The sequence below is a fragment of the Drosophila rhopaloa genome, unplaced genomic scaffold (genome assembly GCF_018152115.1).
Source record: "Drosophila rhopaloa isolate 14029-0021.01 unplaced genomic scaffold, ASM1815211v1 contig_163, whole genome shotgun sequence".
Classification (NCBI taxonomy): Eukaryota; Metazoa; Arthropoda; class Insecta; order Diptera; family Drosophilidae; genus Drosophila; species Drosophila rhopaloa.
Genome location: NW_025335043.1, coordinates 6224064 through 6357217, shown reverse-complemented (window position 1 = coordinate 6357217; position 133154 = coordinate 6224064). Strand labels below are relative to the sequence as shown.

Here is a 133154-nt window from a genome sequence, read left to right as displayed (position 1 = left end):
CCGCTGTGTGACATAATAAATTATGCTGCATGCGAATGATTAATTTTAGATGCATGCGACATGACAGTTTCGGGAGTGTGGGACACACGCAGCGCACCCAGTCGAATGCATACAAAATTAACAGCAGTAACAGTTGGAATTAGCCATCTCCAAACTCTCCAAAAGGCAGGCAATCGCAGGACGAAATCTGTGGCAGGCTGCCCATGGGTTATTTGCTTTCTTCTCCCTATCTATCTATCTCCATTTGAACGGCCCGATGGGCCCCATGAATTATTACGTGCAATTATTTTCTAATTAATTATTTGACAGCCCAGCGAATGGCAGACGCTCGAGCGGCGATGGCATGCCATGGCGCGATAATTTTTTGGGCACAATTGGCCATTCGATATGGCGCGTAATGGGCGCCATTAAATTGGCCCGGTCCGCTTTCTGATTCTCGCAATGGAATACGGCCAAAATACACTTTTTGCTGGCAGTTTGATTTAAGAGATACTTAAATATGTAGGCCACAAATGGAGACGGTGCCCAGCTGACTGCCAAAAGTAGGGGAATGAAGCGGAATAATAGAGAAAATCCTGCGATTCAAGGAGAGTTAAGCAAGTCCAGCGGCTGTTGGATTATGACTAATGGCATAATTAAATTGGGATGAAATTAGTTTGGTCTGTTGAGCGGAGGAATATGGTGTACGTCGAGTAGTAAGACTGGTAGGCCCTGTCGGTAAGTAAGTTTAAACTTGTTTAATTTCATTAAAAAATTAAGGGGTTTCTCTCATTAAATTACTTCAGGATTCTGCAATGAGAACAAAATTAGTTTGCTACAGGATTTATAAAGGTTTTATCAAATAACTTAAGTTGAACTAATAAAAAAAAGACGAAATGTTATTCATTAGTAAATAAAGATAAATCGTTTTATTTTAAAGTTCTAGCTCAAAGCAACTTGTCTAAACAATAAAATATAAAAAAGTTACAAATTTACCTTTAGTCCTATCCTAATAAGAATCTTTATTCATAGCATACTTTTTAGCTCCCCATTTAAAAACTTTTAAATAGACCCCGAGCCACTTCAATTATCTAATTGTAAATGGTTGCAACCATTTGAAAAGTGTCAAAATTACTCGGCATCTAATCAAAGCACTTATCATTACCAAATTCCAATCGAAACAAACAGTCCCAAAGCCACCTTTTTGGCAACTCTCTTCCACAAAACAAACTGCTAACGAGGGCCCAAAACATCGGACAGGCAAACTTGTCCGATCGTTGCCACGACCCCAACAAAAACCCCAAGCCACACCACCAATCCCCACTCCACCGAATTGCATCCTGCTCCCGACCGCGGCACAAAAACTAATTACATTATTTCAACTTGATGCAATCAGAGAGTGCGTATGCGTGCCCCCACGAACCCTGCTGCCCCTCGCATCGGTTTACCCCAGTGACCATCCGCGTTTCGGTTCAATTGAATGCCAGACAGGGATGCGAAACTAAAAATATCAGAAAAGAATCCACGAATCATGATCGACGATGCTATACTCAGTAATATCGTAATTTATAAATAAAAGTGTTCAATTATTGTATTAATTGGAGCCACTTAAAAACTACGAAATGAAAAGAAAAAAAATGTTTATATTTGTAAGGTTTTTGATTAAAGCGAGTAAACGGTGAGTATATTTCGAATTAATCTTGTTTTAAAAGTAACTTACCTTTCGAATTAATTTTTAAACAACGTTTTTTTCACATAAAATATAGTTTAACCCATGTAAAAATGGCAAAAATCCTTATAAGGCTTAAGTTTTTTCCTAAGTAAAACCCCTACAAAAAAATTGTGAAAATACATTTTAAGGAATCCGTTTTCTTTGTTGGAAAGATGCTGATACAGTAGATTGCCAATCCTGTTCTATAACAGGATAACTGGAGATACCATTGAACAAACAACGAAGAGACCCCTGAAACTCCACGATATTCGGCGTGTAAAAACGAAACAACGAGAAAAGCCCCGCAGCCAGAAAAGTTGAAATCCCCGCAGGACATGCCGATGCACGCAAATCACTGCAAAAATGCCCATTGGCCAGGGCTGATGTCGATTTCGATGGGATGGTATGTCCGGATGGCGAATCGTTGGGCATTGTGGGGGCTGTGCTTTACGAGGCGCATCGGTTAGATGGGATGCACCATAGTGCACGGGTGTGTCCTGGATGCGAGCGTGTTGGATTAATGCCGGCAGCTGCGGCATGAACAACCGCCAATAATTCAACGAGCAGCGTTGGGCATAAAAATCGCAGCATCTGCAAACCTGGCTGGCAGTTATTTGTTGTTATATTTGTCTGTTAATTGCCGATACAGCGCAATAAAAACCCACACCAGCACCCAACCAGCGAAATTTATAATTAACAGTGTCGTTGGCGCCTTGTACGTGACTCGTAGCGCGTTTCAATTAAATGTTTTTAAAGGCCACCGTACCCAGATCTCATTTTCGATTATGCAAATTGCGCTGGTTAAGGCAGCACTGCACGGCACTGTGTCTTCAATTAAAACTGATTTATTTTTGAAAATTTACAGTACAAATTTTAAAACAGTTTCCTGAAACATTTCAGATATGAAGTATAGTTCTCCGTTATTTTCTTGTTTTATTAAACAGAAGATTATTTTAAAAAATGCTTGCGCTTTTCGATCCAAGAACTACACTGAGTAAATTAAAATATGGTTTTATAACAATTTGTAATTAACAAATTATTTACTCTTATTTTCTTTAAGCACTTTTTCATTGCGTTTAAGAATTTTTCTTCCACCTAAAAAGAGCAACACCACTTAGAGCTGTAAATATTCCATAGACTACAAAGCTAAAGGCAAATGTCTAATTAATCGAACATCCAAAGAACATTTCCAACTCTTTCACCCTTTGACCTCATTTGCGCGTTTAATGAAAAATCCCCTTGGCTTTTGGCTTTTGAATTCCGCCTTTGACTTTGCTTTTGGAGCATTTCGTGCCCCGCCTGAAACCATCAAAACCTCTGGTACCGCAAAATCGGGGCAGCAACCGAAACGTAAACGAAATTCCCATGACTGCAACATTTGCAAACACCGCAAAGGAAGCAATGGGTCCATTCGGATCGATTGGGAAGCAAGCTTCTTAACCACAAAATAAATAGCTTGCCAGCCGCAAATCTTGTTTGATTGTCTAAATATTTGGATGGCCAGTGGGGACACACCAGATTTTCCCATGTCCAAGTTCTTCTCTTAATCCATAAAACAACATTGCGAAATGAAACCCGAAGACATTTACTGGTACAGAATATGTTTTCTTTTTCTTTTTAAATAATTTTTTTCTGTGAAACTACATAAAAGTCTACAAATAAAAAAGTTAAGCAATTAATTGTGCAGTTTACATTTATTTCATTATGTAAATATTTTATAATATTAAAAGAAAAGTTTAAAATTAAATTTAATTTAAATTTTTGTTAAATGAAATTCTAATAGTCTTTTTAGCTAGTTTTAGTCAATGTGTTCATCGTGTTAACTGACGTAAGAAGCTCAAATATGTCCAACATTTATTTTGATGGGAATGTCCCTTGATTCAGGTGGAGAAATAATATCCGGAGCTCAAGTGTACAATGCATCATTTGCTGCGACCCTTTCGAAGCACGAAGAATGCCATGCACAACCCAATTTCATGTGTAATCATTTTGCTATTTACAATCAATTGCCAGGCACTTGGCAGCCTCTCAGCCCGGATCGCTCGCATATCCTTGGCCAATTGTTATTGCCGCATCATTGCACTTGAGTCGAGGCAAATCCTCGAACACCTCGACTTCGCCTGTCATTTGCCATGCATGGGAACTGTCCGGGCTCACTTGGCCACCCATCACCGACAGCTGTTGCCGGCGTGACCTTAGACGACTGTCATAACTCAGCCTGCAGCCTGCAGCCTGCAGTTTTCCTCCATTTTCCACCCCCTGGGAGAGGGACTTTCCCATCCCAGCCACCATCCCTCCCTTGAAGCTGTCTGTGGCGGAATTATGCAATGGCTGCTGGGCTGCCTGTGCAGTCATTTTTCAAAGATTCAATTGTATATTCAATTCAATTTTTGTGATCAACAACGCCGTTGTTGTCGGCCGCGGGGGAAATGGCGCTATTGGCTGGAAAAAAGATTACAACACTTAAAAAAATAATTATAAAACAGAAACAGGTTTTCATTTTATTTTAACTCGTAAATAAATATGTCACATAACACAATACCATATATTAATAATAATAGCTCTAGAAAATAAAACTTCTTTTGTAATAAATGTAAATATATCTCAACATTAAAACCTGAAATTTTTTTTTCCAATATTTTTTAGTCGCTTAAAAATAATAACAATGGAAACTTTTACTGAAAGCTTAGCTGATTCATTTATTACTGCAATTGAATCTATTATACACTTATTAGTATAAGAACCATAATTGAATTAATTAATATTCACTGTTCTCTAATTACTCAACACAATGACATAAAAAAATATAAAATAAATTAATAAAAAAGTTTTATTGTTAAACAGTGTGGGCTCGAAAAATAATCCCAATAAATAAATTAAGCACAATTCAAATAAATGGTTTCATGCCTTTATAGAAGGTCTTTTTCTCCTGGGCTTATGATTTTTTTCCAGTGAATAAAAGGAAAAACCCAACCGCTTCGAAAACCACTTTAATGTGACAAGTAATTGAGCGATGTGATGGAGGGGAGAGCCAAGTTTACTGCAGCCAAATGTGGGGGGGCTTAAATCGAAACACAATTCGCTGCTGCCAAACAAATGACCGAAATAATTGCGTTAATTAAGCATGAGTTTAATAACACACTCAAATGAATAGGAGGACTGACAGGCGAGCATCCCAGGACCTCGGGGCCATCAATCAAGGAGATGACAACGGAAATTCTGTTTGGCAAATAAATCATAAAAAACAGAATAACAAACGAGGCGGTTCTTTGCGGTTGAGGCTGCGCCTAGTCTAATGCTTTGTTTGGGCTTCTAGTCTCTGTGTGTGTGTGTGTCAGTGTGTGTGTGGGAGTGTTTGTTGGTGTATTGGTGTCTTTATGTGTTGGCGGTTTTTGCGGTTTGCGTTTTGGCCCCCAGCTTTACCTGGACAAACACCGGAAGTGGGTGTGGCTGCTGTGCGGGAACTGCGCTCTACTGCGTGTCCCTCAATCCCCGTCTCGAACTTTCTCTTTGTATATATATACACAGGGAAAAAATCACTTATGATTCCAAAAATGTAATCTTAATGAAATGTTAGTGTTTTATTTTTATATGAATACTGGAATTTTCATTAATAAACATCACAAATAAAGCTCCATTTACTCTGGTGAACAAGTTGTCTAAAAGTCTGGTAATTTAAAAAATTAATAGAGCAATAAAACTATAACTAAAAATCACAGTAGTCTATAAAAATTAAAGACTTAATTAACGTGTTTTATTTTAGGGCATCGTTCTACAACGATTTTTAATTAAATGTTTTTTTTCTTAAATAGAAATAATAAATTTGTGGTGATATATTATTATCTAAAATTTCTTCTGAACTTTTTTTTGTGTGCATAAGAATGTGTATACGTGAACGCAGGTGTAAGTGGGCTGGTGTGAGTGTGTGTGTGTCGTGTTTCATTATAAGCTCAACGGCACTTAGCACACATTTAAGCCGCTTTGGATTTGCTCTCTTTGCTCACACCCATAGCCAGCCGCTTTCGGAGACCTTTTTCTGTTGTTTGGTCCTTCGAAGGACTTTTTATCCACCCATAGGTTCGCCCGCCGGGCGTTAGTTGTCGACCCTTGGCTGAATTATGCACACAAGTTTTGGAGGCATGCCTCATCCGTTTTGGCCACTTGCCCGAATCCTGCTGCCATTTCACTCGACTTTGTTGGCACACGCTTTCATTATGTAATTATTGCATTTTTAATTTTTGTGTCGAGTCATTTAAAATAATTGTGCGAACACTTTGTGACAACAGTGGCATACAGCAGGGGCGTGGGTCTGCCTTTCTGGCTCTCAGAGCCTTGGTGACTGCCAAGGGCCAAAAACACTCAACAAGTGGCTTAGATCTTATCCTGGGCACTTATGATGTCTGGATGCTCGAAAATAGTAATTAGTATTTTAATTTCGGGAAATCACTTAGCAACAAATAATTAAAGATACTTTAGGATAACTGCTGCCAAGTTATCTTCTAAGCGCTGCTACTTATCCTTCCAAATTCATTTATCCAGATAACCATTCGCTTTAATAAAAAATAAACTATTAGTAATGTTAGATATTTAATATATTAAAATCATCTAATTCCTTTATTTATTAAATAATAATAATAACAAAGTAGTTTTGTTCATATCTAGTCTACTGATATCAGATCAGATGAGATCTTTTTAACACATCACAGTTTAAAATGCAAACGAATTAAATGAAAATAATTATATATTTTGTCAAATTTAAATACTATAAAATAAGTCGTTGCTTAAAATAAATGGTTAAATGCAATCATTATATAAATAGCAACATAAAACCTAAAGAACTCTAAAATTAAATTTCCGGCCACATTTAACTCCCGTTTAATCCGAAATAAAGACATATAGGAGACATTATTGCAAAGCTTAGTCAGCAATTACATGTTTATCTTTCCGATAAAGCAGATGCCCTGGCGGCTGGCTGGAATTGATCTGCGCGAACGCGTTATCTGCCTAATTATATTAGTTGGCTGCCTCCGATTTTGCCTGACATGACAAGGCATAAGCGCATTATAACGCTTCACAAACGGCTGAACCGCCAAGCCCGAATTATGCATTGCAATTACACGAAACCGAATGCAATGGGGCGATATCAATTGCAGTTGGACAGCGCGCACACACACAAAGCCACAGCCAAAGCGAAAGCCACCTTGCCATTTTCCCGCCCCCAAGGAAAATGGCTTAATTGTTGGGCACACGCCTACTTTACCACCTCCCACTCAAACATGCCAAACGACCGTGCGCCTCAACAAGTTTGCAGAGGTAACAAAAAATCAATAGGCCTCACAGCAACACAAAAAAAAAAAATGTAAAGAGAGGAAGTTGGGGCATATTAATTGGCCGTTTCAGCGCTACGCTAAAAATGCTGAAAATACTTTCACGCTCGTTTCAAGGCAGGCAAGGATATGTTATGTGAGTACACTCGTTGCCACGTGCCCGGGAATCGCAGTTCCCCGCCACGATGTCCTCGTTGCCGCTGTCCTCGTCTAATGGGTGTCCTGCACGCAAGCCCAAGCCCAATTCCAATTCCAAACCCAATCCCAGGCCCAAGTCTGCAACGAAGTCGGGTTGAAGTTGCTGCCAAAAGACAAGCATCTTGAGGTACTTACTCGTCGGATTAGCCAAGCACAAATACATGTAATCAAACATGAGCACTGGCAAAAAATAACCACAAATTTGGCTTTGGGGTTTTAAAGTCAAGATTTTAAATAAATAAAGACCTTCAAAAAATAGCTTTAATTATGTACATTGATCTTATGTCCTATTGTTAAATACAGTATATACATATACTAAATAAATACTGTGGGTTTAAAAATCCAAAATTGTGAAAAATTGCAGAATATACCTGGAAAAAACTGGTTTGGTAAAACTGCTGATTAAAAAGAATGCCAACAATGGCTTGCATTTAAAAATGCCATTCAAAAAGAAAAAATATTATTATACCCTTGCAGAGGGTATTATAATTTCAGTCAAAAGTTTGCAACGCAGTGAAGGAGACATTTCCGACCCTATAAAGTATATATATTCTTGATCAGCATCACCAGGAGAGTCGATCTAGCCATGTCCGTCTGTCCGTCTGTCCGTCTGTCCGTCTGTCCGTCTGTCCGTCCGTTTCTACGCAAACTAGTCCCTCAGTTTTAAAGCTATCTGCTTGAAACTTTCCCAAAAGTTGTCTTTCTATTGCAGGTAGTATATAAGTCGGAACGAGCCGGATCGGGCCACTATATCATATAGCTGCCATATAACTGAACGATCGGAAAAGCCATAACTTTGGTGTTTTTAAAGTTAGGAAGTTGGGATTTTCTATGGGTTTTATTTTTGGCTAATCAATCCGACCTACCAAATTTCATAAGGATCGGACGACTATATCCTATAGCCGCCATATAACTGATTGATCGGAAATGCCATAGCTTTGGTGTTTGTAAAGTTAGGAAGTTGGGATTTTCTATGGGTTTTATCAATCCGACCTACCAAATTTCATAAGGATCGGCCGACTATATCTTAAAGCTGCCATATAACTGAACGATTGGAAATGACATAACTTTGGTGTTTTTAAAGTTAGGAAGTTGGGACATTTTATGAGTATTAAGAATACATCATATGAATAATTTTGGACAATATAATTTATAAAATATTCTGCAAGGGTATATCAACTTCGGCTCCGCCCGAAGTTAGCTGTCCTTTCTTGTTATTTTTGTAATATACAGCTCCCGCCCTTTTTAAAAGCGATTTGTTGTCTGTTTCCGCAGCACAATCCCCACTTCAGTTTTTATTTCTCCGAGTGCTCTGACAAACGCCTTGTGTATATTTAACTTTTCAACTTGGAACTGTCCTGAGTCAGCTGGTGGCTTTGCAGTTGAATTTATGCCTGCTACTGATTTCCCGCCTCTCGACCGTCGACCATCGCCTTTCGACTGTCGGTCAAGGCTGACACAATAACGCACCTGGGGTTTCGCCAGGAGTGGCGACTGCCTTCGAGATCCCCAGTGAATGCCGCCCTCAAAAGCAGGCCAAGCTGAACCCAGCCCAACCCCTGCGATTCCAACACGGTGGCTGCTTGTAAATTTATGCCCATAAAAATGCACAAAAAGGAAGCGGAAAATGTGTTGTGTAAAAAGGACGACGGTGAAAATAAAATCAACAATAAATTTTACATGCAGCCACATTACGAAACAATGCCTGACGGGAATCCCCCTCTTTTGCACATGGGCGTGGACGTGGGCGTGAGCGAGGGCGTGGGCGTAAGCGTGGGGCGAACACACTGCAATTGGTATTTTTATTGCGTGTTCAACACGGCGTATGCGTAACACAAGCGCATGCCTGGCAAGACGCTTCTTTATGGCCGCTTTTGACTTATGCCTCCCCATAAAATGCCATAAAGCGAAATTAAATACGCGAAATGTAAAAGAGATATTTTCGGTCGCCGACGCCAGGTCCTCAAATTGATTGGCATTTCTATCAAATTTTGTGACATTTATGCCATACAGTCCCCCCCAAAATGATTCATGAGTTTTTCTAGCCAAGATTTATGGTCTACCCTTTTTCTGGTAATCGATTCAAAAACAATGACCATTCCCTGGTCCAATTTTTATTAGCCAGCGTTCGTTTTCGTTGTCCCTTGAAGTAGGTTACGATGTCCCCTCCAATTTAAAGCTTGTTTCTCCGGAATTTTGATGTTTACGGCCGGAACAAGCTGTGGCGGCGGAGGGGGGCGTGGCCTAGGCGGTTCGGTTACGTGAGGCACATCAAAGTAACCGAGCTCCGCGCCCACTTTTCCTGTTGCGAAACAACGTCAAACGCTGATGAGGTGAGTCCCCGAATTGGGGTTGACATGGGACGACGCTATCCCACATTTCCCAGTACCCATACCATTTTTCCCATCTGCCGCATCTGTTGATTAAGCTTTTGCCCAGTTTCTCCGTTCCGCTCTGCTTTTCACGGAGCTCCCACTTTTGTCATCATTAATCAACTGCCGACAAGGCGCATCGACAAAGGCCAAAGGAATGTGAGCAAATTGCTGACTGTGACTAGGGATGGGAATACGAATGCGAATGCGAATACGAATACGAATGGGAATACGTAATAGAAATGACTGCTGTTCATCACTCGCATCTCTCTATTTGCAGCAGTTCGCCTCCTGAATTACAAATAACAAAGAGTCAACACATTGACACTTGATTTTGCACTGCACTGCACATCTGAGCCTGATTAGAACCCACACTTGCCACTCACTTTGAACTTGAAACTTGATTCCGAGACGGAAGCGGAAACAGAAACAAAAACAGAAATCGGAGCTGAAAACTTGACAGTCGAGACGGCCTGGGGACAAGTTATCCGAAGATAACGCCTCTGTAAGCTGCCATAAGCCATTCCAAATCAAATGCTCGGAATGGAACAACAATTACATAAACTTAATAACTTGATAGCCCCAAAGATAAGCTGGGCAGGAGCAAAAATGGCACTGCAAAAAAGAAAACAGCTTTCATAAAAGAACAATTTTTTTAAAATCTTTTAAAGTAAATCAACAATTTGGTATACATTTTCCACAAGCTTATTGATTTTCTAGTACTTCAAAAACGATACAAAGAAATGGATTTACTTCATTTAATTAATGTCAATTAAAAACACATAAAACGACAATAAAAAATTAATCAAATCAAAAAACAAATGTTAGCTTCATGATTTAAAAATGCTTAACACATATTTTCAATTTCAGTTTTCTTATCAAAAACCATAAAAACTGATATTTTTGAAAAAAGTACTTCATTATTTATTTGAACAAGTATTAAAGCCAAAAAACAAAAAGAGGACTCACAAAAATTATACATTTCTTAGTTTCTACAAAAAGAATAAAATAAAAAATAAAAAATTAAGTTTAAATTTAGTAACTTGCAACAAGTGATTCAATTTGTAAGTAAAAATAGCTTTATTTTTGTGGATGCGTAAAAATAAAATAAAAAACTTTATGCGGCTATGAATATATAAATATGCATATATGTATAGAGGCAAATAGGATTAAAAGCGTGGACTTTTGTTTTAAGAGAAACCATTTATATTTAAAGTCCTGAAGGATTCGAACCAATTTAAAATCCCAGCTAACAGTGTAGCTTGGCCAACATAGGGAATTCGAAAAGAGCCAACAAAATGCCCACCGGCTGAGGGCGGTGTCTGTTCGAGCTCATTCCCAATTACAACTCCAGCCTGGGGGCCTTTTTCGGACCTTCGGTTGCACACAATTTTATGGCCGCAAACAATTTTCCAACGTTTCGTAAACTTTTCACCGATGCACAGGGACGAGGGAATGGCGGTGAGCCGGCGAAACGGAGGAAAGCTTTTAAGGACGTGGGCCTGTTGTTGGGTAAATACACTTCACTTATTACAACACTTACAGCTGTAAACGAGCGCACGGCCCAAGGCTCGATTTGACTTTACTCGGAGCTCGGAACTCGAGCTCGAGCTGCATGAATATTGCAGGACCGGGCCAGTAACTAAATGGAAGGCCAAAAGCTGAGGGCTTCAGCGGGTTCCAGTCCTTTCAGAGAATTAAGCCGCAGCAACTAGAAGATGACATCGCCGGGGCCAAGGAACTCAGATGTTCTGCAAATGGATGATAAGGTGCTAGTCGAGTGGGCCACCCGATCAATCATATGTGTAGCGGAAGGAATATACTCTTAGGTTCTCGTAAAATATGTATGTTTTTTAAAATGTGCAAACTGACAGCAAACTGCCAACTTTTTCATACCAATGTTCGTGTGTGAGTGTGGGTGAGGGCTATGCAAATGAGCTGCAAAGTATGCAATGAAAGCTTGATTAGCATATTGCGAATACGCCACGGTGCGCAGCGTGAAAAATGAGCAAATTGTATATGCTTAAAGTGGAAGTCGGCAACTGGGACAACCTTCGATAAGTGAGGATAAATTGAAGGGGCAATTCCACTCACTCCAGCACACACTCCTCATTCACATGCCCCCTCCAGAAAAGGTTTAAAATAATATTACCCATACGCCACATGTTACGTTGCGGACTTAAAGCAATCCCTTTTGGCCGCAAACAGACGTCAAAAACATTTGCAAACTAATTTAGAAACTATTTCGAAATGTTCTTCCCATTGCCAGGCCACAAAATGTGCCACTTCAACGCAATAAGCCGGCAGTCTACCCAAGATAATCATTTACAACAACAGCGGCAGACAAAGGCTGTGCCAACAAGACCACCATATGTGAGCCATTTCCCAGGGCAGACGCAAAAACAGGAGGAACCAAAAAAAAAATATATATATAAAATAAGAGAGACAGGGGCGAAAAATCCCCAACAACTTTTTGCGGGCATGCATGCCCTTGGTGGCCATAATTTATAGACTATCTGCCAAAATATTCCAGCTGAACCATAAAGATTCAATTTCACAAGCAATTTATATAACTGAAACCCCTTAGCACCTCCTCCCCAACCTTTTTTCTCCCCAGCTGCCGTACAAATGAGCAACATTCTCGGACCACAGACGGTTATTTATGCCCTGAAAATCACGTGGCTTGACCCCCCGAAAAATCTGCCATATCCAAATTAGTTTTAAATGAAAACTCCCAGTCGGTGGCTCTATATTTGTGTTTTTGGGGGGCGCTACCGCCCGAGTGTAAATTGAATTAAAATTATTATATTTCTGAGCAAACACAAACGGCCACGTGCAAAAGTTTAATTAAATAGTATTTTATTCCTTTGCGCTGTCTAGTGCCGCTTATGCGCATAACTCGTGCATAAGTTCGGGTAGTTCGCCCAACCATCTCATTTTCCTTGGCCGGCAGTGGAAAAAGTTTTAATTTGTTGACTTAACCGCAGTTACAGTTACAGGGGGCCCCAGCACCCCGGATCGGGCATAACTTTGCCCGGCGCAACTTAACATGCATATCTCGTCGTCCTGCGAATCCCCTGGGAATCCTGGGGAAAACGGATCCCAGGCCAGCGGGCTCCTCTTTCCACTTTCCACTTTCAGCTTGCCACTTTCCACTTTCAACTTCCATTTGTGCGCTCCGCTCAGTTCGCTTATCGTCTGTTGCACACGCAGTTGCAGCGTTTTTGCATGCTCCCTTCTCGGCTTTTTTGCAACCGATTCCCCTGATTCCCAGTTATATAGCCTCAGTTGCAGCTACCACTGCATCCCCTGCTTAGCCATAAATATGCAGCTTAAAATGGCTTTCGACTGGCGGCTTTCGGCTTGCGGTTTACGTGGCGTATGATTGATGCCTCTTTGGACCCCTGCCCCGGATGTTGCTGTTGCTGCTGTTGCTGTTCCTGCTGATGTTGTCTCATGGTTGTCAGGTTGTTGGGCCATTAGCCAGCATTAAGTGCAATGCGAATAAGATGGTTGAATAAGATGGGTGGACTCGTCCGGCCAATTCAATAGCAAATGCATTAAATGGCAAAGTAGCCAATGCAAAAACAATCAGTGTTTGGAGCAAAGACTGATTTCACGACAAGTCTTTTGAGATCATTTAAAACTTTATATCTCTTTTTAATTCCCAAGAATGTAACACACACTAACCGCTCTTTGACAAATCAAACACCAGATCTTATGTGATATCTCACTTTCAAATCGCCTTAAATTTGGTAATGCCATGGACTATAGAAATCCCAATGTGGGTAATCTTTTAACAAGTCATAACACGAAAATGGGTCAACAAATTAGAATGACAAATTTAAATGCAGATTTTTAGAGAATCAAACCACAAATCATACGACTTATGAAATCGATTTTAAATTGGCAAAGTAAGGGGTCTATACTATTGTTTGTTTACTTGTTTACTTAATCTTATATAAGGTATTTAAAAGTCTTTGACACTTTTGAATAATAAAGCAACAGCAAAAAAAGAAATACGGAGTTAATTGGGAAAGACCCTTTTATAATTATTGGCTTGCACTTAATATCACTTAATAATATTAAACGCTTATTAAAAATAAAGAATAATTTTTTGGTATTTACCCCGTCAAGCTTTATTTATAATCATAATTGTATATGTTGATTGGCCATATGCGCATGACATAAAATTTTCAATTAGTAACAATGAGAAATAAAACCAAAAAGCGAAATAAGCTACATTTGCGACTGACACATGCATAAAGCGTAATTATTAAATATTTATATTTAATATATATACATTTTTATACGATACCCATATATTTATCACGCCTATTTGCCGGCGAGTCTATTAATAATGCAGTGCACTTTTACGAATTAAATGTTAATTAATTATGTACCATTGACAGTCATCAATTGTTGGCTCAGCTGCGCCAGAAATTCAGTTGGCGGAGTGATAAAGAGGAGGAGCCCGCGAAATGCCAACAATTTGCACGCTCTAATCAATCTTTGTGCTCTTGCCCAAAACCATTTACCAAGAGTCACTCACTCGTCACTTATGCTAAATTAACAAAAAGCGGAATGGAGTGGCGGAGTGGATGGCTAAAAGGATTGCAGGAGGCGGAGCTGTAATGTAAGTCGCAGAACCAAAATCAACAAAACTTGATACTTGACTCGTGGGTTTTAGCCACCTCCTCCTTCCTCTTTGCACATTTGTTTGAACTTTTCGCTTCAGTTTTTCGCTGCTGCCGCTGCGCTACTTAGCCAAGTCGGAAATTTGAATTGGATTGGCTTCACTGTGCACCATGGCAGTGCAATCAACAGAAGGAATCCCTCAGGGCCATGTTAGATATTCATTTTTGTATTTAATACCCAAGATAGTTTATCACCGCGGTCCATCTGAATATGAACACTTAAAAATATTCCAAGATATCATATTATTTTACTTTACATATTAAGCAGTATTATAATAAAAACAAATTCTGTTTTAAAACGACACGCAAAACAAATTTTAAATTAATATAGATAAATGTTACTTTTGTTAATACCAAACTAATTTATCACCCGATTAAACTAAATTTTCAGATTTATATTAAAGATTCAATCAAATCAATTTTAAACAAGTTTTACTGACTTTATTGCTCTAACTTAAAAATATATTTATTTTCTTAATAGTAATAACTCTTTATTTCCAACCAAAACCTTTTTTATATTTTGAAGTCTGCAATATATTTTAAAAATTATTTATAATATTTATTATATTTTATATATTTGATAAGAAGAAATCAGACATGCTTTACTTATTTTCTTAAAAGTTCCATCGCTCTTCTTTAAGTGGAATTGCAAGCTGTATCGTTATTCAAGCCCGAATGGCGAAATGTCAATTTAATTGAAAGAAATTGTCATTGCAAATGCCATTTGATGCAGTCAATGTTTGTTTAAGGCTTTGATGGGCGGCTGTCAAGGGAGTTCTTATTTTTTTTTTTTTTTGGCCCATCGGGTCCCTTAAAAGCGATAAAAGTCATTTTGAATTTCGGTTGCTGTCGAAACGGTTGCCGCATTCATTAGACGACATCATTGTTGGCCAGTTCGCAACAATGTTGCAGCAAATGAGTGAATGAATGAATGACTGAATGGATGGAGTGGTGGCAGTCGGAAAGTGGTAGTGAATGCACAGCGACGACAATGTTTTCAATTCGTTACAAAACGTGCACTTGCCATGCACAGAGCTTCATCTCCAACATTGGCAGCGGCATCAGCGAATTCCCAGAGCGTCACTCCGCACTCCTCACTCCCTGCATCCTTCTGACTCCTTCATTCCTGCAATCGTCCCACTTTGGCAGTCACGTGCTCCATTTGCAGCAACGCCATTTCAAACTGGCTAATCAGTCAAATTCCTGCAGGCGAGTTTCCTCTTTCCAATTTCTAGTTCTGAGTTTACACGACTTCGCTTTGCAGGATAAACACGAGTCCTGTGACCACTGAAAATAATGTACAGTTTTCATAAATCTAAAATAAGTTTATCTTCATTTCTGATTACCAAACGACTTTGACCTAAAATCTCTTACAACATTATAGAGTAGCATTTTAAAAGATGGCCATGGAAATTCAAAAGACTCGGAATTTGATGCAATGTTTTTAGCGATACATTTTTAATAAACATATTTAATACTTCTTATTAAATATATCTAATATATAAATAGAGTTATTTGGTAAAGGTACCCTTATTATAATAAATTATAAATGCATTACAAATAAGTCATATTTTAAATTCGGTTAAGTTCTATTCGATCTTTTGAAATTCATTTTTTAAATTTAAAACTGGTTCTACTACCATACATTTTTAGCCTCTTAGTATAATTGTAAGCAATAGTTTTGATTCCATTACATCTATCATTATTTGCCACATTGGTTTATATAAACTTTTGGCGTATATACGCAGTGTACCCCCACAAAGCTAAACTGCTATTGCTACATAAATGAAAACAAGAGCTTTTCTCCGGGCTCTCAACTGAAGCGAAGTTTTCCATTCATTTAATTGTTGGCCATGCAAATCCCCGGTAGCAAATTTATAGTGGCAGGTGTGATTACAATCGTGTGCTAAGGGCTTTTGAACAGTGGAGCTCCGCCATGCCGATTTCTATTCCGATTCCTATTCGTATTCCTTTCCCTACGCCCAATGCCATCCAATACAAATGCCTCTCCTCCAGGATTCGCCCTGCAGCTTATTCTAGCTGGCAAGCAACATCATTTAATGAGTTTAGTTTCGAACTGAAATTCAGTTAATATGCGTCCCATTTATGCGCTGCAGGAGCATCGGGAATGCTCCAGATGGAGATAGAGCCCGATACAATTTGCGCTTGGCACTTTACCCAAATGAGTCGGGCTTGGCTTCTTATCTTCGAAGAGCTACAATGGTCTCTCCGTCTCCCTTTTCGCCTTATTCCCCTCTCGCTTGCTCGGCAACACGCATGCCAGCACATGAGAAGCTTATCTTTTATTACCATGTATTCATTAGGTTCCTGTTCTTGTTTATATACCCTTTTAGGAGGTATATGGTGCTTACTATAAGATTGCCCTATTAAGATAATCAATTTGAAGGGAAAATGACTCATCACCATTTACGAATTCGTTTTAGTTTATTTTAAATCATCTGCAGTTTTTCAGAAACTATTTAATTCATCTTATTTTTCTTTTAAATGTTATTGAAATATTATTTGCACTTTAAAGTTCTACTTTAATTTCTACAATAAAATAATACAAAATAAATAAATAAAATATAGTTAGTTGTCTTAATACTTTTGCTATTTAGCAAATCATGAGGTGGGAAAAATAAGCTTACACTTATACACTAATTTTCTTTAAGAATATTTAACCAATCGGTGTTTCTTTTTTGAAAATTATTAGTTTTGTTATCCTGAGTTAAGCTGCACATGCGGTGTCTGCGTGGAGAACGACTTCCTCTAAAATAATGCAGATCCAGCATGGTAGATTCCCTGTGTTAAGACTAGCCTGGGATGGCACCGGCTGCACAACTAATGAAATAGAGTTATAGGACGCCCACGCACACAGCAGCACACCAGCACACATACACTCAAACGCACACACACACACACACTAACACACTGAGAATGCCACGTACGAGCGCACTAACTCGGTTCTAATTATGCCAATCAACATGCTCGCCTTGGCCAACCGAAAAGCTCGCCTCAGCTCGGCTCGATGCCTCAATAAAAGACGCCATCAATGTGCAAATTAGTCGTCTGATGGCTAATCAAGCACAAGGGGGCGGGCCACGCCCCCCAATGCCGCCTGCGTGGGTGCTGCACATAATCTGATTAATAAAGCGATTTGTGCTCAGTGATTAGCAATACTTTCCATAATTAGTAGCCATTAAGTCAGACATCGGACAAAGTTAAAGCCGGAAAGTTAATCAGCGAGCGATCGAGTCCAAGCTGGCCAACGAATCCCTGCCACTGGCAGTTCGATAAAGTTTCGATTAAACTTTAGGCCAAGGTCTGCCACAGATAACTGGCAAAGGAAAATTACATCCAAATTTCTTCCGTTTTCGATTTACGACAAAAAAACATTAACAACAAAAAAAATTCTGCAAGTTAAAGTTGATGAAACTTTGTTCTGAAACGACAATAGGTGCCCAAGCTATTTTCTAGATTTATTTATTCCGGCTTGCAGCAACCGAAAAATCATTAACCCACGTTTGAGGTTGTTTTTAAAACCAGGCAAATTTAATTTTGAAGCTTTTATATATTTTAATAATATTAACTACAATTGCTTAAAACGAATTATTTGTATTATTACCTTAATCTGTGTAATACCTATTTAAAATTAGTTTTCTAAATGACACGAGATTAAATCATTGTCTATCAAAAACATTTAAATGCATAATCTTTTAGATCAAAATATTTTTCAATCAGGGAAAATTAAACAAATTTGTATTTGCAGTCTTATTTTCTTTCTTAGTCGACGAGTATTGGTAAAAGCATAGATTATTTAATAGTTCTATCAATCACCTTAAACCAAAATTCAAACATTCAGTTTTAAAGGTATTGACATTTTTAGAAAGTGAGGTTTACCAAAAATACCACTCCCCAAGTGCCATAGTCCAAGCTTTGAGGTGTCTTTCAGCCCTGTTCGCAATGTTCCCCAGAGAGGCCGCAACTCAGAGGCGTTGGCGACCATTGGCAGCTCCGCGGAGAGTTGTTGGCCTGCTTAATTTAAAACTTGCAACGCAACTAACGACAGTTTTTTAATTAAAATACCAAAGACAAAGCGTAAAAAACAAAAATGGAAACAATGGCGCCAAAGCTGAGGCTGTGAGACAGCGTAAAAGTTGCCAAGAAGTTTCAAAAACTTAAGCACCTGAAAGGGTCGGGGGAGCAGGATTGGTGGACTTTGGGGGGAGAGGGGGTGAGAAACAGGACCGGGCCAGCCAGGACCAGAGACAAGCGTGTTAAAATATTATGAAGCACTTAGGCGAACAACAAAATGCCACCGGTACAGGTACAGTTGCGCTGACTAAGCTACGCTCCCCCAAAAACTCCGTTTCTTCGATATTGCAACTTTAGTTTATTCATGGCAAACTAAGCGAAATGAAATTGAGCTGTTTGCAAAGGGAAAACAGTGCAAAATACAACGGAAAACAAGGGAAACGAAAATCAATGGCAGAACTTAAACCCGTTCAATTGGCAAGGTCACGTAGAGCCGGCAATCCTGAATGGGAGGTGGAGCAGAACCCCACCCTTTTCGGCCTGGCCAATTTGTATGCCCCCCAACTTGTTTGCATGGGGTTTAAGGGGGAAAAAGGCGGCCACTCAATGAATATTTAAACAGGACCCAGAGACTAGGACCTCCAACTGGATGATGGGGATAACGATGATGAGCTTGCCACGCCGGCTGCACTGCACTGCCACGATAATGAAAGCAATTAGTTTTCGAAAAAATATCTACTCAAGTGCAATTTGCCATCGACCACTTGAAACTGCATTGGCCCTTCGCCTGGAATCTTTATGTCTCTCTCGTTTTTGGGGGAAGTGACTTTTAATTGAACGCTAAATTGTGCAAAAATTTCACCCAAAAATTGATGAGAAATTTCTCTACTTAATTACCTTCCTCGCTGGGGCTCTCAGCATACAATGTGAATTGTTTTAGGGCAAAACTTTGTCGCCCCCAAAGAACAAGATTGAGTGTAAAAGTGTGGAGGAGTTTTAACAAATTTTCGCAGGTTTTAGAGTGACAATAGAAGACCTTAAGGGAGACCTATACGTTGAAGAAATATTCCTTTTTAATTTTAATGAGTTTATGTTGCCTAACTAACTATTTGATTTATAAAATAAGTTATAAATAGTTTAATCTGCTGGCAATGGGGTTTTATACAAAAATGCACACACAATGAGTCTTGTTAATATCAATAAATAACAAGAAAGGAAAGCTAACTTCGGGCGGAGCCGAAGTTGATATACCCTTGCAGAATACTCTGTAAATTATATTCTCCAAAATTATTCATATGATGCATTCTTAATACTCATAAAAAATCCCAACTTCCTAACTTTAAAAACACCAAAGTTATGGCATTTCCAATCGTTCAGTTATATGGCAGCTATAGGATATAGTCGGCCGATCCTTATGAAATTTGGTAGGTCGGATTGATTGGCCAAAAATAAAACCCATAGAAAATCCCAACTTCCTAACTTAACAAACATTAAAGTTATGGCATTTCCGATTAATCAGTTATATGGCGGCTATAGGATATAGTCGGCCGATCCTTATGAAATTTGGTAGGTCAGATTGATTGGCCAAATATAAGACCCATAGAAAATCCCAACTTCCTAACTTTACAAACACCAAAGTAATGGCATTTCCGATCAATCAGTTATATGGCAGCTATAGGATATAGTCGGCCGATCCTGGCCGTTCCGACTTATATACTGCGTGCAAAGGAAAGAAGGGTGTGTGCAAAGTTTCAATTCGATATCTTTAAAACTGAGAGACTAGTTTGCGTAGAAACAGACAGACGGACAGACGGACAGACAGACGGACAGACGGACAGACGGACATGGCTATATCAACTCAGGAGGTGATCCTGATCAAGAATATATATACTTTATAGGGTCGGAGATGTCTCCTTCACTGCGTTGCACACTTTTGACCAAAATTATAATACCCTCTGCAAGGGTATAAAAATAAAGTAATGTCTTAAGAAGAATAAACCAACAACCTTTCAAGCATTACGTCGTTATGTTGTTTACTAAATAAATTTATTTAATAAATGTAAATTAAATTGAATGTTAAATAAATTATTTTTTTTTTAGTACAGAAACTTAGGAACTAACCAGCTGCTATCTAGTTATTATACAAATTTTATTTATAGAAATATTGTTTTAATTTAATAAAATTATTTAATACCGAAAAAGTATTTTCACACAAACAAATATTATTACTTTATACAAGTAGTGATAATAGCTACAAAACCGACTATATAAGTAAATATTTACCAATATGCACACTGACTGATTTCATGTGTTAACACCCACTTTAAAGTTCAAGCACAATAAGTTCGTCAAATATTATTATTGAGCAAATAAAATATATTCCATAGTAAACACAGAGTAAATATTATTATTGTTATTCAGTAAAATAAATATAAAACAAATGTAAGCGAACACATGTTATATCTAATCCAAAAATGAAATGATTGAAAGCGTCGACAGGGATCGGATGAATGGGATGAAAAATTAGCCGAGATCCGGGAGCTGAGTCCTGTGGAAATCTGTTGAAGTGCATCAGCTGCCAGGGCGCTTGTCCTGGTGGCCCCCACATGTGCAATGTTCACACTCTCGGCTGCAGCTCCTGCTCAGCATCAGCATCCTTGCCACTCCTTCGACGCCGCAGAAGGACATGCCATTCGTCTCCGTGTGTATTTGCCCAAATGACAAATTGCACAAACGTTCTCGCAGTCGTTGTCGTCCTGCTGAAAGAGGAAGCCAAATGCCATTCCTTGCCAAGGAGCCAAGTCAGCAGCGGAAGTCGACTTGAATGCGTTTCAAAATGCTGTTAAATTATTTTAAAACGTTGCAACCAACTTCGGCACACCCCACGCCCCTTTTGCACTCTATCACAATAGGCGCTACTTGAGTGCTTGCAATTATTTGTAAGTGCTGCAAAAAGTTGACAACGCCGGGGAAATTACTTTTTTCGGCAGCCAGCTGGTCAATGAAATGATGTAAGAAAATAAATTAATAAAAAATATATATATTTTTTTAGGGCTGTCTCGATGGTAATAAATAAAAAAGTCATTTCGCCGCACGATTGGCATGTCATGTCATGTCAATCTTTCCGGCATATATTCCCTTCCCGGCGCCGGGATTCAGTGCCCTTTAGGCCATAGCCACGCGTTGGGGATCATAAATAAAGCATGATTTCCATTTGACCCCTTCCTGTCGGGAAGTCGGTGGAATTTTGGGGTTGGGGTGCTATTTTATGCGGTCTTATGTGCATTGTTGTAACTCTCTTTTTATTTTTTTTATCGACAAATCCGTATGCGCAACGGCAGCCACTCAAACCGTCTGTGGTTCGCTTAAATCCATGAAGCCTGAATAACCATATACCCATAAACCACCGCTTCCCACACCCCTCGGCATTCAGGCAATGTGAAAAATTTATATATTGATGTATGTGGATACATTGTGCTTTTTATGTACGCCATTTAATATTGCTATGCAGTTTATTGGATTTTTGTATGGACAAAAAATGCACAAGCAGAAACCACATGGCGTATACGTAATTAGTGACATTTAGCTGGCTGCCTAATCAGAGCAATTGTACGATTTATGCAGTCATGGCTTCCGTTTTTATATTTACTTGGACGCACAATGGCATTTTTATAGAATTTAAACGTCATTTGTTCAGTTTCACGAATATAGTTCAATAAAAGTAGAATAAATAGCTTTTTTTGGGTGGCACTGTCGAAAAAAGAACCACATGGCGTATACGTAATTAGTTTACAGTCAATTCAAGTATTGGTATTTGTATTTGCTTTTACCTCCAATGAACTGTACATAGATTTAATCGGCATTTTTAAAAGCATATTTGTAAGTGCAGGTTATTTAATAGAAAATTCTGGATAAATGTAACACATTTTATTATATTTTATATTTAGTTGAAAACTGGAATTGAAAAATCCATTGTTTACTTCACTTAAAATCCAGGGCAAGTAGCAAACTCAAAACGTAATCGTAGTTAGACACATTTAGTTGATTTCCTTATCCAAGGAATTATAGATTTAATCCACTCATGTCTCTGGTATTTATACTGATTTTAAAATTTAATAGCTGATATCCAGAACACAAATTGCTATTGCATTTGTTAGGGCAAATGTATCAAAAGCTTCAGCTGAGCAAAGAATTTCTATTGGACAAATCAATAACACACAATTGTAATTCGCTCACTCTTGCACAATCAAACAATAGGTAATTTAAATTATGCCAGCAATCGAATGAAATATGTGTGCATGTTCCACTTGAGTGGGAGTCTCTATATGCAAATCAGCCTGGCATTAGCATAAAAAGAGCAATCGAGAATCGCTTCGGGTTCAATTCGGATAATTTAATACCTCAAATATAATTGCTACATTGCAATGATTAAATGATAATGTACGTTCAGGCATTACATACACATAGCCAGGCAATTGAAATGAATACGTATATGCAAATGAGATTGGTTTAACAAGTCGTAAAAATGTGTGTTTACTTGCCTTTTTTATTTCTATTCAATTTTTGTTTTGCCACATTAAGGCGATTAACACCCAAAATGCTTGTGGTTGAAATTTAATTTATTTGAATACAAAAGATTTAATTGATTTATACCGGCATGGTGCCTTATGTCCTAAACACAAAATGATTTGCGTGCGACCGCAAAAAAAAAGTTGGGCAAAGTTAATTATTAAATAGAATGAATTCCGTTTAATAAAAAATAGAAACGAGAAACTCATAATTGAAGCCAGAACTGCAAAACGTACACAAAGTTACAGTTTATAGACTATTAATTTGGGTCGCAAAAAGTTTAATCTTGTTACATAAATTAAAAACTTTTTTCACGCATTTTTTGCCAACTCTCTTCACCTAACTTTTTTGTCAATTCCGCAGTAAGGACAATTTGCATATTTTTATGCCATCGTTTTGTGAGCGCAGTTTTAAACAAAATCGTAAAAATGTGCATTAAAATCACTGAGAACAGTTGCATGCCTTTCGCGTTAATTTGTGTTAAATGCTATGGGGTATAATTAAATGCCTCGGGTCATTGTCCAGCTTTGAGAGCTCTTTCTGGGGGGATAAACTGAGGTCCACTTCACGGACGACTGACTGAAACGCTTAAACGGATTGTCACGGCAAAGGAGACACAGACACGCTTACCCACACTTGCTCACACTCGGCCAACTTAACACGCACATGCACACAAATGAGCGCCGTAACGTATGCAGCAGATTTTGCCAGGATGTTACTGCGTACAGTCGCGGAAAAAATATTAGTAGTGGACATGGGAAAACGCACTGCTTACACCTGATTCTTTTGTTTTTAGCCAGTAAATAATGTAGTAAAATAAAAAGAAGTAAAACATAAGCAGTGACAAACTTTAAAGAAATATACAAATTTACACTTTTATAAAAAAAAAAAATGATTTTTTTTTATTTGATTCTGAAGTTTTTTAGGCGAAAAATAATGTATTAAAATAAATCAAATGTTCAAAATGCATGAAAGTAGTGACACATTTTAAAGATACAATTATTTAGGTAATTTTAACATTAAAATTACAATAAATTGTTTTGATTATAAGATTTGATAATTTTTTCAGAGAACAGTTAATCTTAATGATATTCATAATAAAATGGGCTTGGCCTTGGCTATTATTTTGCCCACAGCTTTAATCGCTATTATTGTTACTGCTTGCATTGTTGTTGTTGATGATGCTGCGTCCAAAGTTGTTGTTGTGCGGCTCCTTTTGACTAACATCCGACGGTCAATGGAATCGTGTCCAATGCATTGCCATAGATTGTTGCATAATTTCCAGAGGGCCAGGACACGAAGCGTTGTCCGAAATGAACATCATTTGCAAGTGCAGATTGGGCCGGGGGTCAGAATGTGAGCTGCTTAGCTGGCAGGCAGCTAATCTTGGCCAAGCAATGATGATAAATCGCCCAGTCCAGCCAGTCATGTAAATACTCCCACGGGACTGAATTTCAGCACAGCACAGACCCCTCGTTAAATTTAATTTGCAGTCGCCTTTTAATTAAAAGCGAGCAAAGCGTCATTAAAAAATAGTTTGCGCCTGCTAATTTTTAGCATGTGATTTACATAATTCAATTAAAATTAAGTTATGAAACGGTCGCACATTTTGGCCAAATGTTGTCGTTTTAATGGAAGTCTGGACGAACTGAAAGGGGCTATTCACGCTTACTTCGTTATGCAAATTATGAACGTACTGTGGACAGGCACTACGCAATGGGTTTTGTTTGTTGAAGCGGCAAAAATAAATAGCGCAAAAAGAGGGGAAATGGTTGTCTGACAATAAAGAAGATGAAGGGATGAAAAAAGGCTGAAAGCAGTCGGGAAAAAATAGTTTCTTACAGTTAAAATAATAAAGAAAACCAAATTTACATTTTTACTAAAAAAAATCGTACATATATAAAAAACCCAAAATCTCTAATCAAAAAAACTTTTCAAGTGAAAAAAATTCGTCAAATCGGAAAATTCGGAAAACTGTAATAATAACTGGGAAAACACATTCTATAGTTATTTTCCAAATTATTAGGATTATATATTCTTTTAATTTTTACTCGTTTTATTTTGTGTTTGCGAATCGACTTTTTTGAATGGTTTTTAAGTTTAAAATGTTGCTTTCTTTGCAGTTTCCAAATAATATAAACCTAGCGTACATTAAACAACAATTTTTCCTTAATTTTACTCTAGTTCTTTTAGTGTAAGCTTGGCACGCAATTGTGAGCGTTCTAATGATCCTGTCGGATGCAGTTACAAAGGATTTAAGTGTGAATAGAATATGATTGCTTCAAGCTAAATAAATCAAAATAAGATTTCCGGAGACTTTATAGTAAATTTCTCTTGTACACCTGCCGTTCCTGAATTAAAGTTTCATTGCCTTACTTGACCCAACCAGAAGATAATCACAATTTTATTCCCTTCCTTTTTGTCCAACAAATAGCCAGTGCAATCTCCATCTTCATCTTCATTGTTCAGCCGGCAATTTGACATGCCGGACACATCGGAGAGGTACTCGAAGTACAGAAACACGGTAATGGCTTGGGCCTATCTGAGGGCCAATCTGCAAACACCCATCGCAGCCAATTTTCCCTCCTTACAAAGTGTCGACCGTACACACACACACACACGCACATTGGCGACACAATTTACACTACATCGAGGAAACAAGTTGGGGAAAAACTCAGTGGGAAAATGTAACAACGAGCTACGCACTCAATTACTTTTATTGTCTTACACACGCTCGGAAAATTCGGGCAACATTAGCCCAGTGGGTGGGGCAAAATAAACGCCCGCTGATGCCAATCAATCTGCGGAAAGCTTTTGGCTCAAACTTCATCGACTCAAAGAATACGCTTTAATGGTTTTTCTCGATTCCTATTTGGCCTTTAGAATTCAACAAATTTCATTACATCAACGGCAAATGGCAGTGAAATGGGGAAAAACTTTTTTTTCAAACAGAACGAAAGGAGGGTGGGTACAAAAATGACAAACTTTTCAGCAAGGCACATAATTCACGTTAAAGTTGAAAACGAGGGACCACATGGCGTATGAGTGTTACCAACGTTATTTGACTATTCGCTGCTAATGCATGTCAGCCATGGGATAGGGAATCGGGGGTATATACTATGCATATATATAGGGAGGGGATATGGCAAGGAATCTGTTGCCACAGCTGCAGGTGAAGTGAAAGTTGACAACGCGGCGTCAGCAGAAAATTTCGCTTTGGCCTCACGTAACTAACACGCCACGCCATGTTGTCGGCTGTATCTATATGTTTTATATATCTATGTGTCTATATGTCGCCCCGCTGTTCTTGTTATTGTTGCTGTTGCCACTAAAAGCAAATGCCAGGCGAAATGCAAAGCCAGCAGGACACACACCATACATTCCCCAGCTCGTGTGTATAAATAAAATATTGAGCTACATAAATTTAAATTTTGCGCATTTCGCTCTCCTAGATTTCCCATCCGCCGGCAAAAGTTAGTCAGCTAAAAATCATTGCCAGCAGGGAAAGTAAAAGGAAGACTGGATAGTGCGAAGGATCCAGTCATGGGTCGCCATGGAATTCACTTGGCCCGACAACGACTGCCGCTCTTTTTTTTTGACAGGTCTCCTCAGACAAAGTTTCCGGTGCAACAGGAATTATTAAACAACGACGCTTAAACATACACTTAAGGAAAGTACTTAAATAATTAATTATTTAATAATTTAATTTTAGAATCTATTATGTAATAACGTGTGACTATTAGACTAACGTTAGACTAAGCTATGTGCTAGTAGCATTGGAAAGGCCTAATTAAATATTAAACAAAAATAAAAATACTAAGCTGTTTAAAAAATTAGAAACTATTTAAATAGTTTTAATTTAAATAATCAATAAAAGAAGTTATTTTTGGCCGTATAAATGTTTGTAGCTAACATTTTAATGGACTTTTACAAGGTCTAAAGTTATTTGTTAATATACTTGTAAAATATTTTAATATTATTATATTATATTTGAACTAAACTCGTCATTCAACTAACCTTACTCTTTTGATATTGATTATTTTACGACAGTGGTGTTTTAAAGAAAAATAAAATAACATACTCTTAAAATGTTAGTCCCCTAAAATTAGTATACCCCATTTTAGCTAAAATTTAAGGAAATTGAAGTGCCTTTTTTCCAGGTGCACTTGTGGCTGCCGTACAGAATTAATTAAAGCTGTGCCCCGACTTTGTCGAGAAGAGCTGAGAGGAAGTGGAGCTCATGGGGGTGGAGCAGGTGGTTGGCCTGCTAATTGCGAAATTAATGATCGGACTGCGTGAACTCAAACAATGGCCACAAAGCCAACAGCAATCGAGTCGCTGAATTGGCAGCCACAATGGGAATCGTCGAGCAGTTGAAAAGTTTTAGTTAAGACAGGAAAAGTTGTAAATGGCAATTAGCCGGCTAGGAAGTTCATATGTCTTGGGGTACGTGTACGCGATGCAGCCAAGCGCGGGATTTTGCCCTTTCCCATATTTATGGAATCTGGCAAAGCTGAGGAAATCGGACCGGGCTCACTTGTATCCCCAATTTGTGGGATTAGTTAATAATCAGAGGGAGCCAACTCATCACTAATCTCAGCCAGCTCATGGTCGTAATTAACGGAAATTCAATGTCTGGCACATAACGAATTTGTTAACGCGAAAACTACAACGAGCCAGGCCGAAGATACGACTACAGCATTAACTCCCCGTCCAGGCCAAAGTAATTGTGAAAGCTTTCTAAGAGCCGGGCCAAATCCTTACAACAAAACGTTGGCAGCGGCACACACAGAAAGTGATTACAAATGAAGAGCAGCTAAACCAGGAACACTGAGCAAAAGGCTAATTTGTAAAAAGCTACATAAATTTAATCATATTTTTTAATAGCGTAAAAATGGCAGCGGTGTTCTGAGTTCATCATTCAAGCATATTTTTAGCTGATAAATATTTCATAAAATGTTTGATTTTTTTATTATAATTTAATGCCAACAAATATTTATATAGTAAAATAAAATTTTATTAAAAAAAATGTTACACATTCTCCTATGTTTTTTGAACGAATTTTGGAGTCATTAAAATATGCCCAGATATAGTTTATATTTCTAAGCATTAAGGAATTTACACAAGAACATTAAAATAATTCGAAATGCTGCGGAATGTTATCAATGATAGTTCAGTCTAAATATATCCTTCGTAAACACTGTTACAAGTATTAAAACCACTAAATAAATGTCCAATTTGGCGTTTTTTTCCAGTACAGTACCAATGAAGAAGGGGCGCTGGGACAGTCGTTTTGGGGGCATGGAGTAGCGCGTCGGGGGAAGTGCGCCCTATGCCATGAGCACTAATTACGCCCGGCGAACAAATGGCAGCGGCAATGGCAACTGTGGCGACAACGGAAGCTGCAGCTGGCGCAGTCTTGACTTGGTTAACAAAGCGCAAGCAAAAATAATAGCACCGCCACGGCAACAACGACAACAACATTATTAACAAAGAACCGGGCTAAGGCAACAGGGCAACACAAAAATAAAAGAATCTCAAATCCAACTTTAAAAATAAATACGTATAAAAACAAGACATGATTTAAGAATCTTCCTTGGTGGTGCTGCTGCTTGGCAACTTCGTTCTTTGCCAATTTCTGCGCTGCTCTATAAGCCGGAAACCATAAAAAAGCAATTCGTTATTAAAACTGCATAACAGAGAGGCAAAATATCCAATGCGAGTAAAGAAGGTTAAAAGTTTAAGAGAAAAACGAACTGAAATTACTCTAACCCTTCAATAAAATTTAAATAAATAATTTATATAAGCTCTTTGAAGACAACATGGCGGATGATTAATATTTAAGCAGTAAAACTATTTATGTAGCTGGTACGAAGTGAACCGTTTAAAAATCTCTACATCAAATTGCGGTTGAGTAGTTTTTATTCTTACAAAATGTATGTGTAATTTGTAAATTTATTTATTTACCTATACAATGATAACAAATATTTTATAATTATTAGTTTATTAAAAAGATCGGAGCTATATCTGCTAGATGCAGTTTGTAAATGATTGAATAAAGGATTGATCTACCTGAAAACCATATTATATTACGTCTTAACTCCATCCCCTAATTGAAGCATTGTGCATGCTAATATATTAAAAATACTTCAAGTAGTAGAAAGCACACATTAATCCATAAATAATTGAACTTTCTACATTGCAGATTACGTTTTCCCAACATCACAAGCAATTTGTGTTACCCACTAGAAAGTATGAGAAAAACGCTGGAAAAATATAGAGCGGCAGGAGGAGCCGTACAATGCATATTGATAATGCACATAACAGCCATAAGTAACTGGCATCCTGGCAGACAAACGTGACCCCAGCAGAACCGTCAGGGAAGGCAGGAAAAGCGGGAAAAGGCAGGAAAAGCTGAAGAAAATGGTCGAGCGTACCAGCGAGCGAGCGAGAGAGAGAGGGTGCGTGACGAGTGAGCGAGAGGGCAACACAGATGCCGGGCGAAGCAAATGACATGCAAATAAATGAGAACAAAGGGATAAACGAATGGCCAGAGCCAGTTGAAGTTGGCACTGCATTTGCTATTTGCCATTTCGCCATCGCCATCGTCCGTCGCATTTCCAGGCATCGCAAACGAGCCGCATAATTTTTGCCGACTGCACTTTGCGGCCAAGGCGCCGGAAAAGGCCGTCCTGGCCCCGCTTCACCCCGGTCCTCCAGGATCCTCTGATGGTTCCTGCTTTAATGAAGTATAACGCGACCAAATGAATGGCGTATTAAGCGAACGTTGCCTTCAGTTGCACTGCAAAAAGTTAAGTCAGATATTGATTTTTTACAAGATAGTTTGGTGTTTTTATGTTATATTTGTGAACTATATCAAAAATAAATTTAAATATGTTTATTTTTTAATAAATGCTACAGCTTAATTGATTACGCTTATAACACATTTGTCCAAAATGTCTAATGGTATTTTAATACAATTTTGTAAAAAAGAATATTGACATAACTGCTGATGAATAACTTTTTGTAATGCCGTTTTCGAAAGCCTCTGAGAAATTTCATTTAATTGTTTATAGATTATTTAACATTACCGCTGTATGATTAGTTTTCTATTTATTCATTTAAAAGAATTATTTCTTATAAATCTTCAATTAATAAGACCATTTTTTACTTTTCATTCTTTTTATAGTAGAAAACTATATATTTTTTAAAATGTACTGTACATTAGCTTAAACACAAATTGTTCTGTTGGATAAGTTTTAAAATTTAATTAAAATAATAAATACAAAAACGTCATATATGTATTTAAACACTAATTTTTTGATTTTTGCTCAGTGCCCGCATTGAAAGGTGAGAATAAATCAAGGTGGGCTGCGGATGCGGCTGCTGCTTCAGTTGTCGCCGTAATTTGTAAGTCGAGTGGGAAACAATATTTTTCCATCCGCCCTGGTGACCCGAGACAATAAGCATAAATAACATAAGCATGGAATATGGCATATGGATGGCATGCCAGCTGTAATAGACAGCGAGTGGACATGGACTGGCTGGCTGGCTGACTGGCAGGAGAAGTCCATGTTTGGTGCCTCGGATTCTGGATTCTGGATCCTGGCTGGGCTCCAGGACCCAGTCCCTCCAGTGGGCCATCCGACGGCAGGACCTCTCTTTCGCACCCTCGTCCTTTGCTGATTAATGCTTGTTTGTTTGCATGGCCGTGTATCACTAATGGAATTCACATGTTGGGACATGACTGATTATGTACACATTAGTCGACTGATTTGCAATTCCAAGTGTGAGCGAGTGTATGAGTGAGTGTGTCATGTCCTGTTTCGGGGCCAACTTTTCCACTATGTATATGGCCGGGAAAACAATGTTGCAAGCCCTACTATTAGGTGCGGGCCTTCAGCGACTCCGCCGACCGACTGACTGAATCTACGTGTGAGTGTGGCACGTGTCCCGTCGCCTGTCGACTGTCGCCTATCGCACCATCCACCTGGACCGCCGCCCGCAAAAGGACCTTCCATGACTAAGCACATTATGTAGGATCCAACCGGCGCTAATTGGCAGCCGCTTTTGTGTTCGCCACCTTCGCCTAAAGCAATTTTGCGTGCTCGATAATTTGCTCACGGCGATACGACGCGAAATGCATACCCACACCTTTCAGTGTACTCGAACCGTAAGTGCAGGGCTCCTTTTTAAATTGTTTAATAAACATGCACGGCAGCAGCGGGTTTGCTTAACAAATTGACTCTTTTGAAAGGCACTTCTGGATTCCATTTGCCGGAATACAATGAGTGCAGGCACAGGCGACAAAGGCTGCCAATACTGTTTTTATAACAAAAAGGTGCAAAAAGTCCTAAAAAAAAAAACAGTTTAAACAATGGACGTAAATATTTCTACAAAATATTAATAAATGTAAAATAAAATCTACATTTACTGTGCTTGAATATTAAAAAATATTTCAAACTGCATGTGTACGTCAAAAATTCAACCACACCAGCTTAATAAAAACAGGCTTTTATATTTCCCTGTAAAGTATAATCCTTTACAACGCTGGAAAAATAAAATATTTTGGTGGCCTGGGTTTTGGGAACTCAGATATATACTGATTCCGGATTTGGAGCGACAAATGGAACTCGAAACGCCAAACTATATAAAGCGTGACTTAAGCTTCCAGCGGCGTCATTTCCAGCTTAATTGGGCATGTAACAAGCACAACTTTAGCTTTTAACTTGCACTCACATACGTGCTGTGGCAGTGCCAAGGATATGCAAACAAAGCGCAGGAGGACCTCCAAAACTGTGCCAAAATTCCCCCACACTCCCCAAAAACGTATCATCCTGGTGTGTGTGTGTGTGTGTAGGTGTGTGTACATCGCGTTATGGTACTCGTATATGTTTTGTCCATGTTTATGTTTGCCGCCACAAGTACTTGTGTTCAAACTCCTGCAGGACCCTCACACCTACACAAACACCGAGGAGCCGACACGTGCGTTTAGTGTTAGTGTTTGGTATGGGAAAATATTGGGTTGCGCCGATGATACAGTAGCACCTCCACCGCCCCCCAACCAACTAATTGCCCCCTAAGTTCAACTACAAAAGGCAATATTTTTCCGTTTTTCTTTACCTCCACGCTGCGGAAATCAATCAATTTCCTGCGTAGACTTGCCATTCTGATGGATTTTTGCACTCGACGCTCTGTATATAAAATGTATTGAGTACTGGATAGTTGAACACCGACATTGATTATGTCGGCCGGTGAGTCACGCGGCGGGTGTATGAGAATTCTTATATAATTTAATTAAAATTGCTCAGTGCATTGTGTGCCATGTGGAATGCATAAGCGTTGCGGGCATTCTAGCCAAGAAAACTAATTAGTATGGAGAAAACACAATAAACAAGAAATATTTATGGCATGCTAGCAATCAGTGAATATGATTTAATTTCTAGAGATTGCCTTGTTTTTCTGTTTCTAAACGGGGCTCACTGATATTAAAGCAGTTTTCTTAACAGTCTGTGTAAAGCGAAAATGTAATTATTAAAACTCACGTGCATTTGATTTTTACGGATTTCCAAAAGTCGGTTCAATATACGGCCAATTTGTTAAGCTAATTGGATTTTCTATTGTTATTTTATGTTTACCTACCAGCAGTCAAATGTAAAACTGGAAAATATTAGCAAAATAAAATTTTAGGTAATTTAAAACTCACTTTTGTTTAAATAATTTACGTATATTAACGTGCTCGTATAATTTTAGCCGTGGTTGATTTGTGAAGTGAAATGCCTACATTTCCATGTTATGTTTTTGATATTCTATGCTTTTTATTGAACTTGAATATATAAATAAGTTAATTTATTAAAAAAATAAATAATTTCTCTTAAGTTATATTTTATATAAGTTAAAGTCGTAAGGTAAACTCATAGGATCTGGTCGCTTTCCTTTCCTCGAATTCCCTCTAATTATTCCACCCCTGCCTGCTCCTCCTTTTCCACCTGCTCCTCCGTTTCCTCCTGCTCCTCCATATCCTGATCCGGCTGCACTTCCTGGTTGACCTGGTCGACCAGGTCGGCCAGGTATTCCCGAACCAGGTCGGCCAGGTATTCCCGAACCAGGTCGGCCAGGTATTCCTTGTCCAGGTCTACCAGGCTGTCCTGGCGAGGCAAATGAGCTTACCTCTCGGATACTCCTCTGATTTATTGGTGGACCCACAGGAAACACCTCCTCTTCGACAGCTTGACCTAAAGAAAACACATCTTAAAGTTAATGTATAACATAACTTGCTTATTATCACCTCTGTGCATTAAGCCAAGGCAGCAGATTAAAGCCAATGTGTATACAGTTCTCATTTCTCCAGTTGACTAATCCGTTTGGGCTTGGGCAATACCTTATATATAGCCCTTAGGAAGCGTGAGTTACAGATAAACCTCTCACTTTTTACAATTGAGCGTTTTGGGAGAGAAAAATGTAACCTAACAGACCAACGTATATTATAGAATCATGATGTAAACTAATGAACTATAGACTAGACTTGTTGAATCCCCTGACAAAACCAAGTTATTCAAATAGTCGATTATTGGACAAGGCAGGATCATGGAGTACGTCTATATCAGTAGATTCAGGATTTGATTGTTGGGGTTTTTAATACAATTTTTTATTAGGGCATACTTTTTAATAAAAATTTATTTTTTCAGTTTTTAAACGAATGTGTGGGAGTTTGACGGTCGTAATCTTTTTATCCCACTATATAAACACAGAGGGATATCTTATTCGTATTAATATGGGTAAATGAGCGAGCAGAGAGATCTTCATAAAACAATACCTCACCTATATTAGCATATCTTATCGAACTAAACTCTTTTAAATTTATTTTCTTAAATCACTTACATTACCTTGTAACCCAAATGAGAAATGGTAAATACAAAATATAAGAAAATTTAAAAAAAGAAAGGTAACTTGAATGGTTTAATGAAAAGGTAAAATAATATCTTAGGCAAGTAAGAAATCTATCAAAGTCTTATTAAAGATGTATAAAACACAGAACTGATTTGTGATTAATATACTTAAAAGTAAATGTTGAAAATGGCTCTTCTAGATACTAACGCTGATAACCAAATGAGGGTGCTTGATGGAGTATCGGATTGAGTGGATCACCTAGAGGCGTGTTCGAAGAGCACTCCACGTTGAAGAACCCGTGGAGCGACTGAATGTCTATGGAAAAAGCAACGATGACTTTCGATTTTCTGTCAGGCTTCTCGGCACCCAATACCCATTTTCCGTTTGTCAACGTTGCTCTAAAATATATGTTTATTTTTTCGAAATATTTTTCATGGCACATCAGAGTCTTAATAAATACTACAAAAAAAAAACCATGATGAGCTGCTGCCCGGGCACAAAAGCCATCAAATCCGTCCCAGTGCCAGTGCGAATGCCACGCCCCCTCCATTCGTGACGCCCCAATCCAAATTTTAACTATGACGCTGACGAGCTGCTGAGATGCTGCGCTGCTGGGACGCTATGCTGTGCATTCCCAATGGATTTGCTCGTGCGTGTCGACAAGAATTTCAATTTGCAAACAATAAATTTGAGCAGCCAGTCGCTCCTTCGAGGACGACCACTGGTGCGCATGGAACCAAAGAAAAGCCGCAAAAGAAAAAAAAAATATAAATAAAAAATAAACGGACTCCAAGCAATGTTTAATAAAGAAGAAATATTTTGCTTTTCACTTTGGCGTCGCATTGCAAGTGACAGTTGACAATCCCAATCCTCGCACTTTTGTTCCAAGCCCGGCAAATAGAATTAGATTCCGAATTAGGACTAATACAGCGTTTCAACTTGATTTGAAGTCCTGGCAGCCGAGGACTCGGGACTTTAAGCGGCGGAGGGAGAGCAGACAGGAGCGGAAGCGCAGAACAGAAAACGGAAATGAATCAATTTCCGTGCTGCAGACCATTAAAAACTACAAAAGCCCTCCAAAGAAACAGACGAAGTACGGGAAAACGGGAAACAAGAGGCGGCACAGCAAAATAAGCTTTTCTGTCTGACTCTGCATGAGGGATGACCTATGACCCCGGGAAGCTGCTAGTTAATGAGTTTGCGGTCTGATGTATAAAAAACAGTAAAAAAGTAATCTCGTATAAAAAACTTCAAACGAAGTTCAATATTTAAATTATTCTGCTCAACTTTATCATATTTTCTTCATTATTTTCATGGTCATATCTAAACAGAACTATTTACATTAGCATTGTTTGTAACATCTACAGATTCATTGCTACAAAATAAAGTATTGATAAGACTTTAAAAAAATTCAAAAGTTGAATTAAAATGGATTTATTCTGGTTATTTTCTTCAAGACTATAGCTTTATATATTTAATTACGCGTGGATTTAATATTTTTCATTTTAGTAAGTCCTCAATGTAAATTGATATTTTTCGACTTGTTTAAAATAAAAGAGAGATTTGTTAAATACAAAAACAATTTTGCCAAAAATAATTATTGAAAAAATAACAAACCTAAATTTAAATTCATCGCTTTAGATCTGCAATCATCATTACAGAAAATAAAGATTTCTTGTCAATTTTGTAGTCTTCCTGGGAGTTGGACAAGTTCATGTAGATTGTATAAATAACATAGATGAATCCAAACTCAATTGCTAAGAGATAAAATCATAAAGTCAAAGAGCTAAAAAACTAGTTTATCGATTTAAACTTGCCCATGGTCAGCAGGGAGATCAGAATATTGGTCAGCGCCTCGATGGCATCTCCCGCAAAGAGCTCGTAAAGCCACCACAAAATGAAGAGGACATCGAAGACCAAACCGCAAGCGCACCAAACCAACCAAAATATCATAAGCTCGGGTTTGTGCTGAAATGGGAAAATCAAAGGAAAGTAGTTGATGGGAGGCCCCAGCGATAGTTTTACCCACCAACGAGATGCCAGCTATCATGAGCAGGGTAATACCAACCCAGACATTTAGCATCAACAAGTAGCCCCAATATATCCAAACGTTTTCGCTCTCGTTCAGGTTTTTCCTACTCAAGAGGCCTCAAGGGAATACAATGGTTACATTATTTAAATGTGTACCTTTATTGGCTGCACTTACTGGGCAATGAATTTCTCTGATTTTCTTTTGGTGCTTCAATCGATACGTCCGCGGCTTCTTTTGCCAAGCGACGACGTCGCATCAAATAGAACATTATCAGTTCGAAGAAGAGCACTCCCACAATGTCCATCCATCCAATGGCCATACCAAAGGCATTCAAAGCATTTACCATGCTGAGTTGTCTTTTGCCCAGTCACTCTCCGTTTATTTGTTATTCAAAAGTCTTAGAAAACATTTTCTATGACAAATTTTGCAGCGTTAGTCCCGAAAATAAATAAAATTTTTAATAAACCTTTATTATTTTGAAGCCAGTGGATTTTATTTGTTTAATAAATTGCTTGCCTTTCATTATTCCGACGGCACACAGCAACGAAAATCATGATGCGAAACGTTCAAAAATCAAAACGAAAAAATAAAGATTTAAAACTCAACTTTGCAGAGTTGCTGCTTATTTAAATAAGCTTTTAATTCAAATTTTTAAAAAAGCCTTTATTAAAAATAAAATATTCAAATCTTTAACTTTTAATACTTCTTTTAAAGATAAACTTCCGTTAAAAATGATAGTATATCTAAAAAGCCTTTAGTATATTAATATTTAAAATTCTTTTGAATGTCTTTTATAGAAAAGATTTATTACCTTTCTTTAACTTGACATGGAAGAAAAGGCCAATTTATTTTACATATTTTACGCAAAATTCTTAAAAATAAACAGAATTTATAAAAAAATCTAACCCATTTCTGTGCTCCTCAAGCTCCCTGTTGCTCCTGTTGGCAAAACTTAAACTTTAAGTGAGATGTTTAAGAAGGCTTTGTCGCACCCCGGGGCATCGCCACTTCTTCGCCCGAGTTGCAAATGAGCGCGAAAAAAGTAAATTATATTTGTCAACGGGGATTCCCACGGTCTTCCTCACACACACACAGGGGAAGAGTAATGTGTGTGTTGTGTGCGTGTGAGCTGCCGCCGCACGTATTTCATCAGCGCGGCATTATGTGTGCGTATATATGTACATGCGGTGGTATGTCTCATTTTTCCTCTGCATAAATAGATGCGACAGCCATTGCTGCGAGACTTGGCTGCCATTTCCGTTTCCGCTTTGATACCCTGTCGAGGGTGTCATCAAATGTTGAAGAGATTTTTCGTTTCTCAGATCTCAAAAAATCCTTTCCACTTCAATTTGGATCAAGTAAAAACAGAAAGTTAATATTTAATTTTGTTAGCCTCAAAAACTATACTTTAAAATCTCTGTCAAGTTAGGTAATCCGTTCTATTAAGTAAATTGTTCATATCCAATTCAAGCCACTTTGATTCTTTGAACACATTCACTAAAAAATCTCTTCAATTTTTGATAAATACATATCTATGTATTTTTATTAAAAATATTGGAAATATATTATAAAAAAAAATTTCACATAACATTTTCTATGAAAATGGGACTACAAATTTTCGGTTAAAATCGGTAAAATAAATTGTAATTATTATTTTTTTAAATAAAAATGATCTAACATTCTTTTCTTCGATAGCCAAAAATATTCTTTATATTCGAAATGATTTTAAGCCCGAATACGCTGTTAATGTGGGCCTATGGTGTGGGATTCTTTGATCTACTCAGCGCCGTGCTCTTTTCTATGGTCAGTTTTAAGACGATCTGCAATCGCGTAAGGCAGCACTAATGTATTATACTAAATAAAAACTTCTCAAATCACCAATCATCTCCCCCAGTTAAGTTGGCTGACAATTTTTGCGGTTGTTTTTGGCCTTTTCTGGGTATCGATGATACTGATGCTCCTGGTCGGCATTCATGGGGTATATAAAAGTGGTTCACAGTCGATGGCAGTGTGATGGTATCCTCCGCTTAATTACAGCGCAATCCCAAATGTGTGCGTGCCTGGATTATCTTCTCCTGCCTTGGAATCCTGGTGGAGATGTTCCTGATTTTGTATGCCGTTTTCACCGAGAGCTCTTTCCAAATTGGTCTGGTCAAAAATGGATTGTTGCTGATGCTGGGATTGTGTGAGTACAATATCAACGAAATCGCATTTGCCTTGTCTTTCTATTAATATTGGCTATCTTTCAGGTATTGAGTGCAGTTTTCTATACATAGTTTACCGATTTTATGTAACTTTGGCATTTTGCCAGGCCTGTCACAAAACTATACAGTCAAAAGTGGTTCAACAACATCTTACAGAACCGTCTCAAGACTCCAATCACCAAAGACAAAAACAAGCCAGAGATCAGCACAATAATCGTTTCCAAATCCAAAATCCCAAAGGAAAAATTGTTCAAAACACACCATCACATCCCAGGAAGCTGAGTTTTCTTCAAACTTCTAATAGCAATCTATCGCCATAAAGTGGATTTTTATTAATATTAATTATACAAAAATAAAGTATTATAAATTTACAGGGAATTTGCAGCGTCGCATTCGTTTAATGTGAATGTCCTTATCTTGATTTTTCTTCACTCGCTGCTGAGCAAATTATTTTAAAAGGATTTTATGTTTAACATTGGCACATGCGTGTCTGTGTGAGTGGTTTGTGTAGGTGTGAAGAGGTATGCATCCTAAATGTGATAAAAGTTAAAGAGCTTTGTTCCAGACAAGAATAATGACAAAGGATACAACAACTCTTCTCAAAGGCCAAGAAAAAAAAGTGACGCTTGAAGCAAATATTTTAAATAATTTATAAAATATAAACAAATAGTACTAAAGTTTTAAAAGGACACCTAATTCGTTCCCTTTCGCATTTGTTTTTGTAGTTGTTTAATTGCAGCCTTATCCCTTTTCATACGTTCTTTTGCCTGTTTTTCCATGCGTTTTAAATCCTTGCGATCCAAGGGTTTTTCCCTTTCCTCGTGATGATTTACCTCGCTGCCGCTCTTTACTCTTTGGGGCTCTTTATGTGGCGGTGCCGGAGGACTATAACCAATCATATCCAAATAAAAGAGATAAATGATGTAGACAAAAGTCATTTCCACAGCTGTTAAGGATAAATAATATCAGTAATAAATTATTTATATAATTATTAATTACTAACCCAATCCCACGAATGGCAACACTGTGATCTTTACACCCTCCCAGTTTACCGAAATGGCCAAAGTCAGACCGTAAAGCAGTATTACTCCATCGAGGAGTATTCCCAGACAGGTGAACACCAACCAAAAACGAACCAATCCCAGTTGCCTTCTGTAGATCCCCGCCAATAAAATAATGATTATGAGCATCCAGAAGATGGTGAAGATCAGTGCCACCAATGCTGACCAATTACCCTGGAAATGCCAGAATGTGACCATAATTTCACTGAAAGGAAGAGGTAATCGTCTTACATGCTTGGAAAATACCACTCCTGAGATAATTGCGAATAGCACGGCGGATATGAAGTCCAGCAGAGCGATGCAATAGGCGCAGAGCACTAAATATCCATCAGAATTTGACCCCATTGCCCCAGCTAAGGTTCATCACATCAGTGGGAATGTTGTCTACTAAATCAAAGCCATAATGATGATAAGCACGTACTTGCCAAGAGCAGAAGGAGGAGTGGAATTGGCTGCCTGTTAATCAATGCCGTTTGATTGCCAAAAGTCCCAGGCAGCGTACAGTGGTCCAAAAGGATTGGTGCATGGCTTTATACAGTGGGAAAAATTATAGAAACAAAGGGAAATTACAATGAAAATTATTCTTAATATACCGCAATATATAAAATGTCTTCTAAAATGAGTATGTCAAAATATATTTGTTTTATATATTTAATAACACTTTGTTCTAACTTAAAACATATTATTTAAAAATATCAAACAATTAGTACAGACAGATAACTAATCTTTTGACTGAATTTTATATAGGAAAGACTACTTGCAATCAAAAATATTTTTTTTGAAGGCAATAACTATTTATTTGAAATATTGTTTACCTTTTACTTATAATTTTTATCTAGTTGGCCAACGAATAAATATTTATAACCTGTATTTGTTTTATATAAAATATTATTTATTTCTTTTATTATATTTATCTTCACCATAATTATATTTATTTTCTCCGACCTTCATATTTGTATACAACACCCAAAAAACTAATGTTTAGTGCGTTCCCAAAACCATCATACAATCCAATGACGAGGCCTTGTCGACGAAGATATGATAAGTTTTGCGAGACCATCTGTCTGCTCCTCAATTATGGCATTTGTTTTGTCAGCAGGCCCTGGAGATTGGATTGTCCTGGTCCCCCGTTGGCAACGTGACTAGCTCTCGTCCTCGTCCTTGAAGGCATCAGAAAATAGATGGAAAACTGTGTAAGTCAATTATTTTTATTGTTTAAGAGGGGAAGGAAATTGATTTGGCCCTCCCACTTGGCCGGTAAATTGAAATCCACCGATTGCAAGAAATAAATATATTTTATTTTTTTTTTAGTAATTCATAAGGGATGCCTTCCCACGTGTGAGAATTGAACATAATCAAAAGAGATTTCTTTTTCAAGCTTTTTCTTGAATTTCTCCAAATAAGCTTAATACCCTTCAGGTATGTTTTCAGAGGTATTCGTATTTGAAGTTGTAGAAATTGTCTTTGTTGCAGCATCTCTGTTATAGTCTTCTGTAATTTTTGCAATATATAAAATAATATCCATATAGTATAAAGCATAAATACATGCTTACCATTGCTACCTTCAGAGGCAAAATCATAGTTGCCGCCTTCCAGAAGACAATAGGAATACAACCTCTTGAAATATCTGAATACCAAGTACAAACAAGTGCACTCATAAACTGTTTAAATATTTGGTTATTTTCTTTCAAATAATATCAAATCAAAGACCTACAAATTCCTAAATACAAAATTGTCCAGTGCTTGAAATGAATCTCGTCAAATACAGGAGAAGAACTTACATTCCAAATCAAGAAAATAACATTTGTGACAGTGGCAAAGCCAGAAAAAAGTAACCAAAATACAAGAAGAGTTGGACGATCCTGATAGAAATATGTTAATATAATTTTTTCACTTTTGTATGATTAAATTGATAATTCTTACCTTCAATAGACCTACAAAAAGTCCAACAACGGTTAAAATCCAGGCTACTGTGCTAAGAAAAGCAATTATGGTATACGAATTCGTCTAAAGCATAGTAGTTAAATATTAAAACTTTACAATATTCCCTTTTTTTATACTTACATGCGATATCATGACAGAAACCGAAATAAATGAAAAATAAAGCGAACGCAATAATTCAAATACAGAAATCAGAAAGCACATCCTTAAAAGATTATCCTTAGGAATAGTCCACTCTCCCGTTTCAAATGCCATTTTCTATGAAATATACTTTATCTATTTGCAGGTCTTTATTAATCTCCACAACGTTTAAAAACAAGTATAAAAATTTTATTTGGCTGGAAGAAACAAGGCCAACTAAGCAAGTTTAAAATAAATTTATAAATGGTCTTATTATTTTTTGACTTTCTTTTTCTTTGACTTTGACTTGGACTTTTTCTTGTCATGATTACCACCACCTATTAAAAATTATTAAATCGATTATATATGTTCATAAAAAAAGGTTAGAGCTATCTTACAGCATAAAGTCCTTTTCTCTTTTGGTTTTGCACCCATAATCTTATAATACCGATGTATAAGATAAATGCAGGAGCTTTCGATAACTGAAAGAAGGTATAGTTTAAAAATTAAAAATAAGTTAATATTAATATAGTTTATACTAATCATACATATGCCAAGAAAGACTATCGAGAATTCTTCAAGGCGGTCCCAGTCCACAGTGATGGAAGTCGCAATGCCCCAAAGCAAAAAAAGTATATCAGTGATAAAGCCGGCTAAAGAAAATATAAGCCAAATCCGTATAAAATCAGGCTTGCGCTGATGAGAATATAGTTTTCAAGCTAATTATTTAACATAAGTAATGCCAACAAACCTTCCATAGACCAACAATTAGCATAACAACAATTACAACCCAGAAAATGACACCCAGAAGCGCCAACATAGCAAATACGCTGAACTATTTATTTAAATGGGTTATTTATTCTTAAGTATTTATTTTAATTTAACACCTACCTTATAAATTAATAAAATCATCGCCTGAACGGTGAAATACAAGGCATGTAGCAGATCGGAAACAGCTATGGCATAACATATTTTTGGAAGATTGGAGTTTACAGCTCCTTTTTTAGAGTCCTTTTTCGATTTATGATCGGTGTGCTTTTTCTTTTGCGGCGATTTCTTTTTTGGCGGGTGTTTCTTCTTGTCGGAGGCCATTTTTTGAGTATGGATAGAATGGATTTTTTACATCTGTTGAACATAAGATCAAAGCACTTGGGATTATATTATGTATGTGTAGAAATCCCAGAGAATCATTATTTTGTAAGTAATTTATTTTTAACTTGAAAATGTCGAAAACAAAATAAATATAATATATTATTATAACCTTTTAATGATAATCAGTATTTTAGCTTTAATTTTTCGTATACCCCATCATTATTTCAATACAAAATTATTTTAATAATAAGAAGAAAAAAAATAATGATTTGAATTTTTGTTCAGGCGTACATCATATATATTAAGGATATGCTAAAAAAAACTAAGTGTAAAGACAAAATGGAAAATTAAGCTTATTCTTTAACAATTGTTTTAAAAATATAGTATTTTTTTATTGTGTCAGAAAGAATTAAAATGTGAACAGTTTTAAAATTAAATTTTGAATGTTCAGTGGCTTTAAAACTGTGATCAGCTGACCATACATAATATGGCAGCCCTCTATTGCCATCGCCTATCGATTTGTCAGTGTTGCAAAACGGGTCAAAAGTGGTTTAGGCGGTTGTATTTGTTTATACACCAATTTATTAACCATTATTAATTGTACAAACCGAAAACAACATGCCCATTATAGTAAGGACGTAAGTATCTTGAAATACAATAAAAATAAGGCTTAATATAAGGTTTAAATAAGTGGAAACAAACGCGTAGTTTCTGGTCGCCTGCGAGTGACAGCGTTGCCACCTAATCAGTCATTGTCAGCTCGTTTCTGGCAATCTGCGATTTAGTACGCGGATTTATTGTGAAATTATTTTTTATTTTTGTTTAAAATGGGACCGCCAAAAAAGTCGAAAAAGGATCGCAGCGGTGCTGACAAGTTCGGTGAGTATGGGACATGTGGAAAACAATCGAAATTTGATATAACTTAAGGGATTTTCCTCAGCAAAAAAAAGGCGTGCCGAGGATGAGGCTTTCACTCAACTGGTGGACGACAATGATAGTTTGGATGCCACGGAATCGGACGGAGTTCCGGGTGCTGCCTCCAAAAATGCAGAAACCAATGATGAACAAATCAATACAGATGAATATGGGGCCAAGGATTACCGGGCACAAATGCAACTCCGCCAAGATCACGGCAATCGTCCACTTTGGGTGGCTCCCAACGGTCACGTCTTCCTGGAATCCTTTTCACCTGTGTACAAGCACGCCCATGACTTCCTCATCGCCATCTCAGAACCCGTCTGCCGACCCGAACACATCCATGAATATAAACTCACAGCCTACAGTTTATATGCCGCCGTTTCGGTGGGCCTGCAAACCCATGACATTGTGGAATACCTCAAGAGATTGAGCAAAACCAGTATTCCCGAAGGCATCCTGGAGTTTATTCGCCTTTGCACCCTTTCCTATGGCAAAGTCAAGCTGGTCTTGAAGCACAACAAGTATTTTATAGAGTCACCACATCCCGAGGTGCTCCAGAAGTTACTCAAAGATCCAGTGATTCAGAAATGCCGCCTTATACGCAGCGAAGGTGAGGATTTCATCCAGGGCACTCTGGACGGCAAGGCCATCACACAATTTGGCACAAAGTTGCCTCCAGGAGCAACAGACAAGCCGGCAGAAGATCCTGCCGCAGCAGCAGCAGCTCCTGTTGCCGCAGATGGAACAACCGCAGTGCCCGAGGACATCACAGACTTCTACGAGAAGATTGACAAAGAGGAGGAGGACGAGGATGAGGCAAATTTAAAGACTGTATCCTTTGAGGTTGCTCAGGAAAAGATCGAGGTGATCCAGAAGCGCTGCATCGAGATTGAGCATCCTCTGCTGGCGGAGTACGATTTCCGCAATGATACCAACAATCCAGACATCAATATTGACTTAAAACCCGCTGCTGTTTTGCGTCCATATCAGGAGAAAAGTCTGCGTAAAATGTTTGGAAATGGAAGAGCCCGTTCTGGGGTCATTGTGCTCCCTTGTGGAGCTGGTAAATCCCTAGTAGGAGTCACAGCCTGCTGCACTGTAAGGAAAAGAGCCTTGGTCCTGTGCAACAGTGGCGTTTCTGTGGAGCAGTGGAAACAGCAGTTCAAAATGTGGTCTACAGCCGACGATAGTATGATCTGTAGGTTCACCTCCGAGGCAAAAGACAAACCCATGGGTTGTGGCATTCTCGTGACCACCTACTCCATGATAACACACACACAAAAGCGTTCCTGGGAAGCAGAGCAGACGATGCGCTGGCTGCAGGAGCAGGAATGGGGCATCATGGTGCTGGATGAGGTGCACACAATCCCGGCCAAGATGTTCCGTCGTGTGCTCACTATCGTTCAATCTCACTGCAAGCTGGGATTGACAGCCACACTTCTTCGTGAAGACGACAAGATTGCGGATCTTAACTTCCTCATTGGACCAAAGCTGTACGAAGCCAACTGGTTGGAGCTGCAGAAGAAGGGTTACATTGCACGCGTTCAGTGCGCTGAAGTGTGGTGCCCCATGTCGCCAGAGTTCTACCGCGAGTACCTGACCACAAAAACCTCCAAGAAGATGCTGCTCTATGTAATGAATCCCTCCAAATTCCGCAGTTGCCAATTTCTCATAAAATATCACGAGCAGCGAGGCGACAAAACGATTGTCTTCTCGGACAATGTGTTCGCCTTAAAGCACTATGCAATCAAGATGAACAAACCTTTTATTTACGGTCCCACCTCTCAAAACGAGCGTATCCAAATCCTACAGAACTTTAAATTTAACTCCAAGGTGAGTGCAGTTAATTCTATAAATTTAACTATTTTTATTAAAACAATATCCGATACAGGTCAACACTATCTTTGTGTCCAAAGTGGCCGACACCAGTTTCGATTTGCCAGAGGCCAACGTGCTTATTCAGATCTCCTCGCACGGAGGTTCTCGTCGTCAGGAGGCTCAACGTCTGGGTCGTATCCTGCGTGCCAAAAAGGGCGCCATTGCCGAGGAGTACAACGCCTTCTTCTACACACTCGTCTCGCAGGACACCATGGAAATGAGCTATTCCCGCAAGCGCCAGCGGTTCTTGGTCAACCAGGGTTACAGTTACAAGGTTATCACGCATCTCAAGGGTATGGACACTGATGCAGATCTGATGTACGGCACACAAGAGGAACAGGGCCAGCTACTTCAGTTGGTCCTGTCCGCCTCCGATTTGGATTGCGAGGACGAGAAGCTGCCGGGCGAGCCTGGCTTCCGCCCAGGTGGTGCGGGCGGTACCGTCAGGCGAGCTGGGGGTTTAAGTTCAATGTCTGGCGGTGATGATGCCATCTACTATGAACATCGCCGCAAGAATGTGGGAAGCGTGCATCCACTGTTCAAGAAGTTCAGGGGATAATTTTTTTGTAAGCCGCTGTGAAGCATGAATAAAATTCTGAAAAAAAAGTTAAGAAAATAGTTTGTAATTGCATGGGATTCCTAGTAAATTTTGCGCCCCTCATTATATCTCGGCTCGATATGAGAAATTAAAATCAAGTCGTCTTTTATTTATTTCAGACAAAACTCTGGCAAATCTGATTGGGCTATTATAGAGCTACAAGGCGATCTGGAGGTGAGGAGCAACCAGGACAAGCATGATCAGTTTATTGGCGATCTCTACTACAATAAATATGGCCAACCTGTGAGTTAAAGTCAAATGAAAAACTAATAACCCACGATATTCTTTACTAATGTTTATTTATCATTGCCAGATTCTCATCATTGGCCATCACATCCTTCAGGGTCGCGAACAAAAGTTAGATAAACCATTTGCTGTGCTGGAAAAATCAAAAAGCAATGAAGGAGAACGACTCTTGGATACGAGCATGGCCTCTCAGGATGTGAGCATGCTGAATGCCACGACGGGAGCAGAACGCACTGTGCTGGATCACACGATTGCCCAGGAGCACAAGAGTCGTCAGAGAACAGAGTACACCGTCCGCGCTGTTTGCACCAAGAAATTAATTTTTAAATCGCGTCCCAAACCAATTATAGCCAATGTTGCCAAGTCCGTTTAAGTGTCTTTTAAAAATATAGTTTTATTCGCTTTTTATGATAATAGATTAATAAGTAGACTATTAAACAATTTCCATTTCACGTTCGATGCCCACAAACTTGAGCTGCTCTGTGGGTCCGTATCTGTAGTCGAAGAACAGCTCCTCGCCGGGCTGAATGGCCCGCTTGGCAAAGATGCCGATGCGATGGTCGCCGGTGACCATCATCACCTTAGCATAGCAGTTGGGATTAATGGAATGGTTGGCGAATCTTATCTTGTTTCCCTTTCTGGTGGCATCCACAACGAAATCGTTGTTAAGATTGAAAAGGAACGAGCACATGTACTTGTCGTAAACTTTTCCACGACGATCGGCTTCGTCTTGGGAAATTATCTCTCCGCAATATTCGGAGATGAACTCATTCTTTTGGGCGCCCTCTTTGAGGAAAATACCCCAGCCGGCAATGTCGGAGGGGGCCATCAACAGGTGTTTGTCTGGAAATAGGGAATTACATTAATTAGCATTGAAAAACAACTTTAAAAACTAGTTTCTAATACAATACAAATTAAAACTTTAAAAATAGCATTCAGTATGACTCATAGTATTAATCCATAAAGATTTCTAATAAATATAAGCTCTCTTTGGGGTTAAAATATGGAATATAAATATGCAATTAAATTCCTTACGCAGTCCCCGCTGCACGCACACATTCTTGCACGTGATCTTGGTCAGCTTGAACTGATCCGCTCCACAGGCCTGGCAAAGATCTGGATCACACTCGCGCACAGCCAAGTAGCAAGGACACTGCTTCGTGTTGCACTGCGCTTTGCATCGGCAGCCTGGGAAGCGATTTTGGCAATCGCTGCTACAATTGCAGAATTTCTCACAGAAGTTCTGCGTTTGAATGCAGGAGCAGTTCATGTCGCAAGGATGCCCTGGATGGTCGCAGGGCGTGTAATTGTAAACGTGATTCGATGACGAGTCCTTTTTCAGCTGAATCTTTCGGCAGTGCAAGGACCAAAGGCGTTGCTTCTTCTTCTTCTTGCGTGGCGGGGTGAAGTCCTGGCGCAGATCCTCGAAACTGAACTCGGCGTCCTCCTTCTGGGCAAACTCATACACCTGTCGGCAGGTCTTTGTGAGCATATTGTGGGCAATCGCGCAGTAGTTCTTTAAATAAACTTTGTGCAAAACACGATAGAGCGCTTGGTCAGCGCCAGTCCAGACGCACTGCGTACTGGTGATGTTCATCATGCCAGCTGGAAAAGTAGAAAAGTATAAATATCTTGGAATAATTATTGTTAAAAGCTAACACTCACCCATTATTGAGTTAATCTCAGCCACGGCAGCGCTATTTACAGTCAAACCATTATCCTTGCTGTTCTCATGGCTGAAGTCCTTGTTGCTAAACTGGCTGTTGCTGTCATTGCTGTCCTCAGAACTGGCCTCATTGCAGGAATCAATGGGTGGTGTTTTACTATCGGCCGCCAGCTTTTCCTTCATACCATCCTGTAATTTAATAAATGAACATGGTATTATAGATATGCTGTTTGGATATCTTTCAACACATTTAATAATTTTATCTTTGTTTAATATAAACTTACAATCAACATATAGCAGGAGTTGCTGCAGGGGTCGGCAAAGGTTTTCAACTCCGGATAACGACGCTTTTGCAGATTGGGACCAGCATGTCCCTGCAAGCCTGTGAATAGAGAGCAGCGAAATTAGAAAAATCTCATAGACCACAGATCACTTGATGTCCATGAAACGCTTTTGGATTAGCATGAGGGTAATCGGTTACTTTTCGAGAGAGAGGTACAGAAATGGTCCAGGCAAAGCCACACGGAATGAGGTGAGCAACACCAAAGAATCAATTTAGACACATGACAAACATAGCCAATTATCCACAGATATGAGGGATTATTATATATTATATTCATAGACAGCGAGATGAGGATGCGGAGGCGTGGACGGGCTAACGGCATGAGAGTGTGTGCGTGTGGTTATCGAAACAACAACTACAACAACGACTCACCCTGCACATGGTGACCTAAATTGCAATTAATTCAATACAACATTTTCGAATTTCGTTTTTTTTTTGGGTTTAAGAAATGGTACAGATTTTTTTGGCAAGAATAAATTGTTTCCAAACAAGAAAAGAAAAGCAAAAACAAAACGTAAAGTCATTAGGTAACCCAGCTGGAAGAAGTTCCCACAGTTAAACTTACGGTGCAGGAAGCAATCGTATTTGAAGCATCGCCGACAGAAGAGTGTGTGGAAGGAGTGCATCGTTCTTTCGCGGGTCACACTCTCGGCCTTGATGCCATCTATGTTGGGCGTGCACTCCTGGGGACGCTCCGGATCCTGGTGTTCGGTGAGCTCAATATACCTGAAAAAAGGTATTATAATAAGTAAAGTAAGTAAAAGTTTCCCGGGCGTTAAAGAAATCTTTTCCGACCAAAAACTATATATGTAAATGATTTTTTAAGTAATCTGGCATCTTAGTTTTTAAAGCTTCATATCTAGTTTAAATTTTAACAATTTCGATTAACCCTCTTTTAAAGCAGTTAGTTTCTCAATTTACATACTTCTCTTTGAGCTCTTGGGCAGTCCCTTTATCTGGAAAGTTAGCGCTGATGGCCTGGAAAATTATAGGAGCAGGAAACGGCAGCTTGTCCTTAACATCATCCACAACTGGTTTAACATCGGCGCCCTCGGTGGCCTCAGCTTCCTCCTTTTCCTTCTTCTCCACCACTGGAATATCGCCTTTACTCTCGGTTTTCTCAAGTTTTGTGTGAGATTCGCCTTCTACATCCACATCCTCATCCTCATTCCCATCTTTGGGTTTCACAGATGTCTCCGTCTTTACGGATGTAGATGTTCCCGGAGTGGCTTCCTCCAATTCCTTGCTATAGGAACGCATGAGGGCATGCACCAGTTCCACAAAGATGGCATCATCCATGAACGACGGATCCTTATCGCCATGTACCTTGCCATCGTAGTTCTTGATCAGTTCTTCGATAAACTTGCCATCCTTATCGAGGACCTCGTCGCCCATGTAGGGAATATTATGCAGCACCGTCTCATCCTCGACCATGAAATTCTGTTGGGTGGGCGCCCACGTGTACATGGTAGGAATGGGAGTTACGGCGTTGATCACGCAGATCGGAATCTTCTGCGGACCACTGGGAATGCCATTGTAGCTGGTCACTTCCGCTCGCTTCACGCAGTCCACATGCGGCGGATCGTAGGGTTTAGCCTGCCAAACTTTCGACTCGCAGTACAGATCTTGTACATTATGATTGTGCTCGTCCCTGGGGGATACAGATTTGTATAGCTTCGATTTCAGACTTCTACCTTCTCGTTCCCGCGCTTACCAGTTCTTTATCCACGCCTCCTTGATTTCGTCGGCGCGTTTGTGGCGCTTCTGCTGCCTGATTTTGATATATTCCGATTTGACACGCCTCTTCCACTCCGGCGGCACCTTGGTGGTGTTCATAGCGTCACTTAATCACTTCAACTTGGTTGCATTAACGGGAATAAATAATTTTACAAGGTTTATTTTTCACGACCGCCTTTTTTCGCAACAGCTGCATCGGTGTGACCGTTTGTCTTTCAGAAAAATCCCCTAATCGCATAGACATGGTCATTTTGTCGTCATTATGTTGTTTTATCTTAAAATTATTGCAGTAATCACAATCTATTTATAATATTGAGCCAATGAAAACCGTCTATATTTATAATATTTCCATATCAAATAATGTTAATTCATAAAGGGTTGGTAATAGTAGTAACCTACCCCTTTTTGACACTTCCATGTTTTTTAGTCTTGACTAACGCTTTCAACCCTTAGTGTTGGCTAACGTGGAATATCATCAAAAACATAAAAAAAGGAAAGCTATGAGAATCCTATTAAAATCTAGGAAATTTCGCAAAAATATATAAACTGGACAAATTCAATCGCATAAAGGCGGCCACGAGCATCGAGGAAATGGAACCATCAGCCTGCGAGGGTGAGTTCACGCAAAAAACGCGGAAAACGCGCATTCCACTGACTATGTTTACCAACTATACCTGCGTTTGTTTTTGTTTGCTCTGGTAAAGATCTCAAGGCCTTCGAGCGGCGCCTCACTGAAGTGGTTTCATCGTACCGGCCCTCGACGTTCCGCTGGCGCAGTAAGTTAAACCCGAAAAACTCAGAACGGGAGCAGTACGGCCCGTAATAACAGTAGAACTTCTTGCAGTTGTCCTCTCCGCCATGTCCATGTGCACGGCCATCAGCGCCTGGTACTGGTTACGGGATCCACAAACCACCGTCGTACCGCTGACCGAGTCCCTCTGGATCCATCCCATCTTCACAGTCGCCACCCTGACATTGAGTAAGAGCCCCCAATAAAAGTAGTGTATTTTGTACCTAGGTCACTTCGCATAGTCATAGGCCACGGTCATGAAATTTCGGTTTAAGTATGCGTTTTAGTATTAGGAAAATAGAGGGGGTTCAACAATACCTTATAATTACATTATTATTGGTACATAAAAGTATTATATTCGGCCTTGCGATGACAGTATGATTTCAAAGTTCATCATGTATTATTACTTAGTGGACAAATAGAGAGTCATTCTTACATAATCACTCCTTGTAATTCTCTGCGAGAGCCAAACCAAATACTAAGACATAAAATATAATATGTTAAAATGTGTAATTATACTGTGTGAGAAACCAATTGACTTATGATTCTTTAACACCTGGACAAAAAATAATAACTTTAGTTTTTCAGAGACCAGCCTTAAATTAAATTAAAACCATAATAAATAGTATAGTTTTTTCTTATCACAAACGATTTCTGCTAATCAAATATAATTTCAATTGGAAAAATGTTATTTCACCACAATATAGATTACGGGTAAAAACCTTAAGACCATTTTGTTTTAAAGCGATTATCTTATACAGTGCTGATACCAACTAGAGTACAACATGAAATTTAAGGGATAGTATAAACTAATCAAATATGTGTTATTTTAAATTAAATTTCATGCTTCTTCTGTACTAAATATAGAACTCTTTTTAATCTTCCAGTCGTCCTTTTCATCCTGGGCATACAGAAACTGGTCATAGCGCCCCAGATAATCACCTCCCGAACGCGAACTGTACTGGGAGATTTTAATATGAGCTGTGACGACACGGGGAAGCTGATATTAAAGCCGCGCCAGAGTAACAACAACAGTACATGAGCACTGGCCCCGCTTCCAGGACATTTAATTAGTTAATGCTTAGTTTTTTTCCATTCTCTGCCCTCTATTTGTTGATTCGGACACCCTCGCTTTGTAAGCGTAATTTTTACGTACCCCCTTTTCTCCTTTCGCCTCCTTTTTTAATTATAGAAGCTCCATTGTACAAAAAAAAAGAAAAGAAAAAACTCAATTGTTAAGCTTTATGTGTTTCGTTAGATGGCGTTACCTATCGCTGCCAAATACAAGCCACTTTTCAATATCAATTAATTTATAGCTAATGAGATGCCCTTACATTGTGCAACGACAAGTGTTTTTACCCATTTGGAACAGTTTTTAGGAAGCTGAATTTTGTATAAATAGGCAGTCTGAGCTGTACCAGAGCATCAGAAGCAACCGAGCCATCTGTACAACAAGCCAGCTTAATCATGAAGTTCCTACTCCTGTGCACTCTCATCCTGGGCCTCGCCTTTTTCATGGCTTCTGGCAAGGATTACAATGGCTAAAACTCGGAATTAACTCCTTATAACTGATCCTCCTACACTTTCAGCTCTGCCCCACACCAACGACAACGAGGCCCCGATGAATGAGCATGACCATCACCATCACCAAGTGGTTCGCAGCATCCACTACGCCGACGATGAGAAGGCTCCGCCCAAGCACGATGATGTTGCCTGCTGCGGCTAGACTACTAGCTAATAAAGACGAGACGGCAATTTCAGCCTTCTTAAAACGTCTTCAAGTTTAAATAAAGAGCAATATTGAAAAATGTACTAAAGACAATCTTCTTAATTTTAAATTTACGGGGCTTTCATGATAAAAAGGATGTTAAACATCCTATACATAAAGGAACTTGAGATAAATCTCAAGGTATTACATTTTAAATAGAGAACATACTTGGTTTCTGATGTCTAGCTGATTTTTGGTTTAATAAATTTTCAAATCAATAACCATAATACCACTTCCTTTACATTCCCACAAACTATACATTCAACACATAAAATCCAAAAATATAATATTAGAAAATGTTAAAACAATTTTTACACACCCCATTAAAGTACAAACATTTATCTGGTTGATTTTGCGTGATATTTATTTTGATTCAGCATTCTCTATAGTTTTTTCTTCAGTTTCTTCTCGCTCTTATCGCATATATAAATCTTTATTTAGTTTGTGTGATTTTCAATGTATTTTTTTTTTGGTACAAATTGTATGCGTTAAGTTTTGCCATTTCATTACTCTTTTATTTCTATTTGTAAATCTTAAAAATTATTATTATTGCGCAGCTCAAGTTTATTTTGTAGATTTGTTTAAATACGTTTATCAAAGTTGACGGCGTGGAAATATATATAAATGCATCCGCTTTCTGCTTGTGGTTCAGTTGTGTGTAGGCATTTTAGTTCGTACAATTCGTTTGTTATAGTAATCAATTAATTTATGCATTATTTAGATCTTTACACCTCGTTCTACACAACACGTCATGTACAAAAAAATAGTCTAGATTTGATTTAAAAATGTAATTGTGTATTTATAATCTCTGCTTTAGTGAAATTTAGGATTTATCTTTCATATCTTCCCAACCATCAGTTTAAACTTTGCGCTAATTTGTTGTTAGGTTAATTGGGTTTCTTTCATTACTTAAAATTAGGGCTAGATTATCAACTAAATATTGATGCTGCTGATATATGCGTCCCACTTCGTTACGTTACGTGGAGGCTGGAGTCTAAAACAGTACGAAACAAATGCTGGAAATGCACACAGGGTAAAAATAAAACTAGAGGCTGCCTCCTGCTAGCACAACACTCGCTCACAATTTTTACAAATAATACAGAAGCCTACTAATTACATAAATAAAGTAAAACCATTTAAATCGATACGCATACACATAGAAATTAACGTTAATGAACTCTCCTCCCTTCGATCCCCTCCGCTATTATGCGGCCAGCAGGCGCTGTATGTTTTTCGGCGTGTTCTCCCCATTCAAGTGCTTCGTCGTATATCGCAGAGCATTGAGCAGCGGCTCCGCCTTGATTGCCGGCTGCGCCTGCAACAGGCGCACGCACCCCTTCACGTCCACATGGGCGCCCCGCACGAACGCCCCCTCCGGATGCACATGGTCGTAGAGGATCACCAGGCCAACCATCACGCGAAGCACCAGCATTTTCGTGTCCTCGCGCTCGATCTGTTGCACGAGTTTTCTGCAAAATTCAGAGAATCGATCAGAATTATACAAATATTTAATTTGGTTTTATTCAACTCACGGATTGTCCAGCATCCTAAGGCACACCTTGGCCATGGTGCCCAGTGTTTCCGTCGTGTTCTGGACATCATCGGAATTATCGTTGACAAACTTTGAGGTGGCATCGCTCAACACCTTGAGCATGGGCGTGGCGTGGGCGTAGAAGAGGGACATCCGGTTGGCCAGCTCAGTGCTGACCAGCATGTTCTCCGTGGAGTCCACTCGTTGTCTGCTGACGATGCGTCTGTAGTAGCTGAAATCATTCTGTATGGCGGGGGTTTTCATCTGAAAATTTAAGATTATAAACGCTATTAATTTTTTTAGAATTTATATATATTAACCGAATTATTTAATCAACTTTAGAATCTCTGGGGGTTCGAATTTCTCTATTAAGATACACAGCAGTATAATATTTTCTAGTACACATTTATAAACCCTAGCTTGTGCTTTTAAATCATCGGAATTATAATATTTTGGACTGGAAGTTAAATCTATACTTTCGGGGTGTATCTGGGTCAGTCCTTTCCCATCAGTTTAGTTTGAAACATCCGTCAACATGAGTAACAAAAACACTAAAGGTTTTAGGGGCATATTCAAAAAGATGTACAAGCGAGAAGTGCATGAAGGGTAAATTAAAATATCGTTTATAGTTTTCTAAACAACTTTTCGGGATGTTGATTCGCACCGATCGCAGTGAAAGGCAAAAAAGCCATATCGTGGACAGTTCGCAGTCGATGAAGGCGGAAAAGGACAGTTCGCATAATCTTAAGGAGCGTAAAGAGGATCACAAGGAGCATCAACGGGGACTTAGTGAACGTAAAAAGGAGGATGTGCGTGAACGTAAACGGGAACAGGAGCTGGAGCGTCAACGACGAAAGGAACTCGAGCGGGAAAAGGAGATGGAAAGGCAACGTCAGCTGGAATGGAAACAGGATCTGGAGAAAGAACGCCAGCGCGAGAGGGAATTGGAACGAGAACATCCAAAACAGGAGCCCTCGACCTCTAGAAAGCCACCTCCCGAAATGACCAAGTTTGACGAGGAATTCGAACGAGACATCGAGAAATTGGAGCGTCAGGTGTGCCCATTGGATTTCCGCTCCAAAACCATGGCCACTATGTGGATAGATAGGCTTCGCAATGCTCCTCATAATACATCCGAAGCTAGGGCCAGAAATGTAATAACGTCCCATCTACTCAAGTGCTGTGGCGACAATATATTCAAGAAGGAGCCATTTAACCATCCACCACCACCCGAGAATTTGGCTACTATTAGGGAGAGAATGGCAAGTACAAACGTATTTAATTAATGTTAAGGAGAATTTTAAATTCAAAACCATTCAGAATTTTTCTCTTTACTCAAAACTACGTGCCAATTTAAAGAAAATTGTATTTATTTTTTAGTTTCTGACGCGGGACAGTATGTGCCATGGTATGCCCGTGGTCAAACAGAAGAACTCCCATTTAACCCAATTGTTCAACGATTCATACGATGGCGGCGAATTCCTGAGCCAGCTTCCCGTGCCTCGCGATGGGGCTTTCTTCATCTTTCACATGCACCCAAATTTATAATTGTGAATTGGCTTTAAATAACAACCCAGCTAAATTCATAATGTAAAAACAGTTTAAACTCTATTATTTTTTGGGAAAAAGAGAAGTGGCTTTCGTCTTTTCTTGTGTAAATTATGTATATATAAATAACACTATATAATATTTAATTTTTTTTATGAATCAACAAATTTTTGTTTTCATTTCATGCTTTATAAATAATCATTTAACGTTCACAGATGACAAAAACTATTAGCGATAAATTCGTTCATAGAAAGAGGGTATTAAATTATTTTCTATAGAGCAAACCAAAAAAGATCAGATCTGTAGATTATACTATACATATTCCTCATAGCAAGTAACTTTACTAGCAAGTTAATAAAGCAGTCAGCACCTGTCAGGTGTGCAGCTATCGTTTTCAACACCCGCTCTTGTTAACCTCTAATTACGCCTGACTTCAAAATCTAATTACTAATTACGCGGTACGTGACACCTCAATTTACCTGTTGCCCGTGCGGCGAAACAGTTTTCCACTCCGGGCCAGGCCCAAAACAACGATGCCGCACTTAAGTTGTCAGGGCTGGATAGAAAACGTGCGTGAGAAAAAAAACAAACAACTTCAGAGATTCGCCGCCGTAAAATTTTGAATCAGGTAAAGTTGGGTTGCTCATCCAATCACCTTGACAGAGGCGCTGCAAACGAACATCATGCACTACTATACACTACTATACTATATAGTGTCGAGAGACGGTTGCGAAACCTCATATAAATACGTTATTAGCATAAATCGTTCTGAACAGTCAGAAATGAAGCCGCAAACAGGACGGATCGTCAAGAGCAGTTCCCTGAGCTTGGTAAGCGATGCACTTCCACTTCTATTACTCGACACCTGAGATGATTAATCTATTATTGAATATTTTTAGCTATATGCATTACTGCCCCTGATGATAGATGCAGTTTGTGGGAAAGCTCAGTATGCATCACCTTATGACAATGCTGCTTATGCAATTCCCACAACAAACTACGCCCAACCGTATTCTTCTCCAGAAGTGCAATCCATATGGTCTGGTTCCCCAATAATAGTAAATGATAATCAGTATGGTGCCCAGGAACAGCAGCAATATCCAAATGTTAATGGTTATTATGGAGGGGAACAACCATATAGACAACCTTATTCAAATTGGCGGAGGGAGGAGATACCAGCAACGCGTGCTCCAAATCATAACTACAACAATGTGCCAGGATACTTTTACTACCAACAGCAGGAAACAACACCATCGCCACCTCTCCAATATCCCCAATCTATTACATCCCGATTTCAACCCAATCCACAATTCAATTCGGAACTGGACTCCAGTGACTCTCGTCGCGAGGAGGAGCAAGTGGTCCAAATTGGAGGCAGTCGCTCCCTGGCCACCAATAACCATCAAAACATCTACAATAACAATGAAAACTTCTATGAACCCGCCCAACCCTGGCGGCGTCGTGACTTTCAGGCCAAATATGCCCAACATTACGCCGATTATTTGCGTAAATATCCAAGACGCCTGCAGCCAGTTTACAACACCAGCGAAGATTTCGATGAGAAATGAAGGGAATACTCTATATATTTTAGTCTGTGGAAAAGCCAAATTGAATAAAACCCCTCAAGAGCCATTTGGTTTTTGATTGAAAGCGTGCCAAGAAAACAATTTTGGGTGTATTTTGGACAGATCAATTGCAGCCGATAAAGTAAAGGCTGTAGCTGAAAAGTCAACACATATTTACAATATTTAAAAAGATTTATATATTGGGCGAATGATTCAATTTCTTAGTCTTTATACATATTTAAATTTATTTTCAAAAATGTGGAAAATCTTTTGCTGATACACCCACAAAACTAAATGACATAGAATATTGTCAAAATTATTAAAAACTGATCTAAAATAATAAAAGAAGGCATTGTCTGATATTGTGGGTAATTTGAATAATTTTTGGGTAATTTACGTAAGCCCAATGAAGTTTTAATACGACCAATTTCCTTAGAACGTTTTAATATAATCTTTACTTCCTTAATCCTAATAAAAAACAGCTTATTCCTTCTCAGCAACATAAAAAGTACTATTAGAAAGCACACCGTAAAGTGGCTCTCGATGTCAGAAGATTTTTTGCAATAAACTCGACATTAAAACGAAGCCAATTACAACCAAAGTCAATAAATTGTGCAGCATACTTTGGGGCCCACTGGAAACAAGGCAACAAAAGTGCACAGACAATGGTCTTTATTGAGGAAAGGAAGTAGCTGTTAGTTGGGAAGCACGTCTGGGCTATATACACACACAACTTTTACATGGGAATCTCGGTGGGCCGGGCAGCTGACACTTTGAGCACACAATGAACGTGCAGTTTACAGCGTTTAACATCATCATCATCGGTATTATCGTCGTCACCATCATCATAATCATCATCAACGGGGGCAAAACTTGCAGACACTAGAAATCAGAGAGTAGAAGCCGACGAAGGCGATGACTTGGCCATCATCCCATCATCCCATCCCTACCAGAAACACCTCCCAACTGTCCCAGATCTCGCCTTCCTCGCTGCCATGTACATTCTCCGCTCCCCAATCGATTTGATGAAAGTTTCGCCAAACGGAAGCGAGCCATGGGAAATGCGCCATTCACAGGGATTTGCCATTAAACAAATCGATTTTGTTGGCTCCGGAGTACGGACAATAAACCGACATATTCAACTGCCACAGAAAGTGGTGTGGCTAAAGGTAATGTTTTAACCCAGTGCGGATGCATTTGTTTGCATATTTCATACTATTGATATTGCTAACAACCAAGGTAAAACTATGGTAATGTATTCAAGTTTTATTCTCTGAAGAAATCAATTTTATATGCTGTTTTTTCTGACATTTTGTGTTTATGGAATAAACAGGTCATCATTTATTTATTTTAATAACGTTTTCTCCCACCTTTTGTAAAGTAATTAAAAAGCAAATATTCTACAGTTTTATTTACTAAAAAACCATTTAAATGATTCCTAATTAATTTAAAAATTTAAAATGTATATTCAACTTTAACTATAAGCGAACAAAAAGAATTGCATATTTAACGGCGGTAAACTAATTATTCTGAAGAGTTCAGAAAATTAATTTAAAAGATCTATTGATCATTTAGCACATATCTATCAATCTATTTCAGTATCTCTCCTACATTTTTTGTATATATATAATATTAAAATTTTTTTTAAATACCTCAGCTCTGTGCTATTAAATTGACCATCACTGTTACCCCACCGAAGCGACTTTATCACTTTACAACTTCATCCGGCCATCGGACGTTTGTCGTGGGCCATTTGGCTTGCGTGTGCGTAAGTGGCTACGACGATGCTCAACTGTGGCTCGAACGAATGCACGGATGGCCTGAACGATTTTTCATCAATGGGCCGCAGCACGCGCCCGTCTTGGCCAGTCTGTCTAGTCTGTCCAATCGTCCAATTGTCAGTCAGGCAGGCAGACGGCAAGCAAAAAAGTCAGTCAATTAAAAATGCAACCACGCGCACAATGAGTTGGCAGTGGGACTTGGTTTGGCTTCATTTGACTTGGCTTTTAGATATTGCTTTGCTTTGGCTTGGCTTGCCTGTCGACAGCGCCCACATAAGGTAAACAAACAGACAAACTGGCAGTGAAGAAGACAGAATTTAACCCACTAACCATATAATAAACTGACGAAATAGAAGTTAATAAAATCTGGTTGAGTTGGTACATACGTAATTTTGCATAAATTTAGCTTTTGGAATGTAAAGATTTACTAAAGTTGAATACTGGTAACTTTGCGTGTAGAGCTATCACCTATGATAAATTGCTTTTTTTACTTTATGATGAATTTAATGATTTTAATTAACAAGCTTATTTAAATATGATGGTATAGAGTATATTCTAAAAAAGTTTATTTAAGCTAATCGCAAATGAGGCTATGAATAAGCTTTGACAATATTATATCAATTCATTTAATTATTTACTTGTATATCTATTTAAAATAAATCTATTATTAACTTCCGAACAAACAAGTGGTCATAATTAAAATTATTTGTTGTTCTTAATTATACCTTTGTCATACGGAAACCTTTTCTTGTCAGTGTTTTGGTTTTTCCACTACCAGTAATTAATGGGTTAAACGTGGTGGGCGTTGTACCGCCAAATATGGACTAGAGCTTGTAACACCCAGCTGTCAAAGCGACTCACTCACCTTGTACTCGTCGAACTTCAGCACGAACTCCAAGATCTCGGCCAGCTGCTTGACCAGTGCCTGCTGGGTCTCCAAATGCTGTGTCGGATTGAGCTTGCCGCCCACCAGCTGGCCCAGCAGCTTGGGCACAATCTTGTCCAGCTCCATGGAGTGCTCGTAGCAGCGCTTCAGCTTGTTGACCAGCGGCAGCACCGCCGCCCAGGCTTTGCCCGTCACCTCCGGCGAGGGATCGGCGATGGCTTCTCGGATTTCCTTGCCGGCACCCTGTAAAGATTCGCAGGAATAGAGGGGAAAAACGTCAGTCAATACATTCGACTCGAAACTGGACTAAATGCGAGTTTGGCATGCGAACTGTAAACGATTTCTACACTCAAAAACTCTGGAAATTTGTGAATTTCCTATTCAATTTCTTAACCAAGTGAAAATCGTATTAAATGTTTGTTTTTTTATAAAAAGCATAACATACTATAATCCTAATTTAATTGTATTTAGAGTATATCTTACTAAACTAAGAAATATTTGTTTGTTATTTATTATTTTAGACTATTTTGCAAATTTCAAATAAGTTTTTAAATTGATTATCAATTTTCAGGAAATGTACTTGTTATTTCGACATGAAAACTTCTCCTAAAATGTATTTTATTGCGGTTTTTTTCCGGTAGAAACTTTGTTTATCGTATTTTCTCAGTTTTTCTAAGTGAGCTTTTTCAGTGGTTTAGTTTTTTATTGGCCTCTAAAAAAAAAACTATGCCTGCTGAGCACATTTCATGCATTTGTTTTATTACAATCAGTGAACTGTGAGCCATTGTGGCCGGCTAGTTTTCATCGAGGAAAACTCGGCGTCTTTATTTCTACGCCACATGCAACAATACAACGTTGAAAGCAGCGTGCATTGACCGGCTCTGTGATTTTTATCGATGCTTTATGATCTACAAAAATAATATAGAGGAAAACACATACGACACGGCACCGGGAAACTGGAGCTAACGAACGGTCATTGCATGATGCGAAAAGTTCATTTTGTACTCGAACAACAATCTGCAAATGGCGTTGATTATTTCAATTGAGGTCTTTTGGCGTTTTTCAAACACATTTTAAGTGGCTAATAATACAGTAAATATTTTATTGGCAAACGGCCATGCAGACTACCGGCGGTTAACGGCCATAAAATTAAAATTAAAGATATAGTTTAAAAGATTAAATTGATATGTGGATTTGATCATTATTATCATTAATTATTGTTATCTTTTAATGTCTCTAATTACGTATATAAATTCGTTCGAAACTATTCTCTCTTCTTATCTTAAAAATAACACATATCAACTGCAAATTTTTTGAAGTACACAATCATAAATTCTATTTGAAGGTCTGCATGGTTATCAGAGCTTTTTTTTAAATACCAAGAACAAGAAATACGTATGTGCCTCAAAACATTTTTGAATGATTAGTAATATTTGTTTACTTTTTCAATATGCTCAAAAACATATTATTTTTGTATATTTAAAGTGTTCTCTGAGAAATGTAAATTAGTGATATTAATTACTAAAATAATTTTATCATGATGTGGTGTTTCTAGCACGTCAGTTTTAGAAATAAGCCTAATAAATTATAGCTTGCCTTCCAATGTTTTGGTCAAACAGCACATAACATAATTAGATAATTATATACCCCCATCTGTTGTTGTTGCGTGTCTAACCGATTATACCATATTGGCATACATTAAATAGAATTAAATATAGCCAGCCCCGCCCACAATTCGACCCAAAACTCCGCTATTGAAAACATGCGAGTTACGCACAGCTCAGTGGACTGCGAAGTTCAAGCTCGGTGTATTAGAGTGTGGGTATCTTGCTAAAGAAGTAAACGAGTGTTATTTTTGGTTTGCACACCTCTACGTTATATAATGGACCAGCACGTGTTGTGTGTTTATAATTAAATCGCTGGCCATATCAACAAACACTCAGACGGAAGGCAAAATGCAGAACTACACTGAAAGGTAATGATTAAGGGAATATGTTTTAATATAACTTATATAAGGTCCTAATAAATACAAAACAAAAAAAATTAACAACAAATGAATATTTATACCCCTTAATTGCATAGTTAAAGGAACTGCCATTAAACAATAGATTAAAAAATTAATGTTACTTGTATTTATACATTACGAAATTAGGAAGTTCGAATAAATGCAAATAATTTGTTCAGTGTAGAAGACAAGTCGCCCTCATTCCCGTGTATTTTGCCATGAGTACTTTGGCATAATCATAATAATAAGAACGCAACTGTCTGCAGCCAGCGTTGAGCAAACACTGCATCTGTGATGTTTTGGCTTTTGTTTTGTTTTTTATTCTCCGGTTCTGTGCTGGCATTTCTTTTCACTCTACATAATTTACACCTGTCTGTAAGTCAAGATCCCATGTCCTTGGCTGCTGCACTTGAAGCATCCCAGAATGTTTAACGCGCGCAAACAAGTAAACAAAATGTGAGGGGAGTTGTGAAAAAAAAATGTAGGGGGATGAGGATTGCTGTCGTTGACTTGGCCACAGTCGTCCAATTTACACAGCAAGAAAATTAAAACTAATCTATCATAATTAAAAACCCTCAGTTATCTTGGGTATCTTAAAATGCAAGTAGTATCTAAAAAGGTTATTTTGAAAATGGAACTGTATACTTTCATGTACATATTCTATCTGGAATTTGTAATTTTCTTGACTTAAGAAAAACGATATATTTAAATTTATTTTTCTTTGGGATTTCATTAAAATGATTTTGTTTTTTATTATCGATATTTTTTCCTTGTGTACATTCCCATTTTATTCAGCGGCATTGTCTCGTTTACGCCAGTGACTCTCTAAGGACCCTTGAAGCCTCGAACCAAGCACACGGTCATGCAACGGAAATGGTGCTGGTCTGGTTTGGTCTGGTCTGCCCGGCTCACTTCTCCTTTGACTTGGTATATGGTTTTGAAATAAACGTGGCCTGTGTGGGCAGCACTCTTGTTTACTAGCATTCCATTCCAGAGATTTCAAACTGAGATTTTCGGAGAAGAGGAATACTTGTGTTTTCCCCACATATGGCCAAGTGTCGTTAGGCAGCTCACTTTTGTTTATTACCCTTGCGGGGGGCATTATGATTAAGGCCAACCGTTTTGCAATGCGTTGGGGGAATAATAATTGATGTTAAACAAATATACAGCATTCGTTTAGTTGAACTTAATTTAGGATTTGACAGAATTAATAAACTTAGACGTTCGAGTCTTAATATTCTAACTATAACAATAAAGAACAAAGTTTGCCAAAACATTTTTAATTAAAAGCTCCCACAAAAGAGCAAAATTGTTACTTTCTTTACGATTGCTCTACATTCGCAAGGGTATTTTGATATTTTTCAATGCCAAAGACTCCTCTTGTTTAGCCGTTTTCTTTCGTTGTCGCAAACATTTTATCTTGCATCATGTTCATGTCAGAGCCAAAAGAAGAACGGCAAACAAAAGGCGTAGGTGTTGTAGGGGAACTTAAAGTCAAGTCACAGGAAACGGGATCGGGATCCACACATTCTCCCCGTCTCTTGTCCAATGAGCAATTGTGTTGATTCATCACAGCAACCCATCTTACGTACAAAATTAAACCGCGATGTGCTCCATTTGGGGGCACGTGCTGTCTGCTTGAGCGTTTCACCAAGAAACTGAGGAAAACGAAAGAAAATCACCCACAGCCACAACAAACCTGAACCTCCATGACTTTTATATACATGTGCTTGCTCGGATGAAAAGAAATCATAATAAGGCAAGAACCGTTTTTCGTTTTGTAACTGTTTCTAGTTTGGGTTTTAATTAACACTTGCCCATCTTCTCATCATCAGCAGCGTAAAAGCGCAATCAGTCAGCGTTTCATTTGTTACATGGAGCAGTAAAAACCACTTCACAATGCTAACCACACATAACCACATACTACACTCAGATGAATAGTTAATTAACTTTGGTGAGTGTTGCATCTGCCACTGAAGAATGGCAGTGTTTTTAATTGAAAACGAAATTAGAGGCAGCTATGCGGAAATGCAGAAATGAAGAGAGAATGGCCTGCCCTAGATAATTGCTGGTGATACTTGGCAAGTGTTGTTTAGCATTAGCGAACATGATCGTGTTTTAATCGTAACCCCCACTCACTTAAACTCAGAACCTGCTCTAAGCGCTCGATTTATCGGAAACACAGAGAAAAATGTACAGATGATTGATAGCTTCACATTTCTGATCATTAAATTTAAATTATTTACAATTTATTACAATTAGAAAAGTTCATTTAAAATGACTGTTAAATAGAATTAATTTTTAAAATATTTACTCAATACGAAACAGAAAAAATTAAGTCATCTTTGAAAGGCACAGAATATAATGTTGTAAAATAGGGGATAACTCTAGAAGGTAAAGCAATCATACCTCGTTTTATAAAGTTTAAAGTTTTTGTGAGTATTTTTATAGCCATCATCATAAAGTAAACCATGATAAGAGTAATAGCTGCTTTTATTTTATTAATTTAGTTTTATCGTTAAACTTTTCCCATGTGCAACTGATTATCCCAAGTGGCGCTAAAGTGCAACTCAGACTTGGTATTGGACTTTCGCCCACAATGGAAACGCGTGACGCTATAAAATAGTTGATGTCATGTGTTTTTGAAAGCGGGGAAGGGAGCCGGAAAAGTGTGGGTGGTGTTGCAGCAGCAAGCGAAATGGAAATGTTTTCATGGATGCCACAGAAGTTGTTTACAGCTCTTGCTATGTGTTTAACAACAAACAGTACCCCTGAGAGGACAGACATACCAAACATGCCGAACATTTTTTCTGGCTTTTGCTGACATTTTCATTTCCATACAACAACAAAAAAAACTGACTGCGCTTTTCTAATTTCCCTTCGCTTTGCTTGCATCATCAAAAGCACCGGATTCGAATTCCCATCACGTTGAAATGAATCAATGAATGAATCGCAGGCAAACAAAAATGACAAAATAATTATATATATATTTTTTATTCAAACAAACAGACAAGCAATAAAATTGGCGAGCCACAAATCAATGCAAATATATTCTGAGAATTTAAAAGACCAAAACCATTTCCCAGAGGAGGGAATTTCTTTGATGACAATTTATTTCTGAAAATGTATTTTTAACAAGTAGGAGTCAAATGAAAAACAGAAAACGAAAAGCCATCAGAACAAAGGAAGCTGACCCCACAGACACTTGGTCGCCTTTCATGACAGTTCTGGAAAATTAAAACGTATAAATAAAACACAAACAAAGTGCAACTGCAAAAACGACAGAAAAGATTATGACGACAACATTCTACAATTTTCTCATAGCGCCACTTCTGATGAGTAACATAATCATAAATGTTTCATAATTATCAACGAATACTTCTGTTTATGTTTTCCCCTTCCGTTGACGAGAAATCTCTTAATAATTTAATGTTGAAGAGATCCCCGTTCTGAAAAGTTCTCCAGTGTTTTACTCCAGTTTCAAACTCGGATATCTGCAAACTTAATTAGTAAATAAATAATATATAAACAAACATACACTTTTAAAAATTGCCTTGGCAAAATTTTTATTAAAATTATTAATCAAAATGAGCTGTATTCAGCATTTTTTGTCGATAATAGGGAAATATATATAATTTAATACAAAAAAAATGTTGTTGTTAAATCACAATGTAAATGATTAATTTATAGTTGTATCTCTATTTTAAATGAAATTATTTACAAATTTTTTAATATATATTTTCGTTGACAAATATTTTTAAAAATATCTAAAGGAAGTCATTTTTTCTACTTTAATATCAAACCCATTTATGAACTATCTAATGACTGCAATGTTTTCAAAAGTCCGTTACATTTTGTACAATTTATTTTCTCTGTGTAGGCCTTGCAAAATTCTTTGTTATTGTTGATGTCCCTGCTGTTGGGTTACACTTGTAAAATTGCTGACACGAACAAGAACTGGGCAACTATGGCTTTTGTGAGTCACTTTTTGAATCTGAACGATCGTTGACTGTGGCTTTTGTCGAGAGAAAGAGACAGGTAGAGATCGAGAGAGAAATATATATAGAGATAGACGAGAAGAGGTGAGAAGCAGTTTTAACTTTTGATTTTCAAAAGAATGTGACGATGCTGTGTGTGCATCACTCGAAGTCATTTGGTAAACAATAGCATTTAACAATTAAAAAATATCACTTTCAGTTGATGCAACACTTTATAAATAAAGATTAGCTTGCTTTTCAATATTGCGTAAATCCCAGATGATTATGGTTTCCTGTGAAAATAAATCTTTGCGACATATTTGGTCATTACATATTAACTAGAGGAACTGAACATCTTGTGAATCATTTTAAGATTCAAGAATTTCACAATTAACTGAGAAAAATATAATTTAAGGTAAATAATATAAAATGCAACTTTTTTCCGCCTCATATAGTGCGTGAGTTGTAAATTGAATTACCATTTACATTTAAATAAGCCATAACAATGTGCGAATGGCTTAATTTTTCAAGGGCCAGGGGGTTTTTTGGTTGTCACGAGCACTGGCGTAATTTATCAAGATAATCGAACCGACAACAGAAAAAAAGAGTAAAAACAAAAAAACCAGCAGCAATTACAACAATACCTGCGATTGCCATAAAGATAAGATAAACCTGGGCATTATCAATGTCAGATGTGAGCGAGAGGGGGATATAATGTCCATGCTATGGAAAGTACATTAAACTCAGAGAAAATTAAAATACATTTAAATATAATATCTTTAAAAGTCAACGCCTTTTATAGTCTTATCATTGCATTTTAATATCCTTAGAGTTATATTTTATTGTTTGAAATATAAGTAAGCTCAATTAAATTTACTTCAAAACTATCTTTACAATATAATTGGTTTTAAAAGATAATTATAAAAAATTTGACCACTATATTAAATCACTTAAATTATGGCTTATTAGGAAAAGTAACCTAGCCACGAGATTAAACCAACAATCACTACGTCCCTGAATCCACATTACTAATCGAACGATATGCCAAATGATTGCATTTAATTATCAACAGCAGTTCTCTTATCGGAAACCCCAGTTTGACGCACTTCATCCGAGCAGCCAAACAAATGTCAATGTCCCCAGGGGAAAATTCTGGGAAATGGGTAAACGGAGAGGAAAAGAGCTGTCGCATTCCCCTTATAACACATGTCACTCCCTCGTTCTCAATTAAGGCAAATAAATCACATTTGCCTTTGTCGGAGTTGTGGGAGAAATGGGGCTTTTATATCGATTAACAACACACTTCCAACCCCTCCCCAACTTTAAAACTCATAAACAGCTGTGGAAAATTGGGTTAACAGTGGAATAAAAAATGGAAAAACCTCTGTTTCTGTCGGCATTTTAATTGACAAAAGAAAAAAGCAAAACAGAGCCGAGAAATTCCATAAAAATGGCACATTCTCCGGTCCGAAACTATATTTATTTTGTGCAAATTACACGCATAAACGAACATGCCAAACAGTTGCTCGTAAAAAAGATATAAAATAAAGTAAATACTTTTCTGCACAGACGCTGCCGTAAAAAGCAGCTGAAATGTTGCTGTTGTCGTTGCACTTTGCACTCAGTTCCTAAGCTGCTTAGAGGGACTCAGACACAGAAGTAGACCTTCCCGCGAAGTCGTAAATTGGTCATTTGAAAACTTTAAAGCCACTTTAACAAGGAGAGTATTTAAAACACCATTTACAGCGCCGGTTAAGACTTTGATGAATGGTCAACAATCCTGTCCTAGAGCAACATACAAAATACATTTTCGAGGCTATGCTTAAACTTTTATAACTCTTTAGCAGAGCAATGCAAAAAAAAAAATACAATATAAACACGATCCTCTGGGCGTTATTCAATTAAATTAAATTCGGTTAAATGAAATCATCTCAGTGCCATTTTAATAAATCAGAAAAATGTGTCATGCGGAGACAGTGCGTTTCAGAGCGTTATAATAAAATGTATATGCGAAAACAAAAATAAACTTGTTATTCTTTCCAGGTGCATTTTAAAACAAAATTAAATTTTCAACGTATACGCAATATTTTCTTTATATTCTTTAGTGTTGAAACGCACTTTAGTTGTCACATCTGTGTGGGCGAAATGAAATTTCAAGAAATGCTACAATTTCGTTTCAATTTCCAGTCCCCTCAAAGTAAACAAAAAATTATTTTAAAGTGCACTCAAAAACCGTGAAAATGATACTTGATGTGTAGTTGTTGAAACAAATTCCTCGTTGAGCTTTACACTTTGAATGTGTACACTTTAATTTACTTCAATATGTTTACGTTTTGTATTTCTCTATTTTTGGCGCAATTGATTTGTGGTTGATGACGTCGGAAATACAAAAATAAACGTTAACGTTAAAGCTATAAACAATTTGGAAATGGCTCTATCAAAGCAAACTGGTAAAAGTGAAATGCAATGAATGATGAATTTAAATTTGAACTGCGGTTAATTTGGACAATAAAGGTTACCCATTACGAAATCAAATTTTACTGCTTTGGAGCGTATTTTACGACATGGTTGTTAAATAAAACCTCCGGGAGTTCCTTTTGAGGAGTAGCCTACTTTTTGGGAAATGTTGGAAATTTTAGAAATGCGGAAGTTTATTTGTTAAGTGACGTTGGAAATAATAAATTGATTAAATCACTGACCTTAATCATGTTTTGCATTTTGTTTATACTTTCAGTTGTTTATGTTTGCGGTTTCCTATTTTGGGCTAAATTTATGTGTTTTGTGACGTCAAACGAAATAAATACTTATACATTGACAAGCTATAAACAATTAAATTGTAAAACCATAAAACGCTTAATGAAACTATGATTTTCCATTTAAGTTAGTTTAACAGACATTTTATTATTGCAAGCAGTCATTAGATAATTTATTTTTAGTAGAGCTACTTTTGGTTTCTTTTTGATTGCGCAGACAATTATAGATTAATTATATTATCGTTTTCATGGCGTTGGCACTAAAACCAGATAATAAAGAAGACAAGTTTTAAAGGGCTGGCCGATAAAAAAGCATAATTGTATAATATTCAAATGCCGATCTCTGGCACGCACATTATAGCGATTATATCGACTGACCAACCGAATGACCCAACCGGAAGTTGGCTTTTATTCCACTCTCCGTCGCTTTGTGATTTTGCATTCGCGCAAATCATTTAACTTATTCGTGGAATGGAGAGCTGGAAGAGGTGGGTGTGCCGACGAGCGGTACGGGGCCTATCTAATGAATGCTCATTCCGATTCTGTGATTATTCTGATTGCCGTCTGTCGCCCTCCAGTGTACAACTCTCATTAAATACTTAAATGTGCATAAATTTATTCATACAACGCTAAATCGGATTTTTTTTGTATGTGGAGCATTCATTTTAAATGGGTCGTTTATACATATATTCATTTAGGAGTAGCACATTTCTCCTATTGACTGAATAAAAGTTGTGACTGAATTCTAGGGGAAAATATCTCCTAATTGAGGGAATATGAGAAATTTAAACATTATAAGGTTGCAAATTTGAGTTGATTTAGGTCAAAAATATAAACGAGTTGACAACTCAGCTTTAATAAGTAAAAAAAAACATTTTTACCAAAAAAAACCGGAAAGGGCCAGATGATAATTAAATTCTTCAAACATTTTATGACTCAAAATATGTTTGATATTTTTTAAATTATTCAAATGAGTCAATAGGTTCACTGAGTTTTTGAGTCAGTGTGTAAACCATATCAAACATTACACAACAATCAAAACCGCAAAGAAGCTCAGCTGCTATTCAGCACTTGACACTGGTTTTGTATATTGGTTCGAAAATCCAAGGTTAGGTATTGGATTACTCCATGTGTTCCACATATGTTTTTCTACGACGATAACTAACCATGTGTAATTGTTATCTCCCCGGATCTCAACGGTGTGAAAAACAACATAAATTATGGGTTAATTCATAAAATTTAATAATTGTTCGATCCATCTCATCAAGTTTCAATGACTTTGGCCTAAAAAGAAGATAAAGTTTTATCTGTGCAGCACCCACACGTTGTTGCTTATTGATATATGGGTACTTTCATGTTTATTGTTGTTTTCCCCCATTCTTCAGGTGAGTGTGTAGGCATCATTATTATCGTAGTTGCACTGAATGGGGGCTTTTTTTATTATTACTATTTGCGGCCCTTTGTTGACCTTGTTGTTGGCTGTTTATTACGCACACACAATGGGCGCCTCTTATTCCGTATCTAGTCTGGGCCAATATTTGACAAAAGCGTCACTAACAAGTGCTGATAAATTAGATAGAAAAGTCTATTACAGCTGAAGAAAAGTCGTAAAATGATTTTGTTGGATACAAAATGAATGCTGTTTTTTGTTCAGGTTGGGTTTTCTTTAGAATAATGTTTAAAAATCATTATCCTAAAACGCGTCTTTAACTAGGCTATAGTTTAGATACTTTAAAACTTAATTTTAAACAAATCCCAAGTTATTATTTACAAATGAACTTTTTTTTAAATTTTGGAATAAATTTGATGTCTTTAATATTTAATACTATAATTTTAGTGCACTTTTAAAACTTTTTTGATTCCCGACTTAACCTAAAGAAAACAAGAAATGCAGTGGAAAAAGAAAAACCTTTGATTTTTCCTATTTGCAGTTTTCATTCTATTTATAGCAACCGACTTGGAGGAAGAAACAACAAAAAACAGAACAAACATGAAGTTTTTGCCATTTTGCTAGCTTTTGGCGCTTGGCCAACTATTTTTTTGGGAAGAGGAAGGAGGGAATCACCTACTCCACAACCAGTTTGTTTGCCTTGACAACCAGTTGTGATCCAACCCAAAAGCCACCCACTCATTTGGGGTAAAAAAGATTGCTCACAGCAGTCGAATAAAAACTGCAATGAAAAGTAAATGCAGACCACAAATAAAGCGCATTTTAAATACCTCTGGTTAGTTCTAGAAAAAAGATAAAAGAGGAACAGAGACCGTTGCACCAAAGGGTTAAATGCCCGCCGAGGTCGTCTTTGTTGGTTTCGGTCCCATTTAAGTGGGTCAAACACAAAGGAAATGAGCTCATTGGTATACATTTTCCAGTTCATTTGCGTTGATTAAAGCTTTTCGGCCTGACATTTGTTTGTCTGCCGCCCCTCAATTTCCCCTTTCCCTTTTTTTCGCTTTTGCTGTCTTTTTGCGTCTGAAACCCAATTAATATTTTGCACACACCAATGTGAATTAGAATTTGCCTCTAAAAGGTCAGATACACAGGAATCAATACGTCAGTTTCAATATTTTTAGTTAAGCATTTATAAAATGTAATTTACTTTCTCCTTAAAACAATTTTTTTTAAATTTGGAATTCTTATACAAAAATTACATTTTTACCTGTCCTACCTAAATGATCTCCTTAAATTGAACATTAATCAATCACCTGATTTTTGACAGAAAAACTATTATCTATGTTAATGAGTTTTTATATTAAGTTGTTTTTGATAAGAGTTTTTTTACCGATCGCAAATTTCCTATCACAGTTTCAAATAAAGTTACCTTTTTTGTCAGATAGATAAAAATAATATGAATATTACATTTTCTTATCTATTTGATGTGGATATAAACCAATATTCCTGTTTTTGACAGTAAAATAAAGTATGTTAATTATATTTTATAAGTTATCTTCGGCTTATGTTATTCCTTATAAGAAAATATTTATTAAATTTTCATAGAAATTTTGTTCTGTGTGAGTAACAAATGTGGAAGGGTGACTAATTTTCTCTCGAAGAGAAAAGAAGAGAAGAAATATCAGAGTGTGAAGAGCAACGGCATAAGTTGGTAAATGACGTCAGTGAAGCGACGATAATGAAAGAAGTCCGCTTCACCGGATCGGATCATGTGGGCACGTGCGTGAGTCAGACCACCAAAGAGCCCCATGGGGAGATATTGGAAGAGCCAAAGTTTACATGGGATCCCCTAGAAAATGTGGCAAGGTTTATGGCTCTTTTTCAGGTCTGTTAATCTTATCAGTTGCAGGGAGTACTGCAGCCCATTACTTACTCCAAGTGATGGATTTTTAAAATATTTGTATACAAATATTTACTTAACAAATTGGTTCTAAAAGAATCTATCAACTTACATTTTCAATGCTACTTTATTTAAACCGCCGTTTTGAAAAACATGTCGCTGTTTAAAAATATTTTAATTACCTCTGATGGTTTTTATTCTAACACTAATCCTTTTTTATTCACTTTTTTTAAAAAGAGTGCATAATATAAAATGCTCAGTAAACAAATAATGCACCCAAAGAGAGTAAAAACTGGCAAGCAAGATAACGCTCAGTGCGTCTCTTTTCTCACCCTGCCAAAGGTTAAATACTCAATTTGTTTCTCGTTTATTGTTGCTCTTTTTGTTGCTGTCGATTTCCCGGAGATTGTTGTTATATTTAGCAAGTTGTTGAAATTATCAGTTTACCACTTTCCTGCCTTTTGGGAAGCCCAAAAGAATTAAAAAACTTTTGAAAGTCTAAAAGAGGTTAATCAAATCGGTTTATTTAACTTAAGACTTTATAATAATTAAATTATCAAAAATGTAATCTATTAAAACTGAACTTACGTTATAGTTTTTTGTTAGTTAAATATTAATAACATAACTGCAAACATTTATTTATTAAAGAAAAAAATTCACATGAGCGTTAAAAAAACTTCTCTAAAATACAATTTTTTAAAAGTCAAATTTAGCTTTATATTGAATATGCGAGGCGTTAGAAATCTAAGAGTAATCTTAAAACATTGTTTTCCTGAGATAAATAATCTATAAGTCAAATTAGTCGTATATCACATAATAGTTCGAACTATAGAAATCATTAAACAAATGCCTAATAACCGGTTGAAGGGGTTGTGGTAAAACCCAGAGCAAATGACGCACATATGGTAAAGCGAGACTCACCCGATAGATCTGTATCTCGTCCAGCACCACCTCCGATTCCCGGAGAACTCGCTCCACCTCGTCGTAGACCTCGCGCTCTGTTTCCGTGGGCGCGGCATTTTCGAAATCCAGGAAGACATCGTAGGATTTGGCGGCGCAACAATTCGAGTCGTCGCGTGACAGAAGGCTCAGCAGCTTTCCCATTTTCTTTGATTAACTAATACTTATTGTGTTGTGGATATCGTAGTATTGGTTTTTCTTTTATATTTTGATTATTAATTAGCACTTTTGGTTTTTTTTTTTTTTGAGCACTGCGAGAGATGGGAATACAAAAAGAATATATGAGCAGCTGTTGCACCTGTTGTCACAAAAGGGCTTAATAAATTTTCTGGTTCCATAAAAAGCAGCTGCAAATGTTGCTAGGGATACTTGGTGGAGGTCGATTGTGGGGGAAGCTGCATTCAGGAACTTGTTTCAACTTTGGAGGACAATGGAAAACGACAATCAAGGGTGGGAAAAATGGTGAAAACAAAGGTCTGGCCTTTCAATGTTTTCCGCCCCCTTCAAAGAATATCCCAGATGGTTTTAGAAAAGGAAAATTCTTGTACTGTAGGTTGACTTATAACAATTATTAAAACAAATATGAAATATTTCCCGTGGAGGTCCAACTATTAATTTAACAGACCATTAAAAAGTTTAAAGATGATTTTCAGATATATTTTCCAAAGTCTATTTTGATTGAATTTAAATAGTCAAACCATGAACAGAATTTGTATTGATTTTATATTGAAAGTAGTTGAGTAGTAGTTTTATATTTAAAAAACATTTCTTTTAATACTTTAATTTATTTTGTAGAATAATATTGAACAATGAAAATGGACAAAAGGAACATTTCTGATTTTTCACTCTTGTTTCCACCGTATCCAATATTTACTGTATTATTTTCGACCTCTGAAATTGCACTGCGGGGGGTGAAGAGGAGTGGGAGAGCAAAGGAGAGAAGAAGATTAAAAGGAGAAGAGCCATGTGTCTCTCTCACACTTCATTTATGTGTGTTTCGCAGGAAATGCTGCGAATCGAAACAAATCGAAAATGGTAAACAAAAAAAAATGAAAATCACCAAGGCCAATTTTCACACATCGTTCTTAGTAGGAAAAGGCAATTTTCCTGCTCACACAGCACATGTAAACACATATTGCGAAAAAAAAGAGCAACTAAAATGGTCTTGTTTTTATTCAAGAATTGTGACCATGTGTGTGTGGCTTTTGTTTATCTGGCTTTTCGTTATCTTGCTCTTTTGCTCTCCTTTTTGCGCCTGTTTCGCTATTTTGCGCGCTTATCTTCACTTTTATTATTTATACATTTCCAAAGGGTTCGTCTGCATTGGAATTTCATTTCATCTTCCTTTTTTTTTCTGCACGCTTATCACCTTTTGTTTCCACTGAACGGGTTTTGTTTATTTTGTATTTTATTTAAGGAAGCGCAATGGCGCCTACAATATGTTTGGCACCTCGCGGGGTAAAATGCTTGTATTTGTTTGAAGACACATAAAACACACACGATTCTTGGATTCAATTCGATGCGAATGCGATACACACGCCGCCACACAAAAAACACAACAACAGAACAGTAGACAGACCGTCGCGTGATGTTAAATAATAACGGGATGAGGACAGCAAAAATACTAAAATAAACAAGAGTTAAATACTAAAACTATACCACAAAAAACCAAGTTAAACTAATAAAATTAACTGTGCACAATTTTTATTTTCTTTAAAAATATTGACTTGGATTAATGTATTTCTAATTTATATCCGCTTTTTGGAGTTCCTTCGCTACATAGAGAGATGTGAATGGGTTTATTTATTTACCTAGTGACTCGTTTTAAAACAACAATCTGATAATTATTTATTTAACTCTTTAACGCAAGAAATTTAACCAACTATTTGAAATTGTGTTAAAATTATTTGAGTGACTACCGTTAACCAAACGATATATCGCACATCCAATCAGTGCTGCAAAACGCATAAACTATCGCTGTAAACCCGTGCACGCCGAAAACAGTGGAGTTTTCTTGATTACCATTTTCCGGAGAATCCCAGCGAATATCCTGTAAAAAACCGACCCACAATGACCGAGGAGAGCAAGAACCCGCAGCTGGACGACCTGCAGCGCCAGTTACTGGATCGCCTGGCCAAAAATGACACCAGTGGATTCAAGCAACTGCTGGTCGGTTGCCAAAATGTGAATTTCGTGGATGACAGTGGGATGTCATGTTTGGCGCACGCCAGCTTCAAGGGAAATCGCGAGGCGGTTCAGCTGCTCCTGGATATGGTGGGTATACCTGGTACTTGGACAATATGTTGATTTATCTACTACTTAGACCACAGGTGTCTCTATTTAGAGGCATATTTCCCTTTGTGTTGTGCACCGGGTTGATCTACCTGTAAACTTGCGTGCAGAACTCGTAGAACCATGGATTCTATAAGCAGGATCTATGTAATATCAAATACTTTATCTAATGTTACAATCCCGAGTAGATATAACTGAATGTGTAGAGCTTATAGAATCGTTGATAATTGATTAACATAATCTATATTTGCTACTCACACCTTATTTATCCCCGATCCCAAGATAATCTATTGATGAATCTGAGGTATAATCATTCTTCTTACCAAGTTTCAAACGAATCTTCAGTCTCGGTGTTTCTGGCTTTCTTAACTTTCTCAAGTAGAGATTCCTTAATGACTCCCTTTCCTTTCACAGGGTGCCGACATAAACCTCAATCAACATGGAGCTGATTATACGCCTCTGCATTTCGCTGCCTTATCTGGTAATACACACGTGTGCCGGCAACTTTTGGATGCGGGTATCAAACCGAGTAGCATTAATAGTGTCCAAAGGACCGCCGCCCAAATGGCCGCCTTTGTGGGCAACCACGGCTGCGTGGAGACCATCAACAATTATGTGACCCGCTCGAGCTTGGAGTACTACACCCAAGTTCATGGCCAGCAAACGGAGCCCCAGATTCCACCCAGTTTACTTAAATCCTTCCATGCCTTTGTCACCGAAATCAACTTGCATCCCGTGAGGATTGCCCTGAATGTCCAGTCGTTGGGATTACTTAGGATCCTGTCTAACCTCCGCAAAACCCTGTCGTTGATGTGCGAAAAGGAGATGCAAAAGTCCCATGACCTCAACGAACTCCTCGCCTTTAAGTTTCACTATCAGGGTTGGATCCTGGCCGAATTGATTCGCTGCGAGGAGCAGTTTAAGGCCCAGCACAAGGAAAAAGGCGCCGAGGAGGTTGGCGATGCCAACAAGAATGACTTTATTGAGATGTTCGTGAAACGGGTGCTCAAGGAGAACAAGCTTGGCCAGCTGGACTACGTTGAATACACGCTGAGGGAGTGCGCCCGCGAGTTTCCCGTAAGGGAGTGCACCATCTTCCGGCAAATAGCCACGCAACTAGGCGCCAAGGATGCACCGCCAGCTTTGACTATCCTCCGAAATGCTATCAATGGAATGAGAGGATTTGTGGTGGGTTCTATTAGCCATTAAACACATTTTGATTCTTGATGATACATTTATAAAAATATCCATCTTAAAATGTCTAGTGACTTTAAAACGGTTAATAGAACATAGTTACAAAAATTGTTCAATTTGTATAGCTACCTTGTTAAAATGTTTCCTCAATATTTAACTTTAAATCATGAAATTAAGAGGTAGACGAATTTTTAAGTGATATTCCTTCAAATAATATTATTTTAATTATTCAGATAGTTTAATATTATAGAACAAAGTGTATTTAAATCTCAAAATTTCTGTTTCAGGACGAGGGCAGTTACTGCAGCACCTGCGGCGCGGAGAAGCCGGACAAGAAGTGCTCCAAATGCAGGGCGGTGCAGTATTGCGATCGGGAGTGCCAACGACTCCACTGGTTCATGCACAAGAAGAACTGCGCCCGCCTGCTGGCCCAATCCCAAAACCAATCGCAGTCCCAAGCGAAGGGAGCCATCGACACCGCCGAGCTGCGTGAGGAGCTTTCCAAGCTGACTGCGTAATCCTATGCTCCTTTGTAACGCTAATAAATGTAACTTAAAACAAGGAACTAAGCATTTTCATGTACCACAAATATAAATAATAATTATTGTATTGGCTGCAGGCAACGGCAGTTTAAATACTTTTTATCCATTTTCAGTCGAAAAATGCAATTAAAACTGCCCAAATATTTTATACCTAATAAACGAAAAATAAAAGAAGTATTGAAAAGCTGCAATATAAACACAATTTTTAATTAAACCGGTTTGCATAATAAAAAAAAGCACAAACAAATATTTGAATTCATTTTTAAAAAATAAATTTGGTTCCTTAATGCTATATGGGATATTGCAGAACAACTGGTATTTTTTCAAGGACGTTTTTAAAATAATTATCACCAACTTCATTGATGATGTTTTCGAAACAAAAAACTTTAAGGATATTTAGAAAATCCTAGTTTTATTAGTATAGGGTTTATTGTTAGACTAAATACACAACAAAAATTTTTATATATCGAATTTTAACGGAATTTTGTTGTCGCAATTCGAATGTTAAATTAACAGCGTTAGTGGTATTCGTTTTAAATTCTGTTATCTATACCGAAAATTCGAAAACAAAAAACAGCTGACGGCAGTTTAATATTTTTATTACTCTTTATGTTTCTAGTTGCTCGTTAAAAGTCGTTTAGAACAGTTCAAAAATGGTGAAAGTTTGGTATATGGACACTGAGGAAACCGATCAGCGTTTGGAGCACCATCGGAATCCCCCAGCTTATTTGGAACTAGATGATCTTTACAAGAAAACCGGTGTGGAATACTTTAAAGCAAGTGAAACTACGACTTTAAACCTTAAATGACCTTGAGTGCGAGCTTATCTTGATTATTCACTTTTCGCAGATCAATGCCGACGAATACCAGAACGATAATACTCTCACGGAACTGAGGGCACAACGTGGCTACACTTATGATGATGAGGCAAGATCGGAGATTCCATAATAAAATTCAAATAATCCTTATATTTTCCCGATTTATTACAGATCACCTGCTCGGAAAAGTGCCTCCCAGATTATGCCAACAAATTGAAGGCTTTTTTCACCGAACACCTTCATACGGATGAGGAAATTCGCCTAATTTTGGATGGATCTGGTTACTTTGATGTTCGCGAGTGAGTACCAGCTTAAACTATCCAATATTATAACTCTTAAAAAGCTTATGAAAAACTTTCTTAACATCATTTTACATTTTGTTATCAATTAATTCAGTAATATCAGTAATATTAATATCATATATTCAAATACAAATATTAGAACAATAAATAAAATTTAAGTGAAATGATTTTCTTATGATCACATTTTTATTTAATTTTATTTATATATTCTAGCAACGAGGATAACTGGCTGCGCATTTTGGTTGTGAAGGGAGATCTGATTATAATACCCTCTGGCATCTATCACCGCTTTACTTTGGATTCCAATGTAAACTTTATATTTTATTATTTGATTTATTAATTTTGTCTTTGCCCTTTTATAGAATTTTATTAGAACTCGACGCTATTTCGTTGGTGAGCCCGTGTGGGCCCCACATAACCGACCCGCTGATGATATGGACTGCCGTAAATCTTACATCAAACATCAGTCGGAAAACTTTGTTCAATTAAACAAGGTTTAAAAATAATACGCAGAGTTTAATATTCTTAAATAAAATATGTGCAAATATCAGACATACAATAAATAAAAAAACCGCCAAAAAGTAATTTCGAAATGTAATTTGGATAGGTTGCTGTATGTGCTAAAGTTCAATTCGAGCTCGAATTCTATCATAGCTAAGGTCAAACAATATAGAGTGATACCATCCGTGTTGATAATGCTGAAATAAACATATGTGTTATTTGAAACAATCGATATAATCAAAAAAATTGTAAGATATAAAAAAGTAAATAAATAAACAGGTGCTGCCGGTTATGCACTCTAACATTTGTTTATTAAACGAGAGAGCGGAAATCAGAGAGAGATAAGCAGTAACGCGATAACAGAAAATCCCTAACGCAATAAGATTTGTCGATAGTATCGAATAGCAATCGAGTTGATTCCACCTCCAACGGAAAACAAAACAAACATTTTTTTACTTTTTCGGCCTTCGGATCGTTCGGACGTGCTTCGCGGTCTCGTCTGTGTGAGTGAGTGAGTGTGCGTGAGTGGAGCGGCTAGCAAGCACAATTAAAATAAAATCGAGTTGCAGCTGTTAATCCAGAGATAACGGGCGATACAATACAATATCATTATCTTTTTACAAAGAAATCGGAGTGAAATAATGCCGCACACAAGTGCATAAAGCGGCGTGTCTGTGTGCGTGTGTCCCCCTATCTTTGAAATAGTAAACAATTAAAAAAAAAGAATAAAAAAGGAAACAAAAACTCAAATTAAAATTATTAAACAAAATAATTTGCAGTGCGTGTAAAATAATTCGGGAAAGCCGCCGCAAGAGCAGCGCGCTGAAAGTGTGTTGGCGAAGCGTGCACACATAAATATATATACCAGCGAATAAGTGCATATAACGTGTACATAATACATAAGCAGTGCATTTAATTAAGTGAGATCCATATAGTTTTGTGCATGCAAAATTGGGAAATCCAAAAGGAGTTTCCGCAGCAGCAGCGCAGCGGCAGAGGCGCCACCAAAGTAACGGATTTTCACACGCGGGTAAGTTTTCTTTTCTTCTTCTTCGTGCCCCAAAACAGTGCTAAAATTTTCATTACGCCAAAGAAGAAAAATTCAATATGTATGCGAGAGCAGCTCCATCTCCGTCTCGCTCTCTCCCTTTTCCTCTCTCGCCCGCTCTCTCTCTGCTACTATCCAATTTAACCTCAACCGGTCTCGTATGCATGTCGCCCATCTTCGACTGTGTGTGTGTGTTCGGACAATAGAGGTCAATGCAATAGTGGCAATTAAAGTCAAACATTCAATAAAATCCGCAATTAGGTTGATAAAACTATTATTACGACATTCTGTAGAACAGACAACAGTTAAGGTAATCAAAATAAAAAGGAGAACAATGTTTGTATAACATTTTTTTATGTTACGTCGTTGTCTTGCTGATTATTTTTTAATTGACAAATAGAGCATTGAAGAGTGTATTCCATTGTGAACATTATTCTTAAAGTTTCAATTAAATGTAGTTATTAGAACCTTTATCTTAAGGTAAAACAAAATATTCTTACAAATACAAAATAAATTAATCGATTTATGTATGATTAATTGATAGATTGTGTAGACTTATAGTCTTTGGTCCAAAGTTAAGAAATTTCAATAATTGTTTAACTCAAAATGGACCTCTCACACTGTTGGTGGTATTGTTCCACCCTCGTCTGTGAGCATCTGCATAAGCATCTCTGTGTGGTTGTGTTTGTGTGCGCTTGTCATTCGGCTCGTTAAAAATGCTCTGCCGGCGTCGCACTCAGCGTTGGCGGCTTCTTCTTCTTTAACTCTCGCGCATTATTTCGCAAAGCTCAAAAGCCTGCTTCTTGTTGTTGCTGCCTTTCTTTCTTCTATATTGACAATTTTTATAGCTTTTATTTGTGGTTGCTGTTGTTGTTGTTGTGACGCCATGCTTAGGCGCTTGTTTCAGCTGCTACTTTTTTTGTTTTTGTTGCCTTGCCGCTCGACCGAGTTGCCACGGTTTTTCTTTTTCATTTTCGGAAGGGGTTGTCGCCTCTTCTTTTTTTGTTCCATTATCTATACACACATTTCTTGATTATGAATGAGTGGTTGGCGGGTTTTTTTTAACTGTGTTAATGAACTTTCCCTGTTATATTTCTTTATTTATTTTTGCTAATTACCCGCACGCACTTTTTTGCGCTTTGCAACACTTGTTAATTTCTCGAAAATTACCCCACACACACATAGAAATGCACTTGTTTCGGAAACTCTCTCTTCCATTTGGTGCTCTCTTTTTTTGGGGGTCCTCCACCCTCTGTTTCACTCACCCTCCCGTCATACGCATTTTTCGGCAAAGATGCATGCCCCAAAATACAAATACACAGGCTTACAAAAAACCACCTTGCTGACTGTCTCGCTCCCACACACATATACAGACACTGGCGGACGCACTAAAACCCGGTTCGTCGTTAGTTTTAAACTTATTTTGGCATTCTTTATGTGCACTGCATTCTCGCCGTCTCGTCGAGTGTCCCCATCCTCCTCCTCCTCTTTGCATTTCTCTTCGCCTCTCGTCTCATCTCTTTTTAGTCTCGATTTTACGACCCAGACCCGCATTTCTAGCTGTTTTTGTTGTTATTGTTTTGGTGTAGTTGTAGTTTTTGTTGCACCAGTAGTTGTAATTGTTGTTATTCTAAGGGGCAATATGGGGAACCAAAATTGGAACTAGTTCACGGTGGATCAGGTAAAATTCAAAAGTTAGGGGGTGTTTCAAATCCAAGTCATTAAAACTATCTTACTTTTAAGAAGACTTTATTAGGCCAGGGACTTTTTTGAAACATTGATTGATTACAATAAAATTTGAGCAATAAAAAAATGAGTACTATTTTGTTAATAATGATTTTAAAATGAGTAAATCAAAAACGCTATAAAAACTTGACTTGTATATGTACAAACCCACAGACATTGAAACCCGACTATCAATATTTTGTAATTGTTTGAAAGACCACCTAATAATCATAGATTTATTGGAATTTTTAGTTTATCATTTTTATTTAAGGAAATATTGAATTAAATTATTTTGCTACTTTTATCAGAGCAATACTCAGAAGAAGAATAAATTAATATCACACATGTATAAATAAATTTTATAAAATCTGACTTAATTGGTGGAAGCATTTATGTGTTTTAATTTCGAGTTGTTTAATATGTAACTGAATCTTAAATTAAAATAAAAAAATTCCTTACACAAAACCCTTTTAATAGACTTTACCAAGTTGCCATAAAAAGTAAATATTAAATCGAAATAATAAAATATCTGGCAGATTGGAACTAGAATTCCCGGTTCTAGATTTATCGCTGTAGCTTTAGCGTTTTACCATTGTTTGTTGCCGTGTCAGCTTCACACACTCACATACCACTCAATCGCACACACAGATGTCAATTTACCTGCGTTTGCAGGTGAGTTTTAGAGTACGTGTGTGTTCTTTCTAAGTGTGTGAGAGTGTTGGGGGAGCAGCTCGATAGCCGAAATTCTCTTTTCGTCTTTTTCGTGCGTTTTTGTTTGAGCAAGTGGAGCAACAACTCTGCAGCACCTCCATTATTCTTTCACCTACCCCTTTCTGAGTTTTGCAACCCACCTTCCTTGCACTTGCTGTCGATAGCAAAGATTAACCTCAAATTTGGGTTAGAGGAACGTTTTTTGGTCCAAAGTTCAAATCTCATTGTTTTTCTTATAACAATAAACATTATATCACTTTCATAAATCGAATTTTAGGGCATCGAAACATACTTGTCAGGAAACACCAAAAATATCCCAGGTATCAATGAAAGAATATATTTCAATCCATTACGGCTACCGAAAGATTATTTTAATTCTTTGAGTAACGATATTTCCTAATCTTCAACTTTAAGAATTAACTGTATTAACAGGGCCCCATTTAAATTTAAGCCCAAACCAACTCTGAAGTATATTTTTCCCTATTATATAAACTTAAAAGCCACTTTCGCTTTATACCGCACCATTTGGCAGACCTTTCCAAGTTTTCCCCATCCAATACATATAGCTTCTGTAAAAGTTTCGATTTATAGATGGCAACTGGGATTGGAGGGTGGCATGTTTAGGGTGTAAAATCTGTTTTTTTTTTTTTGGTTGAAGCTGCTTGCAATGCATCTGGTGCTGTTTTCTGCCGATTCAATCTGCATTCGTTGGAACCAAACATATTGCAGTTGTTTTCTATTTCGATTGCTGCACAATGTAACCCCCCTCCGGTTTCTACACCCATGCAATTCTCTATGTACAGTTTACAACAACAACGCATCGCAAGCCGAAATGCAGTTTAAAGCGCAACTAAAACTAAACAGAGCTTTCCACTCCAAGTGGGTGTCTCTAAAAGTGGGAGGTGTGGGGGGTTTTTTGGGGCTATATACATACATACGTATATCGGCACTGTATGTGCGATTGTGTTTGTTTGGTTTTCCATGTATGGAGTGGAGTGGAGTGGAGTGGATTTTATATCAAAAGTACAGTCGCTTATTGCTGCTGTTGTTGCTGTATTTCATAGTTCGTAGGTATATATGCACATATAGGTACATAAATTGCATGTTCATGCTTCAATAGTTGCATGCAGCGTCCGCAGAGCATTGTTGTTTTTGGTCGGGCAGAGGGGTTGGGGGTGGTGGTACGGACGATGGGGGGAAATGAGTGGTACTGTAGTACCTAAACCTAAGCCGATGCACCAAACTAAACTCTCTGTCGACAAGTAAAGCAAAAACCCAGCTGCAACATCAACAACCATGCTGAACTATAAATCAAAATCTAGAAACGATTCAAGAGCTATTGTGCGATTACGATAACACTAGATTTTGTAATTTCTTGATGGAGAGAAAGACATATTTATTTTTTTTTTCTTAAAACTAAAACATAGTTTTATAAGCGATTTTGCCTAATGCTTCTCAACTCAAAATTCTCTAAAAACTACTAACGTTTAAGGCGGGAAAGGTCAAAGCGAAGAATAGATAAGATGTTTATTTAATTATCAATACAAAAAACTGATAATTGTTTATTTGTGAAAATAGCTGTGAGGTTTTATGTTTTTCCCTACGCTAGTTTACTATCAAGAAGTTGTTGTTAAGATTTTTATATATTTTTTACATATTTTATTGAGGAGTTAAATTAAGTTTTTTAACTTTTTTTTTCTTAAATTTGTGTTTGGCTTTGAACCAATTATTATCGTACTTAATCCAGATAAATAAAAATATTTCAAACATTTTCTCTGATTTTTTTTTAAAGAAGGCTAAGAATTTTATAAAAATCCCAAGCGATATGAAAAGGGTGAGAGAGCGAAATTGTTCAGCCAAAGGAATTCGTTTATTGTTTGGATTTTTTCAAACTTTAAACCTCAAACCATCTTTCCCATCCCAAATGTCCGCACCTCCCCTTTCTTTCTGGGAGTTTTTCTGTCTCTTCAGTTGTTTTTACTTATATATATTTTTATATGGATCCCCTTGTGCTTTCGGCCTGAGGATGAGTGGGTGGTCTTAACTTTGGCTTTGCTGCTCCTGAAAAAATCGATTAAGCGCGACCAAGAAGGACACGCAACTTAAATTTAAAGCAGCCAGTGGAATTAACTAATGTTTACAACGGAATTTATTTATTTATTTCTCCATATAATAACGGCATATGTACATATGTATACTGAATTGCAAGAAGATGAAACTGTAGAATTCTTAAGTTTGATTATTGATTAAATAAGCAGAAACTCCGCCATAAAAAAATGTCACGTAAATAGTAAATGAAAAAAAAGGGAAAATTAACTTATTGATTTTGTAATGAGTTCTGTTTCTACTGGCTTTTCGATGGGGTGTCCTTTGGGGGTAGGGGTTTTTCTGTAAGCTTCCGCTTATGTATAAAACTTTTTCGGCAGTCCCGGCAACAACAACAACAACAACAAGAAGGAGAAGACAACAACTATGGCAATATGAGAAGGCTGCTGCTGCAATGGGTGGGGGTGGGGGGTTGTAGGTGGGTGGATGGGTGGTTCGGTGGGTTGGTGTTGGTTTTTTCAAGGGGGGAGGAAAAGCAAAAGAGGGGCTGTGGAGCCCTTTCCCCCTTTACGTTTGTTTGTGTATCGGGTGGCGTTAGTTGAAATGCAGACGTTTTGCATTGTTGTTGTGGGTGATCCTGTTTTTTGGGGTGGCTGTGGGTGGTGCTTGGGTGGATGGGTGGTCTGTGGCGGCGGCTCTGTGGCTGTAAAATGCCCCGAAACGGTACAGCTGTGCATGCACATGTATATAAACATTTTGCACACACACACACACCGACACACACAAATACAAGCAGAGAGCGAGCAAGAGAGAGGAGCATGCAAAAACAGATACATATACAAAACAGGATAAGAGGGGCGTCCCGGGGGTGGTGATGCGGAAGGGTGGTGGGGGTCGGTAGGGAGTAGAATGGCATGACAGGGTCTGCTGGTCTGGTCGCCTGCTTCCTTCCTCGCATAGTTCAAGTATGCATATAATATCCGGGCTCGTCGGTACCCGAAAACGAAGGCCACAACAACAACAAGAACCACAGCATCATCCGATGAACCACCACCCCCTGAACCACCGCCCATCGAAGGCCTACGCACAGCTGTGGTCGAAATTATAGCAAATGTCATTGTCCAGATTGTCAATCTAGGCAGATTGAACTTGTGGATGCCCCAGATCTTTTGAGATTTCAAATATCTTGAAAAAGCTTTTGAAATTATGCTGAAAATCGCACATCCGCATTTAAGCTATATTTATTAATAAGTTATTTCAAGTCTATGGTATACCGATACTAACTAAGAAATTGGTTAAATAGGGATTTATTATTGCTTCAAGGTTAAGGTTTTCAGCAGTGGCTACGTAAATTCGCAGTCTTTAATAAATAAAAAATACGAAATATATGAACAAATTAATTATACAGCAAACCAGATTATTAAAGCAATAAAAAAAGACGGCCTTAAACTTGAATTTAAATTATTTTAATTGTCTTATCATTTTATTAGATTTATTTAGAATTCCCAAATGAAACAATTGAATTTAGTATTCTTATAAGCATTATAATATAATTCTGATAACGAGAAGTCGCATTTCCATTTCGTCAGTAATCTGTTTTACAATTAGGTTTGTTAAAAAAAATAAATGAGGATGTTGATAAGACAGACCCAATATTTGTGGTGCACAAGCAAACTCACTAGATTTCGCTGATAGATAACAAAGTTTTCGTAATTTATGGACAGGGTATATTGTGTTATTATTTTGACACCAGCTGTACAGTGGTGTACTGAACTTAACAGTGGTGCATAAGCGGGGAGGGGAGGGGGTCATATGTGGTAGGGTGGTGGCTCGGTCCGATGTGTTGTGTTCGATATGCTTGAGTGGATTTCCTACCGTTTTCGGGTGGCCATCTGTGGGTGGCTTACTCTGGTACCTTGTGGAGTCTAGTGGCACAAATGTGTCGCCGCGAATGTGTGAAGCCATCCCCCCCCAGTGCAGCAGCCGCCCCTCTCTTTCTGGTCCCTTGTATCCTGGGAATAGTTGCGTAATCTATGCGATGATATGCCTACGCTATTGTATATCACTGAACTTCCTGTTGCAGGTCGATGCGAATATGGTTTATTTGTGATGGGGTTTGGGGTCAGTACCCCCCCATTTATGCAAATTTCCACAAATTGTAATGCCGAAAATCCGAATTTGTTGATGCTCCTCGTATGGTTTGTGTGTGAACATGAAACGTCGGACGGGAAATTAGTTTTAGCCACATAGTGACCCAACACAGCCCCCCCGCTTCTCCCTCCTACTGCTTTCGCCCATTAATATTACGCAATTTTAATGAAAATGCCAACGACGGCAATGGCAATTAGCGCAAATATCATCGGCAGTGGGGGAATTATTTTGGAAGGGGCTTTGGGCACCTCAAAATTCAATATTCTGCAATTATTTATGAAACTGGCTTAGTTTACCCCAGACCCACAATATACCAACTATAAATTGCAAGCGCAACTGTACCACCCACCTGAAAATGCAAACTGGTGAGTAATCCTAAGCCAAGGGGGTGGGAGTTGGGTAGGTTTTGGGGTTGGGGGTGGTGGGCTTAGTGTGGGGTGGGCAGGTCGCCACTTCGATTTTGCGCGTTTGGCAATTATGTGGACATGTGTCTTGATGTGCCGCCTATGTATATCAATTTATATATACACAGTTCAACGACTATACCTTCAACCACGAACTGCAAATCCCTTTGCAGCGGTTCTAGGTTATTTTTCTTAAAACATCCTGTCTAAACAATAGTATTTCTTTGGTCTTTTTAATGAAAAAGTTTAAAGCCTTTCAGTTTTCATTCGACTTTGACTTTGACTTTTACACTCAAGTTTAAGGAAAGTTTCCTTGCTTATCGAAATCTAATCCGGTCTTTTAATGTACATATTATTTAAATTACGGGATGTTCTAAAGAACTTTACAGTCCTTAGAGATACATTAGGATAATCCTATATTGTTTTATAAATATTATACTATAAATCAATTATTATCCTCAAATCAATTACACAAATGTTTTTTTTAATGCTGAAACATTGCAAAGTATATGGTTATCTAGATTTTAAGGAAGGTAGTTTATGGAAGGTAGTTTATAAATAAAATATCTAATCTTGAATGAAAGCGAAGCATTTTCCTGCGCCTTTAAATTTGTTGGTTTTATAAAGTTTTTCAGAGGTTTGTAGTCATGGAAGTTTTTGAGTTATGAAGACATGGTTTATTGCATTTTATTTTGCAGTTTTTTTTAGGCCAGTACCAGTTATAGAAGTTCGACTGTATATTTTGTGAGGATTTATATGTGTGCGGAGGTAGCGACATCTCCGCCTCACATAACACCCCACCCGGGTTTTCGGTCATAGTTTTGTGCCACCAGAAACACGCCCAAAACCAAAGGCAATAACAGCAACAACAGCAACCAGAGCAGCTGTCATTGATGGGCAGGGGGTGAGGGGTGAAACACCTCCACCCCCACCCACTCCACCTACATATCAGCCACCCCCTCCATATTCTCCTCACCCCGCTGAAGAGTTGCCTGCATAAAATATTTCTAGATACACATTTTTGTGTTAGGGCAAAAAGTAAAAGAAGAAGCAGGCAAAAGAAAAAAAGTTACCCAACATACAGACAGGCCAAGAGGGGGTGGGGTTTTTGAGGGGTGGCGCGTGGGTGGCGCCATTGGGTTGTGTTGCTATGTGGGCATAACCCCTGTGGGCGGAGGCGAAAAAAAGGGAGCCCAGACGTAAAGGCTTCCACTCTCTTTTCCTTCCTTCCTCTTCTTTAAAGACCCATTTTAAAGGTTCGCGTAAAGTTTTTAGAACAGCAGCCGCCCACTTTACATTTTCCCCAACCTCTTTTGAGGATTTTCCTCCCCTCGGCGAACCGCATTAAGTGAAGTAACTTGTCGAATCTGTTTTTCTTCTTGTTTCATAATGGTTTTTCTTGAGAGTTGTATTATATTCATGAAAACTAAGGGGAACTGTAAAACCTTTCGCCATACTAAGAAGTGATCCTTAAAAACGGTAACCCATTAAGGTGTTACTAATTTTTAAAACCTCTTAGGTTAGAGACTCCTTATCGTAGGTCCTTAGACTTTAACGGAAGCTAAGGTTTCTTAAACCGTTTTTAGATATCGGGCTTAATGAAACAAGCAATCAGTTTTACGATTTGTATTTTAAATATGTATTTGAAGTAGTGGTAAAAAGTAGAACATTTTATTAATAACTGATTAATTCCTTTTATGAATGTTAAAGAAAAAGTTATATTTCCATGAAAGTGTGCTGGGGTTGAAGAGCAAAGAATAACCGGTATCTTTCAGTTGTGAAGCTTAACTATAAAATACTTGTTCGTCTTGTTGCTTTTTGCGTTGTTTTTTGGTGGTTGAAATTTGTTGAAAAGTGCGTGGTTTTTGCAGGTGAAGGGATGGGTGGGCGTTTTGAACCCAAAAATAGGGTGGGGCAGTCGGAAATACCACCCACCGTCTGCTAATGACATCCCAGCTTATTTCTGAAAACACATTCCTTGCCATTTGTTGGGATTAACTTAATTTTGCACTCATTATATAAACAAAACTTTTGTTTTTCAAGGGTTTTTTGCAACACATTCACTTTGTTATCGCAAACATTTTTTAGTTGGTGCCAAACTTTTCTTTGTGTTGTTGGCACATTTCGATGTCGATTCCACCTCAGTTTTTAAATTGTTTCTTCTTCTGGTTTTTGGTTGCTTGGGCTATTTGGTGGCTCTTTAATTGCCTGATTAGCTGTCCCGATGCTTGCACACTCAGCTGTACATAATGCCCCCTATGTAGTGTTTACTATATACACGAAAGTAGAACCCAAACGGCGGAATATGAGTATGAGTGTGTTGCGTGCACACAGGCAAACATTCCATGGCCGTGTATATAAGACGGCTCTCTCGCTTCCTCTCTCTCTTTCTCTTTTGGTATCGGTCTGTCGCCTTCTCTCCCCGATTCCACCTATACCCCCACCTCCTCTTCTTCTTCTTCTTCCGATTCGACATCTTGGGGCTGCTGCGCTTCGGTAAATTATAATTTATGCACATCTCGATGTGGTTAGTATTTTTTAATGGCCGAATTTTGAGCACATTTGAAGAATTTTAAGAAGCATGTCAGCTGCTAAATATCCATTCAAATTTACGACACATATCCCGTTTATTGTTTTTAAAAAATAGTTTAAATACTTTTCACAAAAAAAGTAGGAACTCCCAATATCTTTTGTGATCTAAAAATCTCTTAAGAATCTTAAGAGATTATCTCTTAGGTGTGAAATATTTTTTGGAATTCACAGATACTTTTCTGCAATTGTTGTTTTTTAAAATATCGCAACGAATATATTTGAATACTTTACGAAATTATACATCATTCAGTTTCTTAAGAATTGTTTCCGCTACTAAATATCGTAAACAATTTCAAATAATTTCCTGTGTTAATTTAATACGCAACATTTTGTTTAATTTTTATTACCATCTTCTAAAAATAATATATTTTTAAAATGATTTGGGATAAACATATTGTTTTTTAAAATTGTTTTCATTAAATCGAGCAATTGTTTTTATGAGATGCTTGAAATACGTTAAAATGTGTTGTTTAAATACTTCCCGTTGGCCATAAAACATTCTTAATTTTCGACATGCATTTTTTTGTTGCTATTTAAATGGGCAGCTGTCAGCTGCTAGCCCCCTCTCTTTCCCCCACTGCCACCCTCTCGCTTTGGCATTCGGTGCCTCTCAATTTCATTTCATTTAGTTTGTGTTTGGTTTTTGTGTTTTTCTCGTATTGCCATCTCGTTCGAACATTTGCTTTTGGCCGCTTGAGGCAATTGACCGTTTAAATGACTTTTCTGCCGATTGTTTTTTTGAAAATGTTTCTTATATTTGGTTGTGTTTATCTTTGAAAGCTAAAACAGAGTTGCCATCAAGCGGTATAGAAACATTATGGGTGGCATTCCAATTTTCATGGCTATAACTTTTGACGCTGAGTACAGTAACAAAAGTCCCAAAGCCATATTATCAACTTTTTTGAACCAAACAAAAATATAGAAAATCATTGCTTCCAAAAATGTTTTTCTCTGCCCCAGTTTTTTTATTATATCGTAGTAATTATAATTTTATGTATGGAAATAAAACTTAGGTTTAATAATATTTACCTAATCGGTTTTCAAGTGCTATTAATTCATTGATATGTACATCTGTATATGCGCTAAGTACTTAAACATCTATTTAACAATCAAATTTTATTGTAAAAACGGAAAATGCTAAATGTGAAACTCATTTAATGGCATGGTTTTTTTTTTTCCTCCATTGTATTTACTTAATTTATACGTTCTCCACAAAAGATAATGCGCTGCCGTAAACATTTTGCAAAAACTTACATCGATTTCCTTATTTTGTGCTGATTTTCATGGTCAGCTCTTGCTGACTAATTATTTAAAGGTATCAACGATAATTATTGTTGGCCAACAAAGAAGAAGAAGAAAACCGCCAGGTTGTTGTTTGGTTGTTTGCTGACGATCATTTCACTCAAGAAAAAAATTATAAAAAAAAAAACAAAGACAGACGGCTAAAAAAAGTGGCAAAGCTGCTTTTTTGTTGTTATTTCTTTTGGTTTACCTTTTTTACCTGTTTATTTTCAAATTGCTCCATCTCGTTCGCACGCACACCCCAGCTACTAGTACATATGTTTGTGTGTATGCTGACCATAAATACATATATACCTATACCTATATATATATATAAAGAGAGCGAGAGAGAGCGCAAAACACGCGCGCGAGCTCGTTACACGTCATTAAGTGCAAAAATAAGAACAAGCGCATAAAAAAAAGAATTGTGCCTCACATAGAAGGCAGCGACTAATACTAGTTTTAGTAGCAGTCACTAGTGCTTGTATTAGTAGCTGCAGTTGCAGCATCACTTAACTCGTTACCGTTATTAAGCTGCATCCAGCGATTTCTCTTTTTTATTGGCCAAGATCACAAACTTATTCCCCAGAGAAAATTTTTTGAAATAAAAATGTATTATTCAAGTTCAGTACAAAACATGATTTGATAATAGTACATAAAGCAATGCAATCTATATTTTATAATACAAAATGTTCTGTAGCCTAAGTCAAAATTGATCACGTAAAGATCTCTACGGGTACATATTTATTTCAAGGACACTCTAAAGTGCTTAGATTATCAAGAATTAATGAATTGCTTTAAAGAAAAATTTTAAGCAAAAACAAAATAAAGAAAGTTCTTATAACATTTTTTGCGGTCTTGTAATAAAAACATAGTATTTGATAATAGTTAAATAATCAAACTTAAATTTCACAACTTTAAACAGTGCACATTATATAAATGTTTTGAGTATAAATTTAAAGGCCGCAATAAAAAATGTGTGTTGTAGCTAAGTAGCTTAAGTAAAATTAGTCTGTAGTTATCACACATTGGATTAAGATGAAATACTCTGAGTCAGCCTTAACAACAGTCAAATTGAAAGTATCGCGTACTCTCAGACCCTAAATACATATGCTTATATACTTGGGCCGTTCGTCAGTGTGTGTATGTATGTAAGTGTCGCCCTGCTTATCAGCTAGAGAGCTAGAAAAAATGTTTTCTCTTTTTCCATTTTTTTTTTCGCTGACATTTATTTTTATACGCCATGCATATGCACAGACAAATGTACAATACTTTTGGACTACACATATTCAATCGTACATGCTCATGCAAACTATGCAAATCCAAAGGGTTTGATTTGCCAAATACCCAATCTTCAAAGTGGGAATATTTATCAGTATATTGACTCTTGGCAGGAAGTGACGTGGCTCAGATGTAATTATGTATAGCAGCCGCTTGGGTTAAGTAAATAATAATACAGCGGGCGCTCGATAAATATAAAGAGGTTGATTGGATATGTACTTCAAATCATGAAATGCTCTGATAATTGAAATTAAACATTTTTTAAGCAAACGTGCAACATTTTTTTGCTCTTGTTGTTTTTAAATAAATTTATTAAGAGTGGTTAACCCTATTCGTAAAATATAGTTTTATTTTAAATGTCCTGGGAAGAGGATACTAAATTTTATTGAGTACACAGAGATGTTGTAAAACAGCAAGACACCCCATTTTCAGAAGCTTACAGAATTGTAGCCCCTCCCCATTACAGTCTAAGACATAAACACAAAATAAATGTATTATATATATGTATTTGAAAGGTTGTCATGGTGCACGCTCCACTGTGGCCGCATACATGCTCCTTTGAGTACCTTCTTTATACACACCCTATTTGGATTGATAGGCGGCGTATATACCCCTCGACTACCCTTGACAGGGTGCACAATGCAAGTCTTTGGGACCTGTCACCGAGCATGCAGTTTGCAGGCGAAAAACGCGTGCTAAGAAACAATTACACGCTAATATGAGTACATAGAAAAAAAAACACAGCATTTGCATATTTACATGAGCGCCTATATAAATATGTGTACGTATGTGTGTATATATTTTTATTCGCGATGGTTAGTTCAAGGCTAAAGTTTATTATTACTGCATTGCCTGAACTGCTACTCGTTGGCAACTTTGATAAGCCTATTTATAGAATGATATTTACTTAATTATACTAAATGGCAAACGAAACTGAAATCTCACTGAGAAATTGAATGAAATTCACGAATTTTTCGCACTTATCGTACTATGTCATAAAAAAAACAGTTAAGTCTGTGTGTGTGCGAGAGAGGAAAGTATTGGCTAACTGGTTTTTGTTATTTCTTTTCGGGCGCTGCTTTTACGCGTTACTTTTCGGGGTTATTCTTAACGCTTCTTAGCGTTTTTCTCTCATTTCCATTTCCATGCAGCATTCAATCTTTGTTTTGCCAAACCAAAAACCAAAAAAACCGAAAAAAGGTAAAGCACAAAGCCTAAAAATAGCCAAAACAAATAAAAAAGAAAAAAGCATAGCAACGCGTTGGTAATTTGCTTGATTAAGTGGAATTTTTCCAAAGCATTCGAAGTGCAGGCGTCAATTGCTTGGCGAGCGAAAGAAGCTAACAAAATAAAACCAGGAAGCCAGAAAGAATTAAGCACGCTGAAATTTTAAATGTGCCAAATGCAAATGCGTAATGATGTACGCTACACAGGGTGAATTGTGAAATCTGAATTGTAATAAATAGATCGGTTGCCTTTTCGCCGTTTCTCAGCCAAACAGTCAACGGCCACCGAATGCCATAAAATACATGCTACACAGTCGAGGGCAGATATATAGCAATTACTATTTAAAGTTAACAAAACATTTTAACTTCATTAGATTCAACCATTTGCACTTTTCTGAAACAATGTTATATCTCTATTCTAGAGATTTAAAATATCTTCATAAGATATCTTGCTATTAAAAATATTTTATTTTCCAAAACTGATTAACATTTGTGTCACATTTTTTGTCATATTACGTAATTGCAATAACTTTTGGGATAAATAACAGTTTTTAAGATAAATAAATATACCAGATACCAGTCTTCAACAAAATATATGAATTTCATTTTATAAGCATGAATTGGATTTAAATATTGTTTAGTTAACAGTAGTGCTTTTTTCCTGAACACCATTAATAAATGGAAGCAGATTTTTTCTTATCACTAATTTAATGGCCCCAGTTGTACTAACATACACACATACTGTGATCCAAAAGAGGGAGAGGGGGCGCATGGATAGACAAAAGCAGAGACGGTGACGTTGGCAGCGACGTCGGCAGAGTCGGTCGGTCGTTTGGGTTTATATACAAGTTGAACCCATTGCCTATGTGAATATGCGGGAGTGTGAGTGGAAAACATACACATTCATGGATGGGACTGCTTATGTACAGCAAAAGTAACAACAACAAACAGCAAAGACGCAACGTGAAGAAGAAGAGAAGGTGGGCAATTGCATATTTCACCGTACAATACATACATATATGAAATCAAATATTTATGTATAAATATGGTATATAGGCACTACCTGCGCAAATGGGCAAAATTGCAAATTGACATGATATGTAAATTGTTAAAGTTTTTGTCGGTTAGTTTATTAACCTCAAAAATTTAAAGAGTTTGCATGGTCTAACGTAATTATTTAATAATAAAAGGTGTTTTATTTTGGTCAATAAACATTTACGTACATAAATATAATCTGCTCATATTGACCAATGGATAAGTTTTAAAGTTCTCGGTTCCTTAATAATTGTATTGTTACCAATTGTAGCAGTGCTGCTATACTTTCTCCTCATCTTGTCCACATGCAAAGCTTATCCCTGGAAAACAAAATATGTGGTATTAAAAATGAAGTAAGACCCCGTTTTTTTTTTCTACTGCGGGAGGCGAACAAAGCATTAAATGATGCTTTGGCATCGGCTTCATCGCTTTTTCTTCTTCTTCAACTTATTTTTTCTTCTCATTCACAACAACAACAGTAAACAAAACCAGTTTGAAAGTCATTAATTTTTAGCTTGTCTTTGCATTGTTGCTATTGCTCCTTATGTATTGTATTTACTGTTTATTTTGTTGGCCACACTGGTCAAGAGCACGAAGAAAAACAGCTGTTCAGCACCCCCTCAAGATTTTTTTTTTAACTTTGCCAATTACTCAGCAGTCAGTTTCAGGATATGTGTATACTTAACTGATAAGCAAGAATAAAATAAATAAAATCAAATCAGAATGTAAAGAATCTGTTTCTATTTTTTTGTGTTTGTCATGCAGTGCACGTAATTAAATGGGGCCTAATGTTCTAGTTAACCCATTTAGAACTTTTTGTTGTATTCATTTGTTCGCTGTTTTGAGTGCTGACGAATTGCTCAATGCTGCTTATCGGTTGTTATAAATAAACGCAACGAGAAAAACAACTACATAGGTACAGTGGTCTATTTGCGGAAACTGTCATTCGGCACTTCAGTTGATTACATCAAATGGGAACCTTTCAGCGAAAGCCCTTTCTAAAACTTTTGTGAAAGGAACCCTAACAAGAAACTTACTTCGATAAGATTAGCCAATTTCTGAAACGATTTGTTTTAGAGAATTATGTGAGATAAGAAAAGTATTATTTCAGAGAAAGAGGAAATTGACAAAACATTTCTTAGAATATTCTAGACTTAACCACAGCGATAAATGTTTGTAAGTAACAGCTCATACTTACATTTTTAATTAGTTTTTTTTAACTGAGAAGGCCGTATTTATTATACTTTTATTGGTACACCGAATTCTTTCTTTATTTCATTGGCTTATTCATATTGACTTCTCTTTTTTGTTTTATCATAATTTGAAACCAAATATGTAACTTATTTAATATGAAGTTATACAAGCATATGTTTTTTCTTTCATAGGGACATTTTTAAGTCAACTTCTGAACATCCGGTCGTATGTGCAAATATCTGTCTGTGGAATAAAGCTATAAATTGTTTTCCATTAATTTTATATATATATTTATTATATAAGTAAATATATGTGTTGTGGGAATGAGTAATCAATTTCCACTAAGGTCAAGACCTCTGAAAGAACAGATTTTTGATATTAGGTATTTATTATCTCCTTAGTTTCAGAAGTGGAACAGATTTCTACACATGTACGTAGTTCTAGCACGTATTTCGAGTATCGGTGCAACTGCAAGTCGAACTCTTTGAATGCAATTTGATAGTTCGCCATAGTTTTCGATGACATCACTTGAATGCATTTGTGAAATTGCCCAACGTTTGATTTAGGTTTTGGGATTGGGATTGGAATTGTTTGGGATTGTGTTTTAAGCACCCGTTGCACCACCCTCCCAATTTCGATTCAAAATCCCACCATGGATGAGTAAATATGTACGAAGGTCGGTCGCCCCCCGCCCACTTCCCCCACCCCATCCATGTACAACAAGTCGTGCTCTTTCGCCTGCTCTCTCTCTTTTTCTCTCAGCAGCCAAGCAGAGACCCCCACTCCACTCTACTAAATCCCCCGTCCACCCCGTGAGCCCCTCTCCTCAACGCCTATGTACAATGGCCATAAGATATAAGATATGCGCATTTCTTATAATGTCGAACCGAAACGTGGCAAAATAAATATGTTTGTTTGCTAAGCTGTGTCTTGCCTTTTAATCATTTTAAAGATTTTTATTTCATATTTGTTGTGTTTCAATACTTTGACCCATAGGGGGTTTTGAATGAACATTAATAAAGAATAATAAAACGGCTTCAATAAAGATTGTGGAAGAGTTAGTGACAAAGTCCTTGGGCTCTATTAAAAATTCGTATTCATATATAAAGGTACTAGAGAAAATCGTTGTAGTTGTATTTGTCGTAGTGGTTTAAATGAATTTAGATGTAGATTTTACAATTTATGATTAGTTTTATAGCTCGAAAGGGTTAAGATGAAGATGTAAATAATTTAATATTGGCGTTTCGGGTGGGCGATTTTAAAGTAATTCTACCGTGTTTTGCAAGAATGTTGAGTATATGTAAGGAATTTTTTTTTTTTTTTAATACCTTCAGATATTAATACAATGCTTAAAATTCTATTCAACTTAACTTTATGTATGAACGAAATTGAATATGAAACTTTACTCCATTATCAATTATAAATTTTTTCGTATTAGGTATTATTAAACTGAGAATTTTGAAATAGAATTTTTGAGTATGCATTAGCATAACCCCAAAGTGTGAAAGAAAGTTAAATTATAATGATTATTTATCCCAAGGGCCGATAAGCAACTAATATGCAAATCAATGGGTGGGAGGTTGGAGTTGGGGGTGTAGCAAGGGGATAGGGATTTGTGGGGTGGTGCTTTTGGGTGGCCAGACCCCAAAAACCGCTGCCCGCTTACCTCTCTCTTTCTCTCATTTCGATGTCGTCTCGCGTGTGTGCGACGTGCGCTCTCTTCTTCCATCTTACTCTCGCTCTCCCGCTTCCTCCTCTCGCTCTCACCGCACCGCACCGCGTTCACTCTCTCTCTGTCGCTCTCACCGCAGCCACATCCAAACACATTTCGCTTGCTTTGCTGTTGCTCTTTGCTTTTGTTTGTGTTGTTGTTGTTACTTTTGTTGGTGCTGCTGCTGGCCGCGCTATGTACACAACTGTACTTTTGATTTAACCTTATTTCTTTTGCTTTTTTGCGTCGTCGCTGCTAGTCATTCGCCTCTAAGTTTATTTACCCCCTCCCCATCAGTTTTTTATCTCCCTTGGTCACTTTAATAACTCCCTAATATCGCCCTCGCTCACTTTGGTATTGATATCTTTGACTAATCCATGTAAAATTCCATCAAATTTGCATTTACTGAATGTGAATGTGTCGTCATCATCAATATTTTACCTCTTCAGGTGCCAACGACCCTTGAACTTGCACTTGAGCATAAGCTACACTTGTTCCTAACTGACCCCCTAAGATCATCAAGTATCTGAGTATCCCACAACCTATTGTGAAGTTAAGCTGTGCAACTCAAAAACGCTAATTGAAGCACATTTAGCGCGCTATTAAACACAATTATAGTCATACAAATGCCAAACGTCGCAACAAATCGATAAAGTCGGCTTTTTTCTCGAAGCCGGCCAGGGGTTAAAGGGTAAGGGGGTGGATAATGCCTGAGGAGGGAGTGGAGAAGCTATCATCACGCATAATGGTCGCGAGCATTAAAAAGCATCTATAAAAATTTAAAAATGTTTGCATTAATTTAATAAGAAAAAGCTGACAATCATCAAAGCACACAAACTCACACACTTTAGCAAGCAAACATACACAATCTCACGCTGTGGAATTAACTCGTACAAACAGGCCAACAAATTCAACGCACAGTGGCAAATATTCTTAGCAACAATCGTAAAATTATGTATTACAATTAGGCCACAATAAAAAGAAAAAGTTTCAAAATAAATATTTACCAATAGTAACAATATTTTTGAGGAATTAGGTAGGTTTCATAAAAATTACGAAAAAAATGTTACTACCTATCGGTTATATTTTTGAGATATTTAAAATATACATTTTTTTAAACTGTTAAACAAAATAACGATGTTAGTTTAGAAGTAATAGGTAAAATGTAACAAACAATATTTATTTTTTCTTAGGGAAATATAAATTCCCTAATGTTACCAGAACCTGTTAACCACTGTATCTTTTTCACTCAATGTTATCGTCGCCCACTATCGCGCAGCACGCTTTGCCACCTATTATCTGGTACACCCCGCGAATGCGACCCACTGTGCACTGATAGCGGACAGCACAATCTGATGACGACACAAGTGTCGAAAGTAACGAGACTCCGCCGACAGCCGTCGTTTTTAGGGGAGCGGGGAGAGAGGAAGAGCTGGTTGGGGAAGAAAAAATAATAAAAAACGAACGAGTAAGCGTGCTCATACACTCGACTTACATAGTATGTGTTTGTTTGTGTGCTAACTTTCAAAGCGAGTTAATTTATAGCACGTTGGGGACAACAATGCCAAGTTGTTTTATTTTTTTTATAGTTTTTTTCTTTTTTTTTTGCCCCAGCTTTGTGTAATTATGCCATTTGATTCGCTTTTCTTCGGCCGGTATCTGCAAAAGTGGATTCTTCTCGGCAAGCTCCGTTTTGCCAGGGTTGTCACCTGCTTTAAGGTATTTATTTTACGATCCGTCGTTTATATTTCATTTTAATTGTGACGCTTATTGCTGGTTTATTGTTGGTGTCTTGTTAAAATGATTTCATTGACTTTTTGATATTGTTTGTGTGTGCTTTTCAAAATCAGCGGCAGGTGAATGTTTGTCGTATTTGCTGGGCTTTGTTGTTTGTGCTTTTGTGCAGCTCAAGTTGCTTGAAAGGTTTATTCACCTCCCGCTCTCACGTGTCAGGTAGCTCTTGTTGGTTTGTGATTGTGTGCGCCTGTTTTCGCTGGTTTGAATCTTAGCTAGTTATTCTACTACTAAGTACAGTGGAGCTCGCCGAATAAGATGTAACTGGAAGTATACATATATACATATGTACATAAACGTTTAAAGTGACCTTGGATTTCTTGTATATAAACGCAAAAGTTAATAATAGAGTAATCAAATGATGCATTTAATATTAATCACTATTAGTTTAAAAGAAAGTCTCGTTATGGTCACCCAAAACAAATAATCATAAAAAATTTTAAAGTAGCTGAAACTTAACAAACCTAACTTTTTGGGTCAATTTTAATAAATTATCATCCTTTTTTTTTTGTGGGCAGAGATTTTAAATCATTCATTCCCTAATTTGTCAAATTAAATAAGCTGGTTATTGCTAGCGAGTCACCACAGTCTTACAAGTTTCTCACCCCACCAACTAGCTTGGTTTTCATGTAAATTTTCTTGTAGCCGCAAAACCAGCGGCTTTGTATGCGAAAATTTGTTAAATCGAAAACGTGACTTGTTTGTGGAGATGTCCGAATCGAAAGAAATATTTCGCTTTGGCGCTCTTTCACTAACACAAGCGCCACAAATCCACTTACACTTGCATATCTACGATCAAATCAGATTTGATTTGTGATTTAGTGCAGCTTTCTCCCATCTCTTTTTCATTCCTTCCTTTTTTTCTCCTTGGGGGAATATGTATACATCGGTTTACAACAAGGTCATCGCCTTAATAAATTGAAATCGGATATCTTTATTTTTTCTTAACACGGAAAAGAGAAAAAGGTGATACAGATACAGATACATTTAGGGGTTAGACAGTCGCACTTCCGCTTTCAAAGTGCCATGATGGCAAAAGAAAAACAAAACGAGAATAAAAATGGTTAAAAGGAAACCCAAGTTCAACCCTTGGTAAAACACGAACGCCACAATATCCCCTTTCCTTGCCACGCCTCCTTAACCCCTATTCACACACAACCCCGCTATGAATGTTTACAATAATTGACATTTTTTATGAAAAATTTCTCTTGTTTTTATACCCTTGCAGAAGGTATTATTATAATTTTATACAAAAGATTGCAACGCAGTAAAGTATATATATAAAGTATATATATTCAGCATTACTAGCTGTGCAAATTAGTCTCTCAGTTTTAAAGCTATTTGGATGAAAGTCTTATTTCTATAACGACGAGACTATATCATATAGCTTTCATAGTAAAGACCGGATTATAAAAAACAGCTTCGTTTTTATTCTTTCAACATATTTTAAATTTTACAAAAATTAGTGGTTTATTAAAAGCTGCTTAAAATATTGTTATTTTGATAGAATTAAATCTCAGTAATAGTCCAAAATGTAACTAATTTCTCTAAAAACCTTATCTATGTTCATTGACACATTATTCAAAAGCGAACGTTAAAGAAAGAAGAACGATATAATCTTTAAATCGTGTGATTAATTAGTTAATAATAAACCCAAAACTTTTCCCCATTTGGTCACCTTAACTAATCGATTTTCTTTTCCTTGCTCTTTGCAGTTGACCAAGATACAACATCACGACGACGCGACGAGCGAAAATGGCCAAAATGGAGGTCGACGACGTGGTCGACTTGAGTTTAGGGTCCGGTCGTGATCCGGCGTTGACCATAACGCCGGCTCCATCTCCGGCGGCGCTTAGTAATCGGGATCTGCGAGCGCTGACGGCCAACAACACGGGTCTGACCATCACTCCATCTCCGGCGCCGGCGACCAATAATGGCACCACCACCAATAGCAGTAACATTAACTCCAACAGCACCACCAACAATAGTAGTAATACCACCAATAGCTCCAGCACAAACAACAACAGCATCAATGCCAGTGAAGGGGTCACAGGTGCGACAGGTGGTGGTGGTGGTGGATCCTTGGGTGGCGGTCAGGATGAGAATAAGGTTCAAAGGCGGGTCCTGCGACCCCGAACCGAACCCAAATCCTATGCCGAAGCACCGGACATTGTGTTATTACCCGCTCGCACCAATGGACGTCAGCAGAATGGGAATATAGATTCTGAGACAGATGACGAGGAGATGCCGCCCTATGTGCCCATCAAGGAGCTGAGTCATGCGGAGCTCAAGGAGCGTGAGAAGAGTCTGAGGAAGCTGCGACAGGATTTGCGTAATGAGGAGACCAAACTGATGCTGCTCAAGAAACTGAAGCAGTCGCAGCAGGTGATGAAGGAGAATATGGTGGTGACCCCGACCAGCGTTTCGCCCAACAATCCGCTGGCCGCAATTCCCGCCGCCCTCACCTCGAAGGGATCGCTGAGTGTGACGCCGACGTCGGCTGTACCGCTGCCCGCCCACAGCAAGGGCAGCAGGAGCAGCTTAAGCGGCAGCGGCGGACCGGCAGTGAGCATCAGGTGAGAATTTGGATTAATTACGACTTTGTGTTATTTATTAATAATGCATTTTTTAATCTACAGCGCCACCAACAGTCGAACGGGAAGCTCAAGTTCAGCGGTGGCGGCCGCTTCTGCAATGGCAGCTGCAGCGGCCGTCTTGAGCGGTCAACATCGCAGCAGCAGCAGCAACTCCATCCTGCCGCCGCCAAGGTCATCGCTGCCAGCGGGCGCCACATTAGCCGCCGGTACCACCATCACGCCCGCCACCTCCTCATCACACCGCTCGAGCAATCTGCCGCCGCGCACCAACCTGCCGAATCTCACCATCACGCCCTCGGTGACCATCACGCCCACATCGGCGCCGCCCTCCAGTCTGAAACCACGCAATGTGAGTTATTGTAATGTAATCGTTGCCGTAAGCGCCGAGTTTTTCTCTCACCTTTTGTCCAAAAGCACCAAAGACACTGCAATTCACTACACACATATATAGGAAAACATTTGATAAGAACAAACATATTCAAAACACACTTAAGAAACAAAAACTCACGCTTACCAACACAAAACTCATTTAAGTCTAACACACTTACCACATGAAAGGAGCAAGATATATCAAAAACTGCGATTAACTAATTTAGAGATTTAAAAATGTTTCCCTAAGAAACATGTTTAATTTATTTTAAAATTTTAATATAATTTAACCTGATTTATAAAATTGTAATATGCCTAACTATTCAGAAATCAAATCCAAAACTATTTAAGTTCTGAAGACCATGTTTTAATTATTTAAAAGAGAAATGTCAATTGTCATTCTTGTTAGAGGTGGAAAGATTTCGCAAATATTGTATTCAAGTGTTTAGTATTTTTGCATATTATACCTTGATTTCTTATACCAATTAAGGCTTGCATATGTATATGTTTGAAGAAACCTTTCGATAGTTCTTGCTGCGTAACACTAAACAACATTAACAAAAGTTCACAACTACTTTTCCAACATTGCTACTAACACTACTCACCTGTCAAATCAGCCGAAGTCGGCCTCTGTATGGGGATTTTCCAAAAACCGAGGAGGCTTCGTGCAAGTGGCACTTAATATTCCTTCATTTCTCGTATTCATTTAACTTTAACTAATATCCCAACTACTAAAAACGCAACTTTGCTCTGTACCCATATTTGCCATCCTGTAAAAAAAATCAAAAAACAAAAAATCGTTGAAACATGCAGCCTAATATTTCGGATAATTCGAAGGTACCTGGGACCATAAGCAATTCTGTATCCATCACGCCGGCGCTACCACTGTCCCAATCGCATCAGAATCAGCACAACGAGCAAAAGGTGAGTGCTCATGTCAAGACAATTGTTTTATAGATAATTAATAAACTAATTAACGGCAGAATGATCGCTCCACGCCAAGAGAAGATGCTCAGACACCTGCTCAAAGACAGGCGGCAGCTAAAATGGCCCTTCGCAAGCAACTGGAAAAGACGTTGCTACAGGTAAGTGAAAATATCTGTTACGAAATATAGAAATTTTGGTTTTATACTCGTTTATCTTCAATAGATTCCCCCACCAAAGCCACCACCGCCAGAGATGCACTTTATACCCAATCCCAGCAATACGGACTTTGTCTATCTTCTTGGTTTGGAAACTGTTGTGGACTATTTGACCGTCAACAAGAAGGCCAATGCTGTGGCAGCTCCCTTCCGTTGTGCCCAGTGCAAGATCGATTTTACGCCTGTGTGGAAGTGGGAGAAGCAGAGTAAGTTCATCCTTAGATCGTGAAATAGCTTACCTATAGAACCACTTTAAAAGTTTGTTGCCAACTTAAATCTCACATAAAGCACCTTACATTCTACAATAATGGTAAATTTGACAGATAAAACGACTTGAAAAGTTAAATTTCATTTTTAAACTTAAATAAAGTAACATATATTGTATAATAAAGTTAGACTCTTACTTTAAAATTAAACAGGATTTTATAAAATGGATTTTTTTCTGTATTAAAATAAAGACTGAATTAAATTAAAAGTCAATCATCTCCGTTCTGTCTGTCCCTTACCAAATTTATTAACTTAATCGTTCAATACTAAAACATTATCTCGGTTTAATACTTATTTCAAAACTTTTAAGACCAAACAAATAGATAACTAATCTAGATAGATAACTTGGGACCTAAAATCTAAAAGAATACAAACTAATCATCTAATGACTTTCTCTCTATTTACAGCCAACAAGGATCCCAAGGTGATTTGCGAGCAGTGCGTCACCTCGAATGTGAAGAAGGCTCTTAAGGCGGAGCACACCAACCGACTGAAACAGGCGTTTGTGAAGGCGCTGCAGCAGGAGCAGGAGATCGAGCAGCGTCTGGCCAGCCAGAGCAGTCCCTCGCCAGTGGACACCCATGGATCGAGTGGTGGCGGTAACTCGCTCTCCGTCTCCGCCGTGACCAGCAACTCCTCATCGTCGCACCTGCAAAGGGAACGGGAACAGTTGCAGGCGACGCACGCTTCGGCGGCGGCTGCTCTGGTCAATTTGCCGCCGTCGGTGACGGTGATACCCACCAAATGCCACACGCCAACACCAGCGACACCGCGTCCAACGCCGCCGCCACCCCAAAGTCAAGCCACACCACCGCCGTCTTCGGGTGCGTCGCGATCCTCGCGAGCAGCTGCCACGGCTGCAGCGGCCGCCATTGCCGCTCAGCAGGCGGGAATCCTTAGTCCCGGACCGACAGCAGCGCATCACCATGAGGCGTCCACCTCCTCCAGATCCTCCCGCAACGATCGTCTCGATCACCATCACCAGTCGCAACAGCAACAGCAGCGCGATCAGCGCGACAGAGATCAGCAGCGGGATCAGCAGACGCAACAGCAGCAGGCCCAGAGCTACGACAAATACTCGGCGGCCACGCTGGCGGCGGCTGCTCATCTGAGTGCCCTTGGCGGCATGGGTGGATTGAACATGAATAGCTTGGCCAGTCTGGGTAACCTCGGTAATCTGGGCAACCTCAGCCAGCTGGGCAATCTGGCTGCATTGGGAGGATTGGGCAATTTTGGAGGAGCCTCAACGGGCTCATCTAATCCGGCGGCAGGACTGGGCAATTCTTCGCCAGCTGCCACAGCGGCGGCCATGCAGGCTTTCCAACAGCAGCTCTTTAGAGGTGGGTTTATATGGGTTTTGAAAGTCTTTATATTTTACTAATCTGTGTACTCTTTCTTTTAGCTCTGGGACAAGGTCTTGGAGGCAATCCGCAGCATATGATGCAGTTTGCTCCGCTTCTGTATTCCTACCAGATGGCCATGGCGCAGGCGGCACAAGTGGCAGGTAAGCCATCAATAAGTTTAACTGGAAATTTTATAAATGACTGCGAACAATAGGAAAGGCATAAATAAAATATCTATTTATCTTATCTCCTTTTTAAACTCAATTTAAAACCTACTTTTAGCTCATGATAAATTGAGTTTAAAAATTACTTTTAGTTAATCATGAGGTAGAGTAAATAGGACTAAATGTTTTTTTGAATATTCATTAAAAACCAATAAAAGTTTGAAATAAATATCTTAATTCAAATTAATTTTATTAAAACCAGTCAGTTAGTGGGTTAAACTTTTAAAATATTTACAAAACTGTTCACAGATTGGAAATTGATATATGTTTTTTGTTTTAGCTTTCAACAATAACAACAAGAAGAGCAGCTCATCCTCCGGATCGGCGAAGAACTCGAGCAGCGCCAGCAGCATGGCGGATGTTCAGCGGGCGGCGGAGCTGCAGCGCCAATATCTACTGGAGATGATTCCACCCCAGCAACAGAGCGGAGCCAGCGGCAGTCGCCAGAACAACTGGAAGGCCTAAGAGGCCGCCACTAACGACAAATTACAATTAATATAAAACTAAACAGAAGCAGATGCAGCAGCAGTAAAAACTATTTTTATGGTTTTCTTGATTAGGTAATTTTATAATTTTAACAAAACGGAAGAAACAAAAAGAATTATTAAGAAAACAACATCAAATATACACGTAAATATTAATTATGCTACTTGTAAACAATAATTATACATAATTATACAAAACGGAAGAAGCAAAACAAAGCCGATCTAAACATAATTGTTAGTAGTTTCCTTTTTTGTTACCACTGCATTAAATATTTTAATTAATTTGCCAGCCAGAATATAGCAGCCGATAAATGAATGCAACCTTTTACGCTCCTAGTAATTGAATATTAAATATGAATAATATTGAATCCTAGCTTGTAAGAAGATTGCCCCGTTTTTCTAGGGGCACACACACACACCATTCACTCCCCCCTCGCCACACCTTTTTGTAATTGTTAACCTTTTTTGGGGGTCCCAAATAGGATTGGTAATCCTTATCGATAGAAAGCCCGCTCCCATTTTGGTCTTATTCAACAATTTTGTCGTACAATTCGTTTAGTTTGTAGCATCGTGAATAAATCTATAAATAATAATAATTATATTTTTTAATCAATTTTAAGCATATGCATAGTATTAGTTGTAAACAAATTTTTAGGGTATAATAAATTACAGAAAACAATTACACAAAAATTCTTGCATTGCCAGCCACACCACATAATCCACGTTTCATCGCTCCACACACACATCATAATCATTTCCGATATCAAATCCTCCACATGCCTTATCCATGTTACAGCTCCGATACGAAGTTAGTACTGTTATTTAGTTGAGACCGCAAGGGATCCAGCAACCATATAAAATACCACGATCGTCTCTTAGGACTGTTTGATTTTGTTCCAATTCAAATGCAAAACATACATCGAAAACTAAAAGCTAAAAACAAACCGTAAAATATTTTGTACATATATGACAGATGAGATATTCATCTTCGGTAAACCGAAATTTATATACTCTTCCCATTAGAACAGAAACGATCTTCAGGTTTTCGATTCTCCATTGAAAGTGAGCTCCCCCCAAAAATGGGGGAATATGGGCAGACATGAATATAATATTGACTGAATATTAGCATATACACAGAGTAGGAATCTAGACAGAAGCAGAGGCTTGCATAAATCCCTAAACATACGAAGTAAAACATATATATTTTTGCTTTATCGGACGGCAGTTGTAGGTTTACATTCAGGCGAATCATTCGGAAACAAACCAAATTCACTTTGGGCATGCGAAATCAAAATGTGATCAAAATATGAAATTACAAAAAACGTAAGAAAATGAGAATAAAATGGAAACAATTAAATGGAAACAAGCAGATGAGAAATTCATAATTAATTTAAGCTAAATAAAAAAAAACTAAAAATGCATTGTAATTCATTCGGCATCAGTTTCAGTGTGTATGTGTGTTTGAAATTCTATGCTAAATGTAAAACAGTATAAGAATATAACAGTTTTTAAACCAAAATTGGTTGGTTTTAATTGGTTGTAATTTTGGGAGGAACTCAATTTATTATATTCGTTGATTAATTTTTGAGTTAACCATTTGAAAAAGGATGGCGGTATTTTTTAAAACTGAGCGACTTATGGTCTAAAGCAAGTTGTCAAAATTAGCAAAGCATGGAAAAAATTTAAAAATTAACATTCAAAAAAATTTAAGTTTCTTAAACTGCTTTTTGAAATTAACTTTTTGAATAATGATTTTAAAATACCCAGTGTTAGATTATTTTCATTAATATTGGTTTTCGTACACAATTGACTTACACAATTTTTTTTTTTTATGATCGTGTTAAAAATCATATTAATTAAATTCCAATGTTAATAGTTTTATATAATAATTATGTTTTGTGAATATTTGGTAGTAATTTTAAATTTGTTTTTAAATAAAATTGCGCCAATATTGAAATCAAGATTGCGCCAAGTTATCGCTTAAATGGCGCAATCGAAAAATATCGAAATTAGTCCATCGCTGGCCCACACAGACACCCGCACATACACACCTTCGCAATCGCACGCTTCTCTTAATTTAGCCAAATAAAAAAAGAACCAGCTTTTTTTGGGCCCCATTAGTTGTGTTGTTGGTTGCTGGTGCTATACGAATAAAAGGCCACGCGATGATAAGCTTTCTGTTCATTGTAAATCGCGCTCTCAGCAGCAGCACGCTGACCCTATCGAGCAAGAAGATGTCCGCCCCGGGACCACGCCCCCTCGTCCTCTGCGGCCCCTCGGGATCTGGGAAGAGTACGCTCCTGAAACGCCTGTTTGCCGAATTTCCCAACACCTTTGGCTTTAGTATATCCCATACCACGCGGAAACCACGGGAAGGTGAGGAGCATGGTGTGCACTACTACTTCGTGGAACGGCCCGATATGGAGGCGGCCATCGCCGGAGATGAGTTCATCGAGACGGCCGAGTTTTCGGGCAATCTCTATGGAACCAGCAAGGAGGCTGTGCGGGAAATCCAGGCTCAGGGCCGGGTCTGCATCCTGGACATCGAACAGAAGGGAGTGGAACAGATCCGCCAAACGGATCTCAATCCCATACTGATCTTTAATAATCCACCGAGTATCCAAGAACTGGAACGACGGCTGCGTCTACGTGGCTCCGAAACGGAGGAGTCGCTCAGGAAACGCCTAAATGCCGCCCAGGTGGAACTCGATTATGGTCTGACGCCAGGTAACTTCCACAAGATCATCAACAACGTGGACATCGAAGTGGCCTATGAGGAGTTCCGTAACTTTGTGGTCAAGGAACTTAAGGAGCAGGAGAACCAGGGAGTGCCCATCAGTCTGAATTAAGGCAAGGACTCTTTGAACCAGTGTGCAATGATATTAACCTCAGTAGGGTGGTGTATATAGTTTTCTTTATAGAAAAATTCGAGGGCAAGAAAAGTAATCCATGTTAAGCTTTTTTATTGGAAACCATAGGCCTTGTATCAAGTTTTAAATTTTAAACTAGAAGGAAAACCAGCTATTCTTTATGTGTTGTTAAGATTACAGTTTTTTACAAACTTTAAAATCATTTAGAATTATACTGTCAGTGAATTTAATTTTTTTATAAACTCACAGCCTTTACATTATTACCTTTTTATGCAAATTAAGATTAGATATATATAGGCATTTTATTTTTTTTAAGACAACATTATCTTGTTAAAATAATCCACTAAGGAATACCCTTTTCTAGTAAAACCAACTTTATTTAGATCAACCATTATTATTTTTTCTATATGCCTTTAATTGTGCCCCTTCAAGAGAAACATATTGATTCAAAGCAAAAACTGCTTATTTTATTCATAATTTCTGAAGGAAGGAAAACAATGTTAAGCGTTAGTTAAAGTAAAAACAGATCTAAAATGTTTTACCAAACGTAAACAGAAGAAGATTGATTGAAGACCGCCAAAGTTAACCCATTTACAGCTGCGAACTTGACCTATTGTTTCCAATGAAAACACGCCATAGATTACATTTCGTGCCGCCGATTCCAAAAACACCCACCCTAAAACCACGTTGACTAATGGCATTTATACTTAAGAAATGGCTTGTATTTATTATTCTCCTCCTGTCCACCTCACTGTTGTGCAAATTCATTGTTGTAGTTGTAAATTTAAGCTGAAAGTTGTTGCGCCGACTTCACGGTCAAGAAAACCGGGGAAGGCAATTAAAATGGAATCAATAAAGCAAACAGTATGCGGGTATATTGTATTTTCACGAAGGTTCTATATATTCTACAACATGGAGCTGCGAAGGTCAAAATGTTATCGGCAGTGGGATTATTTACACAGTATTGGTTTCCTCACGCAATCGCTCGATTTTCCCCTGTCTTCAGATGTCTGGAACTCCCGTCTTTATCTCTCGAACGTAATACGAACTCCCAGGCGAAAGTCCTGCTCTGAACCTTGGATTACGAGGGATACGCATTGGTCTTATAGTCATGATGGACATGCAAGCGTGCCTGGTATTTGGTGCTGCCCGTACCCGATTGCATTCCCTGGGTGCGATGCACCAGGCTGGCGGATCCGTCGATCTTCGTCCGACTGTCGGCACTGCTCCAGAGTCCTGCGATGGCCTCTAGTGCCAGTTCCGTCTCATCGTCCTTGTCATCGTGCTCCGCCGAAACCGTGAGATCGATCTGGCGTCGCTGGCGAGGAACCGATGCCACAAAACCACAGGAGATAGCGAGCAGCAGTAGGAGGAACTGAAGTGCACGCATGTTGAAAACAAACTGAGATCGTCAATGGATGTTAATCTCGGGGTGGAATTTTAAATGGGAGCTGGTTTTATGGGGTTGTTCCAGATTTCAGCTGTTTCATAAATGAAAATAATAGCAGTCCTCGCTTTGTGCTGGTTTGTAACAAAAATCCGGATATTTTTTGGTTTAATTTGTTTTAAAATTACTTTACTTACTTATTACTTAATCAAAGCATTTCTGTTTTCAACTCTAAAAAGAATTGTCCCATACATATTAGAGTCAACAGCTTATACCTTTTAAATTTTAACTATTTTTGTAGACATACTTAACTTATATAGGCTTTAAAACTAAATTAAAAAACTTTGTTAAAACGTCTACCGGAACACACCCATATACAGATCATCACAGATCGAAGCTCAAGAATTTTTGTTTGCTGATAATGCGGCCAGCTTATCAACGGCTTTATTGCTCTCTTTTCATTTCCATTCGCTGTAGAATAATTAGTACTATGTGTAAAGATTGAAGCTAAAGCCTAAACTTTGGGCTCGAGGATCTGTGCGGGCGGCCAGTCCCACTGCTTGGCAGGTGCGGTTTGGACCAACTTCTCCCAGGGCTTCCAGCCGAGCATTTTGCGGGCCAGCACCAACTCGTTCTCGGCCTGGACAATCAGCTCCTCCACCTGACCGCAGCCAACAGCCTTCTCCAGGGCAACGATGTCCTTGTTCTGGGGGAATTAATTTATATAAGTAAATGATTCTCTTTTCAGGTAAACTTGTTTCTTAGTTCAATGTTGTTCTGAATTTTAATAGATGCAATAGATGTCTACTTTCTGGTTGATTTAGGGATTAAAGTTATCTATATAAAAGGTCTATATCATATAAAAGGTCGCATTTTTGATTTAATTTTTACTGACAATCATTTAAATTAAAGAAAAATCATAGGGGAAAGTCCATGAAGCTTATAGGTACAAAACATTATTATTAGATAGAAACGAGACTTAATCGAAGACTGAATATCGGAATATCGAGATGACATTTAAAAAGGAATATTTAGAATTTATATTAAATCGAAATAATAATTATTAATATCTTATGCTTTGCAGAAACAACATTATAGCTAGAAATGTATCTTGTAACTCTTGATAACAAAAATTGATTTTAAGAAATATACCAATATCTTAAGGTAGTATAGGCATTTCAAAGTGACATTTTATATGATTTTTTTCTAGAATTTCTTCTCCAGATCAAGGCGATAAAAATATATCCTTTGTAAATAGGTTTCTCTAATCCAAAATAATCTTACTTGGGCCACAGCATCGGCGCGTTGTTTGACCAATTGCTCCGTGTATTTCCTGTAGCTGGCTTCCTCTGGCATCTTGGCCACCGCACGCAGGATCTTTCCATAAAGAGCACTCAGGGCATGGTGAGGATTGGAGGACACGGCGAGTCCGGTTAAACCTGTGGACTGCAGAAGGAATCGATGACATAACCATAACAATTGCAAGATCGGCACGAATCTCGGGGTTCGAAATATTTTCCCCTGGTTTGCATACTCGGGTTTATTCTTATTCTGCATTAACTTACCGCCTTAATAATCTTGGCCATGTTTGGAATAGTTTTTTAGCCGAAAATGCTTAATTTTCCGCACGATTTTTTGTAGTCAATGAAAAACAGCTGTTGTTTAGTGCTGTTAAATATTGAAGGTACTTCGCAGTGTTGCCTAATTTTGATTCGGCAACTATCGCACTTTATCGATAGTTTGGCGGTAAAAAAAAAATTCAAAAAGGTGAAATACGATTATGGGATTTAAAAAGGTTGGAATAATAAATTAAACATTTTGCCATAAACTAATTATTTTTCATAATTCCTTTAAATTTAAATATAAAATATTGATAGAAAAAAACAAATTCAGTATTAAGGTATATTTTTTTTTAAAATTATATTTCAGATATTTTATTACGGTTTAATAAACTTTTCCTTCGGGTTATCATTTTGTTTATAAAAAACATTTATTATTAATAAACAATTCGTTCACATTTTAAATACCTTTTCAATTTTAATTTTAATTTCCCTAAAATAAATAAACAAGGTTTTGATTTCTTTTCGAATAAGTCGTAAAATGCTCGTGGGATTTTATTTATTTATCACAATTGATTTTTTAAATATATAAAAATGAGGCGCTTTGTGAGTCTCAACAAGAACTGACCAGTGTAGCTGTGAGTTTAATCTAAGGATGTGATTGTGCTTACAACTCTACATTTTAATTAAAATATGTCCTTGAACTATGTTGTATTGACGGCTAAAGGGGCTCGTTCTGCTACGCCAAATGCCGATATAAGGACATTGACCACCGTAACAATAAAAATTCCGATGACTGTGTAATTATTGATTTTGTTCGCCCGGCAGATCTCTTGCTCATTCTTGATGTTATACCGGCCATTCCAAATAAGGCCCACGCCAACTGCGATCTTAAATGAGAAAGAGTTCATAAATAACAATAAATTTATGAATAATTATATACGAATATAACATAAAAAAAATTATGGATAATTATATAAATAACATTTAATACAGAAATACCATTTCTTTGTCGTGAATTTATTTATATGGTTTTTAAATTATTATAATAAAGGAATCTTATGATATTTAAGTAAATCAAAATTGTTTATTTTTAAAATTAAATGTCTAATTAAGGTTTGCAATTGAAACTGATAATGATTTTTTCAAAACATAAAAAATATATGTTTTTGCTATCAACAAAATTGTTCGTGATTTTTGGTCATTGATCAAAAGGCAAATAATAAAAATAAGCATGTTAAAAGCTAAAAATAGCGCCTTTTTAAAATAAATTCCTACACTTGTGTTCAAATGCTTTACCTGGAATATAATGCTGAGCGAGATGAATAGGAGACTGGGATAAAAGTAGGGATGCTGCGTGTTGGTTTCCAGCACATAACGCAACTGATTTGCATTGGCGGACAGTAATGCCAGATCCATCATTCCCTGTGCCAGGGTTTTCTTGTGCTGATAGGCATTCACATCGGGTATGGGTGTCTCCACTCCGTTGATGTTCACAAAACCGGGTCCATTATAGCCCGGAAAGGAGAAACTGGGTCGTCTTCCTCCATTGGGTACGAGCACATTGACTCCACCACCTCCGCCTTTGCCTCCTCCGCCGCCCAGAAGACCATCGTCCACGCCGGGATTGCCACTCCCATCTTCAACAAAGGGACGATCGTCGTTGTCATCGTCATCCGTTTCGGGCACTGTTAAAAATCACAGGAAACAATCAATTTAAATTGGTATCCCCTGGCTTAAGCTACTTACACATTAATGTGGTTTACAAAAATTGTTTATTGATTGCGGTTTAAAGCAGCATTAGTCACAAGATCGATTAACATATAGACAAGCACAGAAATTGGATTCTAGTATTTCACAGATAAACGAGTAAGTTGAAGTTGGGATACGAACCTGCTCTGGGAACTCGAACATTATTACGTGTCAGTCCGTCGATTGCATCGCCGTTGCTGTGATTGTTGATATTTTCCTGTAAAATTTCAATAAAACGATTCCGGAATATTAACGAGTTTGCTTCCAAAATGCATTGTTTAAAAATGCAAATTAAGTCTTGAAAACGGCACAGCTTCTGTTCTGACAGCAGTGATAAATATGCAAACTGAGATTAATGCAACTATATGTTAAGTGGGGACTATATTTGCCTATCTGTACATAAGTATATATGAAAACATGTACGACAGAATTTGCAAAAGCTTAAATTTAATGATAAGGTAGTTCGAGGACAAAAATTGCATGACCGATTGTAATAAAGCAAACAAATTATTCACCTAATAAGAAACTCCATTGTCTAGACTCACAAAGAAATTAAAATATAATATATATTATAAATCGCAAATTAGGAATTAATAAAAATTAAAAACAAAATTACAAGTCATTGTTTATCAATAGAAAAACAATTAATGATTTGAAGCATACAAATTCAATCATGCTTTTTAATTTTCGTTGACTTTAAATGGGAAATCACATGTTTCGAGCATGAAATAATTTTTTTGTATTGCAAGAAAAACCACAAGCTCAAAAAGATTTATTAAATATGCACTGTTGATCTATGAATCATAAAAATGGATCCCCCTGCTACTTTTTCCAAAAAAATGTATGCCAACTGGGGGGAAGTTTTTCTTCTCTTTACACAATAATTATCACCAAGTACTTTATTTTTTATTTCTATTTAATAGATTTATCAGAAAAGTAAACAAATAACTGGTTTTTTAAACATCCTGCATTTTATTGTTTATTGGGTTAAAGTTTATTATTTACATTCTCAATAATTAACTATATGACTATTAGTGCGTTGGAAATCCCAACTTTCAAAGAGGAAATAATATCTTTGATTTGCCATTGATTGTAATAAAAAATCTCAAATCCATAAAGACTTTTAAGGTGACCTATTTCTATTACTAACTCATGGGTTTTTTTCCATTCCTGCTGTTACTTTTCCCGAAAAAATGTAGATGCTAAATGGGAAGCTTCTCCACTGTTTATATACAAATTATCAAGCTTTGCGAAACTATACTTTTTTGTAGTAAGTAAATAGGCCTTTCGACATTCTATCAGCAAAGTAAACAAAGCACTGATTTCTCAACACATGTTTAGCCTTCCACCCCAAAGTTTAATGATTGTTAAGCTAATACTCACTTGATTTCTCGTCAAAGTTTTATCGTCTTCATTCGGCAGCTTATCCATTTCCAGCGTTATATGCTGTAGCTCACTCATTTTACAATTAATTTAATACAATTAAACGGCTTGGGGCAATTATAAATTATGAACTGCAGTGTGATCTTTTGGCGTCAAATGCTTAAAGAATTCCTTTGTTTGTTTGTGTCCGTTAATATAGTATATTTTTATCTAGATCTTTTCGGTCAAAAAAACTTTGTTGTTTATGTCTTATTTTTTCTTCGGCTTCTGTTAATACTCGTGCGCGTTTTGCGACCGCTCAGCACGCTATTTCTCGTCCAACTGACCAGAGATACAAATAAAATCGCGAATGTTGTCTCTGGTCCACTTGTTTGGCCGGTTGGTCGTCAGCGTTACGTTTCCCCAAACAATCGGCTATGGGGATTTCACGTTCTCAGCCTACAGAGTTACAAACAGTTTGTGTTGATGTAAGAAAAAGAATTTGTTAACACAACATTCTCCAAAGAGCTGATATACAGGAAAAAAAATTTAAGATAAAATGTTCTTTTGATAAAAAATACACTTGCTGGTTGAAAACTTGCGGTTTGTCAGATTGAGGTCAGTAAATAACAAAATATATATTTATGGTGCATTATGGTATTTAAATAAATTTATTTTGAGATTGCCTCCTTTTATTTTTATATGGAAAAAGGTTCCCTTTAAACACTGTACTTCAAATTTTGTTTTATAATTTTTAGCCATGAATTTTTTTAATATAAATAAAATAAAAATATATGTAGTTTATTATGTATTATTATAAATTTATGGTCGAAACCTGCCTTTTTTCTCAGTGTACATATAAATGTTTTTTAAAGCTTGCGCCTATCCCTCTCTTCTCTCTTCCAACTTTCTCTCTTTCTAATTTAATACACCCCTCTCTTTCTTTTGGTTAAATATTTCCGCAGTCTAGCACGCTAGTTCCTAGTTCGCATTAAAATGCATTCGACTAGAACTTAATTCTCATACGTCATTGCATTCAGCGCGATAACCCAGAGCACTAATATATAGACTATATGTCTAGTTTCGCTGCTTTTTTTTGCTACTGTTTGAAAAACGCGATTTCTTGGAAAATGCCCAAATGAGTTGGTCGGAAAATGTCGCAGGGTATATTTGTTTTTCCCCTGATTTTAATTAGTCATCGAGTGGCAGAGCGCAACTCACTGAGGACTTTCACAATTGAAGAACAATCAAGTTCTTTTTGGCCTTAGCGAACATAAAGAAATGGGAATTTTAAAACCGGTTGCTAAGAGATTGGTAGCATTAAACATACATATATACACACACAGCTATATTTTCAAGAGTTTACACTTTGGGCATCTTAATGGCTCGGGATGCTATTGGACCAAAACCCAATGGCTTTCAATATTTCATGAATTTATTTTTGGCATATGAGATTTTTGACTTTGGTTTACTTGTCATTTATTTCTGCAAAGCAGGCCGAAATATGAAAATGAGAAAATACAAAATATTATATTTATATTATTACAGAATATAATTTAGTTTATCACACCAATACAAATAATTACTAGATAAATTAAATATTAAATATATATTAAATAGTTATATAAAATCTAAATCCAAATGCATATATGATTGAATTCCTTTATTTTTATTTTTAGCTGTAAAGGAAATTAAAGTATTTTAATAATTGGGCAAGAATAATTTATGAAACATTAGATTGTTAACGTGTTGTCTTTATTTTAATGTAAAGTTTTTAAATATTGTTTTCAAATTATAACGTCTTTTCTGTTTCCACACTTTGTAACACTAATGCTCAAATTTGCGTTTTGTTCGTCGAATGTAAGTTTAAATTTCGAATGCAACCATGGAAGCGCGGTATTTTTTTCAAATTACTGGTTATTTAAAGTTATAAATTTTATTTTTCTAATTGCAACTTTTTTTTGTCGTTTGAGCAAAATAGTTTAATAGGTCCAACTCGGGTTATTCAAACTTCTATAATGGGCTTACATTTGTAAACGGTAAATTTGTTTGTAAAAACTTAATTTTTGTAAGCAAATAAGCATTAAAGTCCTCTTGTTAATAATTAAATAATTTATTTTGGGGTAAGGTTTCTTAATTCAAGACACAACTCTCCAAAAAGGTATGGTGAGCTTTAGCCTAGCCTCAAACCATATGTAGTGCACTTTTTAACACTAATTGATTTGCCCGCGCAAGAGGTGTGGTGAAAAACTGAACTTCAAAAGAGAATGAACGATTTTAATTAAAATACTGATTATAAATGCAAGCCGCAGTCGGACCGCAAAATCTCATTTTCTGTTGTCAAATGTCTTGCATTTGATATGCAGTGTTTGCATGTGTATTGAGCCAATTGAGACTTGCGAGGTAAATACAACTTTAGTTAATTAGTCGTTTCGGTTAATATGGTTATTGAATGTGCATGTACAGACATGGGCAACTATACATATCCTCGTACATGTGTATAATGCATGGCAATAATCTGGCAACTGTTATGTCATTGCATAAATTATGATTGTGGGCTTGGGCGTGGGTGTGGGTGGTGTACAGCCTTTAGGTATAGGGTGCGAGCATCAATTCCTTTGCCCCGAATCGATACAAATATGTAATCGGGAACAGTGCAGGTCAAATTACTGTCATTAGAAAACATAAAGTTATTATTTCACCTCTATAAAAATTGTCTAGTTTATCTATAGTTTTTATTTTGCAAAGAAAGGGTAACCCTTGACCCACAAAAATTACTTATAAATTTTTTTCTTGTAATATTTTTATTTAATAAGTTCAAAACGTAACTATAATTCAAAGCACAATCACTGATTGCACTTATTAAAATGTCTACTACCAAATAATACAATTGTCTTTGATCAGAAAAATGTTAACTTATTTAAAGTTCAAGTTTTTAATGAAGCGGAAGTATATCTGATAGCTAAAATCAATCAGTTGATTTTAATACAAATCCACATTTTATACAGTCGAACTATAACAAATGTTTAATCCGTAAAGATCGTCGACCTCAAATGATTCTATTAACATAAAATCTCAGGATGGTCTAATAAGAAAATTTTTAACTTTTCTAAACTCTTTATATTTTACGATTATTGTCATAGATCACTCAAGTTTGATATTTGTTAAATAGAGCCAAAAGTAATCTTATAAATAAGCCGAGCTTACATTAAGTATTTCTATATAAAAACTCCTTTTACAGAGCTCTAATCCTTTATTTTCCACTCCCAATATTCGCACCCCCAATGTAGTCGTATGTAAAAGGACAAACAATCATGTCCTACACTTGTTCCCCTGCTCCAGCATCCGTATGCATGCATAATCGGACTGGCCCAAAACCGAAATGGCGAGCACGTAAACGGAAACCCAACGACAATCGCACATTTCCCAATAATTATATTTCAATGCATCAGAATTTCAGCAGGACAGTTGTCTGGTTTCCGCAGGACAACAGCAAATGGAGAATAATAACAACACCAGCCGTGGAATCATCATCATCGTCATTGGTTTATCATCGTTGGCAGCAGCGGGAGCATCATAGTCATCGCCATTGATACAGTTATGAATGCCGGGGAGCATAACAAAGGCCCCTTGGTCAGTTCAACTCCACATCCACACCCACTGACTCCTGCCCCTCGAAAGTCCTTGCCCATCCTGCGGTAAGTGGGTGGTGGGGTGAAAGGGAGTGGCCTTTGTGGGCGGAACGCCGGTGTGGTGTGGTTGGTCATTATCTGTTTAACAGTTCCACATTTAACGATGAAACGTCCGCTGGCACTGCCATCTCGTCATGATATGGCCACATTTGAGTGGGCGGCTTTGAATGGCTCACATTCCTCCCACAACCCTTAATTCCCATACGCCAATCTCACTGCTAGGGATGGCAAAATGAGCTATAGTTTCAGTGGAATAGGGAAAGAGGTTTTGACCTAAAGGAATTTATTCAGGCAACTGGTTAAAAGTACGCCTATAGTTTTAATTGTTAAAGGAACAGCCAAACACTATAAACAGCTAACAATTGCTTCATAACTAATATTATTTTTAGTCTATAAAATATTATATGTTTTAAAGATGCATAGTATTGTCATATTATTTATATAATTTTGTTCATTCAAAACCAAATATTATAAGTATATTTTATTATTTTCTAGGTTAAAAATATATTTATTTTGCTTAATGGAATCAAAATGATTTAAAATGTTCAATGAATTTTTTTAAACAACTAATGTTGTCAATTTCGAATAAATTGTATTTTTATTTGTTATTTTAAGTAAATAAAAATTATTTAAAAATTCTGTTAATAAATTAAGTTATTAGCCAAGTTTTCTCAATTTCGAAAAACTGTTTATTTATTTACTTTTCCAAGGTCTTTCGACAAACTAATTAATGTCGATCTTATGAATCCTTTCTAAATGAAAAATTTAGTCTATCTATCTATTTAGCCAACCATAGTTATGTAACATAACTAATGCATTTACATTTAATTAAAATAATGTTAAAAGCTTTCATCCTTAAGGTGCATACATTATATTTCCTTAACATTTCTCAACAATTTAATCGTTGTAATCAAATTTAGACTTCGAAAACCAGAAGCGTTTTAACTAGATTATTCCGTAGGTGAGCAGCCAATAATGTTGGCCATCCCTGATCTCCCCGACTCCTTCTGCAATGTCCTGGCATATTGTGTATTACAAACGGACAATCAACGGACAGGCATGGGGCCAATAAGTTTATTACTTACCTCGGCGCATTGCCCAACCAACCATGTTCAGATCGGGAAGGAGTGGAGAGGGGGCAGAGGGTGTTGTTCAGGATAGCACACAACGAGTCCTTGAGCAGGAAACGGACATATACACAAGCACACACACAGATGTTCGACATCGCAACGCATCATCTTGCCGTGTATAATTCATGAAATGCACATCATTGCCTCAATAATGATTGCCGTTACACACATACAACACACACACACACACACGCCTCGATGGCTGTGTATACAAAATGTATTTGCCTGTCATGGCAGGGGGATTCCCAGAGCTCATGAGTCCATATGTGTGTGTGTGTGTGTGTGGATGACTCGTTATTTGTGGGTATCCCGTTGCCTTGTTGATTGTTGAATTAGACGGTAGATACCAACTAAATTTTATGTCAGTGATTCATACAATTTCAATGCCTTATGTATGTTGCATAACTGAATGGGGGAGTCTGTGCGAATGCGAAATGTAGTTCTGGTTATGCTTGAAAGCCGGCTTTCTTTAACTTGGCAATTCATCAAACTATATTTATCCAATTAGTATTCTCTCCTATTAAATAAGTAATTGTTCTTATTAATCAAGAGCTTATATTTAATGAAAATGGACTATGACATGTTCTAATAACAATTGGAAATATAACAAGTTTATTTAGACATTTTAAAGAGATTAAATACTTTTTTAAGGCATAAAAAAAGCTATTATATTTAATTAATACAAATCTAATTCATTAGCGTTACTGAAAAAATGTAATTCAAATCCTTAAAAAATATTATAAATTTTGAAAAAAGAAAAGAATAAGAAACAGTAATCTGACCAATCTTTTTTAATTCCAAAGTACAAATAATCAAACATCCCTCGCATAAAGTTTTCTTAACTTCCACTTCTTATCGAACATTGAACATTTCCTTTAACATGTTCAATCGATTTTCCCATTCTTTTCTTATACAGATTTATTGCTATTGCAAATATTTTAATTTTCTCACCTGTCCATGTAGAACAAGATTTCGTATACGCCACTTGGGTCATCAACAAATTTGCCATCTTAACTTGATTGGAAATGAAACAAATTGATATTTGTTTAATAACAGGCATTTTAATTGGGGTTTCTGAAGGGCCAAGGCGTGAGAAGATACCTGCCAAAACAATGTGTGGTCAGATGGGCGGAAGGAGTTCTAGAACCTGGCTTAAAGTATTGGCGAGTGTAACTGACTGATGCCTACCCTCAACTTACTCACACATTTGCACTCAAACACTCCGTCTGCGGTTAGCATACTTGCTGTTGAAACATTTCAAGCACGACTCATGGACTTTGGTGCTTACCTGTACACTTTTAAAAATGTGGCATACTATTTGATAAAAAAAGTTTTTCCTAGTTATTGAAACAATAGTCACAGTTATTATTTACAATACGGACAAAATATTACAATGATTATTAATTAAATGAATTATTAAATGGTCTTAAAAGAATGTTTTCATTTAAGCAAATGTCTGTTTATTATGATAAAAAATATTGTTGTTATCTGTGTAATACATTGTGAATTGAACGTTAAAAGAAATTCGATATCTAATGCTTAATACATATTAGGTGACTATTCCAATGATACACTTTTTTTCTATGTTAAATAAATTTTTAGTCCCTGGATTATTTACCAATATAATAAAGAAATATTCAAGCTCAATCAAAAGTCATTTGTTTTGTAATGCTAAATTGGCCTTTTTTTAAACGCTTAAATACATTAAATAATAAAATGTTAAAATTAAAATCTTTATTTTAGTGCACACACGGACAAGTTAAGATGAGCACACGCACACAAACACACAACAGAGAAAGTGGGGTGAGAGGTCGGCCATTATGGCCACTTGCTAGGCACCACCCATACACCTGCTCCACTGCCACGCCCACTCCCATCCCAACACCCCCGAAACGGACATGGAGGCCGGGCCTCTTGTTGACACACTTCTGCCAACAGTTGATCTTGTGGCCGACCGCAGGCATGCGGATTAAATCCATAAAGGATACGCACACATGTTCATTTGCTATGCACACGTGTTTGTGTGTGTGTGTGTGTGTGTGTCGTGCGTGCCTGTGTGTTTGTGTGTGTGTCTATGAAATTTTAAGCACGTCCGTTTCATGCCTAACGAGCCCCATTTCCAGGCCCCGAGCGAGATGGCAAGTGTGCCAGTCGAAAAGAGAAAGAGAGAGAGATAGTGCAAGTCACAAGGATATGGAGCGCCCGTAAGTAGGCAACAAATTGTATCTGCTTGTGCGTACAGTGAAAAATCTTGGGCCAAACAGAGAAGGAAATCGGAATTGGCTTAACAAGGATTGCAATACTCTGAGATGATAGCTTAATTTATTAAAATCACTTTGGTAAATATTGGTAATTAAAAGGCATTTAGATGAAAATAACTTAGTGTCGAATATATTGCAAAAACTTTCCAAAAATATAATAGTTTCAAGCGCTATTTTTGATAAAAGAAAAATATTTCAAACAGAATAATTATGATAAATTCGAACAAAATATATAAAAGACTTTATTATTGTAAATAAGCGTTTCAAAGTTTAAATAAATATTTACATTTTATTTATTAAAAACTTATAAAACGCTTTTTTACAATGCCTATTGATATAGATTTATAAAATCTAAATATTCGCTTATGAAATTTAAACATAATTTGTTAAATTTATACATTTTTTAAAATTAATAAAATTAAGGTTTTTAAAGAACTATATTAAAAACAAAAACAATAAAAATAGTTTTAAAATGCTTAGAAACTGCATCCAAAAAAACCAATGAAATTTATTATAAAAGCCATTTATATATTGCCTTTACTTATTCGGCTTAGCAAATGTTTTATGCTATCCTTCGCAAGGACATACCAAGTACTGCACCCACACACAGACACGTTGAAATTGTACTGTGTACGATATGTATTATGTTTACAAATCACACCTAATAACAATTGAGCAAGGATTTAGCACGTCCCTTTCGCCCTCCTGCTGCTCGGGAAATTGCTGAGAGTTTTGTGTGGCTTTTTGGGTTAATTAAAATATGCAAGCAAATAAAATGAAATTGTTGCTTTGTCTGGCCGTCGCTCCTGCTTCCCAATTAGATGAGGCGTAAATTGTGGTCGGGTTTTTGTTTACTTGTTGGCTTACACGGGGCCTAACGGTAAGCGGTGTTGCAAGGTATGAAAATGCATTTTTAATTTCATTTAATTTGCTTCGCTTTCTGCTCGCCAGAGTGAAAATGAAATTGATTAACGCTGTAAAACTCTTGTACATTTTCATAATAACCCGACCGACAGTGGCCGCAAAAACAAAAAAAAAAAGGCGAACGACAAAAACCGAAATGAATACAACAAAAAAATGGTTAAATAAATAAATTAAAATCAATAAAAACCACAATGGCACACACATATGTACGAGTGGCTGTGTACGAGGGAGCCATTTTAACATGCACATTATTACAATTAAAATTAATTTAATAATAAATTCCAAAATAATTACATTTCACTTGTTTAAATAAACGTTTTTCGACCATGGAATGGACTCTGGGTAAAGGACCAACAAATAAAAATGATACCATTACAAGCCGGTGTGTGTGTGTGTGTGAGTATTGGTGTTTACTTTGTGTGCTTGTGTGTGCAGTGTCACTGGCCAATTGGCAATCTGCTGCACAAGTTTTTAACAAAAAGCAAAAAAAGTCCAGCATTTAAATGAATTGAATGCCCTTTGAGGTACTAGGGTATTTTTACTTTTCAGTTGTTCTTATTTGAACAGTTTGATTGCTGAATTGAAAACATTTTCCATGTGCATAAACTATTCAAATAGACATCCCCTATTTTTGTTAACGTCTAAACTTTTTGTTAACTGCTAAATTTAGTCTATCAATTGATATGTAAATATTTTTGTTGCTACAAACTAAATTCAAACAAAAAAAAACTCTTTTTATAACGGTTAGTTTAAAATATTAAATAATTTTAAATTAAAAGAAGATTAAATATTGTATATCAAATACTATTTGTTTGACTTATCTAAAATTTGTTTAATATTATTATCTGTTGCTGACAATATTCTAATGGCCTTAGTTCTAAAACCCAATTAATTTGTATTGGTTGACAATTCTATAAATATGCGTATTTGCCTTTCTCTATATTCATCTATAATTCAGTTGAAATTCAATTTAATCCTTTCATAATTCCCAAAATGTTATCTCGAGAAATAAATGTATCTACAGACCATCCGAATAAATCTCCCACATAGATCGGTGGGAAAGAGAAATACAATTTTCTGCTTTATATTTGCATTAAAAATTCAACATTTTCCCTGAATCTTTTGCACAGGCATCGCATAAATAAAATGCCACACGGATATATAGCAAAATACATACGTGTGCGGAGACACACATAAGTATATGTGTGTGAGTGGATATATATATCTGTCAGTCATGTATGCCATATGTATGACTCTGTATAAGTAAGTGGAGTGTCCTGCGAATGTTTCTCTGCTGTTTGCTCCTTTTTTGCGTGTGTTTTTATTTGTTAATTTGTATGGAAAATCACTTTTTGCAAGGGAGCTGGGATAAAAGCAGTGAAAAGTGGGTGTGGGTTCGAGTGTAAATAAAACCCATTTAAAAAATTACGCTGTTTTTATAAGGTAACAATGCATACAACAATTTACACACGTGTGTGCGGATGATGCAAATTTGCATAACATTTTTGCCCGGGACCACAGGACGAGGGCAGTGGCCACGCCCCCATTTTACACACACAAACAGCAATGTTCAGATGAAAAGTGCCTTAGTTTTAGAAACTTTATAAAACATTTTAAAATAAAATTGATTGCATTTTTAAATATATATATTTGTCAAATTTTGTACTATGAAACGATCTGTTAATTTGTATATTTTATTTCGCTCCAAATTGAAATTTATTATCATGTATGGTATCAAGGAAAATAAAAAGTAAGTATTTAATGACATTTTGAACAAAAGTAATATTGAAAAAAGCTTAAAAATATTTTTTTTAAATACTACTATTAGTTTGAACACGACTGTACTTACATATACGTTTACTCGGGCGTATAAATTCACATAATAAGTCCTTCGTCCTGGCGCCCGTGTCGGGTTTCCTGCGGTTTGTGGATGATTCCGCTTTTTGCTCCTCTTCACATAGTTGTTGTTGTTCAGGTTGCTGTTGTTAACGTTGATTCGTGACAAAAACAATAACAAAAGCAACAACGGCAACAGGAAAAGCGTATGACAGGGATATCATCCAGGGATATACAATTTGGTAGGTCATTATCCCTGCTCCTCCGCTGGCAACTCCTGTTTTGACTGCGGTTTCAAATATGGCAAATAATTGTGAAATGTTTCGGGATTCTGCTCTTCGCTTCCTATATCATCATCATTATTACGGCCCTGCGCCATCTGGCGGCTGTTGTTGATGTTTTTGCTATTTGTGTCGCTGCTGGTTATTGGTTTATTGTAAATTACTGGGCTATAAATTAAAATAACATACTGACTAAATGTGTAATCAAAGTTGGTTAGCCAAAATGCTGACAGCCATGGAATGAGCTAAGGAATTGTATCCTTTCGTTTTATTTAATAATTGAGTTAAATATTTATGTAATTAAAGGTATGAGAAACAGGAAACATTAACCCATTTTTTTATTTTATAAAGTAATTTATTTTAGGAAGCATGAATAGGAGCTAAAATAATTACAACAATAAGACTTAAACAGAAATAGAAAAAATGGCTTTTTATTTACATAAACAAAATATAAGTCTTATATATAGTTTTTGATAATCTTAATACATTTTAAGTATTTTATATAGTTTGTAAAATAGTTATAACAGCAAAATTTTCTGCTAACGTTATTTTATTTTGTATTTTAAAATTGTTTAATAAATAATTGGTAAAATGAGTATAATAATAATACAAACAAATTAACATTTTTTAAACTATATAAATATATTTTGTAAGCTGTTTTTCGATTTATGAACATTAAGTTGGCAATTTCAAAACTTATCCCATTGCTTGCATAGTATTTTTTTGCCTTCCGTCTTAAAGCACACAATATTATCGCAATAACAATTACGATGGCAACAAAAAGGAAACTGCAATAAACTACAAAACAGACTGCATAGGACTTTCCACTCGGTTCTGTAGACGGATCTCTCTTTCCTCCTTCGGATTTTCCTGCCGCTTTCCACTTTCTTTTAGCCAGCTTCTTGTGTTCTGTGTGTTGGCAGCGAAATTGCGTTGAATGTTACCTGCCATTTGGCAGGGCATACACACGCAGGGTCTGGGATCCGTTTTAACCCCAGCCACCCCCATTCAACAGTCGAGTATTAAGTAAATGTCGGGGCCTAGGACCTGGGTCCTATATGGGAGTATTTGTCCATGTGGAGGGAAGGGGGTGTGGGGAGACTATATACAAAGGAGTTGTCTACAGCATGCATATGCAACATGGAGGACTCTTGCTACTCGCGCTCACACTCCTCGATTTCCTTACTACAGTCCCTTTCGTTATTGCGTTTTCGTTCTATGTGGCAGACAACAGACAGGACACCGGTGAAAGGATGGCAGGATGCCGAGTAAAGGTGCTCAACGATGCTCGCTTGGCGTTTATTTGTTGCCCCCTTTTGGGTTTCGGTTTTTGGTTCAGCACTCGTCCCTGTTTGTTTGTTAGCCATGCCAGCCAGGATTCTGGCCCACAGAGTCCAACAGACAACAGCGGGAGCTGCAACTTTTCCATTAAATCTTCTTTTGCGGCTTAGAGATGAGACGTGATCATCCCGAAAATATTACTGTAATGCTAGAAACAAAGAGAAATTTCACTCAGGCACTTTTATGTGTTGAACTTGAAGGAGAACAAACAATTAGTCACAGATTTCTTTGGAATAGTATCAAGGAAATAGTTTCTAAATATTTTAGTTAAAAGCATTACAGCTTACTTAATGTTTGGTAGTCGCAAATCTTTTTTAAGACTAGACAATAACAAATTTTCTTGACTTAATAATTTTAATTTTTTTTGTATTGGTATGTACGTGTGCCTATAAAACTCCTAAAACTAAAAACAATTTTACGTTTATTATAATTTAATTTTAATATAAACATCAAACACTAAATTTTATAAGTAAAGCATGAAAATGTACCGAACTTATATATAAATTTCTTACATTACTACTCGATCCAAAACCATTAATGAACTGCAATCCATATTATCACGATGCCATCTCTAAAGGATATTCAAAGTCTGCTCGCCCACTCTGTTTAATGTTGTTTAAGCGGTCCTTTTCTGCTCGCCGCCATTGTCATTGTCTAGACTTGTGTCTATTGGGTTGATAGCCTCGCGGTGCCCACTCCAAAGCTTTACGCCAGGTCCTCCATGTCGCATACTTAATATTTGTCCAAAGTAAACTTAAATTAATCATACGCATCGTTGTACAGGATAAAAATTGAGAAAACTTTTGTGCTTTTCATTCTGCAGCGAGGTTCAAAGGGCAGTAAATATTCGAATTGAGCCATTGACTGGCTGCCCAAACTCCACTTATCCATTGCACAGCCACCTTTTGAGCAAACAAATAAGTGTGTCCTGTCCGTACGTGCGTGTCCTTTTGCTGTCCTCTTGCCTCTGTACAGTCTATTTGTTGACATGTAATTGTAACTAAATATTTTAAATTGCTTTAAAATAAAGAGGAAAGCTTAACGCCCGTTCCGCCCTCGTTTCCCAAAAAAAAAAAAGGTTATGCAAATGACAAAGTTTGCAGGATGCACATTCACACACACACACATGCATTAAGAGGGAGATAGAAAGAGGGAGGGGACAAGAGAGTGGAAGCGAGATATATGTGCGGCAGGTGAGGATGCAACGTTTGTGTAAATAACATAAAATTCGTATTTATACACAGTATGCAAGTAAACACTGAAGGGGGGGGTGCAGGGGTGGGGCGTATAAGGGGAGCTTTTCCGAAAAGGGGGCGTGGCAGGGGTATGGGTTGGCAGGTTGCAACAGCAGCTGAAGAGAATCATGAAATTTCTGTTTGCATTTTACATTTGACTGCGTGTCGGTGTCAGGATAACTACGTGTCCGTGTCCTTGTGTGGGTGTGTTTGGTTCTGTGAGTTCATACATGTATGTGTTTTGGTTTGTGTGTGCCTGTGTATATTTATGGCAGAGTAAGAGTACATCACTTGTGGTATGTGTGTGTGCATGGGGCCTGATATGTGGAAATGCTTTTATCAGTGGCAGACGTGAAACAAGTGAGAAATACTTTGGTATTAACAATGATTGCACTTTCGGTATATCCTGTAAAATATGTTTGTCAATAAAATTGTATATAAAATTTCCAACCCCATTTCAAACACAAAAATCTCTCTGACGTAATACGGAAAATTAAAAATGCACCACGTTGGGCGCCATTAATTTATTTGAAGTCCATTACTGTATCAATTGCAAAAAAGCTGTTATTTATTTTCAATTACATATTTCTACCGATATACCCAATCGCACACCCTCTACAAACATTGAGATAGCATTTTGCAGCCATGAAATTTGCAGTTTATTGCCTTCGTTTTTATGTAGGCGGAGAACGAGAGGGAGTTAAACCGCACACATGCTGGAATGGGTGAGAAGGGGATATAGTATTGTTGGAGTAACAAATTAATTGCATTTCGGCAAAGACCTAAAACATCGATTTGCATTTGTATTTTGTAATTTCTGATGTGGCATTTTGTGCATAATAAATGTCAACGCCGGGGGGGCGTGGTCGTGTAATTAACACCACAAAGGAAACACCCAGTGCACTTGTCAGCGAGTCACTTAAAAGACTCCGCGACCTTCGATAATCAATCAGTCAAGCCATCAATCATTCAATGACGACCACAGCGAAAAAAAACAAGTTTTTCAACCGCATTCTTCAACGCAAACGGAGACAATTTAGAGTCGTAAATAGTTACAGTCGTCGACAGTTATGCGAAAATATGATCGAGAGTTATCGATAGCCAGTCAATAGATCGCTAGAAAGATTGATACCATTTGAGAGCTACAAAAAAAAATTATAGAGCGAAAGAAAAAAGTTAATTAGGCGCCAGTGCTAATTGTCTCAGTGTCTTCTCTTTTTCTCCACCTGTTCTCCCTGGTACTTCAATTAGTTTTACATGCACTTTGGCGCCTGCTACTAAAATAAAAACTGGTTTCCCATCTCTCTTTCTCTCTCTCTCTCTCTCTCTGGCCGGAGAAAGGAGCCAGAAGAAAGAGACGGACAGACAAATGGAAAAAGAGACGAACAGAGAAGTACCTATCGTTGACATTTTAGCCAAGCTCATTGGCGATATTAATTAACAGAATTAATAAAACATTTGTACCAGTATCTGCAGCCAGCAAGAAATATAAATTAACTCGAACCGCTTTCAGTAACTTGCTTCCGTTGCCACTGCATCAAGTGGAGCGGGGGCAGGGTAGGCTGTGCGGAGGGGTGGCGGCGCGTCGTGGTGTGTTATACAATAATTAAGTTTTCAGCACCTGCGTGAGTCCAAGTTGGAGCCGCTGCCACTGCAGCTGCTCGTGTGTATCGCTTAAGCCTGTCCAGACAGCCAACCAAATGCCAAAGAGCGGTTCCAATAATCCAACAGCCTTGGGCGCTGTTAGGAAAGGGGCCTTCTTAATTTTCAAATATTTCTATTTTATTTGTAAAACTCAAATTCAATTCAAATTTATTAGAAAAAATATTTATTTTTTTATTCGATTTTTTATCAAGTCCAGAAGCTAATGCAAAAGCTAGGTTGTATTGGGTTTTTAATAATGAAAATCTTATTTTTGTAAAAACAAATTGTTTTATGTATATTCCAAATGGAGATATTTTAGTCCTAATTCAGAACAGACATTTTGTTTATTTTAATTGCCGTACTATAACAAAAACTAGTGATCAATTCAGAAGAAACCCAACGTTGGGCGCCAGTTATTGTAAATATCGTAAAATTAAAATGTAATCAGAGTATCGTTTCATAAATGTTTGACATTACCTCTAGTCATTACCATTAGTTAGCCCTCAAAATGATCGACATTAAAGAAGCCCCACGTTGGGCGCCATTTCTTTCCCTCGGTTCCTGCACTGTGTCAGGTAACCGAAAAATTTCTTTAAAAAATTGTCGCCCGATCGCCTCGACCGACTGTCGCTTTTTGGTGGCCACTGTGGCGCATGTTTGGGCCGCTTTACATGGCCTGGCCAGTTTCAAATTTCAGTCCTGTTTGGGACTACAACCCCCCACCCCGCTTTTCGTAACTGTGGCAACTGTTTCTTGATCGTTTCCTTGCTCCTGTTTCGGGTTATGCGTGAGCGGCGCTGTTGACGTGTTTGTTGCACATGCGCATTAAGCTGGCCGCAAATTGTAATTACCACAACGCATTACAACATAATTTCCAATTGCCCCACCCGCCCTCTCCGGGTCCCTTGGGTGTGAATTTAATGATATGAGAGCAGAGGACTGGCCAAGAGGATCAGACAGATGCCGAAAGAAAGTTCAACCCAATTGCCGTGTCTAAGTGGCAGTGAAGCAAAGTGAAGGGCACTCCTTTGGTAATAACATAATAAGTTAAAATATTGTTGGCATTGGAATTCAATTAGTAAAATGCGGCAGAAAAAAGGGTTGTGAAAGGAAGCTGTACGAGATGATGTCGTCCGCCGGCCCTCTTCTCACCCAGTTTGAGGTCAATTGTCGAGAATCTCGGTGTGTGCAGAGGCCCAACTTGAAGACCAACTTCAGGTTTGATACCAAGCACGTGCACTCGACCAGTTTTCTGTGCTCTGCCCTCTAGACAAATTGACCAGGCTTCGGATTCGGTTGCGGCTTCCCAGTGGCCAACTCCTCTTACCTGTTCCTGTTTGCTCTCCACATGGGCATGTGTGTGTGTATGGATGCCATCAGGTGTCGTGTATTTTGTCAGATATATTTGCGTTTCGATTTTTCCGCCTCAGTGCAGACAGAAGTTGTTCGACCGGCCATGTCGTGATCGGCAGGCAGAGAATGTTGGGATTTGTTTTTACTACGAAGAGCTGTTAGGGGGAGGATCCCATATCTAGCCAGTATCGGGGGTATTTGCTTTGATTTCCTGTGAACAAAGATGGTCTGTAATCTATAGTGCAAGCTAAAGCTGTTCGAAGTGACTTTACACGTGAATAAATACGAACTTTAAAATTTATTTGGTATTTTTGAAAACTGAAAAGTTTGAATTTCATTAGTTTGACTGCCTTCAAAGTATTTTTTACAAGAGTTATTTATTTTTGTTCGTAATTTTTAACCAACAAAAATTAATTAAAATATAGATACAAATGTCAATTTTTATTCGTATATTAAACTGATTTGCAGACATTTTTTTAAATGGCTTTTTCTTTTGGTAAGTTTGTGGAAAATCTGAATTAATATTTGCATTATTTTAAGATGGATTAATTAAATTGTTTTGGGCTAAGTTTAATAATATTGACTCCGTGCTATAGTTCTTATAAATGAAAAATAGATATTATCTATGTATGATAAAAATAAAAATGTATACCGAATGAATCTATAAAATTGTAAATGTATAATCATAACCGATTTTGAAGACCCCTTAATTGATGGTACTAAAAAGTATTTTCAGTTGAGATTTTATCGCTCAAAATGGGGCGCTTTAAAATGTGTTTGGTATCTTCCTCGCTGTTTTTCAGTTTTTGGACTGTGTGGCTGTAAGAGATTCTTTTCTATTGGCCAAAAAAAAACTTGACCCAGGTCTAGACAACCGAACTGCAGTGAAATAGAGGCGACTGGAGTGAAGTGGAGTGAAGCGGATTGGACTGCTCTGGGTTGGATGTTTGGTTGTGGCTGTGGAGTCTCGGCTCAAACTCGTTTCAATTAAAATTCTTGGCCAAGAAGCGACAACAACAGAAGTTGGCAGCAAACAAACAAACCAAGCGACCGACCGAGAAGCGGCCAAGAAACCAACAAAAAATAAAAGCGTCCAAAGGCAGCAAAAAGACAAATTAAAGGGGGATTATGAGAGGAGCAGACAAGCGGAGGATATATCTTATATATATATATATATGTGTATGGGAATGCAACTGGCAAGAGGCTTCTCTTTTCTCTTCTGCCGTATGCGTGTAAGTAAATTTTGCAGAAATTGGTGCAGAAGACAAAGGAAAAGCACATAAAATAAAATAATAACAGACGCAATCCAAAAGGAGACCGAGACGATGATGACGACGGGCCAATGACTAAATGACTGACTAAGTGCCAAAATGGAGAAAAGGGGGATAAGAGGGATACACCGGAAGAAAGTTAATGTCGCAAAGATAATGGAAGAAAGTCAATGTCATAACTTCTTTATATATTTGTTGCCTCATTAAAATTGTATCTAATCGAATTTAAAAAGTCATTATTCATAATGTAACAATAAAGCTATTTTTTGCAGATGTTTTTAGTAAATATTATTTCATTGTTTTTCGAGTCAAAATTTGGTTAAATATTTTTAAACATTTGGATGCTGTAATTAAAAAGTTTTTTGTCATAATAAGATTTTCGATAGTTTTTTATATTTTAATAGGCAATTTGGAAACATTGGATAGACTTAATGTTTATGATTATTACGTATATTTATTTATTTTCTGTGTAGGATACAGGGACTTTTGGGACTAAATGCGAAATCGAAACGAGAGATCGAGAGGTATGGCATATGTATACGCATATATATATAAAATACGAGTGCTGCCTTCAACGTCTGTCCTCCCCCTACCACTTTTCCCACTCTATACCCCCCGTTATACCCTATAAGCCCCTCGATCTTCTTTTCATCTTCGATCCATTGCCAGTCGTCGCCGTCGCCGCTCATTATAAATTTTTTTAATCGGCTGCGCTGCTGCACACAGGAAAACATCAAAGATCCGTCTGCCAGAAGCGACCATATCCTCTGGCCTTCTGCAAACCCCCCAACTTTCCGCAGATCCTGCTGCAAGTTTAAATATTTAAAACAAAGTCTCCTTCATCCTCCCGCGGCGACTCCTGCATCTGCAACATTCCTGGCGATCGCTCGCCCCCACCTCCAGTTGGGACTCCTTCATCTTTTCCTTTTTTTGTTGACCGCATCCTCGGAGTGGCCAAGACCCAAACACACTCGCACATGGTTAATATTTTCCTTTATTTCTGTTCTTTTTTTTTTTACGTTTTGGACGGACCTGTCGTCGTCGTCGTCCGTCTGGAACTTTGACTTTGGCTCCGTTTCGGTTTCGTTTCGAATTGGCAACTGTTGGTGTATTTCACCTGGCAGCGGTCATTAAATGCCCTCAAAATGCATCCAACAAAAGAACTCAACAAGTTAAAAGGGCATAACAACAGCCACAATGCCAGGGTCCCATGCATATTTTCGTTTATTTAATATTGTTTATGTATAATACAAATTGTTCAGGTGCATTGGGCAGCTGACCGATGTCGAGTGATAATCAGATGAATGACTTGGATCAAAAGATAAGGAAAAAGGAAGACTTTTATTGGGAAATTATAAATTAACAAGGCGATAAATAGTGGCTCTAAAGCCATAAAATAATGTTATTTAAATATTAAACGAAATGCAATAAGCCATGTAATTGCTTTCCTGCTTTCATTTCCTTTTTCCTTTTAAAAATTTCTAAGTAATTAGAATGTAACATTCATGTGCCTTTCCATCCTCATGAAAGTCATTTACAATCTGATAACCACAATAATAAATAATTTTACATAATCACTTTTTAATTAAATTCTCTTCACATTTTTTTCCCTGCGACCTGCTTAATATTCATATCTGGTTAATGGATTATAATTGAATCTCTTTTAATCATTCAGATCATCACTCAATTATATACACAATCATCTACATCAAGAAATTATCATACGCGAATTCTTTTCATTCACAAACTCTTTATTAAATTTTAGCTTAATCATCTTTATGCTGCGTCATGTTTAGTTTTATTTCATTTTATTGGTGGTTCACATTGCATTTTATATCTTTGCTTTTGTTTTGTATCTTTTGAGTGCCTTTTTGTATCTTTTATGTCAAGTTTTACATACTACAGGAGGGGGGGTGAGGACGAGAAAGAAGAATGTGCGTGTGTCGAGTGGCCGAAAAGTGCCAACAACATACGAGATACAAGAGACAACAGGAAGCAGCTGCTAAAAAATTCTTGGAAATATCACATTGCTGCTTTATATAGCTTTAGCTTCTGCGCCTGGATCTCGAGTTGCATATAATTTAATAAATTCAAAATGAGACAGAGATAAAGCCAACGAAAAACAACTTCATTATTAGAGTCGGAGAAAAGTCTTACGACTTCGGGGTCAATAGTATCCCAAGGAATTCAATGCTTCTTTGCATTTGTTGCGGCTCAGGCCCAAAAGAGCTAAGGCCAAGGCAAGTTGGTCTAAAGCAGAAGCTGAAAGAAGTACCACCCCCCTTTCAAAGCCTCCCATCTGTACACAGAAAAAAATTGTTGTGCATAAATTGTTTTTTTTATAGCAGAAATATTATGACTATTAAGACAAGCATAAATTATAATTACCTATCTTTCTAAAGTTAACTAAAATAATATGTAAATTTCAAATTGATTATAAAAAGCAAGAGGTTACTACTCATATTTTTATTATCAATGGTTATAATTCCCAACCAAGGAATTTTCTAGTGCTT

At 37.4% G+C, this 133154-nt stretch overlaps 21 protein-coding genes across 27 annotated transcripts; 11 read left to right on the top strand and 10 right to left on the bottom strand.

The window, feature by feature from the left end:
- Positions 1 to 32681: 32681 nt before the first annotated feature.
- On the bottom strand, positions 32682 to 33231 carry LOC108051392 (putative cuticle collagen 145). The gene is made up of 2 exons (XM_017133499.1): positions 33177 to 33231; positions 32682 to 33123 (listed from the first exon to the last, which is right to left on the bottom strand). The coding sequence occupies exons 1-2, from the start codon at positions 33229 to 33231 to the stop codon at positions 32768 to 32770; spliced, it is 411 nt and encodes a 136-aa protein (XP_016988988.1). The 3' UTR covers positions 32682 to 32767.
- A 2109-nt stretch (positions 33232 to 35340) lies between these two features.
- LOC108051393 lies at positions 35341 to 36223 on the bottom strand. Of its 2 annotated transcripts, XM_017133500.1 has the most exons (4): positions 35985 to 36223; positions 35808 to 35926; positions 35596 to 35746; positions 35341 to 35535 (listed from the first exon to the last, which is right to left on the bottom strand). In XM_017133500.1, the coding sequence occupies exons 1-4, from the start codon at positions 36154 to 36156 to the stop codon at positions 35408 to 35410; spliced, it is 570 nt and encodes a 189-aa protein (XP_016988989.1). In that variant the 5' UTR covers positions 36157 to 36223; the 3' UTR covers positions 35341 to 35407. The 2 variants fall into 2 exon arrangements, with proteins under 2 accessions (XP_016988989.1, XP_016988990.1); XM_017133501.2 differs by lacking the exon at positions 35341 to 35535 and having other exon boundaries at positions 35615 to 35746; positions 35812 to 35926.
- Positions 36224 to 37520: 1297 nt separating this feature from the next.
- LOC108051401 lies at positions 37521 to 38337 on the top strand. The gene is made up of 4 exons (XM_017133510.2): positions 37521 to 37640; positions 37705 to 37788; positions 37848 to 37995; positions 38060 to 38337. The coding sequence occupies exons 1-4, from the start codon at positions 37530 to 37532 to the stop codon at positions 38332 to 38334; spliced, it is 618 nt and encodes a 205-aa protein (XP_016988999.1). The 5' UTR covers positions 37521 to 37529; the 3' UTR covers positions 38335 to 38337.
- Positions 38338 to 38706: 369 nt separating this feature from the next.
- Positions 38707 to 39515, bottom strand: LOC108051369. The gene is made up of 4 exons (XM_017133458.1): positions 39497 to 39515; positions 39307 to 39428; positions 39018 to 39249; positions 38707 to 38960 (listed from the first exon to the last, which is right to left on the bottom strand). Exons 2-4 carry the CDS (start codon positions 39418 to 39420, stop codon positions 38707 to 38709), a joined length of 600 nt encoding a protein of 199 aa, XP_016988947.1. The 5' UTR covers positions 39421 to 39428; positions 39497 to 39515.
- Positions 39516 to 40409: 894 nt separating this feature from the next.
- LOC108051403 lies at positions 40410 to 41324 on the bottom strand. Its single transcript, XM_017133512.1, has 5 exons — positions 41140 to 41324; positions 40999 to 41082; positions 40790 to 40937; positions 40629 to 40736; positions 40410 to 40566 (listed from the first exon to the last, which is right to left on the bottom strand). The coding sequence occupies exons 1-5, from the start codon at positions 41269 to 41271 to the stop codon at positions 40481 to 40483; spliced, it is 558 nt and encodes a 185-aa protein (XP_016989001.1). The 5' UTR covers positions 41272 to 41324; the 3' UTR covers positions 40410 to 40480.
- A 36-nt stretch (positions 41325 to 41360) lies between these two features.
- On the bottom strand, positions 41361 to 42261 carry LOC108051402. The gene is made up of 5 exons (XM_017133511.1): positions 42028 to 42261; positions 41888 to 41971; positions 41685 to 41832; positions 41535 to 41618; positions 41361 to 41474 (listed from the first exon to the last, which is right to left on the bottom strand). The coding sequence occupies exons 1-5, from the start codon at positions 42226 to 42228 to the stop codon at positions 41410 to 41412; spliced, it is 582 nt and encodes a 193-aa protein (XP_016989000.1). The 5' UTR covers positions 42229 to 42261; the 3' UTR covers positions 41361 to 41409.
- Positions 42262 to 42757: 496 nt separating this feature from the next.
- Positions 42758 to 46318, top strand: LOC108051404 (chromosome transmission fidelity protein 8 homolog). The gene is made up of 3 exons (XM_017133513.1): positions 42758 to 42866; positions 45742 to 45865; positions 45936 to 46318. The coding sequence occupies exons 1-3, from the start codon at positions 42847 to 42849 to the stop codon at positions 46239 to 46241; spliced, it is 450 nt and encodes a 149-aa protein (XP_016989002.1). The 5' UTR covers positions 42758 to 42846; the 3' UTR covers positions 46242 to 46318.
- On the top strand, positions 42969 to 45660 carry LOC108051396 (general transcription and DNA repair factor IIH helicase subunit XPB). Its single transcript, XM_017133503.2, has 3 exons — positions 42969 to 43107; positions 43169 to 44979; positions 45038 to 45660. Exons 1-3 carry the CDS (start codon positions 43056 to 43058, stop codon positions 45581 to 45583), a joined length of 2409 nt encoding a protein of 802 aa, XP_016988992.1. The 5' UTR covers positions 42969 to 43055; the 3' UTR covers positions 45584 to 45660.
- LOC108051397 (histone-lysine N-methyltransferase E(z)) lies at positions 46243 to 49813 on the bottom strand. Of its 2 annotated transcripts, XM_017133505.1 has the most exons (8): positions 49592 to 49813; positions 48803 to 49528; positions 48443 to 48603; positions 48250 to 48264; positions 47819 to 47916; positions 47534 to 47723; positions 46904 to 47473; positions 46243 to 46711 (listed from the first exon to the last, which is right to left on the bottom strand). In XM_017133505.1, exons 1-8 carry the CDS (start codon positions 49711 to 49713, stop codon positions 46302 to 46304), a joined length of 2292 nt encoding a protein of 763 aa, XP_016988994.1. In that variant the 5' UTR covers positions 49714 to 49813; the 3' UTR covers positions 46243 to 46301. The 2 variants fall into 2 exon arrangements, with proteins under 2 accessions (XP_016988994.1, XP_016988995.1); XM_017133506.1 differs by lacking the exon at positions 48250 to 48264.
- Positions 49814 to 50067: 254 nt separating this feature from the next.
- On the top strand, positions 50068 to 51643 carry LOC108051405 (nuclear envelope phosphatase-regulatory subunit 1 homolog). Of its 2 annotated transcripts, none has more exons than XM_017133515.1 (4): positions 50068 to 50227; positions 50319 to 50390; positions 50459 to 50593; positions 51292 to 51643. In XM_017133515.1, exons 1-4 carry the CDS (start codon positions 50206 to 50208, stop codon positions 51444 to 51446), a joined length of 384 nt encoding a protein of 127 aa, XP_016989004.1. In that variant the 5' UTR covers positions 50068 to 50205; the 3' UTR covers positions 51447 to 51643. The 2 variants fall into 2 exon arrangements, with proteins under 2 accessions (XP_016989004.1, XP_016989003.1); XM_017133514.1 differs by having other exon boundaries at positions 50447 to 50593.
- Positions 51644 to 51804: 161 nt separating this feature from the next.
- LOC108051406 lies at positions 51805 to 52216 on the top strand. The gene is made up of 2 exons (XM_017133516.1): positions 51805 to 51929; positions 51994 to 52216. Exons 1-2 carry the CDS (start codon positions 51872 to 51874, stop codon positions 52128 to 52130), a joined length of 195 nt encoding a protein of 64 aa, XP_016989005.1. The 5' UTR covers positions 51805 to 51871; the 3' UTR covers positions 52131 to 52216.
- A 299-nt stretch (positions 52217 to 52515) lies between these two features.
- Positions 52516 to 74031, bottom strand: LOC108051398 (CYFIP-related Rac1 interactor B). The gene is made up of 5 exons (XM_017133507.2): positions 73838 to 74031; positions 72430 to 72719; positions 59463 to 59726; positions 53705 to 53967; positions 52516 to 53641 (listed from the first exon to the last, which is right to left on the bottom strand). Exons 2-5 carry the CDS (start codon positions 72610 to 72612, stop codon positions 53377 to 53379), a joined length of 975 nt encoding a protein of 324 aa, XP_016988996.1. The 5' UTR covers positions 72613 to 72719; positions 73838 to 74031; the 3' UTR covers positions 52516 to 53376.
- Positions 54176 to 55303, top strand: LOC108051399 (zinc finger CCCH domain-containing protein 13). Its single transcript, XM_017133508.1, has 3 exons — positions 54176 to 54309; positions 54377 to 54965; positions 55084 to 55303. Exons 1-3 carry the CDS (start codon positions 54239 to 54241, stop codon positions 55249 to 55251), a joined length of 828 nt encoding a protein of 275 aa, XP_016988997.1. The 5' UTR covers positions 54176 to 54238; the 3' UTR covers positions 55252 to 55303.
- On the top strand, positions 55719 to 56918 carry LOC108051400. Its single transcript, XM_017133509.1, has 2 exons — positions 55719 to 56081; positions 56151 to 56918. The coding sequence occupies exons 1-2, from the start codon at positions 55935 to 55937 to the stop codon at positions 56817 to 56819; spliced, it is 816 nt and encodes a 271-aa protein (XP_016988998.1). The 5' UTR covers positions 55719 to 55934; the 3' UTR covers positions 56820 to 56918.
- A 411-nt stretch (positions 74032 to 74442) lies between the features above and the next one.
- Positions 74443 to 76519, top strand: LOC108051372 (ankyrin repeat and MYND domain-containing protein 2). Its single transcript, XM_017133461.1, has 3 exons — positions 74443 to 74742; positions 75175 to 75948; positions 76242 to 76519. The coding sequence occupies exons 1-3, from the start codon at positions 74539 to 74541 to the stop codon at positions 76470 to 76472; spliced, it is 1209 nt and encodes a 402-aa protein (XP_016988950.1). The 5' UTR covers positions 74443 to 74538; the 3' UTR covers positions 76473 to 76519.
- A 568-nt stretch (positions 76520 to 77087) lies between these two features.
- Positions 77088 to 78201, top strand: LOC108051409 (1,2-dihydroxy-3-keto-5-methylthiopentene dioxygenase). Its single transcript, XM_017133521.1, has 5 exons — positions 77088 to 77272; positions 77346 to 77423; positions 77486 to 77613; positions 77830 to 77923; positions 77979 to 78201. Exons 1-5 carry the CDS (start codon positions 77150 to 77152, stop codon positions 78114 to 78116), a joined length of 561 nt encoding a protein of 186 aa, XP_016989010.1. The 5' UTR covers positions 77088 to 77149; the 3' UTR covers positions 78117 to 78201.
- A 354-nt stretch (positions 78202 to 78555) lies between these two features.
- LOC108051408 (dual specificity protein kinase splA) lies at positions 78556 to 106262 on the top strand. 2 transcript variants are annotated; one of them, XM_017133519.2, is made up of 9 exons: positions 78556 to 79147; positions 100032 to 100892; positions 100956 to 101262; positions 102096 to 102206; positions 102266 to 102367; positions 102432 to 102630; positions 103099 to 104031; positions 104094 to 104195; positions 104539 to 106262. In XM_017133519.2, exons 2-9 carry the CDS (start codon positions 100072 to 100074, stop codon positions 104721 to 104723), a joined length of 2760 nt encoding a protein of 919 aa, XP_016989008.1. In that variant the 5' UTR covers positions 78556 to 79147; positions 100032 to 100071; the 3' UTR covers positions 104724 to 106262. The 2 variants fall into 2 exon arrangements, with proteins under 2 accessions (XP_016989008.1, XP_016989009.1); XM_017133520.2 differs by having other exon boundaries at positions 78557 to 79147; positions 102120 to 102206.
- A 507-nt stretch (positions 106263 to 106769) lies between these two features.
- LOC108051420 (guanylate kinase) lies at positions 106770 to 108495 on the top strand. Its single transcript, XM_017133532.2, has one exon. The coding sequence runs from the start codon at positions 106909 to 106911 to the stop codon at positions 107590 to 107592; it is 684 nt and encodes a 227-aa protein (XP_016989021.1). The 5' UTR covers positions 106770 to 106908; the 3' UTR covers positions 107593 to 108495.
- On the bottom strand, positions 108467 to 109028 carry LOC108051421. The gene is made up of 2 exons (XM_017133533.2): positions 108769 to 109028; positions 108467 to 108688 (listed from the first exon to the last, which is right to left on the bottom strand). The coding sequence occupies exons 1-2, from the start codon at positions 109001 to 109003 to the stop codon at positions 108639 to 108641; spliced, it is 285 nt and encodes a 94-aa protein (XP_016989022.1). The 5' UTR covers positions 109004 to 109028; the 3' UTR covers positions 108467 to 108638.
- Positions 109029 to 109405: 377 nt separating this feature from the next.
- Positions 109406 to 110674, bottom strand: LOC108051382 (NADH dehydrogenase [ubiquinone] 1 alpha subcomplex subunit 5). Its single transcript, XM_017133473.2, has 3 exons — positions 110566 to 110674; positions 110285 to 110446; positions 109406 to 109706 (listed from the first exon to the last, which is right to left on the bottom strand). The coding sequence occupies exons 1-3, from the start codon at positions 110584 to 110586 to the stop codon at positions 109515 to 109517; spliced, it is 375 nt and encodes a 124-aa protein (XP_016988962.1). The 5' UTR covers positions 110587 to 110674; the 3' UTR covers positions 109406 to 109514.
- A 408-nt stretch (positions 110675 to 111082) lies between these two features.
- LOC108051375 (ninjurin-A) lies at positions 111083 to 114097 on the bottom strand. Of its 3 annotated transcripts, none has more exons than XM_017133465.2 (4): positions 113695 to 114097; positions 112453 to 112528; positions 111859 to 112199; positions 111084 to 111449 (listed from the first exon to the last, which is right to left on the bottom strand). In XM_017133465.2, the coding sequence occupies exons 1-4, from the start codon at positions 113770 to 113772 to the stop codon at positions 111264 to 111266; spliced, it is 681 nt and encodes a 226-aa protein (XP_016988954.1). In that variant the 5' UTR covers positions 113773 to 114097; the 3' UTR covers positions 111084 to 111263. The 3 variants fall into 3 exon arrangements, with proteins under 3 accessions (XP_016988955.1, XP_016988954.1, XP_016988953.1); XM_017133464.2 differs by having other exon boundaries at positions 111085 to 111449; positions 111859 to 112247; positions 113695 to 114093; XM_017133466.2 differs by lacking the exons at positions 112453 to 112528; positions 113695 to 114097 and adding an exon at positions 112309 to 112419 and having other exon boundaries at positions 111083 to 111449; positions 111859 to 112247.
- Positions 114098 to 133154: the final 19057 nt, after the last annotated feature.

Bases quoted from the DNA above. Each gene is read 5' to 3' on its own strand.
- LOC108051392 (XM_017133499.1), bottom strand. From the start codon at position 33,231: ATGAGAACTGTATACACATTGGCTTTAATCTGCTGCCTTGGCTTAATG. The intron at 33,124-33,176 runs GTGATAATAAGC...TGTTTTCTTTAG, and splicing joins CCTTGGCTTAATGCACAGAG to GTCAAGCTGTCGAAGAGGAG.
- LOC108051393 (XM_017133500.1), bottom strand. From the start codon at position 36,156: ATGGTAAATGCTTTGAATGCCTTTGGTATGGCCATTGGATGGATGGAC. The intron at 35,927-35,984 runs GTAAGTGCAGCC...TATTCCCTTGAG, and splicing joins TCAGAGAAATTCATTGCCCA to GCCTCTTGAGTAGGAAAAAC. The intron at 35,536-35,595 runs GCAAGTTTAAAT...TTTATCTCTTAG, and splicing joins GATCTCCCTGCTGACCATGG to CAATTGAGTTTGGATTCATC.
- LOC108051401 (XM_017133510.2), top strand. From the start codon at position 37,530: ATGATTTTAAGCCCGAATACGCTGTTAATGTGGGCCTATGGTGTGGGA. The intron at 37,789-37,847 runs GTATATAAAAGT...GCTTAATTACAG, and splicing joins TCCTGGTCGGCATTCATGGG to CGCAATCCCAAATGTGTGCG. The intron at 37,996-38,059 runs GTGAGTACAATA...GCTATCTTTCAG, and splicing joins GTTGCTGATGCTGGGATTGT to GTATTGAGTGCAGTTTTCTA.
- LOC108051369 (XM_017133458.1), bottom strand. From the start codon at position 39,420: ATGGGGTCAAATTCTGATGGATATTTAGTGCTCTGCGCCTATTGCATC. The intron at 39,250-39,306 runs GTAAGACGATTA...TGGCATTTCCAG, and splicing joins GAGTGGTATTTTCCAAGCAT to GGTAATTGGTCAGCATTGGT. The intron at 38,961-39,017 runs GTTAGTAATTAA...TATCCTTAACAG, and splicing joins GTTGCCATTCGTGGGATTGG to CTGTGGAAATGACTTTTGTC.
- LOC108051403 (XM_017133512.1), bottom strand. From the start codon at position 41,271: ATGGCATTTGAAACGGGAGAGTGGACTATTCCTAAGGATAATCTTTTA. The intron at 40,938-40,998 runs GTAAGAATTATC...TATTTCTATCAG, and splicing joins TTTTTGTAGGTCTATTGAAG to GATCGTCCAACTCTTCTTGT. The intron at 40,737-40,789 runs GTAGGTCTTTGA...ATATTTAAACAG, and splicing joins AATTTTGTATTTAGGAATTT to TTTATGAGTGCACTTGTTTG.
- LOC108051402 (XM_017133511.1), bottom strand. From the start codon at position 42,228: ATGGCCTCCGACAAGAAGAAACACCCGCCAAAAAAGAAATCGCCGCAA. The intron at 41,619-41,684 runs GTATGATTAGTA...ACCTTCTTTCAG, and splicing joins GATAGTCTTTCTTGGCATAT to TTATCGAAAGCTCCTGCATT. The intron at 41,475-41,534 runs GTAAGATAGCTC...AATTTTTAATAG, and splicing joins AGAGAAAAGGACTTTATGCT to GTGGTGGTAATCATGACAAG.
- LOC108051404 (XM_017133513.1), top strand. From the start codon at position 42,847: ATGCCCATTATAGTAAGGAC. The intron at 42,867-45,741 runs GTAAGTATCTTG...TATTTATTTCAG, and splicing joins ATGCCCATTATAGTAAGGAC to ACAAAACTCTGGCAAATCTG. The intron at 45,866-45,935 runs GTGAGTTAAAGT...TATCATTGCCAG, and splicing joins ACAATAAATATGGCCAACCT to ATTCTCATCATTGGCCATCA.
- LOC108051396 (XM_017133503.2), top strand. From the start codon at position 43,056: ATGGGACCGCCAAAAAAGTCGAAAAAGGATCGCAGCGGTGCTGACAAG. The intron at 43,108-43,168 runs GTGAGTATGGGA...GATTTTCCTCAG, and splicing joins CAGCGGTGCTGACAAGTTCG to CAAAAAAAAGGCGTGCCGAG. The intron at 44,980-45,037 runs GTGAGTGCAGTT...TATCCGATACAG, and splicing joins ACTTTAAATTTAACTCCAAG to GTCAACACTATCTTTGTGTC.
- LOC108051397 (XM_017133505.1), bottom strand. From the start codon at position 49,713: ATGAACACCACCAAGGTGCCGCCGGAGTGGAAGAGGCGTGTCAAATCG. The intron at 48,604-48,802 runs GTATGTAAATTG...ACCTTTTTTCAG, and splicing joins GCCCAAGAGCTCAAAGAGAA to GTATATTGAGCTCACCGAAC. The intron at 47,724-47,818 runs GTAAGTTTATAT...ATTAAATTACAG, and splicing joins ACTCCTGCTATATGTTGATT to GATGGTATGAAGGAAAAGCT.
- LOC108051405 (XM_017133514.1), top strand. From the start codon at position 50,206: ATGGAACCATCAGCCTGCGAGG. The intron at 50,228-50,318 runs GTGAGTTCACGC...GCTCTGGTAAAG, and splicing joins GGAACCATCAGCCTGCGAGG to ATCTCAAGGCCTTCGAGCGG. The intron at 50,391-50,446 runs GTAAGTTAAACC...TAATAACAGTAG, and splicing joins CTCGACGTTCCGCTGGCGCA to AACTTCTTGCAGTTGTCCTC.
- LOC108051406 (XM_017133516.1), top strand. From the start codon at position 51,872: ATGAAGTTCCTACTCCTGTGCACTCTCATCCTGGGCCTCGCCTTTTTC. The intron at 51,930-51,993 runs GCAAGGATTACA...CTACACTTTCAG, and splicing joins CGCCTTTTTCATGGCTTCTG to CTCTGCCCCACACCAACGAC.
- LOC108051399 (XM_017133508.1), top strand. From the start codon at position 54,239: ATGAGTAACAAAAACACTAAAGGTTTTAGGGGCATATTCAAAAAGATG. The intron at 54,310-54,376 runs GTAAATTAAAAT...CACCGATCGCAG, and splicing joins AAGCGAGAAGTGCATGAAGG to TGAAAGGCAAAAAAGCCATA. The intron at 54,966-55,083 runs GCAAGTACAAAC...TTTATTTTTTAG, and splicing joins CTACTATTAGGGAGAGAATG to TTTCTGACGCGGGACAGTAT.
- LOC108051400 (XM_017133509.1), top strand. From the start codon at position 55,935: ATGCACTACTATACACTACTATACTATATAGTGTCGAGAGACGGTTGC. The intron at 56,082-56,150 runs GTAAGCGATGCA...GAATATTTTTAG, and splicing joins AGAGCAGTTCCCTGAGCTTG to CTATATGCATTACTGCCCCT.
- LOC108051398 (XM_017133507.2), bottom strand. From the start codon at position 72,612: ATGGGAAAGCTGCTGAGCCTTCTGTCACGCGACGACTCGAATTGTTGC. The intron at 53,968-59,462 runs GTGAGTGAGTCG...TTAAATTTTCAG, and splicing joins TGAAGTTCGACGAGTACAAG to ATGAAAACCCCCGCCATACA. The intron at 53,642-53,704 runs GTGAGTTGAATA...TGAATTTTGCAG, and splicing joins CTTAGGATGCTGGACAATCC to AAAACTCGTGCAACAGATCG.
- LOC108051372 (XM_017133461.1), top strand. From the start codon at position 74,539: ATGACCGAGGAGAGCAAGAACCCGCAGCTGGACGACCTGCAGCGCCAG. The intron at 74,743-75,174 runs GTGGGTATACCT...TTCCTTTCACAG, and splicing joins TTCAGCTGCTCCTGGATATG to GGTGCCGACATAAACCTCAA. The intron at 75,949-76,241 runs GTGGGTTCTATT...TTTCTGTTTCAG, and splicing joins ATGGAATGAGAGGATTTGTG to GACGAGGGCAGTTACTGCAG.
- LOC108051409 (XM_017133521.1), top strand. From the start codon at position 77,150: ATGGTGAAAGTTTGGTATATGGACACTGAGGAAACCGATCAGCGTTTG. The intron at 77,614-77,829 runs GTGAGTACCAGC...TATATATTCTAG, and splicing joins GGTTACTTTGATGTTCGCGA to CAACGAGGATAACTGGCTGC. The intron at 77,924-77,978 runs GTAAACTTTATA...GCCCTTTTATAG, and splicing joins GCTTTACTTTGGATTCCAAT to AATTTTATTAGAACTCGACG.
- LOC108051408 (XM_017133519.2), top strand. From the start codon at position 100,072: ATGGCCAAAATGGAGGTCGACGACGTGGTCGACTTGAGTTTAGGGTCC. The intron at 101,263-102,095 runs GTGAGTTATTGT...TGAAACATGCAG, and splicing joins CCAGTCTGAAACCACGCAAT to CCTAATATTTCGGATAATTC. The intron at 102,631-103,098 runs GTAAGTTCATCC...CTCTATTTACAG, and splicing joins GTGGAAGTGGGAGAAGCAGA to CCAACAAGGATCCCAAGGTG.
- LOC108051420 (XM_017133532.2), top strand. From the start codon at position 106,909: ATGATAAGCTTTCTGTTCATTGTAAATCGCGCTCTCAGCAGCAGCACG.
- LOC108051421 (XM_017133533.2), bottom strand. From the start codon at position 109,003: ATGCGTGCACTTCAGTTCCTCCTACTGCTGCTCGCTATCTCCTGTGGT. The intron at 108,689-108,768 runs GTACGGGCAGCA...TCGTAATCCAAG, and splicing joins CACCCAGGGAATGCAATCGG to GTTCAGAGCAGGACTTTCGC.
- LOC108051382 (XM_017133473.2), bottom strand. From the start codon at position 110,586: ATGGCCAAGATTATTAAGGCG. The intron at 110,447-110,565 runs GTAAGTTAATGC...TTCCTTCTGCAG, and splicing joins TGGCCAAGATTATTAAGGCG to TCCACAGGTTTAACCGGACT. The intron at 109,707-110,284 runs GTAAGATTATTT...TAATTCCCCCAG, and splicing joins GCGCCGATGCTGTGGCCCAA to AACAAGGACATCGTTGCCCT.
- LOC108051375 (XM_017133464.2), bottom strand. From the start codon at position 113,772: ATGAGTGAGCTACAGCATATAACGCTGGAAATGGATAAGCTGCCGAAT. The intron at 112,529-113,694 runs GTGAGTATTAGC...GAAATTTTACAG, and splicing joins AAACTTTGACGAGAAATCAA to GAAAATATCAACAATCACAG. The intron at 112,248-112,452 runs GTTCGTATCCCA...GATTTTTAACAG, and splicing joins TGTTCGAGTTCCCAGAGCAG to TGCCCGAAACGGATGACGAT.